We start from the raw sequence: 144,179 nt of genomic DNA, 5'->3' as shown, positions 1-144,179 counted from the left end.
CCAAATTCCAGAAATGTCCCACAAAATGACCTAAATCATTCCAAAACTCTACCAAATTCCACAAAAATCCCACCAAATCTCCACAAATTCTTACAAAATACATGAAAAATCACAGATAATTCCTCAATTCTCTGCCGAATCTCACAAAATTCCAGAAAAGAACCTCAAAATTCCACAAACATCCCGCAAAATCTCCTCAAAATCCAACAAAATTCCAGGAAAAATCCCACAAAATTCCCTAATTCTTCTAAAACACGACCAAATTCTAGAAAAATATCCCACCAAATCTCCACAAATTCCCACAAAATACACGAAAAATCCCTCAAGATCCCTAAATCGCCTCACTATACCACAAAATTCCACAAAAATCACACAAAACCTCCACAAGTTTCCACAAAATCTAAGAAAAATTCCTCAAAATACTTCAACTCTCCTCAAAACCACACAAAGTCCTTGAAAAGGCCCACCAAATTCCACAAAAATCCCACCAAATTCCCTACATCTTCTCAAAACTCTACAAATTTCAACAAAAATCCCACCAAATCTCCACAAATTCTTACAAAATACATGAAAAATCACAGATAATTCCTCAATTCCCTGCAGAATCTCACAAAATTCCAGAAAAGACCCTCAAAGTTCCACCAACATCCCACAAAATGTCCACAAATGTCCACAAAATCCAAGAAAAATCCCACAGATTTCCCTAATTATCTCCACAAATTCCCACAAAATCTACAACAAATTCCTCAAAATTCTTCAAGTCTCCTCAGAATCCCACACAATTCCAGAAAAACCCCCACAAAATTACAGACAAGTCCCACAAAATTCCCTAAATCTTTTCAAAATACTACAAAATTCTTGAAAAGCCCCACCAAATTCCAGAAATATCCCACAAAATGACCTAAATCATTCCAAAACTCTACCAAATTCCACAAAAATCCCACCAAATCTCCACAAATTCTTACAAAATACATGAAAAATCACAGATAATTCCTCAATTCTCTGCAGAATTTCACAAAATTCCAGAAAAGACCCTCAAAATTCCACCAACATCCCACAAAATGTCCACAAATGTCCACAAAATCCAAGAAAAATCCCACAAAATTCCCTAATTCTTCTAAAACACGACCAAATTCTAGAAAAATATCCCACCAAATCTCCACAAATTCCCACAAAATACATGAAAAATACCTCAAGATCCCTAAATCGCCTCAATATCCCACAAAATTCCACAAAAATCACACAAAACCTCCACAAGTTTCCACAAAATCTAAGAAAAATTCCTCAAAATACTTCAACTCTCCTCAAAACCACACAAAGTCCTTGAAAAAGCCCACCAAATTCCACAAAAATCCCACAGAATCTACACAAATTCCCACAAAATCTAAAACAAATTCCTCAACATTCTTCAAGTCTCCTCAGAATCCCACACAATTCCAGAAAAACCCCCACAAAATTACAGACAAGTCCCACAAAATTCGCTAAATCATTTCAAAACCCTACCAATTCACAGGAATGTCCCACAGAATCTCTGCCAATTCCCAGAACATCCCACAAAAATCCCACAAAAATCCCTAAATCTTCTGAAATCTTGACCAAATTCCAGAAACGCCCCATAAAATCACCACAGTTTCCCACAAAATTCAAGAAAAACAACACAAAATTCCCTAAATCTTTTCAAAATACTACAAAATTCTTGAAAAGCCCCACCAAATTCCAGAAATGTCCCACAAAATGACCTAAATCATTCCAAAACTCTACCAAATTCCACAAAAATCCCACCAAATCTCCACAAATTCTTACAAAATACATGAAAAATCACAGATAATTCCTCAATTCTCTGCCGAATCTCACAAAATTCCAGAAAAGAACCTCAAAATTCCACAAACATCCCGCAAAATCTCCTCAAAATCCAACAAAATTCCAGGAAAAATCCCACAAAATTCCCTAATTCTTCTAAAACACGACCAAATTCTAGAAAAATATCCCACCAAATCTCCACAAATTCCCACAAAATACACGAAAAATCCCTCAAGATCCCTAAATCGCCTCACTATACCACAAAATTCCACAAAAATCACACAAAACCTCCACAAGTTTCCACAAAATCTAAGAAAAATTCCTCAAAATACTTCAACTCTCCTCAAAACCACACAAAGTCCTTGAAAAGGCCCACCAAATTCCACAAAAATCCCACCAAATTCCCTACATCTTCTCAAAACTCTACAAATTTCAACAAAAATCCCACCAAATCTCCACAAATTCTTACAAAATACATGAAAAATCACAGATAATTCCTCAATTCTTTGCAGAATCTCACAAAATTCCAGAAAAGACCCTCAAAGTTCCACCAACATCCCACAAAATGTCCACAAATGTCCACAAAATCCAAGAAAAATCCCACAAAATTCCCTAATTCTTCTAAAAGACGACCAAATTCTAGAAAAATATCCCACCAAATCTCCACAAATTCCCACAAAATACATGAAAAATCCCTCAAGATCCCTAAATCGCCTCAATATCCCACAAAATTCCACAAAAATCACACAAAACCTCCACAAGTTTCCACAAAATCTAAGAAAAATTCCTCAAAATACTTCAACTCTCCTCAAAACCACACAAAGTCCTTGAAAAAGCCCACCAAATTCCACAAAAATCCCACAGAATCTACACAAATTCCCACAAAATCTAAAACAAATTCCTCAACATTCTTCAAGTCTCCTCAGAATCCCACACAATTCCAGAAAAACCCCCACAAAATTACAGACAAGTCCCACAAAATTCCCTAAATCATTTCAAAACCCTACCAATTCACAGGAATGTCCCACAAAATCTCTGCCAATTCCCAGAACATCCCACAAAAATCCCACAAAAATCCCTAAATCTTCTGAAATCTTGACCAAATTCCAGAAACGCCCCATAAAATCACCACAGTTTCCCACAAAATTCAAGAAAAACAACACAAAATTCCCTAAATCTTTTCAAAATACTACAAAATTCTTGAAAAGCCCCACCAAATTCCAGAAATGTCCCACAAAATGACCTTAATCATTCCAAAACTCTACCAAATTCCACAAAAATCCCACCAAATCTCCACAAATTCTTACAAAATACATGAAAAATCACAGATAATTCCTCAATTCTCGGCAGAATCTCACAAAATTCCAGAAAAGACCCTCAAAATTCCACAAACATCCCACAAAATCTCCTCAAAATCCAACAAAATTCCAGGAAAAATCCCACAAAATTCCCTAATTCTTCTAAAACACGACCAAATTCTAGAAAAATATCCCACCAAATCTCCACAAATTCCCACAAAATACATGAAAAATCCCTCAAGATCCCTAAATCGCCTCAATATCCCACAAAATTCCACAAAAATCACACAAAACCTCCACAAGTTTCCACAAAATCTAAGAAAAATTCCTCAAAATACTTCAACTCTCCTCAAAACCACACAAAGTCCTTGAAAAGGCCCACCAAATTCCACAAAAATCCCACCAAATTCCCTACATCTTCTCAAAACTCTACAAATTTCAACAAAAATCCCACCAAATCTCCACAAATTCTTACAAAATACATGAAAAATCACAGATAATTCCCCAATTCCCTGCAGAATCTCACAAAATTCCAGAAAAGACCCTCAAAGTTCCACCAACATCCCACAAAATGTCCACAAATGTCCACAAAATCCAAGAAAAATCCCACAGATTTCCCTAATTATCTCCACAAATTCCCACAAAATCTACAACAAATTCCTCAAAATTCTTCAAGTCTCCTCAGAATCCCACACAATTCCAGAAAAACCCCCACAAAATTACAGACAAGTCCCACAAAATTCCCTAAATCTTTTCAAAATACTACAAAATTCTTGAAAAGCCCCACCAAATTCCAGAAATATCCCACAAAATGACCTAAATCATTCCAAAACTCTACCAAATTCCACAAAAATCCCACCAAATCTCCACAAATTCTTACAAAATACATGAAAAATCACAGATAATTCCTCAATTCTCTGCAGAATTTCACAAAATTCCAGAAAAGACCCTCAAAATTCCACCAACATCCCACAAAATGTCCACAAATGTCCACAAAATCCAAGAAAAATCCCACAAAAATCCCTAATTCTTCTAAAACACGACCAAATTCTAGAAAAATATCCCACCAAATCTCCACAAATTCCCACAAAATACATGAAAAATCCCTCAAGATCCCTAAATCGCCTCAATATCCCACAAAATTCCACAAAATCACACAAAACCTCCACAAGTTTCCACAAAATCTAAGAAAAATTCCTCAAAATACTTCAACTCTCCTCAAAACCACACAAAGTCCTTGAAAAGGCCCACCAAATTCCACAAAAATCCCACAGAATCTACACAAATTCCCACAAAATCTAAAACAAATTCCTCAACATTCTTCAAGTCTCCTCAGAATCCCACACAATTCCAGAAAAACCCCCACAAAATTACAGACAAGTCCCACAAAATTCCCTAAATCATTTCAAAACCCTACCAATTCACAGGAATGTCCCACAAAATCTCCACCGATTCCCAGAACATCCCACAAAAATCCCACAAAAATCCCTAAATCTTCTGAAATCTTGACCAAATTCCAGAAACGCCCCATAAAATCACCACAGTTTCCCACAAAATTCAAGAAAAACAACACAAAATTCCCTAAATCTTTTCAAAATACTACAAAATTCTTGAAAAGCCCCACCAAATTCCAGAAATGTCCCACAAAATGACCTAAATCATTCCAAAACTCTACCAAATTCCACAAAAATCCCACCAAATCTCCACAAATTCTTACAAAATACATGAAAAATCACAGATAATTCCTCAATTCTCTGCAGAATCTCACAAAATTCCAGAAAAGACCCTCAAAATTCCACAAACATCCCGCAAAATCTCCTCAAAATCCAACAAAATTCCAGGAAAAATCCCACAAAATTCCCTAATTCTTCTAAAACACGACCAAATTCTAGAAAAATATCCCACCAAATCTCCACAAATTCCCACAAAATACATGAAAAATCCCTCAAGATCCCTAAATCGCCTCACTATACCACAAAATTCCACAAAAATCACACAAAACCTCCACAAGTTTCCACAAAATCTAAGAAAAATTCCTCAAAATACTTCAACTCTCCTCAAAACCACACAAAGTCCTTGAAAAGGCCCACCAAATTCCACAAAAATCCCACAAAATTCCCTACATCTTCTCAAAACTCTACAAATTTCAACAAAAATCCCACCAAATCTCCACAAATTCTTACAAAATACATGAAAAATCACAGATAATTCCTCAATTCTCTGCAGAATTTCACAAAATTCCAGAAAAGACCCTCAAAATTCCACCAACATCCCACAAAATGTCCACAAATGTCCACAAAATCCAAGAAAAATCCCACAAAATTCCCTAATTCTTCTAAAAGACGACCAAATTCTAGAAAAATATCCCACCAAATCTCCACAAATTCCCACAAAATACATGAAAAATCCCTCAAGATCCCTAAATCGCCTCAATATCCCACAAAATTCCACAAAAATCACACAAAACCTCCACAAGTTTCCACAAAATCTAAGAAAAATTCCTCAAAATACTTCAACTCTCCTCAAAACCACACAAAGTCCTTGAAAAGGCCCACCAAATTCCACAAAAATCCCACCAAATTCCCTACATCTTCTCAAAACTCTACAAATTTCAACAAAAATCCCACCAAATCTCCACAAATTCTTACAAAATACATGAAAAATCACAGATAATTCCTCAATTCTCTGCAGAATCTCACAAAATTCCAGAAAAGACCCTCAAAGTTCCACCAACATCCCACAAAATGTCCACAAATGTCCACAAAATCCAAGAAAAATCCCACAAAATTCCCTAATTCTTCTAAAACACGACCAAATTCTAGAAAAATATCCCACCAAATCTCCACAAATTCCCACAAAATACATGAAAAATCTCTCAAGATCCCTAAATCGCCTCAATATCCCACAAAATTCCACAAAAATCACACAAAACCTCCACAAGTTTCCACAAAATCTAAGAAAAATTCCTCAAAATACTTCAACTCTCCTCAAAACCACACAAAGTCCTTGAAAAGGCCCACCAAATTCCACAAAAATCCCACCAAATTCCCTACATCTTCTCAAAACTCTACAAATTTCAACAAAAATCCCACCAAATCTCCACAAATTCTTACAAAATACATGAAAAATCACAGATAATTCCTCAATTCTCTGCAGAATCTCACAAAATTCCAGAAAAGACCCTCAAAATTCCACCAACATCCCACAAAATGTCCACAAATGTCCACAAAATCCAAGAAAAATCCCACAAAATTGCCTAATTCTTCTGAAACACGACCAAATTCTAGAAAAATATCCCACCAAATCTCCACAAATTCCCACAAAATACATGAAAAATCCCTCAAGATCCCTAAATCGCCTCAATATCCCACAAAATTCCACAAAATCACACAAAACCTCCACAAGTTTCCACAAAATCTAAGAAAAATTCCTCAAAATACTTCAACTCTCCTCAAAACCACACAAAGTCCTTGAAAAAGCCCACCAAATTCCACAAAAATCCCACAGAATCTACACAAATTCCCACAAAATCTAAAACAAATTCCTCAACATTCTTCAAGTCTCCTCAGAATCCCACACAATTCCAGAAAAACCCCCACAAAATTACAGACAAGTCCCACAAAATTCCCTAAATCATTTCAAAACCCTACCAATTCACAGGAATGTCCCACAAAATCTCTGCCAATTCCCAGAACATCCCACAAAAATCCCACAAAAATCCCTAAATCTTCTGAAATCTTGACCAAATTCCAGAAACGCCCCATAAAATCACCACAGTTTCCCACAAAATTCAAGAAAAACAACACAAAATTCCCTAAATCTTTTCAAAATACTACAAAATTCTTGAAAAGCCCCACCAAATTCCAGAAATGTCCCACAAAATGACCTTAATCATTCCAAAACTCTACCAAATTCCACAAAAATCCCACCAAATCTCCACAAATTCTTACAAAATACATGAAAAATCACAGATAATTCCTCAATTCTCTGCCGAATCTCACAAAATTCCAGAAAAGACCCTCAAAGTTCCACCAACATCCCACAAAATGTCCACAAATGTCCACAAAATCCAAGAAAAATCCCACAAAATTCCCTAATTCTTCTAAAACACGACCAAATTCTAGAAAAATATCCCACCAAATCTCCACAAATTCCCACAAAATACATGAAAAATCTCTCAAGATCCCTAAATCGCCTCAATATCCCACAAAATTCCACAAAAATCACACAAAACCTCCACAAGTTTCCACAAAATCTAAGAAAAATTCCTCAAAATACTTCAACTCTCCTCAAAACCACACAAAGTCCTTGAAAAGGCCCACCAAATTCCACAAAAATCCCACCAAATTCCCTACATCTTCTCAAAACTCTACAAATTTCAACAAAAATCCCACCAAATCTCCACAAATTCTTACAAAATACATGAAAAATCACAGATAATTCCTCAATTCTCTGCAGAATCTCACAAAATTCCAGAAAAGACCCTCAAAATTCCACCAACATCCCACAAAATGTCCACAAATGTCCACAAAATCCAAGAAAAATCCCACAAAATTCCCTAATTCTTCTGAAACACGACCAAATTCTAGAAAAATATCCCACCAAATCTCCACAAATTCCCACAAAATACATGAAAAATCCCTCAAGATCCCTAAATCGCCTCAATATCCCACAAAATTCCTCAAAATCACACAAAACCTCCACAAGTTTCCACAAAATCTAAGAAAAATTCCTCAAAATACTTCAACTCTCCTCAAAACCACACAAAGTCCTTGAAAAAGCCCACCAAATTCCACAAAAATCCCACAGAATCTACACAAATTCCCACAAAATCTAAAACAAATTCCTCAACATTCTTCAAGTCTCCTCAGAATCCCACACAATTCCAGAAAAACCCCCACAAAATTACAGACAAGTCCCACAAAATTCCCTAAATCATTTCAAAACCCTACCAATTCACAGGAATGTCCCACAAAATCTCTGCCAATTCCCAGAACATCCCACAAAAATCCCACAAAAATCCCTAAATCTTCTGAAATCTTGACCAAATTCCAGAAACGCCCCATAAAATCACCACAGTTTCCCACAAAATTCAAGAAAAACAACACAAAATTCCCTAAATCTTTTCAAAATACTACAAAATTCTTGAAAAGCCCTACCAAATTCCAGAAATGTCCCACAAAATGACCTAAATCATTCCAAAACTCTACCAAATTCCACAAAAATCCCACCAAATCTCCACAAATTCTTACAAAATACATGAAAAATCACAGATAATTCCTCAATTCTCGGCAGAATCTCACAAAATTCCAGAAAAGACCCTCAAAATTCCACAAACATCCCACAAAATCTCCTCAAAATCCAACAAAATTCCAGGAAAAATCCCACAAAATTCCCTAATTCTTCTAAAACACGACCAAATTCTAGAAAAATATCCCACCAAATCTCCACAAATTCCCACAAAATACATGAAAAATCTCTCAAGATCCCTAAATCGCCTCAATATCCCACAAAATTCCACAAAAATCACACAAAACCTCCACAAGTTTCCACAAAATCTAAGAAAAATTCCTCAAAATACTTCAACTCTCCTCAAAACCACACAAAGTCCTTGAAAAGGCCCACCAAATTCCACAAAAATCCCACCAAATTCCCTACATCTTCTCAAAACTCTACAAATTTCAACAAAAATCCCACCAAATCTCCACAAATTCTTACAAAATACATGAAAAATCACAGATAATTCCCCAATTCCCTGCAGAATCTCACAAAATTCCAGAAAAGACCCTCAAAGTTCCACCAACATCCCACAAAATGTCCACAAATGTCCACAAAATCCAAGAAAAATCCCACAGATTTCCCTAATTATCTCCACAAATTCCCACAAAATCTACAACAAATTCCTCAAAATTCTTCAAGTCTCCTCAGAATCCCACACAATTCCAGAAAAACCCCCACAAAATTACAGACAAGTCCCACAAAATTCCCTAAATCTTTTCAAAATACTACAAAATTCTTGAAAAGCCCCACCAAATTCCAGAAATATCCCACAAAATGACCTAAATCATTCCAAAACTCTACCAAATTCCACAAAAATCCCACCAAATCTCCACAAATTCTTACAAAATACATGAAAAATCACAGATAATTCCTCAATTCTCTGCAGAATTTCACAAAATTCCAGAAAAGACCCTCAAAATTCCACCAGCATCCCACAAAATGTCCACAAATGTCCACAAAATCCAAGAAAAATCCCACAAAAATCCCTAATTCTTCTAAAACACGACCAAATTCTAGAAAAATATCCCACCAAATCTCCACAAATTCCCACAAAATACATGAAAAATCCCTCAAGATCCCTAAATCGCCTCAATATCCCACAAAATTCCACAAAAATCACACAAAACCTCCACAAGTTTCCACAAAATCTAAGAAAAATTCCTCAAAATACTTCAACTCTCCTCAAAACCACACAAAATCCTTGAAAAAGCCCACCAAATTCCACAAAAATCCCACAGAATCTACACAAATTCCCACAAAATCTAAAACAAATTCCTCAACATTCTTCAAGTCTCCTCAGAATCCCACACAATTCCAGAAAAACCCCCACAAAATTACAGACAAGTCCCACAAAATTCCCTAAATCATTTCAAAACCCTACCAATTCACAGGAATGTCCCACAGAATCTCTGCCAATTCCCAGAACATCCCACAAAAATCCCACAAAAATCCCTAAATCTTCTGAAATCTTGACCAAATTCCAGAAACGCCCCATAAAATCACCACAGTTTCCCACAAAATTCAAGAAAAACAACACAAAATTCCCTAAATCTTTTCAAAATACTACAAAATTCTTGAAAAGCCCTACCAAATTCCAGAAATGTCCCACAAAATGACCTAAATCATTCCAAAACTCTACCAAATTCCACAAAAATCCCAGCAAATCTCCACAAATTCTTACAAAATACATGAAAAATCACAGATAATTCCTCAATTCTCGGCAGAATCTCACAAAATTCCAGAAAAGACCCTCAAAATTCCACAAACATCCCACAAAATCTCCTCAAAATCCAACAAAATTCCAGGAAAAATCCCACAAAATTCCCTAATTCTTCTAAAACACGACCAAATTCTAGAAAAATATCCCACCAAATCTCCACAAATTCCCACAAAATACATGAAAAATCTCTCAAGATCCCTAAATCGCCTCAATATCCCACAAAATTCCACAAAAATCACACAAAACCTCCACAAGTTTCCACAAAATCTAAGAAAAATTCCTCAAAATACTTCAACTCTCCTCAAAACCACACAAAGTCCTTGAAAAGGCCCACCAAATTCCACAAAAATCCCACCAAATTCCCTACATCTTCTCAAAACTCTACAAATTTCAACAAAAATCCCACCAAATCTCCACAAATTCTTACAAAATACATGAAAAATCACAGATAATTCCCCAATTCCCTGCAGAATCTCACAAAATTCCAGAAAAGACCCTCAAAGTTCCACCAACATCCCACAAAATGTCCACAAATGTCCACAAAATCCAAGAAAAATCCCACAGATTTCCCTAATTATCTCCACAAATTCCCACAAAATCTACAACAAATTCCTCAAAATTCTTCAAGTCTCCTCAGAATCCCACACAATTCCAGAAAAACCCCCACAAAATTACAGACAAGTCCCACAAAATTCCCTAAATCTTTTCAAAATACTACAAAATTCTTGAAAAGCCCCACCAAATTCCAGAAATATCCCACAAAATGACCTAAATCATTCCAAAACTCTACCAAATTCCACAAAAATCCCACCAAATCTCCACAAATTCTTACAAAATACATGAAAAATCACAGATAATTCCTCAATTCTCTGCAGAATTTCACAAAATTCCAGAAAAGACCCTCAAAATTCCACCAACATCCCACAAAATGTCCACAAATGTCCACAAAATCCAAGAAAAATCCCACAAAAATCCCTAATTCTTCTAAAACACGACCAAATTCTAGAAAAATATCCCACCAAATCTCCACAAATTCCCACAAAATACATGAAAAATCCCTCAAGATCCCTAAATCGCCTCAATATCCCACAAAATTCCACAAAATCACACAAAACCTCCACAAGTTTCCACAAAATCTAAGAAAAATTCCTCAAAATACTTCAACTCTCCTCAAAACCACACAAAGTCCTTGAAAAGGCCCACCAAATTCCACAAAAATCCCACAGAATCTACACAAATTCCCACAAAATCTAAAACAAATTCCTCAACATTCTTCAAGTCTCCTCAGAATCCCACACAATTCCAGAAAAACCCCCACAAAATTACAGACAAGTCCCACAAAATTCCCTAAATCATTTCAAAACCCTACCAATTCACAGGAATGTCCCACAAAATCTCCACCGATTCCCAGAACATCCCACAAAAAATCCCACAAAAATCCCTAAATCTTCTGAAATCTTGACCAAATTCCAGAAACGCCCCATAAAATCACCACAGTTTCCCACAAACTTCAAGAAAAACAACACAAAATTCCCTAAATCTTTTCAAAATACTACAAAATTCTTGAAAAGCCCCACCAAATTCACGAAATGTCCCACAAAATGACCTAAATCATTCCAAAACTCTACCAAATTCCACAAAAATCCCACCAAATCTCCACAAATTCTTACAAAATACATGAAAAATCACAGATAATTCCTCAATTCTCTGCAGAATCTCACAAAATTCCAGAAAAGACCCTCAAAATTCCACAAACATCCCGCAAAATCTCCTCAAAATCCAACAAAATTCCAGGAAAAATCCCACAAAATTCCCTAATTCTTCTAAAACACGACCAAATTCTAGAAAAATATCCCACCAAATCTCCACAAATTCCCACAAAATACATGAAAAATCCCTCAAGATCCCTAAATCGCCTCACTATACCACAAAATTCCACAAAAATCACACAAAACCTCCACAAGTTTCCACAAAATCTAAGAAAAATTCCTCAAAATACTTCAACTCTCCTCAAAACCACACAAAGTCCTTGAAAAGGCCCACCAAATTCCACAAAAATCCCACAAAATTCCCTACATCTTCTCAAAACTCTACAAATTTCAACAAAAATCCCACCAAATCTCCACAAATTCTTACAAAATACATGAAAAATCACAGATAATTCCTCAATTCTCTGCAGAATCTCACAAAATTCCAGAAAAGACCCTCAAAGTTCCACCAACATCCCACAAAATGTCCACAAATGTCCACAAAATCCAAGAAAAATCCCACAAAATTCCCTAATTCTTCTAAAACACGACCAAATTCTAGAAAAATATCCCACCAAATCTCCACAAATTCCCACAAAATACATGAAAAATCCCTCAAGATCCCTAAATCGCCTCACTATCCCACAAAATTCCACAAAAATCACACAAAACCTCCACAAGTTTCCACAAAATCTAAGAAAAATTCCTCAAAATACTTCAACTCTCCTCAAAACCACACAAAGTCCTTGAAAAGGCCCACCAAATTCCACAAAAATCCCACCAAATTCCCTACATCTTCTCAAAACTCTACAAATTTCAACAAAAATCCCACCAAATCTCCACAAATTCTTACAAAATACATGAAAAATCACAGATAATTCCTCAATTCTCTGCCGAATCTCACAAAATTCCAGAAAAGACCCTCAAAGTTCCACCAACATCCCACAAAATGTCCACAAATGTCCACAAAATCCAAGAAAAATCCCACAAAATTCCCTAATTCTTCTAAAACACGACCAAATTCTAGAAAAATATCCCACCAAATCTCCACAAATTCCCACAAAATACATGAAAAATCTCTCAAGATCCCTAAATCGCCTCAATATCCCACAAAATTCCACAAAAATCACACAAAACCTCCACAAGTTTCCACAAAATCTAAGAAAAATTCCTCAAAATACTTCAACTCTCCTCAAAACCACACAAAGTCCTTGAAAAGGCCCACCAAATTCCACAAAAATCCCACCAAATTCCCTACATCTTCTCAAAACTCTACAAATTTCAACAAAAATCCCACCAAATCTCCACAAATTCTTACAAAATACATGAAAAATCACAGATAATTCCTCAATTCTCTGCAGAATCTCACAAAATTCCAGAAAAGACCCTCAAAGTTCCACCAACATCCCACAAAATGTCCACAAATGTCCACAAAATCCAAGAAAAATCCCACAAAATTCCCTAATTCTTCTGAAACACGACCAAATTCTAGAAAAATATCCCACCAAATCTCCACAAATTCCCACAAAATACATGAAAAATCCCTCAAGATCCCTAAATCGCCTCAATATCCCACAAAATTCCACAAAATCACACAAAACCTCCACAAGTTTCCACAAAATCTAAGAAAAATTCCTCAAAATACTTCAACTCTCCTCAAAACCACACAAAGTCCTTGAAAAAGCCCACCAAATTCCACAAAAATCCCACAGAATCTACACAAATTCCCACAAAATCTAAAACAAATTCCTCAACATTCTTCAAGTCTCCTCAGAATCCCACACAATTCCAGAAAAACCCCCACAAAATTACAGACAAGTCCCACAAAATTCCCTAAATCATTTCAAAACCCTACCAATTCACAGGAATGTCCCACAAAATCTCTGCCAATTCCCAGAACATCCCACAAAAATCCCACAAAAATCCCTAAATCTTCTGAAATCTTGACCAAATTCCAGAAACGCCCCATAAAATCACCACAGTTTCCCACAAAATTCAAGAAAAACAACACAAAATTCCCTAAATCTTTTCAAAATACTACAAAATTCTTGAAAAGCCCCACCAAATTCCAGAAATGTCCCACAAAATGACCTTAATCATTCCAAAACTCTACCAAATTCCACAAAAATCCCACCAAATCTCCACAAATTCTTACAAAATACATGAAAAATCACAGATAATTCCTCAATTCTCGGCAGAATCTCACAAAATTCCAGAAAAGACCCTCAAAATTCCACAAACATCCCACAAAATCTCCTCAAAATCCAACAAAATTCCAGGAAAAATCCCACAAAATTCCCTAATTCTTCTAAAACACGACCAAATTCTAGAAAAATATCCCACCAAATCTCCACAAATTCCCACAAAATACATGAAAAATCTCTCAAGATCCCTAAATCGCCTCAATATCCCACAAAATTCCACAAAAATCACACAAAACCTCCACAAGTTTCCACAAAATCTAAGAAAAATTCCTCAAAATACTTCAACTCTCCTCAAAACCACACAAAGTCCTTGAAAAGGCCCACCAAATTCCACAAAAATCCCACCAAATTCCCTACATCTTCTCAAAACTCTACAAATTTCAACAAAAATCCCACCAAATCTCCACAAATTCTTACAAAATACATGAAAAATCACAGATAATTCCCCAATTCCCTGCAGAATCTCACAAAATTCCAGAAAAGACCCTCAAAGTTCCACCAACATCCCACAAAATGTCCACAAATGTCCACAAAATCCAAGAAAAATCCCACAGATTTCCCTAATTATCTCCACAAATTCCCACAAAATCTACAACAAATTCCTCAAAATTCTTCAAGTCTCCTCAGAATCCCACACAATTCCAGAAAAACCCCCACAAAATTACAGACAAGTCCCACAAAATTCCCTAAATCTTTTCAAAATACTACAAAATTCTTGAAAAGCCCCACCAAATTCCAGAAATATCCCACAAAATGACCTAAATCATTCCAAAACTCTACCAAATTCCACAAAAATCCCACCAAATCTCCACAAATTCTTACAAAATACATGAAAAATCACAGATAATTCCTCAATTCTCTGCAGAATTTCACAAAATTCCAGAAAAGACCCTCAAAATTCCACCAACATCCCACAAAATGTCCACAAATGTCCACAAAATCCAAGAAAAATCCCACAAAAATCCCTAATTCTTCTAAAACACGACCAAATTCTAGAAAAATATCCCACCAAATCTCCACAAATTCCCACAAAATACATGAAAAATCCCTCAAGATCCCTAAATCGCCTCAATATCCCACAAAATTCCACAAAATCACACAAAACCTCCACAAGTTTCCACAAAATCTAAGAAAAATTCCTCAAAATACTTCAACTCTCCTCAAAACCACACAAAGTCCTTGAAAAGGCCCACCAAATTCCACAAAAATCCCACAGAATCTACACAAATTCCCACAAAATCTAAAACAAATTCCTCAACATTCTTCAAGTCTCCTCAGAATCCCACACAATTCCAGAAAAACCCCCACAAAATTACAGACAAGTCCCACAAAATTCCCTAAATCATTTCAAAACCCTACCAATTCACAGGAATGTCCCACAAAATCTCCACCGATTCCCAGAACATCCCACAAAAAATCCCACAAAAATCCCTAAATCTTCTGAAATCTTGACCAAATTCCAGAAACGCCCCATAAAATCACCACAGTTTCCCACAAAATTCAAGAAAAACAACACAAAATTCCCTAAATCTTTTCAAAATACTACAAAATTCTTGAAAAGCCCCACCAAATTCCAGAAATGTCCCACAAAATGACCTAAATCATTCCAAAACTCTACCAAATTCCACAAAAATCCCACCAAATCTCCACAAATTCTTACAAAATACATGAAAAATCACAGATAATTCCTCAATTCTCTGCAGAATCTCACAAAATTCCAGAAAAGACCCTCAAAATTCCACAAACATCCCGCAAAATCTCCTCAAAATCCAACAAAATTCCAGGAAAAATCCCACAAAATTCCCTAATTCTTCTAAAACACGACCAAATTCTAGAAAAATATCCCACCAAATCTCCACAAATTCCCACAAAATACATGAAAAATCCCTCAAGATCCCTAAATCGCCTCACTATACCACAAAATTCCACAAAAATCACACAAAACCTCCACAAGTTTCCACAAAATCTAAGAAAAATTCCTCAAAATACTTCAACTCTCCTCAAAACCACACAAAGTCCTTGAAAAGGCCCACCAAATTCCACAAAAATCCCACAAAATTCCCTACATCTTCTCAAAACTCTACAAATTTCAACAAAAATCCCACCAAATCTCCACAAATTCTTACAAAATACATGAAAAATCACAGATAATTCCTCAATTCTCTGCCGAATCTCACAAAATTCCAGAAAAGACCCTCAAAGTTCCACCAACATCCCACAAAATGTCCACAAATGTCCACAAAATCCAAGAAAAATCCCACAAAATTCCCTAATTCTTCTAAAACACGACCAAATTCTAGAAAAATATCCCACCAAATCTCCACAAATTCCCACAAAATACATGAAAAATCTCTCAAGATCCCTAAATCGCCTCAATATCCCACAAAATTCCACAAAAATCACACAAAACCTCCACAAGTTTCCACAAAATCTAAGAAAAATTCCTCAAAATACTTCAACTCTCCTCAAAACCACACAAAGTCCTTGAAAAGGCCCACCAAATTCCACAAAAATCCCACCAAATTCCCTACATCTTCTCAAAACTCTACAAATTTCAACAAAAATCCCACCAAATCTCCACAAATTCTTACAAAATACATGAAAAATCACAGATAATTCCTCAATTCTCTGCAGAATCTCACAAAATTCCAGAAAAGACCCTCAAAGTTCCACCAACATCCCACAAAATGTCCACAAATGTCCACAAAATCCAAGAAAAATCCCACAAAATTCCCTAATTCTTCTAAAACACGACCAAATTCTAGAAAAATATCCCACCAAATCTCCACAAATTCCCACAAAATACATGAAAAATCCCTCAAGATCCCTAAATCGCCTCACTATCCCACAAAATTCCACAAAAATCACACAAAACCTCCACAAGTTTCCACAAAATCTAAGAAAAATTCCTCAAAATACTTCAACTCTCCTCAAAACCACACAAAGTCCTTGAAAAGGCCCACCAAATTCCACAAAAATCCCACCAAATTCCCTACATCTTCTCAAAACTCTACAAATTTCAACAAAAATCCCACCAAATCTCCACAAATTCTTACAAAATACATGAAAAATCACAGATAATTCCTCAATTCTCTGCCGAATCTCACAAAATTCCAGAAAAGACCCTCAAAGTTCCACCAACATCCCACAAAATGTCCACAAATGTCCACAAAATCCAAGAAAAATCCCACAAAATTCCCTAATTCTTCTAAAACACGACCAAATTCTAGAAAAATATCCCACCAAATCTCCACAAATTCCCACAAAATACATGAAAAATCTCTCAAGATCCCTAAATCGCCTCAATATCCCACAAAATTCCACAAAAATCACACAAAACCTCCACAAGTTTCCACAAAATCTAAGAAAAATTCCTCAAAATACTTCAACTCTCCTCAAAACCACACAAAGTCCTTGAAAAGGCCCACCAAATTCCACAAAAATCCCACCAAATTCCCTACATCTTCTCAAAACTCTACAAATTTCAACAAAAATCCCACCAAATCTCCACAAATTCTTACAAAATACATGAAAAATCACAGATAATTCCTCAATTCTCTGCAGAATCTCACAAAATTCCAGAAAAGACCCTCAAAATTCCACCAACATCCCACAAAATGTCCACAAATGTCCACAAAATCCAAGAAAAATCCCACAAAATTGCCTAATTCTTCTGAAACACGACCAAATTCTAGAAAAATATCCCACCAAATCTCCACAAATTCCCACAAAATACATGAAAAATCCCTCAAGATCCCTAAATCGCCTCAATATCCCACAAAATTCCTCAAAATCACACAAAACCTCCACAAGTTTCCACAAAATCTAAGAAAAATTCCTCAAAATACTTCAACTCTCCTCAAAACCACACAAAGTCCTTGAAAAAGCCCACCAAATTCCACAAAAATCCCACAGAATCTACACAAATTCCCACAAAATCTAAAACAAATTCCTCAACATTCTTCAAGTCTCCTCAGAATCCCACACAATTCCAGAAAAACCCCCACAAAATTACAGACAAGTCCCACAAAATTCCCTAAATCATTTCAAAACCCTACCAATTCACAGGAATGTCCCACAAAATCTCTGCCAATTCCCAGAACATCCCACAAAAATCCCACAAAAATCCCTAAATCTTCTGAAATCTTGACCAAATTCCAGAAACGCCCCATAAAATCACCACAGTTTCCCACAAAATTCAAGAAAAACAACACAAAATTCCCTAAATCTTTTCAAAATACTACAAAATTCTTGAAAAGCCCTACCAAATTCCAGAAATGTCCCACAAAATGACCTAAATCATTCCAAAACTCTACCAAATTCCACAAAAATCCCACCAAATCTCCACAAATTCTTACAAAATACATGAAAAATCACAGATAATTCCTCAATTCTCGGCAGAATCTCACAAAATTCCAGAAAAGACCCTCAAAATTCCACAAACATCCCACAAAATCTCCTCAAAATCCAACAAAATTCCAGGAAAAATCCCACAAAATTCCCTAATTCTTCTAAAACACGACCAAATTCTAGAAAAATATCCCACCAAATCTCCACAAATTCCCACAAAATACATGAAAAATCTCTCAAGATCCCTAAATCGCCTCAATATCCCACAAAATTCCACAAAAATCACACAAAACCTCCACAAGTTTCCACAAAATCTAAGAAAAATTCCTCAAAATACTTCAACTCTCCTCAAAACCACACAAAGTCCTTGAAAAGGCCCACCAAATTCCACAAAAATCCCACCAAATTCCCTACATCTTCTCAAAACTCTACAAATTTCAACAAAAATCCCACCAAATCTCCACAAATTCTTACAAAATACATGAAAAATCACAGATAATTCCCCAATTCCCTGCAGAATCTCACAAAATTCCAGAAAAGACCCTCAAAGTTCCACCAACATCCCACAAAATGTCCACAAATGTCCACAAAATCCAAGAAAAATCCCACAGATTTCCCTAATTATCTCCACAAATTCCCACAAAATCTACAACAAATTCCTCAAAATTCTTCAAGTCTCCTCAGAATCCCACACAATTCCAGAAAAACCCCCACAAAATTACAGACAAGTCCCACAAAATTCCCTAAATCTTTTCAAAATACTACAAAATTCTTGAAAAGCCCCACCAAATTCCAGAAATATCCCACAAAATGACCTAAATCATTCCAAAACTCTACCAAATTCCACAAAAATCCCACCAAATCTCCACAAATTCTTACAAAATACATGAAAAATCACAGATAATTCCTCAATTCTCTGCAGAATTTCACAAAATTCCAGAAAAGACCCTCAAAATTCCACCAGCATCCCACAAAATGTCCACAAATGTCCACAAAATCCAAGAAAAATCCCACAAAAATCCCTAATTCTTCTAAAACACGACCAAATTCTAGAAAAATATCCCACCAAATCTCCACAAATTCCCACAAAATACATGAAAAATCCCTCAAGATCCCTAAATCGCCTCAATATCCCACAAAATTCCACAAAAATCACACAAAACCTCCACAAGTTTCCACAAAATCTAAGAAAAATTCCTCAAAATACTTCAACTCTCCTCAAAACCACACAAAATCCTTGAAAAAGCCCACCAAATTCCACAAAAATCCCACAGAATCTACACAAATTCCCACAAAATCTAAAACAAATTCCTCAACATTCTTCAAGTCTCCTCAGAATCCCACACAATTCCAGAAAAACCCCCACAAAATTACAGACAAGTCCCACAAAATTCCCTAAATCATTTCAAAACCCTACCAATTCACAGGAATGTCCCACAGAATCTCTGCCAATTCCCAGAACATCCCACAAAAATCCCACAAAAATCCCTAAATCTTCTGAAATCTTGACCAAATTCCAGAAACGCCCCATAAAATCACCACAGTTTCCCACAAAATTCAAGAAAAACAACACAAAATTCCCTAAATCTTTTCAAAATACTACAAAATTCTTGAAAAGCCCTACCAAATTCCAGAAATGTCCCACAAAATGACCTAAATCATTCCAAAACTCTACCAAATTCCACAAAAATCCCAGCAAATCTCCACAAATTCTTACAAAATACATGAAAAATCACAGATAATTCCTCAATTCTCGGCAGAATCTCACAAAATTCCAGAAAAGACCCTCAAAATTCCACAAACATCCCACAAAATCTCCTCAAAATCCAACAAAATTCCAGGAAAAATCCCACAAAATTCCCTAATTCTTCTAAAACACGACCAAATTCTAGAAAAATATCCCACCAAATCTCCACAAATTCCCACAAAATACATGAAAAATCTCTCAAGATCCCTAAATCGCCTCAATATCCCACAAAATTCCACAAAAATCACACAAAACCTCCACAAGTTTCCACAAAATCTAAGAAAAATTCCTCAAAATACTTCAACTCTCCTCAAAACCACACAAAGTCCTTGAAAAGGCCCACCAAATTCCACAAAAATCCCACCAAATTCCCTACATCTTCTCAAAACTCTACAAATTTCAACAAAAATCCCACCAAATCTCCACAAATTCTTACAAAATACATGAAAAATCACAGATAATTCCCCAATTCCCTGCAGAATCTCACAAAATTCCAGAAAAGACCCTCAAAGTTCCACCAACATCCCACAAAATGTCCACAAATGTCCACAAAATCCAAGAAAAATCCCACAGATTTCCCTAATTATCTCCACAAATTCCCACAAAATCTACAACAAATTCCTCAAAATTCTTCAAGTCTCCTCAGAATCCCACACAATTCCAGAAAAACCCCCACAAAATTACAGACAAGTCCCACAAAATTCCCTAAATCTTTTCAAAATACTACAAAATTCTTGAAAAGCCCCACCAAATTCCAGAAATATCCCACAAAATGACCTAAATCATTCCAAAACTCTACCAAATTCCACAAAAATCCCACCAAATCTCCACAAATTCTTACAAAATACATGAAAAATCACAGATAATTCCTCAATTCTCTGCAGAATTTCACAAAATTCCAGAAAAGACCCTCAAAATTCCACCAACATCCCACAAAATGTCCACAAATGTCCACAAAATCCAAGAAAAATCCCACAAAAATCCCTAATTCTTCTAAAACACGACCAAATTCTAGAAAAATATCCCACCAAATCTCCACAAATTCCCACAAAATACATGAAAAATCCCTCAAGATCCCTAAATCGCCTCAATATCCCACAAAATTCCACAAAATCACACAAAACCTCCACAAGTTTCCACAAAATCTAAGAAAAATTCCTCAAAATACTTCAACTCTCCTCAAAACCACACAAAGTCCTTGAAAAGGCCCACCAAATTCCACAAAAATCCCACAGAATCTACACAAATTCCCACAAAATCTAAAACAAATTCCTCAACATTCTTCAAGTCTCCTCAGAATCCCACACAATTCCAGAAAAACCCCCACAAAATTACAGACAAGTCCCACAAAATTCCCTAAATCATTTCAAAACCCTACCAATTCACAGGAATGTCCCACAAAATCTCCACCGATTCCCAGAACATCCCACAAAAAATCCCACAAAAATCCCTAAATCTTCTGAAATCTTGACCAAATTCCAGAAACGCCCCATAAAATCACCACAGTTTCCCACAAACTTCAAGAAAAACAACACAAAATTCCCTAAATCTTTTCAAAATACTACAAAATTCTTGAAAAGCCCCACCAAATTCACGAAATGTCCCACAAAATGACCTAAATCATTCCAAAACTCTACCAAATTCCACAAAAATCCCACCAAATCTCCACAAATTCTTACAAAATACATGAAAAATCACAGATAATTCCTCAATTCTCTGCAGAATCTCACAAAATTCCAGAAAAGACCCTCAAAATTCCACAAACATCCCGCAAAATCTCCTCAAAATCCAACAAAATTCCAGGAAAAATCCCACAAAATTCCCTAATTCTTCTAAAACACGACCAAATTCTAGAAAAATATCCCACCAAATCTCCACAAATTCCCACAAAATACATGAAAAATCCCTCAAGATCCCTAAATCGCCTCACTATACCACAAAATTCCACAAAAATCACACAAAACCTCCACAAGTTTCCACAAAATCTAAGAAAAATTCCTCAAAATACTTCAACTCTCCTCAAAACCACACAAAGTCCTTGAAAAGGCCCACCAAATTCCACAAAAATCCCACAAAATTCCCTACATCTTCTCAAAACTCTACAAATTTCAACAAAAATCCCACCAAATCTCCACAAATTCTTACAAAATACATGAAAAATCACAGATAATTCCTCAATTCTCTGCAGAATCTCACAAAATTCCAGAAAAGACCCTCAAAGTTCCACCAACATCCCACAAAATGTCCACAAATGTCCACAAAATCCAAGAAAAATCCCACAAAATTCCCTAATTCTTCTAAAACACGACCAAATTCTAGAAAAATATCCCACCAAATCTCCACAAATTCCCACAAAATACATGAAAAATCCCTCAAGATCCCTAAATCGCCTCACTATCCCACAAAATTCCACAAAAATCACACAAAACCTCCACAAGTTTCCACAAAATCTAAGAAAAATTCCTCAAAATACTTCAACTCTCCTCAAAACCACACAAAGTCCTTGAAAAGGCCCACCAAATTCCACAAAAATCCCACCAAATTCCCTACATCTTCTCAAAACTCTACAAATTTCAACAAAAATCCCACCAAATCTCCACAAATTCTTACAAAATACATGAAAAATCACAGATAATTCCTCAATTCTCTGCCGAATCTCACAAAATTCCAGAAAAGACCCTCAAAGTTCCACCAACATCCCACAAAATGTCCACAAATGTCCACAAAATCCAAGAAAAATCCCACAAAATTCCCTAATTCTTCTAAAACACGACCAAATTCTAGAAAAATATCCCACCAAATCTCCACAAATTCCCACAAAATACATGAAAAATCTCTCAAGATCCCTAAATCGCCTCAATATCCCACAAAATTCCACAAAAATCACACAAAACCTCCACAAGTTTCCACAAAATCTAAGAAAAATTCCTCAAAATACTTCAACTCTCCTCAAAACCACACAAAGTCCTTGAAAAGGCCCACCAAATTCCACAAAAATCCCACCAAATTCCCTACATCTTCTCAAAACTCTACAAATTTCAACAAAAATCCCACCAAATCTCCACAAATTCTTACAAAATACATGAAAAATCACAGATAATTCCTCAATTCTCTGCAGAATCTCACAAAATTCCAGAAAAGACCCTCAAAGTTCCACCAACATCCCACAAAATGTCCACAAATGTCCACAAAATCCAAGAAAAATCCCACAAAATTCCCTAATTCTTCTGAAACACGACCAAATTCTAGAAAAATATCCCACCAAATCTCCACAAATTCCCACAAAATACATGAAAAATCCCTCAAGATCCCTAAATCGCCTCAATATCCCACAAAATTCCACAAAATCACACAAAACCTCCACAAGTTTCCACAAAATCTAAGAAAAATTCCTCAAAATACTTCAACTCTCCTCAAAACCACACAAAGTCCTTGAAAAAGCCCACCAAATTCCACAAAAATCCCACAGAATCTACACAAATTCCCACAAAATCTAAAACAAATTCCTCAACATTCTTCAAGTCTCCTCAGAATCCCACACAATTCCAGAAAAACCCCCACAAAATTACAGACAAGTCCCACAAAATTCCCTAAATCATTTCAAAACCCTACCAATTCACAGGAATGTCCCACAAAATCTCTGCCAATTCCCAGAACATCCCACAAAAATCCCACAAAAATCCCTAAATCTTCTGAAATCTTGACCAAATTCCAGAAACGCCCCATAAAATCACCACAGTTTCCCACAAAATTCAAGAAAAACAACACAAAATTCCCTAAATCTTTTCAAAATACTACAAAATTCTTGAAAAGCCCCACCAAATTCCAGAAATGTCCCACAAAATGACCTTAATCATTCCAAAACTCTACCAAATTCCACAAAAATCCCACCAAATCTCCACAAATTCTTACAAAATACATGAAAAATCACAGATAATTCCTCAATTCTCGGCAGAATCTCACAAAATTCCAGAAAAGACCCTCAAAATTCCACAAACATCCCACAAAATCTCCTCAAAATCCAACAAAATTCCAGGAAAAATCCCACAAAATTCCCTAATTCTTCTAAAACACGACCAAATTCTAGAAAAATATCCCACCAAATCTCCACAAATTCCCACAAAATACATGAAAAATCTCTCAAGATCCCTAAATCGCCTCAATATCCCACAAAATTCCACAAAAATCACACAAAACCTCCACAAGTTTCCACAAAATCTAAGAAAAATTCCTCAAAATACTTCAACTCTCCTCAAAACCACACAAAGTCCTTGAAAAGGCCCACCAAATTCCACAAAAATCCCACCAAATTCCCTACATCTTCTCAAAACTCTACAAATTTCAACAAAAATCCCACCAAATCTCCACAAATTCTTACAAAATACATGAAAAATCACAGATAATTCCCCAATTCCCTGCAGAATCTCACAAAATTCCAGAAAAGACCCTCAAAGTTCCACCAACATCCCACAAAATGTCCACAAATGTCCACAAAATCCAAGAAAAATCCCACAGATTTCCCTAATTATCTCCACAAATTCCCACAAAATCTACAACAAATTCCTCAAAATTCTTCAAGTCTCCTCAGAATCCCACACAATTCCAGAAAAACCCCCACAAAATTACAGACAAGTCCCACAAAATTCCCTAAATCTTTTCAAAATACTACAAAATTCTTGAAAAGCCCCACCAAATTCCAGAAATATCCCACAAAATGACCTAAATCATTCCAAAACTCTACCAAATTCCACAAAAATCCCACCAAATCTCCACAAATTCTTACAAAATACATGAAAAATCACAGATAATTCCTCAATTCTCTGCAGAATTTCACAAAATTCCAGAAAAGACCCTCAAAATTCCACCAACATCCCACAAAATGTCCACAAATGTCCACAAAATCCAAGAAAAATCCCACAAAAATCCCTAATTCTTCTAAAACACGACCAAATTCTAGAAAAATATCCCACCAAATCTCCACAAATTCCCACAAAATACATGAAAAATCCCTCAAGATCCCTAAATCGCCTCAATATCCCACAAAATTCCACAAAATCACACAAAACCTCCACAAGTTTCCACAAAATCTAAGAAAAATTCCTCAAAATACTTCAACTCTCCTCAAAACCACACAAAGTCCTTGAAAAGGCCCACCAAATTCCACAAAAATCCCACAGAATCTACACAAATTCCCACAAAATCTAAAACAAATTCCTCAACATTCTTCAAGTCTCCTCAGAATCCCACACAATTCCAGAAAAACCCCCACAAAATTACAGACAAGTCCCACAAAATTCCCTAAATCATTTCAAAACCCTACCAATTCACAGGAATGTCCCACAAAATCTCCACCGATTCCCAGAACATCCCACAAAAAATCCCACAAAAATCCCTAAATCTTCTGAAATCTTGACCAAATTCCAGAAACGCCCCATAAAATCACCACAGTTTCCCACAAAATTCAAGAAAAACAACACAAAATTCCCTAAATCTTTTCAAAATACTACAAAATTCTTGAAAAGCCCCACCAAATTCCAGAAATGTCCCACAAAATGACCTAAATCATTCCAAAACTCTACCAAATTCCACAAAAATCCCACCAAATCTCCACAAATTCTTACAAAATACATGAAAAATCACAGATAATTCCTCAATTCTCTGCAGAATCTCACAAAATTCCAGAAAAGACCCTCAAAATTCCACAAACATCCCGCAAAATCTCCTCAAAATCCAACAAAATTCCAGGAAAAATCCCACAAAATTCCCTAATTCTTCTAAAACACGACCAAATTCTAGAAAAATATCCCACCAAATCTCCACAAATTCCCACAAAATACATGAAAAATCCCTCAAGATCCCTAAATCGCCTCACTATACCACAAAATTCCACAAAAATCACACAAAACCTCCACAAGTTTCCACAAAATCTAAGAAAAATTCCTCAAAATACTTCAACTCTCCTCAAAACCACACAAAGTCCTTGAAAAGGCCCACCAAATTCCACAAAAATCCCACAAAATTCCCTACATCTTCTCAAAACTCTACAAATTTCAACAAAAATCCCACCAAATCTCCACAAATTCTTACAAAATACATGAAAAATCACAGATAATTCCTCAATTCTCTGCCGAATCTCACAAAATTCCAGAAAAGACCCTCAAAGTTCCACCAACATCCCACAAAATGTCCACAAATGTCCACAAAATCCAAGAAAAATCCCACAAAATTCCCTAATTCTTCTAAAACACGACCAAATTCTAGAAAAATATCCCACCAAATCTCCACAAATTCCCACAAAATACATGAAAAATCTCTCAAGATCCCTAAATCGCCTCAATATCCCACAAAATTCCACAAAAATCACACAAAACCTCCACAAGTTTCCACAAAATCTAAGAAAAATTCCTCAAAATACTTCAACTCTCCTCAAAACCACACAAAGTCCTTGAAAAGGCCCACCAAATTCCACAAAAATCCCACCAAATTCCCTACATCTTCTCAAAACTCTACAAATTTCAACAAAAATCCCACCAAATCTCCACAAATTCTTACAAAATACATGAAAAATCACAGATAATTCCTCAATTCTCTGCAGAATCTCACAAAATTCCAGAAAAGACCCTCAAAGTTCCACCAACATCCCACAAAATGTCCACAAATGTCCACAAAATCCAAGAAAAATCCCACAAAATTCCCTAATTCTTCTAAAACACGACCAAATTCTAGAAAAATATCCCACCAAATCTCCACAAATTCCCACAAAATACATGAAAAATCCCTCAAGATCCCTAAATCGCCTCACTATCCCACAAAATTCCACAAAAATCACACAAAACCTCCACAAGTTTCCACAAAATCTAAGAAAAATTCCTCAAAATACTTCAACTCTCCTCAAAACCACACAAAGTCCTTGAAAAGGCCCACCAAATTCCACAAAAATCCCACCAAATTCCCTACATCTTCTCAAAACTCTACAAATTTCAACAAAAATCCCACCAAATCTCCACAAATTCTTACAAAATACATGAAAAATCACAGATAATTCCTCAATTCTCTGCCGAATCTCACAAAATTCCAGAAAAGACCCTCAAAGTTCCACCAACATCCCACAAAATGTCCACAAATGTCCACAAAATCCAAGAAAAATCCCACAAAATTCCCTAATTCTTCTAAAACACGACCAAATTCTAGAAAAATATCCCACCAAATCTCCACAAATTCCCACAAAATACATGAAAAATCTCTCAAGATCCCTAAATCGCCTCAATATCCCACAAAATTCCACAAAAATCACACAAAACCTCCACAAGTTTCCACAAAATCTAAGAAAAATTCCTCAAAATACTTCAACTCTCCTCAAAACCACACAAAGTCCTTGAAAAGGCCCACCAAATTCCACAAAAATCCCACCAAATTCCCTACATCTTCTCAAAACTCTACAAATTTCAACAAAAATCCCACCAAATCTCCACAAATTCTTACAAAATACATGAAAAATCACAGATAATTCCTCAATTCTCTGCAGAATCTCACAAAATTCCAGAAAAGACCCTCAAAATTCCACCAACATCCCACAAAATGTCCACAAATGTCCACAAAATCCAAGAAAAATCCCACAAAATTGCCTAATTCTTCTGAAACACGACCAAATTCTAGAAAAATATCCCACCAAATCTCCACAAATTCCCACAAAATACATGAAAAATCCCTCAAGATCCCTAAATCGCCTCAATATCCCACAAAATTCCTCAAAATCACACAAAACCTCCACAAGTTTCCACAAAATCTAAGAAAAATTCCTCAAAATACTTCAACTCTCCTCAAAACCACACAAAGTCCTTGAAAAAGCCCACCAAATTCCACAAAAATCCCACAGAATCTACACAAATTCCCACAAAATCTAAAACAAATTCCTCAACATTCTTCAAGTCTCCTCAGAATCCCACACAATTCCAGAAAAACCCCCACAAAATTACAGACAAGTCCCACAAAATTCCCTAAATCATTTCAAAACCCTACCAATTCACAGGAATGTCCCACAAAATCTCTGCCAATTCCCAGAACATCCCACAAAAATCCCACAAAAATCCCTAAATCTTCTGAAATCTTGACCAAATTCCAGAAACGCCCCATAAAATCACCACAGTTTCCCACAAAATTCAAGAAAAACAACACAAAATTCCCTAAATCTTTTCAAAATACTACAAAATTCTTGAAAAGCCCTACCAAATTCCAGAAATGTCCCACAAAATGACCTAAATCATTCCAAAACTCTACCAAATTCCACAAAAATCCCACCAAATCTCCACAAATTCTTACAAAATACATGAAAAATCACAGATAATTCCTCAATTCTCGGCAGAATCTCACAAAATTCCAGAAAAGACCCTCAAAATTCCACAAACATCCCACAAAATCTCCTCAAAATCCAACAAAATTCCAGGAAAAATCCCACAAAATTCCCTAATTCTTCTAAAACACGACCAAATTCTAGAAAAATATCCCACCAAATCTCCACAAATTCCCACAAAATACATGAAAAATCTCTCAAGATCCCTAAATCGCCTCAATATCCCACAAAATTCCACAAAAATCACACAAAACCTCCACAAGTTTCCACAAAATCTAAGAAAAATTCCTCAAAATACTTCAACTCTCCTCAAAACCACACAAAGTCCTTGAAAAGGCCCACCAAATTCCACAAAAATCCCACCAAATTCCCTACATCTTCTCAAAACTCTACAAATTTCAACAAAAATCCCACCAAATCTCCACAAATTCTTACAAAATACATGAAAAATCACAGATAATTCCCCAATTCCCTGCAGAATCTCACAAAATTCCAGAAAAGACCCTCAAAGTTCCACCAACATCCCACAAAATGTCCACAAATGTCCACAAAATCCAAGAAAAATCCCACAGATTTCCCTAATTATCTCCACAAATTCCCACAAAATCTACAACAAATTCCTCAAAATTCTTCAAGTCTCCTCAGAATCCCACACAATTCCAGAAAAACCCCCACAAAATTACAGACAAGTCCCACAAAATTCCCTAAATCTTTTCAAAATACTACAAAATTCTTGAAAAGCCCCACCAAATTCCAGAAATATCCCACAAAATGACCTAAATCATTCCAAAACTCTACCAAATTCCACAAAAATCCCACCAAATCTCCACAAATTCTTACAAAATACATGAAAAATCACAGATAATTCCTCAATTCTCTGCAGAATTTCACAAAATTCCAGAAAAGACCCTCAAAATTCCACCAGCATCCCACAAAATGTCCACAAATGTCCACAAAATCCAAGAAAAATCCCACAAAAATCCCTAATTCTTCTAAAACACGACCAAATTCTAGAAAAATATCCCACCAAATCTCCACAAATTCCCACAAAATACATGAAAAATCCCTCAAGATCCCTAAATCGCCTCAATATCCCACAAAATTCCACAAAAATCACACAAAACCTCCACAAGTTTCCACAAAATCTAAGAAAAATTCCTCAAAATACTTCAACTCTCCTCAAAACCACACAAAATCCTTGAAAAAGCCCACCAAATTCCACAAAAATCCCACAGAATCTACACAAATTCCCACAAAATCTAAAACAAATTCCTCAACATTCTTCAAGTCTCCTCAGAATCCCACACAATTCCAGAAAAACCCCCACAAAATTACAGACAAGTCCCACAAAATTCCCTAAATCATTTCAAAACCCTACCAATTCACAGGAATGTCCCACAGAATCTCTGCCAATTCCCAGAACATCCCACAAAAATCCCACAAAAATCCCTAAATCTTCTGAAATCTTGACCAAATTCCAGAAACGCCCCATAAAATCACCACAGTTTCCCACAAAATTCAAGAAAAACAACACAAAATTCCCTAAATCTTTTCAAAATACTACAAAATTCTTGAAAAGCCCTACCAAATTCCAGAAATGTCCCACAAAATGACCTAAATCATTCCAAAACTCTACCAAATTCCACAAAAATCCCAGCAAATCTCCACAAATTCTTACAAAATACATGAAAAATCACAGATAATTCCTCAATTCTCGGCAGAATCTCACAAAATTCCAGAAAAGACCCTCAAAATTCCACAAACATCCCACAAAATCTCCTCAAAATCCAACAAAATTCCAGGAAAAATCCCACAAAATTCCCTAATTCTTCTAAAACACGACCAAATTCTAGAAAAATATCCCACCAAATCTCCACAAATTCCCACAAAATACATGAAAAATCTCTCAAGATCCCTAAATCGCCTCAATATCCCACAAAATTCCACAAAAATCACACAAAACCTCCACAAGTTTCCACAAAATCTAAGAAAAATTCCTCAAAATACTTCAACTCTCCTCAAAACCACACAAAGTCCTTGAAAAGGCCCACCAAATTCCACAAAAATCCCACCAAATTCCCTACATCTTCTCAAAACTCTACAAATTTCAACAAAAATCCCACCAAATCTCCACAAATTCTTACAAAATACATGAAAAATCACAGATAATTCCCCAATTCCCTGCAGAATCTCACAAAATTCCAGAAAAGACCCTCAAAGTTCCACCAACATCCCACAAAATGTCCACAAATGTCCACAAAATCCAAGAAAAATCCCACAGATTTCCCTAATTATCTCCACAAATTCCCACAAAATCTACAACAAATTCCTCAAAATTCTTCAAGTCTCCTCAGAATCCCACACAATTCCAGAAAAACCCCCACAAAATTACAGACAAGTCCCACAAAATTCCCTAAATCTTTTCAAAATACTACAAAATTCTTGAAAAGCCCCACCAAATTCCAGAAATATCCCACAAAATGACCTAAATCATTCCAAAACTCTACCAAATTCCACAAAAATCCCACCAAATCTCCACAAATTCTTACAAAATACATGAAAAATCACAGATAATTCCTCAATTCTCTGCAGAATTTCACAAAATTCCAGAAAAGACCCTCAAAATTCCACCAACATCCCACAAAATGTCCACAAATGTCCACAAAATCCAAGAAAAATCCCACAAAAATCCCTAATTCTTCTAAAACACGACCAAATTCTAGAAAAATATCCCACCAAATCTCCACAAATTCCCACAAAATACATGAAAAATCCCTCAAGATCCCTAAATCGCCTCAATATCCCACAAAATTCCACAAAATCACACAAAACCTCCACAAGTTTCCACAAAATCTAAGAAAAATTCCTCAAAATACTTCAACTCTCCTCAAAACCACACAAAGTCCTTGAAAAGGCCCACCAAATTCCACAAAAATCCCACAGAATCTACACAAATTCCCACAAAATCTAAAACAAATTCCTCAACATTCTTCAAGTCTCCTCAGAATCCCACACAATTCCAGAAAAACCCCCACAAAATTACAGACAAGTCCCACAAAATTCCCTAAATCATTTCAAAACCCTACCAATTCACAGGAATGTCCCACAAAATCTCCACCGATTCCCAGAACATCCCACAAAAAATCCCACAAAAATCCCTAAATCTTCTGAAATCTTGACCAAATTCCAGAAACGCCCCATAAAATCACCACAGTTTCCCACAAACTTCAAGAAAAACAACACAAAATTCCCTAAATCTTTTCAAAATACTACAAAATTCTTGAAAAGCCCCACCAAATTCACGAAATGTCCCACAAAATGACCTAAATCATTCCAAAACTCTACCAAATTCCACAAAAATCCCACCAAATCTCCACAAATTCTTACAAAATACATGAAAAATCACAGATAATTCCTCAATTCTCTGCAGAATCTCACAAAATTCCAGAAAAGACCCTCAAAATTCCACAAACATCCCGCAAAATCTCCTCAAAATCCAACAAAATTCCAGGAAAAATCCCACAAAATTCCCTAATTCTTCTAAAACACGACCAAATTCTAGAAAAATATCCCACCAAATCTCCACAAATTCCCACAAAATACATGAAAAATCCCTCAAGATCCCTAAATCGCCTCACTATACCACAAAATTCCACAAAAATCACACAAAACCTCCACAAGTTTCCACAAAATCTAAGAAAAATTCCTCAAAATACTTCAACTCTCCTCAAAACCACACAAAGTCCTTGAAAAGGCCCACCAAATTCCACAAAAATCCCACAAAATTCCCTACATCTTCTCAAAACTCTACAAATTTCAACAAAAATCCCACCAAATCTCCACAAATTCTTACAAAATACATGAAAAATCACAGATAATTCCTCAATTCTCTGCAGAATCTCACAAAATTCCAGAAAAGACCCTCAAAGTTCCACCAACATCCCACAAAATGTCCACAAATGTCCACAAAATCCAAGAAAAATCCCACAAAATTCCCTAATTCTTCTAAAACACGACCAAATTCTAGAAAAATATCCCACCAAATCTCCACAAATTCCCACAAAATACATGAAAAATCCCTCAAGATCCCTAAATCGCCTCACTATCCCACAAAATTCCACAAAAATCACACAAAACCTCCACAAGTTTCCACAAAATCTAAGAAAAATTCCTCAAAATACTTCAACTCTCCTCAAAACCACACAAAGTCCTTGAAAAGGCCCACCAAATTCCACAAAAATCCCACCAAATTCCCTACATCTTCTCAAAACTCTACAAATTTCAACAAAAATCCCACCAAATCTCCACAAATTCTTACAAAATACATGAAAAATCACAGATAATTCCTCAATTCTCTGCCGAATCTCACAAAATTCCAGAAAAGACCCTCAAAGTTCCACCAACATCCCACAAAATGTCCACAAATGTCCACAAAATCCAAGAAAAATCCCACAAAATTCCCTAATTCTTCTAAAACACGACCAAATTCTAGAAAAATATCCCACCAAATCTCCACAAATTCCCACAAAATACATGAAAAATCTCTCAAGATCCCTAAATCGCCTCAATATCCCACAAAATTCCACAAAAATCACACAAAACCTCCACAAGTTTCCACAAAATCTAAGAAAAATTCCTCAAAATACTTCAACTCTCCTCAAAACCACACAAAGTCCTTGAAAAGGCCCACCAAATTCCACAAAAATCCCACCAAATTCCCTACATCTTCTCAAAACTCTACAAATTTCAACAAAAATCCCACCAAATCTCCACAAATTCTTACAAAATACATGAAAAATCACAGATAATTCCTCAATTCTCTGCAGAATCTCACAAAATTCCAGAAAAGACCCTCAAAGTTCCACCAACATCCCACAAAATGTCCACAAATGTCCACAAAATCCAAGAAAAATCCCACAAAATTCCCTAATTCTTCTGAAACACGACCAAATTCTAGAAAAATATCCCACCAAATCTCCACAAATTCCCACAAAATACATGAAAAATCCCTCAAGATCCCTAAATCGCCTCAATATCCCACAAAATTCCACAAAATCACACAAAACCTCCACAAGTTTCCACAAAATCTAAGAAAAATTCCTCAAAATACTTCAACTCTCCTCAAAACCACACAAAGTCCTTGAAAAAGCCCACCAAATTCCACAAAAATCCCACAGAATCTACACAAATTCCCACAAAATCTAAAACAAATTCCTCAACATTCTTCAAGTCTCCTCAGAATCCCACACAATTCCAGAAAAACCCCCACAAAATTACAGACAAGTCCCACAAAATTCCCTAAATCATTTCAAAACCCTACCAATTCACAGGAATGTCCCACAAAATCTCTGCCAATTCCCAGAACATCCCACAAAAATCCCACAAAAATCCCTAAATCTTCTGAAATCTTGACCAAATTCCAGAAACGCCCCATAAAATCACCACAGTTTCCCACAAAATTCAAGAAAAACAACACAAAATTCCCTAAATCTTTTCAAAATACTACAAAATTCTTGAAAAGCCCCACCAAATTCCAGAAATGTCCCACAAAATGACCTTAATCATTCCAAAACTCTACCAAATTCCACAAAAATCCCACCAAATCTCCACAAATTCTTACAAAATACATGAAAAATCACAGATAATTCCTCAATTCTCGGCAGAATCTCACAAAATTCCAGAAAAGACCCTCAAAATTCCACAAACATCCCACAAAATCTCCTCAAAATCCAACAAAATTCCAGGAAAAATCCCACAAAATTCCCTAATTCTTCTAAAACACGACCAAATTCTAGAAAAATATCCCACCAAATCTCCACAAATTCCCACAAAATACATGAAAAATCTCTCAAGATCCCTAAATCGCCTCAATATCCCACAAAATTCCACAAAAATCACACAAAACCTCCACAAGTTTCCACAAAATCTAAGAAAAATTCCTCAAAATACTTCAACTCTCCTCAAAACCACACAAAGTCCTTGAAAAGGCCCACCAAATTCCACAAAAATCCCACCAAATTCCCTACATCTTCTCAAAACTCTACAAATTTCAACAAAAATCCCACCAAATCTCCACAAATTCTTACAAAATACATGAAAAATCACAGATAATTCCCCAATTCCCTGCAGAATCTCACAAAATTCCAGAAAAGACCCTCAAAGTTCCACCAACATCCCACAAAATGTCCACAAATGTCCACAAAATCCAAGAAAAATCCCACAGATTTCCCTAATTATCTCCACAAATTCCCACAAAATCTACAACAAATTCCTCAAAATTCTTCAAGTCTCCTCAGAATCCCACACAATTCCAGAAAAACCCCCACAAAATTACAGACAAGTCCCACAAAATTCCCTAAATCTTTTCAAAATACTACAAAATTCTTGAAAAGCCCCACCAAATTCCAGAAATATCCCACAAAATGACCTAAATCATTCCAAAACTCTACCAAATTCCACAAAAATCCCACCAAATCTCCACAAATTCTTACAAAATACATGAAAAATCACAGATAATTCCTCAATTCTCTGCAGAATTTCACAAAATTCCAGAAAAGACCCTCAAAATTCCACCAACATCCCACAAAATGTCCACAAATGTCCACAAAATCCAAGAAAAATCCCACAAAAATCCCTAATTCTTCTAAAACACGACCAAATTCTAGAAAAATATCCCACCAAATCTCCACAAATTCCCACAAAATACATGAAAAATCCCTCAAGATCCCTAAATCGCCTCAATATCCCACAAAATTCCACAAAATCACACAAAACCTCCACAAGTTTCCACAAAATCTAAGAAAAATTCCTCAAAATACTTCAACTCTCCTCAAAACCACACAAAGTCCTTGAAAAGGCCCACCAAATTCCACAAAAATCCCACAGAATCTACACAAATTCCCACAAAATCTAAAACAAATTCCTCAACATTCTTCAAGTCTCCTCAGAATCCCACACAATTCCAGAAAAACCCCCACAAAATTACAGACAAGTCCCACAAAATTCCCTAAATCATTTCAAAACCCTACCAATTCACAGGAATGTCCCACAAAATCTCCACCGATTCCCAGAACATCCCACAAAAAATCCCACAAAAATCCCTAAATCTTCTGAAATCTTGACCAAATTCCAGAAACGCCCCATAAAATCACCACAGTTTCCCACAAAATTCAAGAAAAACAACACAAAATTCCCTAAATCTTTTCAAAATACTACAAAATTCTTGAAAAGCCCCACCAAATTCCAGAAATGTCCCACAAAATGACCTAAATCATTCCAAAACTCTACCAAATTCCACAAAAATCCCACCAAATCTCCACAAATTCTTACAAAATACATGAAAAATCACAGATAATTCCTCAATTCTCTGCAGAATCTCACAAAATTCCAGAAAAGACCCTCAAAATTCCACAAACATCCCGCAAAATCTCCTCAAAATCCAACAAAATTCCAGGAAAAATCCCACAAAATTCCCTAATTCTTCTAAAACACGACCAAATTCTAGAAAAATATCCCACCAAATCTCCACAAATTCCCACAAAATACATGAAAAATCCCTCAAGATCCCTAAATCGCCTCACTATACCACAAAATTCCACAAAAATCACACAAAACCTCCACAAGTTTCCACAAAATCTAAGAAAAATTCCTCAAAATACTTCAACTCTCCTCAAAACCACACAAAGTCCTTGAAAAGGCCCACCAAATTCCACAAAAATCCCACAAAATTCCCTACATCTTCTCAAAACTCTACAAATTTCAACAAAAATCCCACCAAATCTCCACAAATTCTTACAAAATACATGAAAAATCACAGATAATTCCTCAATTCTCTGCCGAATCTCACAAAATTCCAGAAAAGACCCTCAAAGTTCCACCAACATCCCACAAAATGTCCACAAATGTCCACAAAATCCAAGAAAAATCCCACAAAATTCCCTAATTCTTCTAAAACACGACCAAATTCTAGAAAAATATCCCACCAAATCTCCACAAATTCCCACAAAATACATGAAAAATCTCTCAAGATCCCTAAATCGCCTCAATATCCCACAAAATTCCACAAAAATCACACAAAACCTCCACAAGTTTCCACAAAATCTAAGAAAAATTCCTCAAAATACTTCAACTCTCCTCAAAACCACACAAAGTCCTTGAAAAGGCCCACCAAATTCCACAAAAATCCCACCAAATTCCCTACATCTTCTCAAAACTCTACAAATTTCAACAAAAATCCCACCAAATCTCCACAAATTCTTACAAAATACATGAAAAATCACAGATAATTCCTCAATTCTCTGCAGAATCTCACAAAATTCCAGAAAAGACCCTCAAAGTTCCACCAACATCCCACAAAATGTCCACAAATGTCCACAAAATCCAAGAAAAATCCCACAAAATTCCCTAATTCTTCTAAAACACGACCAAATTCTAGAAAAATATCCCACCAAATCTCCACAAATTCCCACAAAATACATGAAAAATCCCTCAAGATCCCTAAATCGCCTCACTATCCCACAAAATTCCACAAAAATCACACAAAACCTCCACAAGTTTCCACAAAATCTAAGAAAAATTCCTCAAAATACTTCAACTCTCCTCAAAACCACACAAAGTCCTTGAAAAGGCCCACCAAATTCCACAAAAATCCCACCAAATTCCCTACATCTTCTCAAAACTCTACAAATTTCAACAAAAATCCCACCAAATCTCCACAAATTCTTACAAAATACATGAAAAATCACAGATAATTCCTCAATTCTCTGCCGAATCTCACAAAATTCCAGAAAAGACCCTCAAAGTTCCACCAACATCCCACAAAATGTCCACAAATGTCCACAAAATCCAAGAAAAATCCCACAAAATTCCCTAATTCTTCTAAAACACGACCAAATTCTAGAAAAATATCCCACCAAATCTCCACAAATTCCCACAAAATACATGAAAAATCTCTCAAGATCCCTAAATCGCCTCAATATCCCACAAAATTCCACAAAAATCACACAAAACCTCCACAAGTTTCCACAAAATCTAAGAAAAATTCCTCAAAATACTTCAACTCTCCTCAAAACCACACAAAGTCCTTGAAAAGGCCCACCAAATTCCACAAAAATCCCACCAAATTCCCTACATCTTCTCAAAACTCTACAAATTTCAACAAAAATCCCACCAAATCTCCACAAATTCTTACAAAATACATGAAAAATCACAGATAATTCCTCAATTCTCTGCAGAATCTCACAAAATTCCAGAAAAGACCCTCAAAATTCCACCAACATCCCACAAAATGTCCACAAATGTCCACAAAATCCAAGAAAAATCCCACAAAATTGCCTAATTCTTCTGAAACACGACCAAATTCTAGAAAAATATCCCACCAAATCTCCACAAATTCCCACAAAATACATGAAAAATCCCTCAAGATCCCTAAATCGCCTCAATATCCCACAAAATTCCTCAAAATCACACAAAACCTCCACAAGTTTCCACAAAATCTAAGAAAAATTCCTCAAAATACTTCAACTCTCCTCAAAACCACACAAAGTCCTTGAAAAAGCCCACCAAATTCCACAAAAATCCCACAGAATCTACACAAATTCCCACAAAATCTAAAACAAATTCCTCAACATTCTTCAAGTCTCCTCAGAATCCCACACAATTCCAGAAAAACCCCCACAAAATTACAGACAAGTCCCACAAAATTCCCTAAATCATTTCAAAACCCTACCAATTCACAGGAATGTCCCACAAAATCTCTGCCAATTCCCAGAACATCCCACAAAAATCCCACAAAAATCCCTAAATCTTCTGAAATCTTGACCAAATTCCAGAAACGCCCCATAAAATCACCACAGTTTCCCACAAAATTCAAGAAAAACAACACAAAATTCCCTAAATCTTTTCAAAATACTACAAAATTCTTGAAAAGCCCTACCAAATTCCAGAAATGTCCCACAAAATGACCTAAATCATTCCAAAACTCTACCAAATTCCACAAAAATCCCACCAAATCTCCACAAATTCTTACAAAATACATGAAAAATCACAGATAATTCCTCAATTCTCGGCAGAATCTCACAAAATTCCAGAAAAGACCCTCAAAATTCCACAAACATCCCACAAAATCTCCTCAAAATCCAACAAAATTCCAGGAAAAATCCCACAAAATTCCCTAATTCTTCTAAAACACGACCAAATTCTAGAAAAATATCCCACCAAATCTCCACAAATTCCCACAAAATACATGAAAAATCTCTCAAGATCCCTAAATCGCCTCAATATCCCACAAAATTCCACAAAAATCACACAAAACCTCCACAAGTTTCCACAAAATCTAAGAAAAATTCCTCAAAATACTTCAACTCTCCTCAAAACCACACAAAGTCCTTGAAAAGGCCCACCAAATTCCACAAAAATCCCACCAAATTCCCTACATCTTCTCAAAACTCTACAAATTTCAACAAAAATCCCACCAAATCTCCACAAATTCTTACAAAATACATGAAAAATCACAGATAATTCCCCAATTCCCTGCAGAATCTCACAAAATTCCAGAAAAGACCCTCAAAGTTCCACCAACATCCCACAAAATGTCCACAAATGTCCACAAAATCCAAGAAAAATCCCACAGATTTCCCTAATTATCTCCACAAATTCCCACAAAATCTACAACAAATTCCTCAAAATTCTTCAAGTCTCCTCAGAATCCCACACAATTCCAGAAAAACCCCCACAAAATTACAGACAAGTCCCACAAAATTCCCTAAATCTTTTCAAAATACTACAAAATTCTTGAAAAGCCCCACCAAATTCCAGAAATATCCCACAAAATGACCTAAATCATTCCAAAACTCTACCAAATTCCACAAAAATCCCACCAAATCTCCACAAATTCTTACAAAATACATGAAAAATCACAGATAATTCCTCAATTCTCTGCAGAATTTCACAAAATTCCAGAAAAGACCCTCAAAATTCCACCAGCATCCCACAAAATGTCCACAAATGTCCACAAAATCCAAGAAAAATCCCACAAAAATCCCTAATTCTTCTAAAACACGACCAAATTCTAGAAAAATATCCCACCAAATCTCCACAAATTCCCACAAAATACATGAAAAATCCCTCAAGATCCCTAAATCGCCTCAATATCCCACAAAATTCCACAAAAATCACACAAAACCTCCACAAGTTTCCACAAAATCTAAGAAAAATTCCTCAAAATACTTCAACTCTCCTCAAAACCACACAAAATCCTTGAAAAAGCCCACCAAATTCCACAAAAATCCCACAGAATCTACACAAATTCCCACAAAATCTAAAACAAATTCCTCAACATTCTTCAAGTCTCCTCAGAATCCCACACAATTCCAGAAAAACCCCCACAAAATTACAGACAAGTCCCACAAAATTCCCTAAATCATTTCAAAACCCTACCAATTCACAGGAATGTCCCACAGAATCTCTGCCAATTCCCAGAACATCCCACAAAAATCCCACAAAAATCCCTAAATCTTCTGAAATCTTGACCAAATTCCAGAAACGCCCCATAAAATCACCACAGTTTCCCACAAAATTCAAGAAAAACAACACAAAATTCCCTAAATCTTTTCAAAATACTACAAAATTCTTGAAAAGCCCTACCAAATTCCAGAAATGTCCCACAAAATGACCTAAATCATTCCAAAACTCTACCAAATTCCACAAAAATCCCAGCAAATCTCCACAAATTCTTACAAAATACATGAAAAATCACAGATAATTCCTCAATTCTCGGCAGAATCTCACAAAATTCCAGAAAAGACCCTCAAAATTCCACAAACATCCCACAAAATCTCCTCAAAATCCAACAAAATTCCAGGAAAAATCCCACAAAATTCCCTAATTCTTCTAAAACACGACCAAATTCTAGAAAAATATCCCACCAAATCTCCACAAATTCCCACAAAATACATGAAAAATCTCTCAAGATCCCTAAATCGCCTCAATATCCCACAAAATTCCACAAAAATCACACAAAACCTCCACAAGTTTCCACAAAATCTAAGAAAAATTCCTCAAAATACTTCAACTCTCCTCAAAACCACACAAAGTCCTTGAAAAGGCCCACCAAATTCCACAAAAATCCCACCAAATTCCCTACATCTTCTCAAAACTCTACAAATTTCAACAAAAATCCCACCAAATCTCCACAAATTCTTACAAAATACATGAAAAATCACAGATAATTCCCCAATTCCCTGCAGAATCTCACAAAATTCCAGAAAAGACCCTCAAAATTCCACCAACATCCCACAAAATGTCCACAAATGTCCACAAAATCCAAGAAAAATCCCACAGATTTCCCTAATTATCTCCACAAATTCCCACAAAATCTACAACAAATTCCTCAAAATTCTTCAAGTCTCCTCAGAATCCCACACAATTCCAGAAAAACCCCCACAAAATTACAGACAAGTCCCACAAAATTCCCTAAATCTTTTCAAAATACTACAAAATTCTTGAAAAGCCCCACCAAAGTCCAGAAATATCCCACAAAATGACCTAAATCATTCCAAAACTCTACCAAATTCCACAAAAATCCCACCAAATCTCCACAAATTCTTACAAAATACATGAAAAATCACAGATAATTCCTCAATTCTCTGCAGAATTTCACAAAATTCCAGAAAAGACCCTCAAAATTCCACCAACATCCCACAAAATGTCCACAAATGTCCACAAAATCCAAGAAAAATCCCACAAAATTCCCTAATTCTTCTAAAACACGACCAAATTCTAGAAAAATATCCCACCAAATCTCCACAAATTCCCACAAAATACATGAAAAATCCCTCAAGATCCCTAAATCGCCTCAATATCCCACAAAATTCCACAAAAATCACACAAAACCTCCACAAGTTTCCACAAAATCTAAGAAAAATTCCTCAAAATACTTCAACTCTCCTCAAAACCACACAAAGTCCTTGAAAAGGCCCACCAAATTCCACAAAAATCCCACAGAATCTACACAAATTCCCACAAAATCTAAAACAAATTCCTCAACATTCTTCAAGTCTCCTCAGAATCCCACACAATTCCAGAAATCCCCCACAAAATTACAGACAAGTCCCACAAAATTCCCTAAATCATTTCAAAACCCTACCAATTCACAGGAATGTCCCACAAAATCTCCACCGATTCCCAGAACATCCCACAAAAAATCCCACAAAAATCCCTAAATCTTCTGAAATCTTGACCAAATTCCAGAAACGCCCCATAAAATCACCACAGTTTCCCACAAAATTCAAGAAAAACAACACAAAATTCCCTAAATCTTTTCAAAATACTACAAAATTCCTGAAAAGCCCTACCAAATTCCAGAAATATCCCACAAAATGACCTAAATCATTCCAAAACTCTACCAAATTCCACAAAAATCCCACCAAATCTCCACAAATTCTTACAAAATACATGAAAAATCACAGATAATTCCTCAATTCTCTGCAGAATCTCACAAAATTCCAGAAAAGACCCTCAAAATTCCACAAACATCCCACAAAATCTCCTCAAAATCCAACAAAATTCCAGGAAAAATCCCACAAAATTCCCTAATTCTTCTAAAACACGACCAAATTCTAGAAAAATATCCCACCAAATCTCCACAAATTCCCACAAAATACATGAAAAATCTCTCAAGATCCCTAAATCGCCTCAATATCCCACAAAATTCCACAAAAATCACACAAAACCTCCACAAGTTTCCACAAAATCTAAGAAAAATTCCTCAAAATACTTCAACTCTCCTCAAAACCACACAAAGTCCTTGAAAAGGCCCACCAAATTCCACAAAAATCCCACCAAATTCCCTACATCTTCTCAAAACTCTACAAATTTCAACAAAAATCCCACCAAATCTCCACAAATTCTTACAAAATACATGAAAAATCACAGATAATTCCCCAATTCCCTGCAGAATCTCACAAAATTCCAGAAAAGACCCTCAAAGTTCCACCAACATCCCACAAAATGTCCACAAATGTCCACAAAATCCAAGAAAAATCCCACAGATTTCCCTAATTATCTCCACAAATTCCCACAAAATCTACAACAAATTCCTCAAAATTCTTCAAGTCTCCTCAGAATCCCACACAATTCCAGAAAAACCCCCACAAAATTACAGACAAGTCCCACAAAATTCCCTAAATCTTTTCAAAATACTACAAAATTCTTGAAAAGCCCCACCAAATTCCAGAAATATCCCACAAAATGACCTAAATCATTCCAAAACTCTACCAAATTCCACAAAAATCCCACCAAATCTCCACAAATTCTTACAAAATACATGAAAAATCACAGATAATTCCTCAATTCTCTGCAGAATTTCACAAAATTCCAGAAAAGACCCTCAAAATTCCACCAACATCCCACAAAATGTCCACAAATGTCCACAAAATCCAAGAAAAATCCCACAAAAATCCCTAATTCTTCTAAAACACGACCAAATTCTAGAAAAATATCCCACCAAATCTCCACAAATTCCCACAAAATACATGAAAAATACCTCAAGATCCCTAAATCGCCTCAATATCCCACAAAATTCCACAAAATCACACAAAACCTCCACAAGTTTCCACAAAATCTAAGAAAAATTCCTCAAAATACTTCAACTCTCCTCAAAACCACACAAAGTCCTTGAAAAGGCCCACCAAATTCCACAAAAATCCCACAGAATCTACACAAATTCCCACAAAATCTAAAACAAATTCCTCAACATTCTTCAAGTCTCCTCAGAATCCCACACAATTCCAGAAAAATCCCCACAAAATTACAGACAAGTCCCACAAAATTCCCTAAATCATTTCAAAACCCTACCAATTCACAGGAATGTCCCACAAAATCTCCACCGATTCCCAGAACATCCCACAAAAAATCCCACAAAAATCCCAAAATCTTCTGAAATCTTGACCAAATTCCAGAAACGCCCCATAAAATCACCACAGTTTCCCACAAAATTCAAGAAAAACAACACAAAATTCCCTAAATCTTTTCAAAATACTACAAAATTCCTGAAAAGCCCTACCAAATTCCAGAAATATCCCACAAAATGACCTAAATCATTCCAAAACTCTACCAAATTCCACAAAAATCCCACCAAATCTCCACAAATTCTTACAAAATACATGAAAAATCACAGATAATTCCTCAATTCTCTGCAGAATCTCACAAAATTCCAGAAAAGACCCTCAAAATTCCACAAACATCCCGCAAAATCTCCTCAAAATCCAACAAAATTCCAGGAAAAATCCCACAAAATTCCCTAATTCTTCTAAAACACGACCAAATTCTAGAAAAATATCCCACCAAATCTCCACAAATTCCCACAAAATACATGAAAAATCCCTCAAGATCCCTAAATCGCCTCACTATACCACAAAATTCCACAAAAATCACACAAAACCTCCACAAGTTTCCACAAAATCTAAGAAAAATTCCTCAAAATACTTCAACTCTCCTCAAAACCACACAAAGTCCTTGAAAAGGCCCACCAAATTCCACAAAAATCCCACCAAATTCCCTACATCTTCTCAAAACTCTACAAATTTCAACAAAAATCCCACCAAATCTCCACAAATTCTTACAAAATACATGAAAAATCACAGATAATTCCTCAATTCTCTGCAGAATCTCACAAAATTCCAGAAAAGACCCTCAAAGTTCCACCAACATCCCACAAAATGTCCACAAATGTCCACAAAATCCAAGAAAAATCCCACAAAATTCCCTAATTCTTCTAAAACACGACCAAATTCTAGAAAAATATCCCACCAAATCTCCACAAATTCCCACAAAATACATGAAAAATCCCTCAAGATCCCTAAATCGCCTCACTATCCCACAAAATTCCACAAAAATCACACAAAACCTCCACAAGTTTCCACAAAATCTAAGAAAAATTCCTCAAAATACTTCAACTCTCCTCAAAACCACACAAAGTCCTTGAAAAGGCCCACCAAATTCCACAAAAATCCCACCAAATTCCCTACATCTTCTCAAAACTCTACAAATTTCAACAAAAATCCCACCAAATCTCCACAAATTCTTACAAAATACATGAAAAATCACAGATAATTCCTCAATTCTCTGCCGAATCTCACAAAATTCCAGAAAAGACCCTCAAAGTTCCACCAACATCCCACAAAATGTCCACAAATGTCCACAAAATCCAAGAAAAATCCCACAAAATTCCCTAATTCTTCTAAAACACGACCAAATTCTAGAAAAATATCCCACCAAATCTCCACAAATTCCCACAAAATACATGAAAAATCTCTCAAGATCCCTAAATCGCCTCAATATCCCACAAAATTCCACAAAAATCACACAAAACCTCCACAAGTTTCCACAAAATCTAAGAAAAATTCCTCAAAATACTTCAACTCTCCTCAAAACCACACAAAGTCCTTGAAAAGGCCCACCAAATTCCAGAAAAATCCCACCAAATTCCCTACATCTTCTCAAAACTCTACAAATTTCAACAAAAATCCCACCAAATCTCCACAAATTCTTACAAAATACATGAAAAATCACAGATAATTCCTCAATTCTCTGCAGAATCTCACAAAATTCCAGAAAAGACCCTCAAAATTCCACCAACATCCCACAAAATGTCCACAAATGTCCACAAAATCCAAGAAAAATCCCACAAAATTCCCTAATTCTTCTGAAACACGACCAAATTCTAGAAAAATATCCCACCAAATCTCCACAAATTCCCACAAAATACATGAAAAATCCCTCAAGATCCCTAAATCGCCTCAATATCCCACAAAATTCCACAAAATCACACAAAACCTCCACAAGTTTCCACAAAATCTAAGAAAAATTCCTCAAAATACTTCAACTCTCCTCAAAACCACACAAAGTCCTTGAAAAAGCCCACCAAATTCCACAAAAATCCCACAGAATCTACACAAATTCCCACAAAATCTAAAACAAATTCCTCAACATTCTTCAAGTCTCCTCAGAATCCCACACAATTCCAGAAAAACCCCCACAAAATTACAGACAAGTCCCACAAAATTCCCTAAATCATTTCAAAACCCTACCAATTCACAGGAATGTCCCACAAAATCTCTGCCAATTCCCAGAACATCCCACAAAAATCCCACAAAAATCCCTAAATCTTCTGAAATCTTGACCAAATTCCAGAAACGCCCCATAAAATCACCACAGTTTCCCACAAAATTCAAGAAAAACAACACAAAATTCCCTAAATCTTTTCAAAATACTACAAAATTCCTGAAAAGCCCTACCAAATTCCAGAAATATCCCACAAAATGACCTAAATCATTCCAAAACTCTACCAAATTCCACAAAAATCCCACCAAATCTCCACAAATTCTTACAAAATACATGAAAAATCACAGATAATTCCTCAATTCTCTGCAGAATCTCACAAAATTCCAGAAAAGACCCTCAAAATTCCACAAACATCCCACAAAATCTCCTCAAAATCCAACAAAATTCCAGGAAAAATCCCACAAAATTCCCTAATTCTTCTAAAACACGACCAAATTCTAGAAAAATATCCCACCAAATCTCCACAAATTCCCACAAAATACATGAAAAATCTCTCAAGATCCCTAAATCGCCTCAATATCCCACAAAATTCCACAAAAATCACACAAAACCTCCACAAGTTTCCACAAAATCTAAGAAAAATTCCTCAAAATACTTCAACTCTCCTCAAAACCACACAAAGTCCTTGAAAAGGCCCACCAAATTCCACAAAAATCCCACCAAATTCCCTACATCTTCTCAAAACTCTACAAATTTCAACAAAAATCCCACCAAATCTCCACAAATTCTTACAAAATACATGAAAAATCACAGATAATTCCCCAATTCCCTGCAGAATCTCACAAAATTCCAGAAAAGACCCTCAAAGTTCCACCAACATCCCACAAAATGTCCACAAATGTCCACAAAATCCAAGAAAAATCCCACAGATTTCCCTAATTATCTCCACAAATTCCCACAAAATCTACAACAAATTCCTCAAAATTCTTCAAGTCTCCTCAGAATCCCACACAATTCCAGAAAAACCCCCACAAAATTACAGACAAGTCCCACAAAATTCCCTAAATCTTTTCAAAATACTACAAAATTCTTGAAAAGCCCCACCAAATTCCAGAAATATCCCACAAAATGACCTAAATCATTCCAAAACTCTACCAAATTCCACAAAAATCCCACCAAATCTCCACAAATTCTTACAAAATACATGAAAAATCACAGATAATTCCTCAATTCTCTGCAGAATTTCACAAAATTCCAGAAAAGACCCTCAAAATTCCACCAACATCCCACAAAATGTCCACAAATGTCCACAAAATCCAAGAAAAATCCCACAAAAATCCCTAATTCTTCTAAAACACGACCAAATTCTAGAAAAATATCCCACCAAATCTCCACAAATTCCCACAAAATACATGAAAAATCCCTCAAGATCCCTAAATCGCCTCAATATCCCACAAAATTCCACAAAATCACACAAAACCTCCACAAGTTTCCACAAAATCTAAGAAAAATTCCTCAAAATACTTCAACTCTCCTCAAAACAACACAAAGTCCTTGAAAAGGCCCACCAAATTCCACAAAAATCCCACAGAATCTACACAAATTCCCACAAAATCTAAAACAAATTCCTCAACATTCTTCAAGTCTCCTCAGAATCCCACACAATTCCAGAAAAACCCCCACAAAATTACAGACAAGTCCCACAAAATTCCCTAAATCATTTCAAAACCCTACCAATTCACAGGAATGTCCCACAAAATCTCCACCGATTCCCAGAACATCCCACAAAAAATCCCACAAAAATCCCTAAATCTTCTGAAATCTTGACCAAATTCCAGAAACGCCCCATAAAATCACCACAGTTTCCCACAAAATTCAAGAAAAACAACACAAAATTCCCTAAATCTTTTCAAAATACTACAAAATTCCTGAAAAGCCCTACCAAATTCCAGAAATATCCCACAAAATGACCTAAATCATTCCAAAACTCTACCAAATTCCACAAAAATCCCACCAAATCTCCACAAATTCTTACAAAATACATGAAAAATCACAGATAATTCCTCAATTCTCTGCAGAATCTCACAAAATTCCAGAAAAGACCCTCAAAATTCCACAAACATCCCGCAAAATCTCCTCAAAATCCAACAAAATTCCAGGAAAAATCCCACAAAATTCCCTAATTCTTCTAAAACACGACCAAATTCTAGAAAAATATCCCACCAAATCTCCACAAATTCCCACAAAATACATGAAAAATCCCTCAAGATCCCTAAATCGCCTCACTATACCACAAAATTCCACAAAAATCACACAAAACCTCCACAAGTTTCCACAAAATCTAAGAAAAATTCCTCAAAATACTTCAACTCTCCTCAAAACCACACAAAGTCCTTGAAAAGGCCCACCAAATTCCACAAAAATCCCACAAAATTCCCTACATCTTCTCAAAACTCTACAAATTTCAACAAAAATCCCACCAAATCTCCACAAATTCTTACAAAATACATGAAAAATCACAGATAATTCCTCAATTCTCTGCAGAATCTCACAAAATTCCAGAAAAGACCCTCAAAGTTCCACCAACATCCCACAAAATGTCCACAAATGTCCACAAAATCCAAGAAAAATCCCACAAAATTCCCTAATTCTTCTAAAACACGACCAAATTCTAGAAAAATATCCCACCAAATCTCCACAAATTCCCACAAAATACATGAAAAATCCCTCAAGATCCCTAAATCGCCTCACTATCCCACAAAATTCCACAAAAATCACACAAAACCTCCACAAGTTTCCACAAAATCTAAGAAAAATTCCTCAAAATACTTCAACTCTCCTCAAAACCACACAAAGTCCTTGAAAAGGCCCACCAAATTCCACAAAAATCCCACCAAATTCCCTACATCTTCTCAAAACTCTACAAATTTCAACAAAAATCCCACCAAATCTCCACAAATTCTTACAAAATACATGAAAAATCACAGATAATTCCTCAATTCTCTGCCGAATCTCACAAAATTCCAGAAAAGACCCTCAAAGTTCCACCAACATCCCACAAAATGTCCACAAATGTCCACAAAATCCAAGAAAAATCCCACAAAATTCCCTAATTCTTCTAAAAGACGACCAAATTCTAGAAAAATATCCCACCAAATCTCCACAAATTCCCACAAAATACATGAAAAATCTCTCAAGATCCCTAAATCGCCTCAATATCCCACAAAATTCCACAAAAATCACACAAAACCTCCACAAGTTTCCACAAAATCTAAGAAAAATTCCTCAAAATACTTCAACTCTCCTCAAAACCACACAAAGTCCTTGAAAAGGCCCACCAAATTCCACAAAAATCCCACCAAATTCCCTACATCTTCTCAAAACTCTACAAATTTCAACAAAAATCCCACCAAATCTCCACAAATTCTTACAAAATACATGAAAAATCACAGATAATTCCTCAATTCTCTGCAGAATCTCACAAAATTCCAGAAAAGACCCTCAAAATTCCACCAACATCCCACAAAATGTCCACAAATGTCCACAAAATCCAAGAAAAATCCCACAAAATTGCCTAATTCTTCTGAAACACGACCAAATTCTAGAAAAATATCCCACCAAATCTCCACAAATTCCCACAAAATACATGAAAAATCCCTCAAGATCCCTAAATCGCCTCAATATCCCACAAAATTCCACAAAATCACACAAAACCTCCACAAGTTTCCACAAAATCTAAGAAAAATTCCTCAAAATACTTCAACTCTCCTCAAAACCACACAAAGTCCTTGAAAAAGCCCACCAAATTCCACAAAAATCCCACAGAATCTACACAAATTCCCACAAAATCTAAAACAAATTCCTCAACATTCTTCAAGTCTCCTCAGAATCCCACACAATTCCAGAAAAACCCCCACAAAATTCCAGACAAGTCCCACAAAATTCCCTAAATCATTTCAAAACCCTACCAATTCACAGGAATGTCCCACAAAATCTCTGCCAATTCCCAGAACATCCCACAAAAATCCCACAAAAATCCCTAAATCTTCTGAAATCTTGACCAAATTCCAGAAACGCCCCATAAAATCACCACAGTTTCCCACAAAATTCAAGAAAAACAACACAAAATTCCCTAAATCTTTTCAAAATACTACAAAATTCTTGAAAAGCCCTACCAAATTCCAGAAATGTCCCACAAAATGACCTAAATCATTCCAAAACTCTACCAAATTCCACAAAAATCCCAGCAAATCTCCACAAATTCTTACAAAATACATGAAAAATCACAGATAATTCCTCAATTCTCGGCAGAATCTCACAAAATTCCAGAAAAGACCCTCAAAATTCCACAAACATCCCACAAAATCTCCTCAAAATCCAACAAAATTCCAGGAAAAATCCCACAAAATTCCCTAATTCTTCTAAAACACGACCAAATTCTAGAAAAATATCCCACCAAATCTTCACAAATTCCCACAAAATACATGAAAAATCTCTCAAGATCCCTAAATCGCCTCAATATCCCACAAAATTCCACAAAAATCACACAAAACCTCCACAAGTTTCCACAAAATCTAAGAAAAATTCCTCAAAATACTTCAACTCTCCTCAAAACCACACAAAGTCCTTGAAAAGGCCCACCAAATTCCACAAAAATCCCACCAAATTCCCTACATCTTCTCAAAACTCTACAAATTTCAACAAAAATCCCACCAAATCTCCACAAATTCTTACAAAATACATGAAAAATCACAGATAATTCCCCAATTCCCTGCAGAATCTCACAAAATTCCAGAAAAGACCCTCAAAGTTCCACCAACATCCCACAAAATGTCCACAAATGTCCACAAAATCCAAGAAAAATCCCACAGATTTCCCTAATTATCTCCACAAATTCCCACAAAATCTACAACAAATTCCTCAAAATTCTTCAAGTCTCCTCAGAATCCCACACAATTCCAGAAAAACCCCCACAAAATTACAGACAAGTCCCACAAAATTCCCTAAATCTTTTCAAAATACTACAAAATTCTTGAAAAGCCCCACCAAATTCCAGAAATATCCCACAAAATGACCTAAATCATTCCAAAACTCTACCAAATTCCACAAAAATCCCACCAAATCTCCACAAATTCTTACAAAATACATGAAAAATCACAGATAATTCCTCAATTCTCTGCAGAATTTCACAAAATTCCAGAAAAGACCCTCAAAATTCCACCAACATCCCACAAAATGTCCACAAATGTCCACAAAATCCAAGAAAAATCCCACAAAAATCCCTAATTCTTCTAAAACACGACCAAATTCTAGAAAAATATCCCACCAAATCTCCACAAATTCCCACAAAATACATGAAAAATCCCTCAAGATCCCTAAATCGCCTCAATATCCCACAAAATTCCACAAAAATCACACAAAACCTCCACAAGTTTCCACAAAATCTAAGAAAAATTCCTCAAAATACTTCAACTCTCCTCAAAACCACACAAAATCCTTGAAAAAGCCCACCAAATTCCACAAAAATCCCACAGAATCTACACAAATTCCCACAAAATCTAAAACAAATTCCTCAACATTCTTCAAGTCTCCTCAGAATCCCACACAATTCCAGAAAAACCCCCACAAAATTACAGACAAGTCCCACAAAATTCCCTAAATCATTTCAAAACCCTACCAATTCACAGGAATGTCCCACAGAATCTCTGCCAATTCCCAGAACATCCCACAAAAATCCCACAAAAATCCCTAAATCTTCTGAAATCTTGACCAAATTCCAGAAACGCCCCATAAAATCACCACAGTTTCCCACAAAATTCAAGAAAAACAACACAAAATTCCCTAAATCTTTTCAAAATACTACAAAATTCTTGAAAAGCCCTACCAAATTCCAGAAATGTCCCACAAAATGACCTAAATCATTCCAAAACTCTACCAAATTCCACAAAATCCCAGCAAATCTCCACAAATTCTTACAAAATACATGAAAAATCACAGATAATTCCTCAATTCTCGGCAGAATCTCACAAAATTCCAGAAAAGACCCTCAAAATTCCACAAACATCCCACAAAATCTCCTCAAAATCCAACAAAATTCCAGGAAAAATCCCACAAAATTCCCTAATTCTTCTAAAACACGACCAAATTCTAGAAAAATATCCCACCAAATCTCCACAAATTCCCACAAAATACATGAAAAATCCCTCAAGATCCCTAAATCGCCTCAATATCCCACAAAATTCCACAAAAATCACACAAAACCTCCACAAGTTTCCACAAAATCTAAGAAAAATTCCTCAAAATACTTCAACTCTCCTCAAAACCACACAAAGTCCTTGAAAAGGCCCACCAAATTCCAGAAAAATCCCACAAAATTCCCTACATCTTCTCAAAACTCTACAAATTTCAACAAAAATCCCACCAAATCTCCACAAATTCTTACAAAATACATGAAAAATCACAGATAATTCCCCAATTCCCTGCAGAATCTCACAAAATTCCAGAAAAGACCCTCAAAGTTCCACCAACATCCCACAAAATGTCCACAAATGTCCACAAAATCCAAGAAAAATCCCACAGATTTCCCTAATTATCTCCACAAATTCCCACAAAATCTACAACAAATTCCTCAAAATTCTTCAAGTCTCCTCAGAATCCCACACAATTCCAGAAAAACCCCCACAAAATTACAGACAAGTCCCACAAAATTCCCTAAATCTTTTCAAAATACTACAAAATTCTTGAAAAGCCCCACCAAAGTCCAGAAATATCCCACAAAATGACCTAAATCATTCCAAAACTCTACCAAATTCCACAAAAATCCCACCAAATCTCCACAAATTCTTACAAAATACATGAAAAATCACAGATAATTCCTCAATTCTCTGCAGAATTTCACAAAATTCCAGAAAAGACCCTCAAAATTCCACCAACATCCCACAAAATGTCCACAAATGTCCACAAAATCCAAGAAAAATCCCACAAAATTCCCTAATTCTTCTAAAACACGACCAAATTCTAGAAAAATATCCCACCAAATCTCCACAAATTCCCACAAAATACATGAAAAATCCCTCAAGATCCCTAAATCGCCTCAATATCCCACAAAATTCCACAAAAATCACACAAAACCTCCACAAGTTTCCACAAAATCTAAGAAAAATTCCTCAAAATACTTCAACTCTCCTCAAAACCACACAAAGTCCTTGAAAAGGCCCACCAAATTCCACAAAAATCCCACAGAATCTACACAAATTCCCACAAAATCTAAAACAAATTCCTCAACATTCTTCAAGTCTCCTCAGAATCCCACACAATTCCAGAAATCCCCCACAAAATTACAGACAAGTCCCACAAAATTCCCTAAATCATTTCAAAACCCTACCAATTCACAGGAATGTCCCACAAAATCTCCACCGATTCCCAGAACATCCCACAAAAAATCCCACAAAAATCCCTAAATCTTCTGAAATCTTGACCAAATTCCAGAAACGCCCCATAAAATCACCACAGTTTCCCACAAAATTCAAGAAAAACAACACAAAATTCCCTAAATCTTTTCAAAATACTACAAAATTCCTGAAAAGCCCTACCAAATTCCAGAAATATCCCACAAAATGACCTAAATCATTCCAAAACTCTACCAAATTCCACAAAAATCCCACCAAATCTCCACAAATTCTTACAAAATACATGAAAAATCACAGATAATTCCTCAATTCTCTGCCGAATCTCACAAAATTCCAGAAAAGACCCTCAAAATTCCACAAACATCCCGCAAAATCTCCTCAAAATCCAACAAAATTCCAGGAAAAATCCCACAAAATTCCCTAATTCTTCTAAAACACGACCAAATTCTAGAAAAATATCCCACCAAATCTCCACAAATTCCCACAAAATACATGAAAAATCCCTCAAGATCCCGAAATCGCCTCAATATCCCACAAAATTCCACAAAAATCACACAAAACCTCCACAAGTTTCCACAAAATCTAAGAAAAATTCCTCAAAATACTTCAACTCTCCTCAAAACCACACAAAGTCCTTGAAAAGGCCCACCAAATTCCACAAAAATCCCACCAAATTCCCTACATCTTCTCAAAACTCTACAAATTTCAACAAAAATCCCACCAAATCTCCACAAATTCTTACAAAATACATGAAAAATCACAGATAATTCCTCAATTCTCTGCCGAATCTCACAAAATTCCAGAAAAGACCCTCAAAGTTCCACCAACATCCCACAAAATGTCCACAAATGTCCACAAAATCCAAGAAAAATCCCACAAAATTCCCTAATTCTTCTAAAACACGACCAAATTCTAGAAAAATATCCCACCAAATCTCCACAAATTCCCACAAAATACATGAAAAATCTCTCAAGATCCCTAAATCGCCTCAATATCCCACAAAATTCCACAAAAATCACACAAAACCTCCACAAGTTTCCACAAAATCTAAGAAAAATTCCTCAAAATACTTCAACTCTCCTCAAAACTACACAAAGTCCTTGAAAAGGCCCACCAAATTCCAGAAAAATCCCACCAAATTCCCTACATCTTCTCAAAACTCTACAAATTTCAACAAAAATCCCACCAAATCTCCACAAATTCTTACAAAATACATGAAAAATCACAGATAATTCCCCAATTCCCTGCAGAATCTCACAAAATTCCAGAAAAGACCCTCAAAGTTCCACCAACATCCCACAAAATGTCCACAAATGTCCACAAAATCCAAGAAAAATCCCACAGATTTCCCTAATTATCTCCACAAATTCCCACAAAATCTACAACAAATTCCTCAAAATTCTTCAAGTCTCCTCAGAATCCCACACAATTCCAGAAAAACCCCCACAAAATTACAGACAAGTCCCACAAAATTCCCTAAATCTTTTCAAAATACTACAAAATTCTTGAAAAGCCCCACCAAATTCCAGAAATATCCCACAAAATGACCTAAATCATTCCAAAACTCTACCAAATTCCACAAAAATCCCACCAAATCTCCACAAATTCTTACAAAATACATGAAAAATCACAGATAATTCCTCAATTCTCTGCAAAATCTCACAAAATTCCAGAAAAGACCCTCAAAGTTCCACCAACATCCCACAAAATCTCCTCAAAATCCAACAAAATTCCAGGCAAGATCCCACAACGTTCCCGAAATCTTCTCAAAACACGACCAAATTCTAAAAAAAAATCCCACCAAATCTCCACAAATTCCCACAAAATACATGAAAAATCCCTCAAGATCCCTAAATCGCCTCAATATCCCACAAAATTCCACAAAAATCACACAAAACCTCCACAAGTTTCCACAAAATCTAAGAAAAATTCCTCAAAATACTTCAACTCTCCTCAAAACCACAAAGTCCTTGAAAAGGCCCACCAAATTCCACAAAAATCCCACCAAATTCCCTACATCTTCTCAAAACTCTACAAATTTCAACAAAAATCCCACCAAATCTCCACAAATTCTTACAAAATACATGAAAAATCACAGATAATTCCTCAATTCTCTGCAGAATCTCACCAAATTCCAGAAAAGACTCTCAAAGTTCCACCAGCATCCCACAAAATGTCCACAAATGTTCACAAAATCCAAGAAAAATCCCACAAAATTCCCTAATTCTTCTAAAACACGACCAAATTCTAGAAAAATATCCCACCAAATCTCCACAAATTCCCACAAAATACATGAAAAATCTCTCAAGATCCCTAAATCGCCTCAATATCCCACAAAATTCCACAAAAATCACACAAAACCTCCACAAGTTTCCACAAAATCTAAGAAAAATTCCTCAAAATACTTCAACTCTCCTCAAAACCACACAAAGTCCTTGAAAAGGCCCACCAAATTCCACAAAAATCCCACCAAATTCCCTACATCTTCTCAAAACTCTACAAATTTCAACAAAAATCCCACCAAATCTCCACAAATTCTTACAAAATACATGAAAAATCACAGATAATTCCCCAATTCCCTGCAGAATCTCACAAAATTCCAGAAAAGACCCTCAAAGTTCCACCAACATCCCACAAAATGTCCACAAATGTCCACAAAATCCAAGAAAAATCCCACAGATTTCCCTAATTATCTCCACAAATTCCCACAAAATCTACAACAAATTCCTCAAAATTCTTCAAGTCTCCTCAGAATCCCACACAATTCCAGAAAAACCCCCACAAAATTACAGACAAGTCCCACAAAATTCCCTAAATCTTTTCAAAATACTACAAAATTCTTGAAAAGCCCCACCAAATTCCAGAAATATCCCACAAAATGACCTAAATCATTCCAAAACTCTACCAAATTCCACAAAAATCCCACCAAATCTCCACAAATTCTTACAAAATACATGAAAAATCACAGATAATTCCTCAATTCTCTGCAGAATCTCACAAAATTCCAGAAAAGACCCTCAAAGTTCCACCAACATCCCACAAAATGTCCACAAATGTCCACAAAATCCAAGAAAAATCCCACAAAATTCCCTAATTCTTCTAAAACACGACCAAATTCTAGAAAAATATCCCACCAAATCTCCACAAATTCCCACAAAATCTACAACAAATTCCTCAAAATTCTTCAAGTCTCCTCAGAATCCCACACAATTCCAGAAAAACCCCCACAAAATTACAGACAAGTCCCACAAAATTCCCTAAATCTTTTCAAAATACTACAAAATTCTTGAAAAGCCCCACCAAAGTCCAGAAATATCCCACAAAATGACCTAAATCATTCCAAAACTCTACCAAATTCCACAAAAATCCCACCAAATCTCCACAAATTCTTACAAAATACATGAAAAATCACAGATAATTCCTCAATTCTCTGCAGAATTTCACAAAATTCCAGAAAAGACCCTCAAAATTCCACCAACATCCCACAAAATGTCCACAAATGTCCACAAAATCCAAGAAAAATCCCACAAAATTCCCTAATTCTTCTAAAACACGACCAAATTCTAGAAAAATATCCCACCAAATCTCCACAAATTCCCACAAAATACATGAAAAATCCCTCAAGATCCCTAAATCGCCTCAATATCCCACAAAATTCCACAAAAATCACACAAAACCTCCACAAGTTTCCACAAAATCTAAGAAAAATTCCTCAAAATACTTCAACTCTCCTCAAAACCACACAAAGTCCTTGAAAAGGCCCACCAAATTCCACAAAAATCCCACAGAATCTACACAAATTCCCACAAAATCTAAAACAAATTCCTCAACATTCTTCAAGTCTCCTCAGAATCCCACACAATTCCAGAAATCCCCCACAAAATTACAGACAAGTCCCACAAAATTCCCTAAATCATTTCAAAACCCTACCAATTCACAGGAATGTCCCACAAAATCTCCACCGATTCCCAGAACATCCCACAAAAAATCCCACAAAAATCCCTAAATCTTCTGAAATCTTGACCAAATTCCAGAAACGCCCCATAAAATCACCACAGTTTCCCACAAAATTCAAGAAAAACAACACAAAATTCCCTAAATCTTTTCAAAATACTACAAAATTCCTGAAAAGCCCTACCAAATTCCAGAAATATCCCACAAAATGACCTAAATCATTCCAAAACTCTACCAAATTCCACAAAAATCCCACCAAATCTCCACAAATTCTTACAAAATACATGAAAAATCACAGATAATTCCTCAATTCTCTGCAAAATCTCACAAAATTCCAGAAAAGACCCTCAAAATTCCACAAACATCCCGCAAAATCTCCTCAAAATCCAACAAAATTCCAGGAAAAATCCCACAAAATTCCCTAATTCTTCTAAAACACGACCAAATTCTAGAAAAATATCCCACCAAATCTCCACAAATTCCCACAAAATACATGAAAAATCCCTCAAGATCCCGAAATCGCCTCAATATCCCACAAAATTCCACAAAAATCACACAAAACCTCCACAAGTTTCCACAAAATCTAAGAAAAATTCCTCAAAATACTTCAACTCTCCTCAAAACCACACAAAGTCCTTGAAAAGGCCCACCAAATTCCACAAAAATCCCACCAAATTCCCTACATCTTCTCAAAACTCTACAAATTTCAACAAAAATCCCACCAAATCTCCACAAATTCTTACAAAATACATGAAAAATCACAGATAATTCCTCAATTCTCTGCCGAATCTCACAAAATTCCAGAAAAGACCCTCAAAGTTCCACCAACATCCCACAAAATGTCCACAAATGTCCACAAAATCCAAGAAAAATCCCACAAAATTCCCTAATTCTTCTAAAACACGACCAAATTCTAGAAAAATATCCCACCAAATCTCCACAAATTCCCACAAAATACATGAAAAATCTCTCAAGATCCCTAAATCGCCTCAATATCCCACAAAATTCCACAAAAATCACACAAAACCTCCACAAGTTTCCACAAAATCTAAGAAAAATTCCTCAAAATACTTCAACTCTCCTCAAAACTACACAAAGTCCTTGAAAAGGCCCACCAAATTCCAGAAAAATCCCACCAAATTCCCTACATCTTCTCAAAACTCTACAAATTTCAACAAAAATCCCACCAAATCTCCACAAATTCTTACAAAATACATGAAAAATCACAGATAATTCCCCAATTCCCTGCAGAATCTCACAAAATTCCAGAAAAGACCCTCAAAGTTCCACCAACATCCCACAAAATGTCCACAAATGTCCACAAAATCCAAGAAAAATCCCACAGATTTCCCTAATTATCTCCACAAATTCCCACAAAATCTACAACAAATTCCTCAAAATTCTTCAAGTCTCCTCAGAATCCCACACAATTCCAGAAAAACCCCCACAAAATTACAGACAAGTCCCACAAAATTCCCTAAATCTTTTCAAAATACTACAAAATTCTTGAAAAGCCCCACCAAATTCCAGAAATATCCCACAAAATGACCTAAATCATTCCAAAACTCTACCAAATTCCACAAAAATCCCACCAAATCTCCACAAATTCTTACAAAATACATGAAAAATCACAGATAATTCCTCAATTCTCTGCAAAATCTCACAAAATTCCAGAAAAGACCCTCAAAGTTCCACCAACATCCCACAAAATCTCCTCAAAATCCAACAAAATTCCAGGCAAGATCCCACAACGTTCCCGAAATCTTCTCAAAACACGACCAAATTCTAAAAAAAAATCCCACCAAATCTCCACAAATTCCCACAAAATACATGAAAAATCCCTCAAGATCCCTAAATCGCCTCAATATCCCACAAAATTCCACAAAAATCACACAAAACCTCCACAAGTTTCCACAAAATCTAAGAAAAATTCCTCAAAATACTTCAACTCTCCTCAAAACCACAAAGTCCTTGAAAAGGCCCACCAAATTCCACAAAAATCCCACCAAATTCCCTACATCTTCTCAAAACTCTACAAATTTCAACAAAAATCCCACCAAATCTCCACAAATTCTTACAAAATACATGAAAAATCACAGATAATTCCTCAATTCTCTGCAGAATCTCACCAAATTCCAGAAAAGACTCTCAAAGTTCCACCAGCATCCCACAAAATGTCCACAAATGTTCACAAAATCCAAGAAAAATCCCACAAAATTCCCTAATTCTTCTAAAACACGACCAAATTCTAGAAAAATATCCCACCAAATCTCCACAAATTCCCACAAAATACATGAAAAATCTCTCAAGATCCCTAAATCGCCTCAATATCCCACAAAATTCCACAAAAATCACACAAAACCTCCACAAGTTTCCACAAAATCTAAGAAAAATTCCTCAAAATACTTCAACTCTCCTCAAAACCACACAAAGTCCTTGAAAAGGCCCACCAAATTCCAGAAAAATCCCACCAAATTCCCTACATCTTCTCAAAACTCTACAAATTTCAACAAAAATCCCACCAAATCTCCACAAATTCTTACAAAATACATGAAAAATCACAGATAATTCCCCAATTCCCTGCAGAATCTCACAAAATTCCAGAAAAGACCCTCAAAGTTCCACCAACATCCCACAAAATGTCCACAAATGTCCACAAAATCCAAGAAAAATCCCACAGATTTCCCTAATTATCTCCACAAATTCCCACAAAATCTACAACAAATTCCTCAAAATTCTTCAAGTCTCCTCAGAATCCCACACAATTCCAGAAAAACCCCCACAAAATTACAGACAAGTCCCACAAAATTCCCTAAATCTTTTCAAAATACTACAAAATTCTTGAAAAGCCCCACCAAATTCCAGAAATATCCCACAAAATGACCTAAATCATTCCAAAACTCTACCAAATTCCACAAAAATCCCACCAAATCTCCACAAATTCTTACAAAATACATGAAAAATCACAGATAATTCCTCAATTCTCTGCAGAATCTCACAAAATTCCAGAAAAGACCCTCAAAGTTCCACCAACATCCCACAAAATGTCCACAAATGTCCACAAAATCCAAGAAAAATCCCACAAAATTCCCTAATTCTTCTAAAACACGACCAAATTCTAGAAAAATATCCCACCAAATCTCCACAAATTCCCACAAAATCTACAACAAATTCCTCAAAATTCTTCAAGTCTCCTCAGAATCCCACACAATTCCAGAAAAATCCCCACAAAATTCCAGACAAGTCCCACAAAATTCCCTAAATCATTTCAAAACCCTACCAATTCACAGGAATGTCCCACAAAATCTCCACCAATTCCCAGAACATCCCACAAAAATCCCACAAAAATCCCTAAATCTTCTGAAAACTTGACCAAATTCCAGAAACGCCCCATAAAATCACCACAGTTTCCCACAAACTTCAAGAAAAACAACACAAAATTCCCTAAATCTTTTCAAAATACTACAAAATTCTTGAAAAGCCCCACCAAAGTCCAGAAATATCCCACAAAATGACCTAAATCATTCCAAAACTCTACCAAATTCCACAAAAATCCCACCAAATCTCCACAAATTCTTACAAAATACATGAAAAATCACAGATAATTCCTCAATTCTCTGCCGAACCTCACAAAATTCCAGAAAAGACCCTCAAAATTCCACAAACATCCCACAAAATCTCCTCAAAATCCAACAAAATTCCAGGAAAAATCCCACAACATTCCCTAAATCTTCTAAAACACGACCAAATTCTAGAAAAATATCCCACCAAATCTCCACAAATTCCCACAAAATACATGAAAAATCCCTCAAGATCCCTAAATCGCCTCAATATCCCACAAAATTCCACAAAAATCACACAAAACCTCCACAAGTTTCCACAAAATCTAAGAAAAATTCCTCAAAATACTTCAACTCTCCTCAAAACCACACAAAGTCCTTGAAAAGGCCCACCAAATTCCACAAAAATCCCACCAAATTCCCTACATCTTCTCAAAACTCTACAAATTTCAACAAAAATCCCACCAAATCTCCACAAATTCTTACAAAATACATGAAAAATCACAGATAATTCCTCAATTCTCTGCAGAATCTCACAAAATTCCAGAAAAGACCCTCAAAGTTCCACCAACATCCCACAAAATGTCCACAAATGTCCACAAAATCCAAGAAAAATCCCACAAAATTCCCTAATTCTTCTAAAACACGACCAAATTCTAGAAAAATATCCCACCAAATCTCCACAAATTCCCACAAAATACATGAAAAATCCCTCAAGATCCCTAAATCGCCTCAATATCCCACAAAATTCCACAAAAATCACACAAAACCTCCACAAGTTTCCACAAAATCTAAGAAAAATTCCTCAAAATACTTCAACTCTCCTCAAAACCACACAAAGTCCTTGAAAAGGCCCACCAAATTCCACAAAAATCCCACAGAATCTACACAAATTCCCACAAAATCTAAAACAAATTCCTCAACATTCTTCAAGTCTCCTCAGAATCCCACACAATTCCAGAAATCCCCCACAAAATTACAGACAAGTCCCACAAAATTCCCTAAATCATTTCAAAACCCTACCAATTCACAGGAATGTCCCACAAAATCTCCACCGATTCCCAGAACATCCCACAAAAATCCCACAAAAATCCCTAAATCTTCTGAAATCTTGACCAAATTCCAGAAACGCCCCATAAAATCACCACAGTTTCCCACAAAATTCAAGAAAAACACCACAAAATTCCCTAAATCTTTTCAAAATATTACAAAATTCCTGAAAAGCCCTACCAAATTCCAGAAATATCCCACAAAATGACCTAAATCAATCCAAAACTCTACCAAATTCCACAAAAATCCCACCAAATCTCCACAAATTCTTACAAAATACATGAAAAATCACAGATAATTCCTCAATTCTCTGCCGAATCTCACAAAATTCCAGAAAAGACCCTCAAAATTCCACAAACATCCCGCAAAATCTCCTCAAAATCCAACAAAATTCCAGGAAAAATCCCACAACATTCCCGAAATCTTCTCAAAACACGACCAAATTCTAGAAAAATATCCCACCAAATCTCCACAAATTCCCACAAAATACATGAAAAATCCCTCAAGATCCCGAAATCGCCTCAATATCCCACAAAATTCCACAAAAATCACACAAAACCTCCACAAGTTTCCACAAAATCTAAGAAAAATTCCTCAAAATACTTCAACTCTCCTCAAAACCACACAAAGTCCTTGAAAAGGCCCACCAAATTCCACAAAAATCCCACCAAATTCTCTACATCTTCTCAAAACTCTACAAATTTCAAAAAAAATCCCACCAAATCTCCACAAATTCTTACAAAATACATGAAAAATCACAGATAATTCCTCAATTCTCTGCAAAATCTCACAAAATTCCAGAAAAGACCCTCAAAGTTCCACCAACATCCCACAAAATCTCCTCAAAATCCAACAAAATTCCAGGCAAGATCCCACAACGTTCCCGAAATCTTCTCAAAACACGACCAAATTCTAAAAAAAAATCCCACCAAATCTCCACAAATTCCCACAAAATACATGAAAAATCCCTCAAGATCCCTAAATCGCCTCAATATCCCACAAAATTCCACAAAAATCACACAAAACCTCCACAAGTTTCCACAAAATCTAAGAAAAATTCCTCAAAATACTTCAACTCTCCTCAAAACCACAAAGTCCTTGAAAAGGCCCACCAAATTCCACAAAAATCCCACCAAATTCCCTACATCTTCTCAAAACTCTACAAATTTCAACAAAAATCCCACCAAATCTCCACAAATTCTTACAAAATACATGAAAAATCACAGATAATTCCTCAATTCTCTGCAGAATCTCACAAAATTCCAGAAAAGACTCTCAAAGTTCCACCAGCATCCCACAAAATGTCCACAAATGTTCACAAAATCCAAGAAAAATCCCACAAAATTCCCTAATTCTTCTAAAACACGACCAAATTCTAGAAAAATATCCCACCAAATCTCCACAAATTCCCACAAAATACATGAAAAATCCCTCAAGATCCCTAAATCGCCTCAATATCCCACAAAATTCCACAAAAATCACACAAAACCTCCACAAGTTTCCACAAAATCTAAGAAAAATTCCTCAAAATACTTCAACTCTCCTCAAAACCACACAAAGTCCTTGAAAAAGCCCACCAAATTCCACAAAAATCCCACAGAATCTCCACAAATTCCCACAAAATCTAAAACAAATTCCTAAACATTCTTCAAGTCTCCTCAGAATCCCACACAATTCCAGAAAAACCCCCACAAAATTACAGACAAGTCCCACAAAATTCCCTAAATCATTTCAAAACCCTACCAATTCACAGGAATGTCCCACAAAATCTCCACCGATTCCCAGAACATCCCACAAAAATCCCACAAAAATCCCTAAATCTTCTGAAATCTTGACCAAATTCCAGAAACGCCCCATAAAATCACCACAGTTTCCCACAAACTTCAAGAAAAACAACACAAAATTCCCTAAATCTTTTCAAAATACTACAAAATTCTTGAAAAGCCCCACCAAATTCCAGAAATGTCCCACAAAATGACCTAAATCATTCCAAAACTCTACCAAATTCCACAAAAATCCCACCAAATCTCCACAAATTCTTACAAAATACATGAAAAATCACAGATAATTCCTCAATTCTCTGCAAAATCTCACAAAATTCCAGAAAAGACCCTCAAAATTCCACCAACATCCCACAAAATGTCCACAAAATCCAACAAAATTCCAGGAAAAATCCCACAAAATTCCCTAATTCTTCTAAAATATGACCAAATTCTAAAAAAAAATCCCACCAAATCTCCACAAATTCCCACAAAATACATGAAAAATCCCTCAAGATCCCGAAATCGCCTCAATATCCCACAAAATTCCACAAAAATCACACAAAACCTCCACAAGTTTCCACAAAATCTAAGAAAAATTCCTCAAAATACTTCAACTCTCCTCAAAACCACACAAAGTCCTTGAAAAGGCCCACCAAATTCCACAAAAATCCCACCAAATTCCCTACATCTTCTCAAAACTCTACCAAATTTCAACAAAAATCCCACCAAATCTCCACAAATTCTTACAAAATACATGAAAAATCACAGATAATTCCTCAATTCTCTGCAAAATCTCACAAAATTCCAGAAAAGACCCTCAAAATTCCACCAACATCCCACAAAATGTCCACAAAATCCAACAAAATTCCAGGAAAAATCCCACAAAATTCCCTAATTCTTCTAAAATATGACCAAATTCTAAAAAAAAATCCCACCAAATCTCCACAAATTCCCACAAAATACATGAAAAATCCCTCAAGATCCCTAAATCGCCTCAATATCCCACAAAATTCCACAAAAATCACACAAAACCTCCACAAGTTTCCACAAAATCTAAGAAAAATTCCTCAAAATACCTCAACTCTCCTCAAAACCACACAAAGTCCTTGAAAAGGCCCACCAAATTCCACAAAAATCCCACCAAATTCTCTACATCTTCTCAAAACTCTACAAATTTCAAAAAAAATCCCACCAAATCTCCACAAATTCTTACAAAATACATGAAAAATCACAGATAATTCCTCAATTCTCTGCAGAATCTCACAAAATTCCAGAAAAGACCCTCAAAGTTCCACCAACATCCCACAAAATGTCCACAAATGTCCACAAAATCCAAGAAAAATCCCACAAAATTGCCTAATTCTTCTAAAACACGACCAAATTCTAGAAAAATATCCCACCAAATCTCCACAAATTCCCACAAAATCTACAACAAATTCCTCAAAATTCTTCAAGTCTCCTCAGAATCCCACACAATTCCAGAAAAATCCCCACAAAATTCCAGACAAGTCCCACAAAATTCCCTAAATCATTTCAAAACCCTACCAATTCACAGGAATGTCCCACAAAATCTCCACCAATTCCCAGAACATCCCACAAAAATCCCACAAAAATCCCTAAATCTTCTGAAAACTTGACCAAATTCCAGAAACGCCCCATAAAATCACCACAGTTTCCCACAAACTTCAAGAAAAACAACACAAAATTCCCTAAATCTTTTCAAAATACTACAAAATTCTTGAAAAGCCCCACCAAAGTCCAGAAATATCCCACAAAATGACCTAAATCATTCCAAAACTCTACCAAATTCCACAAAAATCCCACCAAATCTCCACAAATTCTTACAAAATACATGAAAAATCACAGATAATTCCTCAATTCTCTGCCGAATCTCACAAAATTCCAGAAAAGACCCTCAAAGTTCCACAAACATCCCACAAAATCTCCTCAAAATCCAACAAAATTCCAGGAAAAATCCCACAACATTCCCTAAATCTTCTCAAAACACGACCAAATTCTAGAAAAATATCCCACCAAATCTCCACAAATTCCCACAAAATACATGAAAAATCCCTCAAGATCCCTAAATCGCCTCAATATCCCACAAAATTCCACAAAAATCACACAAAACCTCCACAAGTTTCCACAAAATCTAAGAAAAATTCCTCAAAATACTTCAACTCTCCTCAAAACCACACAAAGTCCTTGAAAAGGCCCACCAAATTCCACAAAAATCCCACCAAATTCCCTACATCTTCTCAAAACTCTACAAATTTCAACAAAAATCCCACCAAATCTCCACAAATTCTTACAAAATACATGAAAAATCACAGATAATTCCTCAATTCTCTGCAGAATCTCACAAAATTCCAGAAAAGACCCTCAAAGTTCCACCAACATCCCACAAAATGTCCACAAATGTCCACAAAATCCAGGAAAAATCCCACAAAATTCCCTAATTCTTCTAAAACACGACCAAATTCTAGAAAAATATCCCACCAAATCTCCACAAATTCCCACAAAATACATGAAAAATCTCTCAAGATCCCTAAATCGCCTCAATATCCCACAAAATTCCACAAAAATCACACAAAACCTCCACAAGTTTCCACAAAATCTAAGAAAAATTCCTCAAAATACTTCAACTCTCCTCAAAACCACACAAAGTCCTTGAAAAGGCCCACCAAATTCCAGAAAAATCCCACCAAATTCCCTACATCTTCTCAAAACTCTACAAATTTCAACAAAAATCCCACCAAATCTCCACAAATTCTTACAAAATACATGAAAAATCACAGATAATTCCCCAATTCCCTGCAGAATCTCACAAAATTCCAGAAAAGACCCTCAAAGTTCCACCAACATCCCACAAAATGTCCACAAATGTCCACAAAATCCAAGAAAAATCCCACAGATTTCCCTAATTATCTCCACAAATTCCCACAAAATCTACAACAAATTCCTCAAAATTCTTCAAGTCTCCTCAGAATCCCACACAATTCCAGAAAAACCCCCACAAAATTACAGACAAGTCCCACAAAATTCCCTAAATCTTTTCAAAATACTACAAAATTCTTGAAAAGCCCCACCAAATTCCAGAAATATCCCACAAAATGACCTAAATCATTCCAAAACTCTACCAAATTCCACAAAAATCCCACCAAATCTCCACAAATTCTTACAAAATACATGAAAAATCACAGATAATTCCTCAATTCTCTGCAGAATCTCACAAAATTCCAGAAAAGACCCTCAAAGTTCCACCAACATCCCACAAAATGTCCACAAATGTCCACAAAATCCAAGAAAAATCCCACAAAATTCCCTAATTCTTCTAAAACACGACCAAATTCTAGAAAAATATCCCACCAAATCTCCACAAATTCCCACAAAATCTACAACAAATTCCTCAAAATTCTTCAAGTCTCCTCAGAATCCCACACAATTCCAGAAAAATCCCCACAAAATTCCAGACAAGTCCCACAAAATTCCCTAAATCATTTCAAAACCCTACCAATTCACAGGAATGTCCCACAAAATCTCCACCAATTCCCAGAACATCCCACAAAAATCCCACAAAAATCCCTAAATCTTCTGAAAACTTGACCAAATTCCAGAAACGCCCCATAAAATCACCACAGTTTCCCACAAACTTCAAGAAAAACAACACAAAATTCCCTAAATCTTTTCAAAATACTACAAAATTCTTGAAAAGCCCCACCAAAGTCCAGAAATATCCCACAAAATGACCTAAATCATTCCAAAACTCTACCAAATTCCACAAAAATCCCACCAAATCTCCACAAATTCTTACAAAATACATGAAAAATCACAGATAATTCCTCAATTCTCTGCCGAATCTCACAAAATTCCAGAAAAGACCCTCAAAATTCCACAAACATCCCACAAAATCTCCTCAAAATCCAACAAAATTCCAGGAAAAATCCCACAACATTCCCTAAATCTTCTCAAAACACGACCAAATTCTAGAAAAATATCCCACCAAATCTCCACAAATTCCCACAAAATACATGAAAAATCCCTCAAGATCCCGAAATCGCCTCAATATCCCACAAAATTCCACAAAAATCACACAAAACCTCCACAAGTTTCCACAAAATCTAAGAAAAATTCCTCAAAATACTTCAACTCTCCTGAAAACCACACAAAGTCCTTGAAAAGGCCCACCAAATTCCACAAAAATCCCACCAAATTCCCTACATCTTCTCAAAACTCTACAAATTTCAACAAAAATCCCACCAAATCTCCACAAATTCTTACAAAATACATGAAAAATCACAGATAATTCCTCAATTCTCTGCAGAATCTCACAAAATTCCAGAAAAGACCCTCAAAGTTCCACCAACATCCCACAAAATGTCCACAAATGTCCACAAAATCCAGGAAAAATCCCACAAAATTCCCTAATTCTTCTAAAACACGACCAAATTCTAGAAAAATATCCCACCAAATCTCCACAAATTCCCACAAAATACATGAAAAATCTCTCAAGATCCCTAAATCGCCTCAATATCCCACAAAATTCCACAAAAATCACACAAAACCTCCACAAGTTTCCACAAAATCTAAGAAAAATTCCTCAAAATACTTCAACTCTCCTCAAAACCACACAAAGTCCTTGAAAAGGCCCACCAAATTCCAGAAAAATCCCACCAAATTCCCTACATCTTCTCAAAACTCTACAAATTTCAACAAAAATCCCACCAAATCTCCACAAATTCTTACAAAATACATGAAAAATCACAGATAATTCCCCAATTCCCTGCAGAATCTCACAAAATTCCAGAAAAGACCCTCAAAGTTCCACCAACATCCCACAAAATGTCCACAAATGTCCACAAAATCCAAGAAAAATCCCACAGATTTCCCTAATTATCTCCACAAATTCCCACAAAATCTACAACAAATTCCTCAAAATTCTTCAAGTCTCCTCAGAATCCCACACAATTCCAGAAAAACCCCCACAAAATTACAGACAAGTCCCACAAAATTCCCTAAATCTTTTCAAAATACTACAAAATTCTTGAAAAGCCCCACCAAATTCCAGAAATATCCCACAAAATGACCTAAATCATTCCAAAACTCTACCAAATTCCACAAAAATCCCACCAAATCTCCACAAATTCTTACAAAATACATGAAAAATCACAGATAATTCCTCAATTCTCTGCAGAATCTCACAAAATTCCAGAAAAGACCCTCAAAATTCCACAAACATCCCGCAAAATCTCCTCAAAATCCAACAAAATTCCAGGAAAAATCCCACAAAATTGCCTAATTCTTCTGAAACACGACCAAATTCTAGAAAAATATCCCACCAAATCTCCACAAATTCCCACAAAATACATGAAAAATCCCTCAAGATCCCTAAATCGCCTCACTATACCACAAAATTCCACAAAAATCACACAAAACCTCCACAAGTTTCCACAAAATCTAAGAAAAATTCCTCAAAATACTTCAACTCTCCTCAAAACCACACAAAGTCCTTGAAAAGGCCCACCAAATTCCACAAAAATCCCACCAAATTCCCTACATCTTCTCAAAACTCTACAAATTTCAACAAAAATCCCACCAAATCTCCACAAATTCTTACAAAATACATGAAAAATCACAGATAATTCCTCAATTCTCTGCAGAATCTCACAAAATTCCAGAAAAGACCCTCAAAGTTCCACCAACATCCCACAAAATGTCCACAAATGTCCACAAAATCCAAGAAAAATCCCACAAAATTCCCTAATTCTTCTAAAACACGACCAAATTCTAGAAAAATATCCCACCAAATCTCCACAAATTCCCACAAAATCTACAACAAATTCCTCAAAATTCTTCAAGTCTCCTCAGAATCCCACACAATTCCAGAAAAATCCCCACAAAATTCCAGACAAGTCCCACAAAATTCCCTAAATCATTTCAAAACCCTACCAATTCACAGGAATGTCCCACAAAATCTCCACCAATTCCCAGAACATCCCACAAAAATCCCACAAAAATCCCTAAATCTTCTGAAAACTTGACCAAATTCCAGAAACGCCCCATAAAATCACCACAGTTTCCCACAAACTTCAAGAAAAACAACACAAAATTCCCTAAATCTTTTCAAAATACTACAAAATTCTTGAAAAGCCCCACCAAAGTCCAGAAATATCCCACAAAATGACCTAAATCATTCCAAAACTCTACCAAATTCCACAAAAATCCCACCAAATCTCCACAAATTCTTACAAAATACATGAAAAATCACAGATAATTCCTCAATTCTCTGCCGAATCTCACAAAATTCCAGAAAAGACCCTCAAAATTCCACAAACATCCCACAAAATCTCCTCAAAATCCAACAAAATTCCAGGAAAAATCCCACAACATTCCCGAAATCTTCTCAAAACACGACCAAATTCTAGAAAAATATCCCACCAAATCTCCACAAATTCCCACAAAATACATGAAAAATCCCTCAAGATCCCTAAATCGCCTCAATATCCCACAAAATTCCACAAAAATCACACAAAACCTCCACAAGTTTCCACAAAATCTAAGAAAAATTCCTCAAAATACTTCAACTCTCCTGAAAACCACACAAAGTCCTTGAAAAGGCCCACCAAATTCCACAAAAATCCCACCAAATTCCCTACATCTTCTCAAAACTCTACAAATTTCAACAAAAATCCCACCAAATCTCCACAAATTCTTACAAAATACATGAAAAATCACAGATAATTCCTCAATTCTCTGCAGAATCTCACAAAATTCCAGAAAAGACCCTCAAAGTTCCACCAACATCCCACAAAATGTCCACAAATGTCCACAAAATCCAAGAAAAATCCCACAAAATTCCCTAATTCTTCTAAAACACGACCAAATTCTAGAAAAATATCCCACCAAATCTCCACAAATTCCCACAAAATACATGAAAAATCCCTCAAGATCCCTAAATCGCCTCAATATCCCACAAAATTCCACAAAAATCACACAAAACCTCCACAAGTTTCCACAAAATCTAAGAAAAATTCCTCAAAATACTTCAACTCTCCTTAAAACCACACAAAGTCCTTGAAAAGGCCCACCAAATTCCACAAAAATCCCACAAAATTCCCTACATTATCTCAAAACTCTACAAATTTCAACAAAAATCCCACCAAATCTCCACAAATTCTTACAAAATACATGAAAAATCACAGATAATTCCTCAATTCTCTGCAGAATCTCACAAAATTCCAGAAAAGACCCTCAAAATTCCACCAACATCCCACAAAATGTCCACAAATGTCCACAAAATCCAAGAAAAATCCCACAAAATTCCCTAATTCTTCTAAAACACGACCAAATTCTAGAAAAATATCCCACCAAATCTCCACAAATTCCCACAAAATACATGAAAAATCCCTCAAGATCCCTAAATCGCCTCAATATCCCACAAAATTCCACAAAAATCACACAAAACCTCCACAAGTTTCCACAAAATCTAAGAAAAATTCCTCAAAATACTTCAACTCTCCTCAAAACCACACAAAGTCCTTGAAAAGGCCCACCAAATTCCACAAAAATCCCACAGAATCTACACAAATTCCCACAAAATCTAAAACAAATTCCTCAACATTCTTCAAGTCTCCTCAGAATCCCACACAATTCCAGAAATCCCCCACAAAATTACAGACAAGTCCCACAAAATTCCCTAAATCATTTCAAAACCCTACCAATTCACAGGAATGTCCCACAAAATCTCCACCGATTCCCAGAACATCCCACAAAAATCCCACAAAAATCCCTAAATCTTCTGAAATCTTGACCAAATTCCAGAAACGCCCCATAAAATCACCACAGTTTCCCACAAAATTCAAGAAAAACACCACAAAATTCCCTAAATCTTTTCAAAATATTACAAAATTCCTGAAAAGCCCTACCAAATTCCAGAAATATCCCACAAAATGACCTAAATCAATCCAAAACTCTACCAAATTCCACAAAAATCCCACCAAATCTCCACAAATTCTTACAAAATACATGAAAAATCACAGATAATTCCTCAATTCTCTGCCGAATCTCACAAAATTCCAGAAAAGACCCTCAAAATTCCACAAACATCCCGCAAAATCTCCTCAAAATCCAACAAAATTCCAGGAAAAATCCCACAACATTCCCGAAATCTTCTCAAAACACGACCAAATTCTAGAAAAATATCCCACCAAATCTCCACAAATTCCCACAAAATACATGAAAAATCCCTCAAGATCCCGAAATCGCCTCAATATCCCACAAAATTCCACAAAAATCACACAAAACCTCCACAAGTTTCCACAAAATCTAAGAAAAATTCCTCAAAATACTTCAACTCTCCTCAAAACCACACAAAGTCCTTGAAAAGGCCCACCAAATTCCACAAAAATCCCACCAAATTCTCTACATCTTCTCAAAACTCTACAAATTTCAAAAAAAATCCCACCAAATCTCCACAAATTCTTACAAAATACATGAAAAATCACAGATAATTCCTCAATTCTCTGCAAAATCTCACAAAATTCCAGAAAAGACCCTCAAAGTTCCACCAACATCCCACAAAATCTCCTCAAAATCCAACAAAATTCCAGGAAAGATCCCACAACGTTCCCGAAATCTTCTCAAAACACGACCAAATTCTAAAAAAAAATCCCACCAAATCTCCACAAATTCCCACAAAATACATGAAAAATCCCTCAAGATCCCTAAATCGCCTCAATATCCCACAAAATTCCACAAAAATCACACAAAACCTCCACAAGTTTCCACAAAATCTAAGAAAAATTCCTCAAAATACTTCAACTCTCCTCAAAACCACAAAGTCCTTGAAAAGGCCCACCAAATTCCACAAAAATCCCACCAAATTCCCTACATCTTCTCAAAACTCTACAAATTTCAACAAAAATCCCACCAAATCTCCACAAATTCTTACAAAATACATGAAAAATCACAGATAATTCCTCAATTCTCTGCAGAATCTCACAAAATTCCAGAAAAGACTCTCAAAGTTCCACCAGCATCCCACAAAATGTCCACAAATGTTCACAAAATCCAAGAAAAATCCCACAAAATTCCCTAATTCTTCTAAAACACGACCAAATTCTAGAAAAATATCCCACCAAATCTCCACAAATTCCCACAAAATACATGAAAAATCCCTCAAGATCCCTAAATCGCCTCAATATCCCACAAAATTCCACAAAAATCACACAAAACCTCCACAAGTTTCCACAAAATCTAAGAAAAATTCCTCAAAATACTTCAACTCTCCTCAAAACCACACAAAGTCCTTGAAAAAGCCCACCAAATTCCACAAAAATCCCACAGAATCTCCACAAATTCCCACAAAATCTAAAACAAATTCCTAAACATTCTTCAAGTCTCCTCAGAATCCCACACAATTCCAGAAAAACCCCCACAAAATTACAGACAAGTCCCACAAAATTCCCTAAATCATTTCAAAACCCTACCAATTCACAGGAATGTCCCACAAAATCTCCACCGATTCCCAGAACATCCCACAAAAATCCCACAAAAATCCCTAAATCTTCTGAAATCTTGACCAAATTCCAGAAACGCCCCATAAAATCACCACAGTTTCCCACAAACTTCAAGAAAAACAACACAAAATTCCCTAAATCTTTTCAAAATACTACAAAATTCTTGAAAAGCCCCACCAAATTCCAGAAATGTCCCACAAAATGACCTAAATCATTCCAAAACTCTACCAAATTCCACAAAAATCCCACCAAATCTCCACAAATTCTTACAAAATACATGAAAAATCACAGATAATTCCTCAATTCTCTGCAAAATCTCACAAAATTCCAGAAAAGACCCTCAAAATTCCACAAACATCCCACAAAATCTCCTCAAAATCCAACAAAATTCCAGGAAAAATCCCACAAAATTCCCTAATTCTTCTAAAACACGACCAAATTCTAAAAAAAAATCCCACCAAATCTCCACAAATTCCCACAAAATACATGAAAAATCCCTCAAGATCCCGAAATCGCCTCAATATCCCACAAAATTCCACAAAAATCACACAAAACCTCCACAAGTTTCCACAAAATCTAAGAAAAATTCCTCAAAATACTTCAACTCTCCTCAAAACCACAAAGTCCTTGAAAAGGCCCACCAAATTCCACAAAAATCCCAACAAATTCCCTACATCTTCTCAAAACTCTACAAATTTCAACAAAAATCCCACCAAATCTCCACAAATTCTTACAAAATACATGAAAAATCACAGATAATTCCTCAATTCTCTGCAGAATCTCACAAAATTCCAGAAAAGACCCTCAAAGTTCCACCAACATCCCACAAAATGTCCACAAATGTCCACAAAATCCAAGAAAAATCCCACAAAATTCCCTAATTCTTCTAAAACACGACCAAATTCTAGAAAAATATCCCACCAAATCTCCACAAATTCCCACAAAATACATGAAAAATCCCTCAAGATCCCTAAATCGCCTCAATATCCCACAAAATTCCACAAAAATCACACAAAACCTCCACAAGTTTCCACAAAATCTAAGAAAAATTCCTCAAAATACTTCAACTCTCCTCAAAACCACACAAAGTCCTTGAAAAAGCCCACCAAATTCCACAAAAATCCCACAGAATCTACACAAATTCCCACAAAATCTAAAACAAATTCCTAAACATTCTTCAAGTCTCCTCAGAATCCCACACAATTCCAGAAAAACCCCCACAAAATTACAGACAAGTCCCACAAAATTCCCTAAATCATTTCAAAACCCTACCAATTCACAGGAATGTCCCACAAAATCTCTGCCAATTCCCAGAACATCCCACAAAAATCCCACAAAAATCCCTAAATCTTCTGAAATCTTGACCAAATTCCAGAAACGCCCCATAAAATCACCACAGTTTCCCACAAACTTCAAGAAAAACAACACAAAATTCCCTAAATCTTTTCAAAATACTACAAAATTCTTGAAAAGCCCCACCAAATTCCAGAAATGTCCCACAAAATGACCTAAATCATTCCAAAACTCTACCAAATTCCACAAAAATCCCACCAAATCTCCACAAATTCTTACAAAATACATGAAAAATCACAGATAATTCCTCAATTCTCTGCAAAATCTCACAAAATTCCAGAAAAGACCCTCAAAATTCCACCAACATCCCACAAAATGTCCACAAAATCCAACAAAATTCCAGGAAAAATCCCACAAAATTCCCTAATTCTTCTAAAATATGACCAAATTCTAAAAAAAAATCCCACCAAATCTCCACAAATTCCCACAAAATACATGAAAAATCCCTCAAGATCCCGAAATCGCCTCAATATCCCACAAAATTCCACAAAAATCACACAAAACCTCCACAAGTTTCCACAAAATCTAAGAAAAATTCCTCAAAATACTTCAACTCTCCTCAAAACCACACAAAGTCCTTGAAAAGGCCCACCAAATTCCACAAAAATCCCACCAAATTCCCTACATCTTCTCAAAACTCTACCAAATTCCACAAAAATCCCACCAAATCTCCACAAATTCTTACAAAATACATGAAAAATCACAGATAATTCCTCAATTCTCTGCAAAATCTCACAAAATTCCAGAAAAGACCCTCAAAATTCCACCAACATCCCACAAAATGTCCACAAAATCCAACAAAATTCCAGGAAAAATCCCACAAAATTCCCTAATTCTTCTAAAATATGACCAAATTCTAAAAAAAAATCCCACCAAATCTCCACAAATTCCCACAAAATACATGAAAAATCCCTCAAGATCCCGAAATCGCCTCAATATCCCACAAAATTCCACAAAAATCACACAAAACCTCCACAAGTTTCCACAAAATCTAAGAAAAATTCCTCAAAATACCTCAAATCTCCTCAAAACCACACAAAGTCCTTGAAAAGGCCCACCAAATTCCACAAAAATCCCACCAAATTCTCTACATCTTCTCAAAACTCTACAAATTTCAACAAAAATCCCACCAAATCTCCACAAATTCTTACAAAATACATGAAAAATCACAGATAATTCCTCAATTCTCTGCAAAATCTCACAAAATTCCAGAAAAGACCCTCAAAGTTCCACCAACATCCCACAAAATCTCCTCAAAATCCAACAAAATTCCAGGAAAAATCCCACAACGTTCCCGAAATCTTCTCAAAACACGACCAAATTCTAAAAAAAAATCCCACCAAATCTCCACAAATTCCCACAAAATACATGAAAAATCCCTCAAGATCCCTAAATCGCCTCAATATCCCACAAAATTCCACAAAAATCACACAAAACCTCCACAAGTTTCCACAAAATCTAAGAAAAATTCCTCAAAATACTTCAACTCTCCTCAAAACCACAAAGTCCTTGAAAAGGCCCACCAAATTCCACAAAAATCCCACCAAATTCCCTACATCTTCTCAAAACTCTACAAATTTCAACAAAAATCCCACCAAATCTCCACAAATTCTTACAAAATACATGAAAAATCACAGATAATTCCTCAATTCTCTGCAGAATCTCACAAAATTCCAGAAAAGACTCTCAAAGTTCCACCAACATCCCACAAAATGTCCACAAATGTTCACAAAATCCAAGAAAAATCCCACAAAATTCCCTAATTCTTCTAAAACACGACCAAATTCTAGAAAAATATCCCACCAAATCTCCACAAATTCCCACAAAATACATGAAAAATCCCTCAAGATCCCTAAATCGCCTCAATATCCCACAAAATTCCACAAAAATCACACAAAACCTCCACAAGTTTCCACAAAATCTAAGAAAAATTCCTCAAAATACTTCAACTCTCCTCAAAACCACACAAAGTCCTTGAAAAAGCCCACCAAATTCCACAAAAATCCCACAGAATCTCCACAAATTCCCACAAAATCTAAAACAAATTCCTAAACATTCTTCAAGTCTCCTCAGAATCCCACACAATTCCAGAAAAACCCCCACAAAATTACAGACAAGTCCCACAAAATTCCCTAAATCATTTCAAAACCCTACCAATTCACAGGAATGTCCCACAAAATCTCCACCGATTCCCAGAACATCCCACAAAAATCCCACAAAAATCCCTAAATCTTCTGAAATCTTGACCAAATTCCAGAAACGCCCCATAAAATCACCACAGTTTCCCACAAAATTCAAGAAAAACAACACAAAATTCCCTAAATCTTTTCAAAATACTACAAAATTCTTGAAAAGCCCCACCAAATTCCAGAAATGTCCCACAAAATGACCTAAATCATTCCAAAACTCTACCAAATTCCACAAAAATCCCACCAAATCTCCACAAATTCTTACAAAATACATGAAAAATCACAGATAATTCCTCAATTCTCTGCAAAATCTCACAAAATTCCAGAAAAGACCCTCAAAATTCCACAAACATCCCACAAAATCTCCTCAAAATCCAACAAAATTCCAGGAAAAATCCCACAAAATTCCCTAATTCTTCTAAAATATGACCAAATTCTAAAAAAAAATCCCACCAAATCTCCACAAATTTCCACAAAATACATGAAAAATCCCTCAAGATCCCTAAATCGCCTCAATATCCCACAAAATTCCACAAAAATCACACAAAACCTCCACAAGTTTCCACAAAATCTAAGAAAAATTCCTCAAAATACTTCAACTCTCCTCAAAACCACACAAAGTCCTTGAAAAAACCCACCAAATTCCACAAAAATCCCACCAAATTCCCTACATCTTCTCAAAACTCTACAAATTTCAACAAAAATCCCACCAAATCTCCACAAATTCTTACAAAATACATGAAAAATCACAGATAATTCCTCAATTCTCTGCAGAATCTCACAAAATTCCAGAAAAGACCCTCAAAGTTCCACCAACATCCCACAAAATGTCCACAAATGTCCACAAAATCCAAGAAAAATCCCACAAAATTCCCTAATTCTTCTAAAACACGACCAAATTCTAGAAAAATATCCCACCAAATCTCCACAAATTCCCACAAAATACATGAAAAATCCCTCAAGATCCCTAAATCGCCTCAATATCCCACAAAATTCCACAAAAATCACACAAAACCTCCACAAGTTTCCACAAAATCTAAGAAAAATTCCTCAAAATACTTCAACTCTCCTTAAAACCACACAAAGTCCTTGAAAAGGCCCACCAAATTCCACAAAAATCCCACAAAATTCCCTACATCTTCTCAAAACTCTACAAATTTCAACAAAAATCCCACCAAATCTCCACAAATTCTTACAAAATACATGAAAAATCACAGATAATTCCTCAATTCTCTGCAGAATTTCACAAAATTCCAGAAAAGACCCTCAAAATTCCACCAACATCCCACAAAATGTCCACAAATGTCCACAAAATCCAAGAAAAATCCCACAAAATTCCCTAATTCTTCTAAAACACGACCAAATTCTAGAAAAATATCCCACCAAATCTCCACAAATTCCCACAAAATACATGAAAAATCCCTCAAGATCCCTAAATCGCCTCAATATCCCACAAAATTCCACAAAAATCACACAAAACCTCCACAAGTTTCCACAAAATCTAAGAAAAATTCCTCAAAATACTTCAACTCTCCTCAAAACCACACAAAGTCCTTGAAAAAGCCCACCAAATTCCACAAAAATCCCACAGAATCTACACAAATTCCCACAAAATCTAAAACAAATTCCTAAACATTCTTCAAGTCTCCTCAGAATCCCACACAATTCCAGAAAAACCCCCACAAAATTACAGACAAGTCCCACAAAATTCCCTAAATCATTTCAAAACCCTACCAATTCACAGGAATGTCCCACAAAATCTCCACCGATTCCCAGAACATCCCACAAAAATCCCACAAAAATCCCTAAATCTTCTGAAATCTTGACCAAATTCCAGAAACGCCCCATAAAATCACCACAGTTTCCCACAAACTTCAAGAAAAACAACACAAAATTCCCTAAATCTTTTCAAAATACTACAAAATTCTTGAAAAGCCCCACCAAATTCCAGAAATGTCCCACAAAATGACCTAAATCATTCCAAAACTCTACCAAATTCCACAAAAATCCCACCAAATCTCCACAAATTCTTACAAAATACATGAAAAATCACAGATAATTCCTCAATTCTCTGCAAAATCTCACAAAATTCCAGAAAAGACCCTCAAAGTTCCACCAACATCCCACAAAATGTCCACAAATGTCCACAAAATCCAAGAAAAATCCCACAAAATTCCCTAATTCTTCTAAAACACGACCAAATTCTAGAAAAATATCCCACCAAATCTCCACAAATTCCCACAAAATACATGAAAAATCCCTCAAGATCCCTAAATCGCCTCAATATCCCACAAAATTCCACAAAAATCACACAAAACCTCCACAAGTTTCCACAAAATCTAAGAAAAATTCCTCAAAATACTTCAACTCTCCTCAAAACCACACAAAGTCCTTGAAAAGGCCCACCAAATTCCACAAAAATCCCACCAAATTCCCTACATCTTCTCAAAACTCTACAAATTTCAACAAAAATCCCACCAAGTCTCCACAAATTCTTACAAAATACATGAAAAATCACAGATAATTCCTCAATTCTCTGCAGAATCTCACAAAATTCCAGAAAAGACCCTCAAAGTTCCACCAACATCCCACAAAATGTCCACAAATGTCCACAAAATCCAAGAAAAATCCCACAAAATTCCCTAATTCTTCTAAAACACGACCAAATTCTAGAAAAATATCCCACCAAATCTCCACAAATTCCCACAAAATACATGAAAAATCCCTCAAGATCCCTAAATCGCCTCAATATCCCACAAAATTCCACAAAAATCACACAAAACCTCCACAAGTTTCCACAAAATCTAAGAAAAATTCCTCAAAATACTTCAACTCTCCTTAAAACCACACAAAGTCCTTGAAAAGGCCCACCAAATTCCACAAAAATCCCACCAAATTCCCTACATCTTCTCAAAACTCTACAAATTTCAACAAAAATCCCACCAAGTCTCCACAAATTCTTACAAAATACATGAAAAATCACAGATAATTCCTCAATTCTCTGCAGAATCTCACAAAATTCCAGAAAAGACCCTCAAAGTTCCACCAACATCCCACAAAATGTCCACAAATGTCCACAAAATCCAAGAAAAATCCCACAAAATTCCCTAATTCTTCTAAAACACGACCAAATTCTAGAAAAATATCCCACCAAATCTCCACAAATTCCCACAAAATACATGAAAAATCCCTCAAGATCCCGAAATCGCCTCAATATCCCACAAAATTCCACAAAAATCACACAAAACCTCCACAAGTTTCCACAAAATCTAAGAAAAATTCCTCAAAATACTTCAACTCTCCTCAAAACCACACAAAGTCCTTGAAAAGGCCCACCAAATTCCACAAAAATCCCACCAAATTCCCTACATCTTCTCAAAACTCTACAAATTTCAACAAAAATCCCACCAAATCTCCACAAATTCTTACAAAATACATGAAAAATCACAGATAATTCCTCAATTCTCTGCCGAATCTCACAAAATTCCAGAAAAGACCCTCAAAGTTCCACCAACATCCCACAAAATGTCCACAAATGTCCACAAAATCCAAGAAAAATCCCACAAAATTCCCTAATTCTTCTAAAACACGACCAAATTCTAGAAAAATATCCCACCAAATCTCCACAAATTCCCACAAAATACATGAAAAATCCCTCAAGATCCCGAAATCGCCTCAATATCCCACAAAATTCCACAAAAATCACACAAAACCTCCACAAGTTTCCACAAAATCTAAGAAAAATTCCTCAAAATACTTCAACTCTCCTCAAAACCACACAAAGTCCTTGAAAAGGCCCACCAAATTCCACAAAAATCCCACCAAATTCCCTACATCTTCTCAAAACTCTACAAATTTCAACAAAAATCCCACCAAATCTCCACAAATTCTTACAAAATACATGAAAAATCACAGATAATTCCTCAATTCTCTGCCGAATCTCACAAAATTCCAGAAAAGACCCTCAAAATTCCACAAACATCCCACAAAATCTCCTCAAAATCCAACAAAATTCCAGGAAAAATCCCACAAAATTCCCTAATTCTTCTAAAACACGACCAAATTCTAGAAAAATATCCCACCAAATCTCCACAAATTCCCACAAAATACATGAAAAATCCCTCAAGATCCCGAAATCGCCTCAATATCCCACAAAATTCCACAAAAATCACACAAAACCTCCACAAGTTTCCACAAAATCTAAGAAAAATTCCTCAAAATACTTCAACTCTCCTCAAAACCACACAAAGTCCTTGAAAAGGCCCACCAAATTCCAGAAAAATCCCACCAAATTCTCTACATCTTCTCAAAACTCTACAAATTTCAAAAAAAATCCCACCAAATCTCCACAAATTCTTACAAAATACATGAAAAATCACAGATAATTCCTCAATTCTCTGCAAAATCTCACAAAATTCCAGAAAAGACCCTCAAAGTTCCACCAACATCCCACAAAATCTCCTCAAAATCCAACAAAATTCCAGGAAAGATCCCACAACGTTCCCGAAATCTTCTCAAAACACGACCAAATTCTAAAAAAAAATCCCACCAAATCTCCACAAATTCCCACAAAATACATGAAAAATCCCTCAAGATCCCTAAATCGCCTCAATATCCCACAAAATTCCACAAAAATCACACAAAACCTCCACAAGTTTCCACAAAATCTAAGAAAAATTCCTCAAAATACTTCAACTCTCCTCAAAACCACAAAGTCCTTGAAAAGGCCCACCAAATTCCACAAAAATCCCACCAAATTCCCTACATCTTCTCAAAACTCTACAAATTTCAACAAAAATCCCACCAAATCTCCACAAATTCTTACAAAATACATGAAAAATCACAGATAATTCCTCAATTCTCTGCAGAATCTCACAAAATTCCAGAAAAGACTCTCAAAGTTCCACCAACATCCCACAAAATGTCCACAAATGTTCACAAAATCCAAGAAAAATCCCACAAAATTCCCTAATTCTTCTAAAACACGACCAAATTCTAGAAAAATATCCCACCAAATCTCCACAAATTCCCACAAAATACATGAAAAATCCCTCAAGATCCCTAAATCGCCTCAATATCCCACAAAATTCCACAAAAATCACACAAAACCTCCACAAGTTTCCACAAAATCTAAGAAAAATTCCTCAAAATACTTCAACTCTCCTCAAAACCACACAAAGTCCTTGAAAAAGCCCACCAAATTCCACAAAAATCCCACAGAATCTCCACAAATTCCCACAAAATCTAAAACAAATTCCTAAACATTCTTCAAGTCTCCTCAGAATCCCACACAATTCCAGAAAAACCCCCACAAAATTACAGACAAGTCCCACAAAATTCCCTAAATCATTTCAAAACCCTACCAATTCACAGGAATGTCCCACAAAATCTCCACCGATTCCCAGAACATCCCACAAAAATCCCACAAAAATCCCTAAATCTTCTGAAATCTTGACCAAATTCCAGAAACGCCCCATAAAATCACCACAGTTTCCCACAAACTTCAAGAAAAACAACACAAAATTCCCTAAATCTTTTCAAAATACTACAAAATTCTTGAAAAGCCCCACCAAATTCCAGAAATGTCCCACAAAATGACCTAAATCATTCCAAAACTCTACCAAATTCCACAAAAATCCCACCAAATCTCCACAAATTCTTACAAAATACATGAAAAATCACAGATAATTCCTCAATTCTCTGCAAAATCTCACAAAATTCCAGAAAAGACCCTCAAAATTCCACAAACATCCCACAAAATCTCCTCAAAATCCAACAAAATTCCAGGAAAATTCCCACAACATTCCCTAAATCTTCTCAAAACACGACCAAATTCTAAAAAAAAATCCCACCAAATCTCCACAAATTCCCACAAAATACATGAAAAATCCCTCAAGATCCCGAAATCGCCTCAATATCCCACAAAATTCCACAAAAATCACACAAAACCTCCACAAGTTTCCACAAAATCTAAGAAAAATTCCTCAAAATACTTCAACTCTCCTCAAAACCACAAAGTCCTTGAAAAGGCCCACCAAATTCCACAAAAATCCCAACAAATTCCCTACATCTTCTCAAAACTCTACAAATTTCAACAAAAATCCCACCAAATCTCCACAAATTCTTACAAAATACATGAAAAATCACAGATAATTCCTCAATTCTCTGCAGAATTTCACAAAATTCCAGAAAAGACCCTCAAAATTCCACCAACATCCCACAAAATGTCCACAAATGTCCACAAAATCCAAGAAAAATCCCACAAAATTCCCTAATTCTTCTAAAACACGACCAAATTCTAGAAAAATATCCCACCAAATCTCCACAAATTCCCACAAAATACATGAAAAATCCCTCAAGATCCCTAAATCGCCTCAATATCCCACAAAATTCCACAAAAATCACACAAAACCTCCACAAGTTTCCACAAAATCTAAGAAAAATTCCTCAAAATACTTCAACTCTCCTCAAAACCACACAAAGTCCTTGAAAAAGCCCACCAAATTCCACAAAAATCCCACAGAATCTACACAAATTCCCACAAAATCTAAAACAAATTCCTAAACATTCTTCAAGTCTCCTCAGAATCCCACACAATTCCAGAAAAACCCCCACAAAATTACAGACAAGTCCCACAAAATTCCCTAAATCATTTCAAAACCCTACCAATTCACAGGAATGTCCCACAAAATCTCCACCGATTCCCAGAACATCCCACAAAAATCCCACAAAAATCCCTAAATCTTCTGAAATCTTGACCAAATTCCAGAAACGCCCCATAAAATCACCACAGTTTCCCACAAACTTCAAGAAAAACAACACAAAATTCCCTAAATCTTTTCAAAATACTACAAAATTCTTGAAAAGCCCCACCAAATTCCAGAAATGTCCCACAAAATGACCTAAATCATTCCAAAACTCTACCAAATTCCACAAAAATCCCACCAAATCTCCACAAATTCTTACAAAATACATGAAAAATCACAGATAATTCCTCAATTCTCTGCAAAATCTCACAAAATTCCAGAAAAGACCCTCAAAATTCCACAAACATCCCACAAAATCTCCTCAAAATCCAACAAAATTCCAGGAAAATTCCCACAACATTCCCTAAATCTTCTCAAAACACGACCAAATTCTAAAAAAAAATCCCACCAAATCTCCACAAATTCCCACAAAATACATGAAAAATCCCTCAAGATCCCGAAATCGCCTCAATATCCCACAAAATTCCACAAAAATCACACAAAACCTCCACAAGTTTCCACAAAATCTAAGAAAAATTCCTCAAAATACTTCAACTCTCCTCAAAACCACAAAGTCCTTGAAAAGGCCCACCAAATTCCACAAAAATCCCAACAAATTCCCTACATCTTCTCAAAACTCTACAAATTTCAACAAAAATCCCACCAAATCTCCACAAATTCTTACAAAATACATGAAAAATCACAGATAATTCCTCAATTCTCTGCAGAATTTCACAAAATTCCAGAAAAGACCCTCAAAATTCCACCAACATCCCACAAAATGTCCACAAATGTCCACAAAATCCAAGAAAAATCCCACAAAATTCCCTAATTCTTCTAAAACACGACCAAATTCTAGAAAAATATCCCACCAAATCTCCACAAATTCCCACAAAATACATGAAAAATCCCTCAAGATCCCTAAATCGCCTCAATATCCCACAAAATTCCACAAAAATCACACAAAACCTCCACAAGTTTCCACAAAATCTAAGAAAAATTCCTCAAAATACTTCAACTCTCCTCAAAACCACACAAAGTCCTTGAAAAAGCCCACCAAATTCCACAAAAATCCCACAGAATCTCCACAAATTCCCACAAAATCTAAAACAAATTCCTAAACATTCTTCAAGTCTCCTCAGAATCCCACACAATTCCAGAAAAACCCCCACAAAATTACAGACAAGTCCCACAAAATTCCCTAAATCATTTCAAAACCCTACCAATTCACAGGAATGTCCCACAAAATCTCTGCCGATTCCCAGAACATCCCACAAAAATCCCACAAAAATCCCTAAATCTTCTGAAATCTTGACCAAATTCCAGAAACGCCCCATAAAATCACCACAGTTTCCCACAAACTTCAAGAAAAACAACACAAAATTCCCTAAATCTTTTCAAAATACTACAAAATTCTTGAAAAGCCCCACCAAATTCCAGAAATGTCCCACAAAATGACCTAAATCATTCCAAAACTCTACCAAATTCCACAAAAATCCCACCAAATCTCCACAAATTCTTACAAAATACATGAAAAATCACAGATAATTCCTCAATTCTCTGCAAAATCTCACAAAATTCCAGAAAAGACCCTCAAAATTCCACCAACATCCCACAAAATGTCCACAAAATCCAACAAAATTCCAGGAAAAATCCCACAAAATTCCCTAATTCTTCTAAAACACGACCAAATTCTAGAAAAATATCCCACCAAATCTCCACAAATTCCCACAAAATACATGAAAAATCCCTCAAGATCCCGAAATCGCCTCAATATCCCACAAAATTCCACAAAAATCACACAAAACCTCCACAAGTTTCCACAAAATCTAAGAAAAATTCCTCAAAATACTTCAACTCTCCTCAAAACCACACAAAGTCCTTGAAAAGGCCCACCAAATTCCACAAAAATCCCACCAAATTCCCTACATATTCTCAAAACTCTACAAATTTCAACAAAAATCCCACCAAATCTCCACAAATTCTTACAAAATACATGAAAAATCACAGATAATTCCTCAATTCTCTGCAGAATCTCACAAAATTCCAGAAAAGACCCTCAAAGTTCCACCAACATCCCACAAAATGTCCACAAATGTCCACAAAATCCAAGAAAAATCCCACAAAATTCCCTAATTCTTCTAAAACACGACCAAATTCTAGAAAAATATCCCACCAAATCTCCACAAATTCCCACAAAATACATGAAAAATCCCTCAAGATCCCGAAATCGCCTCAATATCCCACAAAATTCCACAAAAATCACACAAAACCTCCACAAGTTTCCACAAAATCTAAGAAAAATTCCTCAAAATACTTCAACTCTCCTTAAAACCACACAAAGTCCTTGAAAAGGCCCACCAAATTCCACAAAAATCCCACCAAATTCCCTACATCTTCTCAAAACTCTACAAATTTCAACAAAAATCCCACCAAGTCTCCACAAATTCTTACAAAATACATGAAAAATCACAGATAATTCCTCAATTCTCTGCAGAATCTCACAAAATTCCAGAAAAGACCCTCAAAGTTCCACCAACATCCCACAAAATGTCCACAAATGTCCACAAAATCCAAGAAAAATCCCACAAAATTCCCTAATTCTTCTAAAACACGACCAAATTCTAGAAAAATATCCCACCAAATCTCCACAAATTCCCACAAAATACATGAAAAATCCCTCAAGATCCCGAAATCGCCTCAATATCCCACAAAATTCCACAAAAATCACACAAAACCTCCACAAGTTTCCACAAAATCTAAGAAAAATTCCTCAAAATACTTCAACTCTCCTCAAAACCACACAAAGTCCTTGAAAAAGCCCACCAAATTCCACAAAAATCCCACAGAATCTACACAAATTCCCACAAAATCTAAAACAAATTCCTAAACATTCTTCAAGTCTCCTCAGAATCCCACACAATTCCAGAAAAACCCCCACAAAATTACAGACAAGTCCCACAAAATTCCCTAAATCATTTCAAAACCCTACCAATTCACAGGAATGTCCCACAAAATCTCCACCAATTCCCAGAACATCCCACAAAAATCCCACAAAAATCCCTAAATCTTCTGAAATCTTGACCAAATTCCAGAAACGCCCCATAAAATCACCACAGTTTCCCACAAACTTCAAGAAAAACAACACAAAATTCCCTAAATCTTTTCAAAATACTACAAAATTCTTGAAAAGCCCCACCAAATTCCAGAAATGTCCCACAAAATGACCTAAATCATTCCAAAACTCTACCAAATTCCACAAAAATCCCACCAAATCTCCACAAATTCTTACAAAATACATGAAAAATCACAGATAATTCCTCAATTCTCTGCAGAATCTCACAAAATTCCAGAAAAGACCCTCAAAGTTCCACCAACATCCCACAAAATGTCCACAAATGTCCACAAAATCCAAGAAAAATCCCACAAAATTCCCTAATTCTTCTAAAACACGACCAAATTCTAGAAAAATATCTCACCAAATCTCCACAAATTCCCACAAAATACATGAAAAATCCCTCAAGATCCCGAAATCGCCTCAATATCCCACAAAATTCCACAAAAATCACACAAAACCTCCACAAGTTTCCACAAAATCTAAGAAAAATTCCTCAAAATACTTCAACTCTCCTCAAAACCACACAAAGTCCTTGAAAAGGCCCACCAAATTCCACAAAAATCCCACAGAATCTACACAAATTCCCACAAAATCTAAAACAAATTCCTAAACATTCTTCAAGTCTCCTCAGAATCCCACACAATTCCAGAAAAACCCCCACAAAATTACAGACAAGTCCCACAAAATTCCCTAAATCATTTCAAAACCCTACCAATTCACAGGAATGTCCCACAAAATCTCCACCAATTCCCAGAACATCCCACAAAAATCCCACAAAAATCCCTAAATCTTCTGAAATCTTGACCAAATTCCAGAAACGCCCCATAAAATCACCACAGTTTCCCACAAACTTCAAGAAAAACAACACAAAATTCCCTAAATCTTTTCAAAATACTACAAAATTCTTGAAAAGCCCCACCAAATTCCAGAAATGTCCCACAAAATGACCTAAATCATTCCAAAACTCTACCAAATTCCACAAAAATCCCACCAAATCTCCACAAATTCTTACAAAATACATGAAAAATCACAGATAATTCCTCAATTCTCGGCAGAATCTCACAAAATTCCAGAAAAGACCCTCAAAATTCCACAAACATCCCACAAAATCTCCTCAAAATCCAACAAAATTCCAGGAAAAATCCCACAAAATTCCCTAATTCTTCTAAAATATGACCAAATTCTAAAAAAAAATCCCACCAAATCTCCACAAATTCCCACAAAATACATGAAAAATCCCTCAAGATCCCGAAATCGCCTCAATATCCCACAAAATTCCACAAAAATCACACAAAACCTCCACAAGTTTCCACAAAATCTAAGAAAAATTCCTCAAAATACTTCAACTCTCCTCAAAACCACACAAAGTCCTTGAAAAGGCCCACCAAATTCCACAAAAATCCCACCAAATTCTCTACATCTTCTCAAAACTCTACAAATTTCAACAAAAATCCCACCAAATCTCCACAAATTCTTACAAAATACATGAAAAATCACAGATAATTCCTCAATTCTCTGCAAAATCTCACAAAATTCCAGAAAAGACCCTCAAAGTTCCACCAACATCCCACAAAATGTCCACAAATGTCCACAAAATCCAAGAAAAATCCCACAAAATTCCCTAATTCTTCTAAAACACGACCAAATTCTAGAAAAATATCTCACCAAATCTCCACAAATTCCCACAAAATACATGAAAAATCCCTCAAGATCCCTAAATCGCCTCAATATCCCACAAAATTCCACAAAAATCACACAAAACTTCCACAAGTTTCCACAAAATCTAAGAAAAATTCCTCAAAATACTTCAACTCTCCTCAAAACCACACAAAGTCCTTGAAAAGGCCCACCAAATTCCACAAAAATCCCACAGAATCTACACAAATTCCCACAAAATCTAAAACAAATTCCTAAACATTCTTCAAGTCTCCTCAGAATCCCACACAATTCCAGAAAAACCCCCACAAAATTACAGACAAGTCCCACAAAATTCCCTAAATCATTTCAAAACCCTACCAATTCACAGGAATGTCCCACAAAATCTCCACCAATTCCCAGAACATCCCACAAAAATCCCACAAAAATCCCTAAATCTTCTGAAATCTTGACCAAATTCCAGAAACGCCCCATAAAATCACCACAGTTTCCCACAAACTTCAAGAAAAACAACACAAAATTCCCTAAATCTTTTCAAAATACTACAAAATTCTTGAAAAGCCCCACCAAATTCCAGAAATGTCCCACAAAATGACCTAAATCATTCCAAAACTCTACCAAATTCCACAAAAATCCCACCAAATCTCCACAAATTCTTACAAAATACATGAAAAATCACAGATAATTCCTCAATTCTCGGCAAAATCTCACAAAATTCCAGAAAAGACCCTCAAAATTCCACAAACATCCCACAAAATCTCCTCAAAATCCAACAAAATTCCAGGAAAAATCCCACAAAATTCCCTAATTCTTCTAAAATATGACCAAATTCTAAAAAAAAATCCCACCAAATCTCCACAAATTCCCACAAAATACATGAAAAATCCCTCAAGATCCCGAAATCGCCTCAATATCCCACAAAATTCCACAAAAATCACACAAAACCTCCACAAGTTTCCACAAAATCTAAGAAAAATTCCTCAAAATACTTCAACTCTCCTCAAAACCACACAAAGTCCTTGAAAAGGCCCACCAAATTCCACAAAAATCCCACCAAATTCTCTACATCTTCTCAAAACTCTACAAATTTCAACAAAAATCCCACCAAATCTCCACAAATTCTTACAAAATACATGAAAAATCACAGATAATTCCTCAATTCTCTGCAAAATCTCACAAAATTCCAGAAAAGACCCTCAAAGTTCCACAAACATCCCACAAAATCTCCTCAAAATCCAACAAAATTCCAGGAAAATTCCCACAACATTCCCTAAATCTTCTCAAAACACGACCAAATTCTAAAAAAAAATCCCACCAAATCTCCACAAATTCCCACAAAATACATGAAAAATCCCTCAAGATCCCGAAATCGCCTCAATATCCCACAAAATTCCACAAAAATCACACAAAACCTCCACAAGTTTCCACAAAATCTAAGAAAAATTCCTCAAAATACTTCAACTCTCCTCAAAACCACAAAGTCCTTGAAAAGGCCCACCAAATTCCACAAAAATCCCAACAAATTCCCTACATCTTCTCAAAACTCTACAAATTTCAACAAAAATCCCACCAAATCTCCACAAATTCTTACAAAATACATGAAAAATCACAGATAATTCCTCAATTCTCTGCAGAATCTCACAAAATTCCAGAAAAGACCCTCAAAGTTCCACCAACATCCCACAAAATGTCCACAAATGTCCACAAAATCCAAGAAAAATCCCACAAAATTCCCTAATTCTTCTAAAACACGACCAAATTCTAGAAAAATATCCCACCAAATCTCCACAAATTCCCACAAAATACATGAAAAATCCCTCAAGATCCCTAAATCGCCTCAATATCCCACAAAATTCCACAAAAATCACACAAAACCTCCACAAGTTTCCACAAAATCTAAGAAAAATTCCTCAAAATACTTCAACTCTCCTCAAAACCACACAAAGTCCTTGAAAAAGCCCACCAAATTCCACAAAAATCCCACAGAATCTACACAAATTCCCACAAAATCTAAAACAAATTCCTAAACATTCTTCAAGTCTCCTCAGAATCCCACACAATTCCAGAAAAACCCCCACAAAATTACAGACAAGTCCCACAAAATTCCCTAAATCATTTCAAAACCCTACCAATTCACAGGAATGTCCCACAAAATCTCCACCAATTCCCAGAACATCCCACAAAAATCCCACAAAAATCCCTAAATCTTCTGAAATCTTGACCAAATTCCAGAAACGCCCCATAAAATCACCACAGTTTCCCACAAACTTCAAGAAAAACAACACAAAATTCCCTAAATCTTTTCAAAATACTACAAAATTCTTGAAAAGCCCCACCAAATTCCAGAAATGTCCCACAAAATGACCTAAATCATTCCAAAACTCTACCAAATTCCACAAAAATCCCACCAAATCTCCACAAATTCTTACAAAATACATGAAAAATCACAGATAATTCCTCAATTCTCTGCAGAATCTCACAAAATTCCAGAAAAGACCCTCAAAGTTCCACCAACATCCCACAAAATGTCCACAAATGTCCACAAAATCCAAGAAAAATCCCACAAAATTCCCTAATTCTTCTAAAACACGACCAAATTCTAGAAAAATATCTCACCAAATCTCCACAAATTCCCACAAAATACATGAAAAATCCCTCAAGATCCCGAAATCGCCTCAATATCCCACAAAATTCCACAAAAATCACACAAAACCTCCACAAGTTTCCACAAAATCTAAGAAAAATTCCTCAAAATACTTCAACTCTCCTCAAAACCACACAAAGTCCTTGAAAAGGCCCACCAAATTCCACAAAAATCCCACAGAATCTACACAAATTCCCACAAAATCTAAAACAAATTCCTAAACATTCTTCAAGTCTCCTCAGAATCCCACACAATTCCAGAAAAACCCCCACAAAATTACAGACAAGTCCCACAAAATTCCCTAAATCATTTCAAAACCCTACCAATTCACAGGAATGTCCCACAAAATCTCCACCAATTCCCAGAACATCCCACAAAAATCCCACAAAAATCCCTAAATCTTCTGAAATCTTGACCAAATTCCAGAAACGCCCCATAAAATCACCACAGTTTCCCACAAACTTCAAGAAAAACAACACAAAATTCCCTAAATCTTTTCAAAATACTACAAAATTCTTGAAAAGCCCCACCAAATTCCAGAAATGTCCCACAAAATGACCTAAATCATTCCAAAACTCTACCAAATTCCACAAAAATCCCACCAAATCTCCACAAATTCTTACAAAATACATGAAAAATCACAGATAATTCCTCAATTCTCGGCAGAATCTCACAAAATTCCAGAAAAGACCCTCAAAATTCCACAAACATCCCACAAAATCTCCTCAAAATCCAACAAAATTCCAGGAAAAATCCCACAAAATTCCCTAATTCTTCTAAAATATGACCAAATTCTAAAAAAAAATCCCACCAAATCTCCACAAATTCCCACAAAATACATGAAAAATCCCTCAAGATCCCGAAATCGCCTCAATATCCCACAAAATTCCACAAAAATCACACAAAACCTCCACAAGTTTCCACAAAATCTAAGAAAAATTCCTCAAAATACTTCAACTCTCCTCAAAACCACACAAAGTCCTTGAAAAGGCCCACCAAATTCCACAAAAATCCCACCAAATTCTCTACATCTTCTCAAAACTCTACAAATTTCAACAAAAATCCCACCAAATCTCCACAAATTCTTACAAAATACATGAAAAATCACAGATAATTCCTCAATTCTCTGCAAAATCTCACAAAATTCCAGAAAAGACCCTCAAAGTTCCACCAACATCCCACAAAATGTCCACAAATGTCCACAAAATCCAAGAAAAATCCCACAAAATTCCCTAATTCTTCTAAAACACGACCAAATTCTAGAAAAATATCTCACCAAATCTCCACAAATTCCCACAAAATACATGAAAAATCCCTCAAGATCCCTAAATCGCCTCAATATCCCACAAAATTCCACAAAAATCACACAAAACTTCCACAAGTTTCCACAAAATCTAAGAAAAATTCCTCAAAATACTTCAACTCTCCTCAAAACCACACAAAGTCCTTGAAAAGGCCCACCAAATTCCACAAAAATCCCACAGAATCTACACAAATTCCCACAAAATCTAAAACAAATTCCTAAACATTCTTCAAGTCTCCTCAGAATCCCACACAATTCCAGAAAAACCCCCACAAAATTACAGACAAGTCCCACAAAATTCCCTAAATCATTTCAAAACCCTACCAATTCACAGGAATGTCCCACAAAATCTCCACCAATTCCCAGAACATCCCACAAAAATCCCACAAAAATCCCTAAATCTTCTGAAATCTTGACCAAATTCCAGAAACGCCCCATAAAATCACCACAGTTTCCCACAAACTTCAAGAAAAACAACACAAAATTCCCTAAATCTTTTCAAAATACTACAAAATTCTTGAAAAGCCCCACCAAATTCCAGAAATGTCCCACAAAATGACCTAAATCATTCCAAAACTCTACCAAATTCCACAAAAATCCCACCAAATCTCCACAAATTCTTACAAAATACATGAAAAATCACAGATAATTCCTCAATTCTCGGCAGAATCTCACAAAATTCCAGAAAAGACCCTCAAAATTCCACAAACATCCCACAAAATCTCCTCAAAATCCAACAAAATTCCAGGAAAAATCCCACAAAATTCCCTAATTCTTCTAAAATATGACCAAATTCTAAAAAAAAATCCCACCAAATCTCCACAAATTCCCACAAAATACATGAAAAATCCCTCAAGATCCCGAAATCGCCTCAATATCCCACAAAATTCCACAAAAATCACACAAAACCTCCACAAGTTACCACAAAATCTAAGAAAAATTCCTCAAAATACTTCAACTCTCCTCAAAACCACACAAAGTCCTTGAAAAGGCCCACCAAATTCCACAAAAATCCCACCAAATTCTCTACATCTTCTCAAAACTCTACAAATTTCAACAAAAATCCCACCAAATCTCCACAAATTCTTACAAAATACATGAAAAATCACAGATAATTCCTCAATTCTCTGCAAAATCTCACAAAATTCCAGAAAAGACCCTCAAAGTTCCACAAACATCCCACAAAATCTCCTCAAAATCCAACAAAATTCCAGGAAAAATCCCACAACGTTCCCGAAATCTTCTCAAAACACGACCAAATTCTAAAAAAAAATCCCACCAAATCTCCACAAATTCCCACAAAATACATGAAAAATCCCTCAAGATCCCGAAATCGCCTCAATATCCCACAAAATTCCACAAAAATCACACAAAACCTCCACAAGTTTCCACAAAATCTAAGAAAAATTCCTCAAAATACTTCAACTCTCCTCAAAACCACACAAAGTCCTTGAAAAAGCCCACCAAATTCCACAAAAATCCCACAGAATCTACACAAATTCCCACAAAATCTAAAACAAATTCCTAAACATTCTTCAAGTCTCCTCAGAATCCCACACAATTCCAGAAAAACCCCCACAAAATTACAGACAAGTCCCACAAAATTCCCTAAATCATTTCAAAACCCTACCAATTCACAGGAATGTCCCACAAAATCTCCACCGATTCCCAGAACATCCCACAAAAATCCCACAAAAATCCCTAAATCTTCTGAAATCTTGACCAAATTCCAGAAACGCCCCATAAAATCACCACAGTTTCCCACAAACTTCAAGAAAAACAACACAAAATTCCCTAAATCTTTTCAAAATACTACAAAATTCTTGAAAAGCCCCACCAAATTCCAGAAATGTCCCACAAAATGACCTAAATCATTCCAAAACTCTACCAAATTCCACAAAAATCCCACCAAATCTCCACAAATTCTTACAAAATACATGAAAAATCACAGATAATTCCTCAATTCTCGGCAAAATCTCACAAAATTCCAGAAAAGACCCTCAAAATTCCACAAACATCCCACAAAATCTCCTCAAAATCCAACAAAATTCCAGGAAAAATCCCACAAAATTCCCTAATTCTTCTAAAATATGACCAAATTCTAAAAAAAAATCCCACCAAATCTCCACAAATTCCCACAAAATACATGAAAAATCCCTCAAGATCCCGAAATCGCCTCAATATCCCACAAAATTCCACAAAAATCACACAAAACCTCCACAAGTTTCCACAAAATCTAAGAAAAATTCCTCAAAATACTTCAACTCTCCTCAAAACCACACAAAGTCCTTGAAAAGGCCCACCAAATTCCACAAAAATCCCACCAAATTCTCTACATCTTCTCAAAACTCTACAAATTTCAACAAAAATCCCACCAAATCTCCACAAATTCTTACAAAATACATGAAAAATCACAGATAATTCCTCAATTCTCTGCAAAATCTCACAAAATTCCAGAAAAGACCCTCAAAGTTCCACAAACATCCCACAAAATCTCCTCAAAATCCAACAAAATTCCAGGAAAATTCCCACAACATTCCCTAAATCTTCTCAAAACACGACCAAATTCTAAAAAAAAATCCCACCAAATCTCCACAAATTCCCACAAAATACATGAAAAATCCCTCAAGATCCCGAAATCGCCTCAATATCCCACAAAATTCCACAAAAATCACACAAAACCTCCACAAGTTTCCACAAAATCTAAGAAAAATTCCTCAAAATACTTCAACTCTCCTCAAAACCACAAAGTCCTTGAAAAGGCCCACCAAATTCCACAAAAATCCCAACAAATTCCCTACATCTTCTCAAAACTCTACAAATTTCAACAAAAATCCCACCAAATCTCCACAAATTCTTACAAAATACATGAAAAATCACAGATAATTCCTCAATTCTCTGCAGAATCTCACAAAATTCCAGAAAAGACCCTCAAAGTTCCACCAACATCCCACAAAATGTCCACAAATGTCCACAAAATCCAAGAAAAATCCCACAAAATTCCCTAATTCTTCTAAAACACGACCAAATTCTAGAAAAATATCCCACCAAATCTCCACAAATTCCCACAAAATACATGAAAAATCCCTCAAGATCCCTAAATCGCCTCAATATCCCACAAAATTCCACAAAAATCACACAAAACCTCCACAAGTTTCCACAAAATCTAAGAAAAATTCCTCAAAATACTTCAACTCTCCTCAAAACCACACAAAGTCCTTGAAAAAGCCCACCAAATTCCACAAAAATCCCACAGAATCTACACAAATTCCCACAAAATCTAAAACAAATTCCTAAACATTCTTCAAGTCTCCTCAGAATCCCACACAATTCCAGAAAAACCCCCACAAAATTACAGACAAGTCCCACAAAATTCCCTAAATCATTTCAAAACCCTACCAATTCACAGGAATGTCCCACAAAATCTCCACCAATTCCCAGAACATCCCACAAAAATCCCACAAAAATCCCTAAATCTTCTGAAATCTTGACCAAATTCCAGAAACGCCCCATAAAATCACCACAGTTTCCCACAAACTTCAAGAAAAACAACACAAAATTCCCTAAATCTTTTCAAAATACTACAAAATTCTTGAAAAGCCCCACCAAATTCCAGAAATGTCCCACAAAATGACCTAAATCATTCCAAAACTCTACCAAATTCCACAAAAATCCCACCAAATCTCCACAAATTCTTACAAAATACATGAAAAATCACAGATAATTCCTCAATTCTCTGCAGAATCTCACAAAATTCCAGAAAAGACCCTCAAAGTTCCACAAACATCCCACAAAATCTCCTCAAAATCCAACAAAATTCCAGGAAAAATCCCACAACAATCCCGAAATCTTCTCAAAACACGACCAAATTCTAAAAAAAAATCCCACCAAATCTCCACAAATTCCCACAAAATACATGAAAAATCCCTCAAGATCCCTAAATCGCCTCAATATCCCACAAAATTCCACAAAAATCACACAAAACCTCCACAAGTTTCCACAAAATCTAAGAAAAATTCCTCAAAATACTTCAACTCTCCTCAAAACCACACAAAGTCCATGAAAAGGCCCACCAAATTCCACAAAAATCCCACCAAATTCCCTACATCTTCTCAAAACTCTACAAATTTCAACAAAAATCCCACCAAATCTCCACAAATTCTTACAAAATACATGAAAAATCACAGATAATTCCTCAATTCTCTGCAAAATCTCACAAAATTCCAGAAAAGACCCTCAAAATTCCACAAACATCCCACAAAATCTCCTCAAAATCCAACAAAATTCCAGGAAAAATCCCACAAAATTCCCTAATTCTTCTAAAATATGACCAAATTCTAAAAAAAAATCCCACCAAATCTCCACAAATTCCCACAAAATACATGAAAAATCCCTCAAGATCCCGAAATCGCCTCAATATCCCACAAAATTCCACAAAAATCACACAAAACCTCCACAAGTTTCCACAAAATCTAAGAAAAATTCCTCAAAATACTTCAACTCTCCTCAAAACCACACAAAGTCCTTGAAAAGGCCCACCAAATTCCACAAAAATCCCACCAAATTCTCTACATCTTCTCAAAACTCTACAAATTTCAAAAAAAATCCCACCAAATCTCCACAAATTCTTACAAAATACATGAAAAATCACAGATAATTCCTCAATTCTCTGCAAAATCTCACAAAATTCCAGAAAAGACCCTCAAAATTCCACAAACATCCCACAAAATCTCCTCAAAATCCAACAAAATTCCAGGAAAAATCCCACAACATTCCCGAAATCTTCTCAAAACACGACCAAATTCTAAAAAGAAATCCCACCAAATCTCCACAAATTCCCACAAAATACATGAAAAATCCCTCAAGATCCCGAAATCGCCTCAATATCCCACAAAATTCCACAAAAATCACACAAAACCTCCACAAGTTTCCACAAAATCTAAGAAAAATTCCTCAAAATACTTCAACTCTCCTCAAAACCACAAAGTCCTTGAAAAGGCCCACCAAATTCCACAAAAATCCCACCAAATTCCCTACATCTTCTCAAAACTCTACAAATTTCAACAAAAATCCCACCAAATCTCCACAAATTCTTACAAAATACATGAAAAATCACAGATAATTCCTCAATTCTCTGCAGAATCTCACAAAATTCCAGAAAAGACCCTCAAAGTTCCACCAACATCCCACAAAATGTCCACAAATGTCCACAAAATCCAAGAAAAATCCCACAAAATTCCCTAATTCTTCTAAAACACGACCAAATTCTAGAAAAATATCCCACCAAATCTCCACAAATTCCCACAAAATACATGAAAAATCCCTCAAGATCCCGAAATCGCCTCAATATCCCACAAAATTCCACAAAAATCACACAAAACCTCCACAAGTTTCCACAAAATCTAAGAAAAATTCCTCAAAATACTTCAACTCTCCTCAAAACCACACAAAGTCCTTGAAAAAGCCCACCAAATTCCACAAAAATCCCACAGAATCTCCACAAATTCCCACAAAATCTAAAACAAATTCCTCAACATTCTTCAAGTCTCCTCAGAATCCCACACAATTCCAGAAAAACCCCCACAAAATTACAGACAAGTCCCACAAAATTCCCTAAATCATTTCAAAACCCTACCAATTCACAGGAATGTCCCACAAAATCTCCACCGATTCCCAGAACATCCCACAAAAATCCCACAAAAATCCCTAAATCTTCTGAAATCTTGACCAAATTCCAGAAACGCCCCATAAAATCACCACAGTTTCCCACAAACTTCAAGAAAAACAACACAAAATTCCCTAAATCTTTTCAAAATACTACAAAATTCTTGAAAAGCCCCACCAAATTCCAGAAATGTCCCACAAAATGACCTAAATCATTCCAAAACTCTACCAAATTCCACAAAAATCCCACCAAATCTCCACAAATTCTTACAAAATACATGAAAAATCACAGATAATTCCTCAATTCTCTGCAAAATCTCACAAAATTCCAGAAAAGACCCTCAAAATTCCACAAACATCCCACAAAATCTCCTCAAAATCCAACAAAATTCCAGGAAAAATCCCACAACATTCCCGAAATCTTCTCAAAACACGACCAAATTCTAAAAAGAAATCCCACCAAATCTCCACAAATTCCCACAAAATACATGAAAAATCCCTCAAGATCCCGAAATCGCCTCAATATCCCACAAAATTCCACAAAAATCACACAAAACCTCCACAAGTTTCCACAAAATCTAAGAAAAATTCCTCAAAATACTTCAACTCTCCTCAAAACCACAAAGTCCTTGAAAAGGCCCACCAAATTCCACAAAAATCCCAACAAATTCCCTACATCTTCTCAAAACTCTACAAATTTCAACAAAAATCCCACCAAATCTCCACAAATTCTTACAAAATACATGAAAAATCACAGATAATTCCTCAATTCTCTGCAGAATCTCACAAAATTCCAGAAAAGACCCTCAAAGTTCCACCAACATCCCACAAAATGTCCACAAATGTCCACAAAATCCAAGAAAAATCCCACAAAATTCCCTAATTCTTCTAAAACACGACCAAATTCTAGAAAAATATCCCACCAAATCTCCACAAATTCCCACAAAATACATGAAAAATCCCTCAAGATCCCTAAATCGCCTCAATATCCCACAAAATTCCACAAAAATCACACAAAACCTCCACAAGTTTCCACAAAATCTAAGAAAAATTCCTCAAAATACTTCAACTCTCCTCAAAACCACACAAAGTCCTTGAAAAAGCCCACCAAATTCCACAAAAATCCCACAGAATCTCCACAAATTCCCACAAAATCTAAAACAAATTCCTCAACATTCTTCAAGTCTCCTCAGAATCCCACACAATTCCAGAAAAACCCCCACAAAATTACAGACAAGTCCCACAAAATTCCCTAAATCATTTCAAAACCCTACCAATTCACAGGAATGTCCCACAAAATCTCCACCAATTCCCAGAACATCCCACAAAAATCCCACAAAAATCCCTAAATCTTCTGAAATCTTGACCAAATTCCAGAAACGCCCCATAAAATCACCACAGTTTCCCACAAACTTCAAGAAAAACAACACAAAATTCCCTAAATCTTTTCAAAATACTACAAAATTCTTGAAAAGCCCCACCAAATTCCAGAAATGTCCCACAAAATGACCTAAATCATTCCAAAACTCTACCAAATTCCACAAAAATCCCACCAAATCTCCACAAATTCTTACAAAATACATGAAAAATCACAGATAATTCCTCAATTCTCTGCAAAATCTCACAAAATTCCAGAAAAGACCCTCAAAATTCCACAAACATCCCACAAAATCTCCTCAAAATCCAACAAAATTCCAGGAAAAATCCCACAACATTCCCGAAATCTTCTCAAAACACGACCAAATTCTAAAAAGAAATCCCACCAAATCTCCACAAATTCCCACAAAATACATGAAAAATCCCTCAAGATCCCGAAATCGCCTCAATATCCCACAAAATTCCACAAAAATCACACAAAACCTCCACAAGTTCCACAAAATCTAAGAAAAATTCCTCAAAATACTTCAACTCTCCTCAAAACCACAAAGTCCTTGAAAAGGCCCACCAAATTCCACAAAAATCCCACCAAATTCCCTACATCTTCTCAAAACTCTACAAATTTCAACAAAAATCCCACCAAATCTCCACAAATTCTTACAAAATACATGAAAAATCACAGATAATTCCTCAATTCTCTGCAGAATCTCACAAAATTCCAGAAAAGACTCTCAAAGTTCCACCAACATCCCACAAAATGTCCACAAATGTCCACAAAATCCAAGAAAAATCCCACAAAATTCCCTAATTCTTCTAAAACACGACCAAATTCTAGAAAAATATCCCACCAAATCTCCACAAATTCCCACAAAATACATGAAAAATCCCTCAAGATCCCGAAATCGCCTCAATATCCCACAAAATTCCACAAAAATCACACAAAACCTCCACAAGTTTCCACAAAATCTAAGAAAAATTCCTCAAAATACTTCAACTCTCCTCAAAACCACACAAAGTCCTTGAAAAAGCCCACCAAATTCCACAAAAATCCCACAGAATCTCCACAAATTCCCACAAAATCTAAAACAAATTCCTCAACATTCTTCAAGTCTCCTCAGAATCCCACACAATTCCAGAAAAACCCCCACAAAATTACAGACAAGTCCCACAAAATTCCCTAAATCATTTCAAAACCCTACCAATTCACAGGAATGTCCCACAAAATCTCCACCGATTCCCAGAACATCCCACAAAAATCCCACAAAAATCCCTAAATCTTCTGAAATCTTGACCAAATTCCAGAAACGCCCCATAAAATCACCACAGTTTCCCACAAACTTCAAGAAAAACAACACAAAATTCCCTAAATCTTTTCAAAATACTACAAAATTCTTGAAAAGCCCCACCAAAGTCCAGAAATATCCCACAAAATGACCTAAATCATTCCAAAACTCTACCAAATTCCACAAAAATCCCACCAAATCTCCACAAATTCTTACAAAATACATGAAAAATCACAGATAATTCCTCAATTCTCTGCTGAATCTCACAAAATTCCAGAAAAGACCCTCAAAATTCCACAAACATCCCACAAAATCTCCTCAAAATCCAACAAAATTCCAGGAAAAATCCCACAACATTCCCGAAATCTTCTCAAAACAACACCAAATTCTAAAAAGAAATCCCACCAAATCTCCACAAATTCCCACAAAATACATGAAAAATCCCTCAAGATCCCGAAATCGCCTCAATATCCCACAAAATTCCACAAAAATCACACAAAACCTCCACAAGTTTCCACAAAATCTAAGAAAAATTCCTCAAAATACTTCAACTCTCCTCAAAACCACAAAGTCCTTGAAAAGGCCCACCAAATTCCACAAAAATCCCAACAAATTCCCTACATCTTCTCAAAACTCTACAAATTTCAACAAAAATCCCACCAAATCTCCACAAATTCTTACAAAATACATGAAAAATCACAGATAATTCCTCAATTCTCTGCAGAATCTCACAAAATTCCAGAAAAGACCCTCAAAGTTCCACCAACATCCCACAAAATGTCCACAAATGTCCACAAAATCCAAGAAAAATCCCACAAAATTCCCTAATTCTTCTAAAACACGACCAAATTCTAGAAAAATATCCCACCAAATCTCCACAAATTCCCACAAAATACATGAAAAATCCCTCAAGATCCCTAAATCGCCTCAATATCCCACAAAATTCCACAAAAATCACACAAAACCTCCACAAGTTTCCACAAAATCTAAGAAAAATTCCTCAAAATACTTCAACTCTCCTCAAAACCACACAAAGTCCTTGAAAAAGCCCACCAAATTCCACAAAAATCCCACAGAATCTACACAAATTCCCACAAAATCTAAAACAAATTCCTCAACATTCTTCAAGTCTCCTCAGAATCCCACACAATTCCAGAAAAACCCCCACAAAATTACAGACAAGTCCCACAAAATTCCCTAAATCATTTCAAAACCCTACCAATTCACAGGAATGTCCCACAAAATCTCCACCAATTCCCAGAACATCCCACAAAAATCCCACAAAAATCCCTAAATCTTCTGAAATCTTGACCAAATTCCAGAAACGCCCCATAAAATCACCACAGTTTCCCACAAACTTCAAGAAAAACAACACAAAATTCCCTAAATCTTTTCAAAATACTACAAAATTCTTGAAAAGCCCCACCAAATTCCAGAAATGTCCCACAAAATGACCTAAATCATTCCAAAACTCTACCAAATTCCACAAAAATCCCACCAAATCTCCACAAATTCTTACAAAATACATGAAAAATCACAGATAATTCCTCAATTCTCTGCAAAATCTCACAAAATTCCAGAAAAGACCCTCAAAGTTCCACAAACATCCCACAAAATCTCCTCAAAATCCAACAAAATTCCAGGAAAATTCCCACAACATTCCCTAAATCTTCTCAAAACACGACCAAATTCTAAAAAAAAATCCCACCAAATCTCCACAAATTCCCACAAAATACATGAAAAATCCCTCAAGATCCCGAAATCGCCTCAATATCCCACAAAATTCCACAAAAATCACACAAAACCTCCACAAGTTTCCACAAAATCTAAGAAAAATTCCTCAAAATACTTCAACTCTCCTCAAAACCACAAAGTCCTTGAAAAGGCCCACCAAATTCCACAAAAATCCCAACAAATTCCCTACATCTTCTCAAAACTCTACAAATTTCAACAAAAATCCCACCAAATCTCCACAAATTCTTACAAAATACATGAAAAATCACAGATAATTCCTCAATTCTCTGCAGAATCTCACAAAATTCCAGAAAAGACCCTCAAAGTTCCACCAACATCCCACAAAATGTCCACAAATGTCCACAAAATCCAAGAAAAATCCCACAAAATTCCCTAATTCTTCTAAAACACGACCAAATTCTAGAAAAAAATCCCACCAAATCTCCACAAATTCCCACAAAATACATGAAAAATCCCTCAAGATCCCTAAATCGCCTCAATATCCCACAAAATTCCACAAAAATCACACAAAACCTCCACAAGTTTCCACAAAATCTAAGAAAAATTCCTCAAAATACTTCAACTCTCCTCAAAACCACACAAAGTCCTTGAAAAGGCCCACCAAATTCCACAAAAATCCCAACAAATTCCCTACATCTTCTCAAAACTCTACAAATTTCAACAAAAATCCCACCAAATCTCCACAAATTCTTACAAAATACATGAAAAATCACAGATAATTCCTCAATTCTCTGCAGAATCTCACAAAATTCCAGAAAAGACCCTCAAAGTTCCACCAACATCCCACAAAATCTCCTCAAAATCCAACAAAATTCCAGGAAAAATCCCACAAAATTCCCTAATTCTTCTAAAATATGACCAAATTCTAAAAAAAAATCCCACCAAATCTCCACAAATTCCCACAAAATACATGAAAAATCCCTCAAGATCCCTAAATCGCCTCAATATCCCACAAAATTCCACAAAAATCACACAAAACCTCCACAAGTTTCCACAAAATCTAAGAAAAATTCCTCAAAATACTTCAACTCTCCTCAAAACCACACAAAGTCCTTGAAAAGGCCCACCAAATTCCACAAAAATCCCACCAAATTCTCTACATCTTCTCAAAACTCTACAAATTTCAAAAAAAATCCCACCAAATCTCCACAAATTCTTACAAAATACATGAAAAATCACAGATAATTCCTCAATTCTCTGCAAAATCTCACAAAATTCCAGAAAAGACCCTCAAAGTTCCACAAACATCCCACAAAATCTCCTCAAAATCCAACAAAATTCCAGGAAAATTCCCACAACATTCCCTAAATCTTCTCAAAACACGACCAAATTCTAAAAAAAAATCCCACCAAATCTCCACAAATTCCCACAAAATACATGAAAAATCCCTCAAGATCCCGAAATCGCCTCAATATCCCACAAAATTCCACAAAAATCACACAAAACCTCCACAAGTTTCCACAAAATCTAAGAAAAATTCCTCAAAATACTTCAACTCTCCTCAAAACCACACAAAGTCCTTGAAAAGGCCCACCAAATTCCACAAAAATCCCACCAAATTCTCTACATCTTCTCAAAACTCTACAAATTTCAACAAAAATCCCACCAAATCTCCACAAATTCTTACAAAATACATGAAAAATCACAGATAATTCCTCAATTCTCTGCAAAATCTCACAAAATTCCAGAAAAGACCCTCAAAGTTCCACAAACATCCCACAAAATCTCCTCAAAATCCAACAAAATTCCAGGAAAATTCCCACAACATTCCCTAAATCTTCTCAAAACACGACCAAATTCTAAAAAAAAATCCCACCAAATCTCCACAAATTCCCACAAAATACATGAAAAATCCCTCAAGATCCCGAAATCGCCTCAATATCCCACAAAATTCCACAAAAATCACACAAAACCTCCACAAGTTTCCACAAAATCTAAGAAAAATTCCTCAAAATACTTCAACTCTCCTCAAAACCACACAAAGTCCTTGAAAAAGCCCACCAAATTCCACAAAAATCCCACAGAATCTACACAAATTCCCACAAAATCTAAAACAAATTCCTCAACATTCTTCAAGTCTCCTCAGAATCCCACACAATTCCAGAAAAACCCCCACAAAATTACAGACAAGTCCCACAAAATTCCCTAAATCATTTCAAAACCCTACCAATTCACAGGAATGTCCCACAAAATCTCCACCAATTCCCAGAACATCCCACAAAAATCCCACAAAAATCCCTAAATCTTCTGAAATCTTGACCAAATTCCAGAAACGCCCCATAAAATCACCACAGTTTCCCACAAACTTCAAGAAAAACAACACAAAATTCCCTAAATCTTTTCAAAATACTACAAAATTCTTGAAAAGCCCCACCAAATTCCAGAAATGTCCCACAAAATGACCAAAATCATTCCAAAACTCTACCAAATTCCACAAAAATCCCACCAAATCTCCACAAATTCTTACAAAATACATGAAAAATCACAGATAATTCCTCAATTCTCTGCAAAATCTCACAAAATTCCAGAAAAGACCCTCAAAATTCCACAAACATCCCACAAAATCTCCTCAAAATCCAACAAAATTCCAGGAAAAATCCCACAACATTCCCGAAATCTTCTCAAAACACGACCAAATTCTAAAAAGAAATCCCACCAAATCTCCACAAATTCCCACAAAATACATGAAAAATCCCTCAAGATCCCGAAATCGCCTCAATATCCCACAAAATTCCACAAAAATCACACAAAACCTCCACAAGTTCCACAAAATCTAAGAAAAATTCCTCAAAATACTTCAACTCTCCTCAAAACCACAAAGTCCTTGAAAAGGCCCACCAAATTCCACAAAAATCCCACCAAATTCCCTACATCTTCTCAAAACTCTACAAATTTCAACAAAAATCCCACCAAATCTCCACAAATTCTTACAAAATACATGAAAAATCACAGATAATTCCTCAATTCTCTGCAGAATCTCACAAAATTCCAGAAAAGACTCTCAAAGTTCCACCAACATCCCACAAAATGTCCACAAATGTCCACAAAATCCAAGAAAAATCCCACAAAATTCCCTAATTCTTCTAAAACACGACCAAATTCTAGAAAAATATCCCACCAAATCTCCACAAATTCCCACAAAATACATGAAAAATCCCTCAAGATCCCGAAATCGCCTCAATATCCCACAAAATTCCACAAAAATCACACAAAACCTCCACAAGTTTCCACAAAATCTAAGAAAAATTCCTCAAAATACTTCAACTCTCCTCAAAACCACACAAAGTCCTTGAAAAAGCCCACCAAATTCCACAAAAATCCCACAGAATCTCCACAAATTCCCACAAAATCTAAAACAAATTCCTCAACATTCTTCAAGTCTCCTCAGAATCCCACACAATTCCAGAAAAACCCCCACAAAATTACAGACAAGTCCCACAAAATTCCCTAAATCATTTCAAAACCCTACCAATTCACAGGAATGTCCCACAAAATCTCCACCGATTCCCAGAACATCCCACAAAAATCCCACAAAAATCCCTAAATCTTCTGAAATCTTGACCAAATTCCAGAAACGCCCCATAAAATCACCACAGTTTCCCACAAACTTCAAGAAAAACAACACAAAATTCCCTAAATCTTTTCAAAATACTACAAAATTCTTGAAAAGCCCCACCAAAGTCCAGAAATATCCCACAAAATGACCTAAATCATTCCAAAACTCTACCAAATTCCACAAAAATCCCACCAAATCTCCACAAATTCTTACAAAATACATGAAAAATCACAGATAATTCCTCAATTCTCTGCTGAATCTCACAAAATTCCAGAAAAGACCCTCAAAATTCCACAAACATCCCACAAAATCTCCTCAAAATCCAACAAAATTCCAGGAAAAATCCCACAACATTCCCGAAATCTTCTCAAAACAACACCAAATTCTAAAAAGAAATCCCACCAAATCTCCACAAATTCCCACAAAATACATGAAAAATCCCTCAAGATCCCGAAATCGCCTCAATATCCCACAAAATTCCACAAAAATCACACAAAACCTCCACAAGTTTCCACAAAATCTAAGAAAAATTCCTCAAAATACTTCAACTCTCCTCAAAACCACAAAGTCCTTGAAAAGGCCCACCAAATTCCACAAAAATCCCACCAAATTCCCTACATCTTCTCAAAACTCTACAAATTTCAACAAAAATCCCACCAAATCTCCACAAATTCTTACAAAATACATGAAAAATCACAGATAATTCCTCAATTCTCTGCAGAATCTCACAAAATTCCAGAAAAGACCCTCAAAGTTCCACCAACATCCCACAAAATGTCCACAAATGTCCACAAAATCCAAGAAAAATCCCACAAAATTCCCTAATTCTTCTAAAACACGACCAAATTCTAGAAAAATATCCCACCAAATCTCCACAAATTCCCACAAAATACATGAAAAATCCCTCAAGATCCCTAAATCGCCTCAATATCCCACAAAATTCCACAAAAATCACACAAAACCTCCACAAGTTTCCACAAAATCTAAGAAAAATTCCTCAAAATACTTCAACTCTCCTCAAAACCACACAAAGTCCTTGAAAAAGCCCACCAAATTCCAGAAAAATCCCACAGAATCTACACAAATTCCCACAAAATCTAAAACAAATTCCTCAACATTCTTCAAGTCTCCTCAGAATCCCACACAATTCCAGAAATCCCCCACAAAATTACAGACAAGTCCCACAAAATTCCCTAAATCATTTCAAAACCCTACCAATTCACAGGAATGTCCCACAAAATCTCCACCGATTCCCAGAACATCCCACAAAAATCCCACAAAAATCCCTAAATCTTCTGAAATCTTGACCAAATTCCAGAAACGCCCCATAAAATCACCACAGTTTCCCACAAAATTCAAGAAAAACAACACAAAATTCCCTAAATCTTTTCAAAATACTACAAAATTCCTGAAAAGCCCTACCAAATTCCAGAAATATCCCACAAAATGACCTAAATCATTCCAAAACTCTACCAAATTCCACAAAAATCCCACAGAATCTCCACAAATTCTTACAAAATACATGAAAAATCACAGATAATTCCTCAATTCTCTGCCGAATCTCACAAAATTCCAGAAAAGACCCGCAAAATTCCACAACCATCCCACAAAATCTCCTCAAAATCCAACAAAATTCCAGGAAAAATCCCACAAAATTCCCTAATTCTTCTAAAACACGACCAAATTCTAGAAAAATATCCCACCAAATCTCCACAAATTCCCACAAAATACATAAAAAATCCCTCAAGATCCCTAAATCGCCTCAATATCCCACAAAATTCCACAAAAATCACACAAAACCTCCACAAGTTTCCACAAAATCTAAGAAAAATTCCTCAAAATACTTCAACTCTCCTCAAAACCACACAAAGTCCTTGAAAAGGCCCACCAAATTCCACAAAAATCCCACCAAATTCCCTACATCTTCTCAAAACTCTACAAATTTCAACAAAAATCCCACCAAATCTCCACAAATTCTTACAAAATACATGAAAAATCACAGATAATTCCTCAATTCTCTGCAGAATCTCACAAAATTCCAGAAAAGACCCTCAAAGTTCCACCAACATCCCACAAAATGTCCACAAATGTCCACAAAATCCAAGAAAAATCCCACAAAATTCCCTAATTCTTCTAAAACACGACCAAATTCTAGAAAAAAATCCCACCAAATCTCCACAAATTCCCACAAAATACATGAAAAATCCCTCAAGATCCCTAAATCGCCTCAATATCCCACAAAATTCCACAAAAATCACACAAAACCTCCACAAGTTTCCACAAAATCTAAGAAAAATTCCTCAAAATACTTCAACTCTCCTCAAAACCACACAAAGTCCTTGAAAAGGCCCACCAAATTCCACAAAAATCCCAACAAATTCCCTACATCTTCTCAAAACTCTACAAATTTCAACAAAAATCCCACCAAATCTCCACAAATTCTTACAAAATACATGAAAAATCACAGATAATTCCTCAATTCTCTGCAGAATCTCACAAAATTCCAGAAAAGACCCTCAAAGTTCCACCAACATCCCACAAAATCTCCTCAAAATCCAACAAAATTCCAGGAAAAATCCCACAAAATTCCCTAATTCTTCTAAAATATGACCAAATTCTAAAAAAAAATCCCACCAAATCTCCACAAATTCCCACAAAATACATGAAAAATCCCTCAAGATCCCTAAATCGCCTCAATATCCCACAAAATTCCACAAAAATCACACAAAACCTCCACAAGTTTCCACAAAATCTAAGAAAAATTCCTCAAAATACTTCAACTCTCCTCAAAACCACACAAAGTCCTTGAAAAGGCCCACCAAATTCCACAAAAATCCCACCAAATTCTCTACATCTTCTCAAAACTCTACAAATTTCAAAAAAAATCCCACCAAATCTCCACAAATTCTTACAAAATACATGAAAAATCACAGATAATTCCTCAATTCTCTGCAAAATCTCACAAAATTCCAGAAAAGACCCTCAAAGTTCCACAAACATCCCACAAAATCTCCTCAAAATCCAACAAAATTCCAGGAAAATTCCCACAACATTCCCTAAATCTTCTCAAAACACGACCAAATTCTAAAAAAAAATCCCACCAAATCTCCACAAATTCCCACAAAATACATGAAAAATCCCTCAAGATCCCGAAATCGCCTCAATATCCCACAAAATTCCACAAAAATCACACAAAACCTCCACAAGTTTCCACAAAATCTAAGAAAAATTCCTCAAAATACTTCAACTCTCCTCAAAACCACACAAAGTCCTTGAAAAGGCCCACCAAATTCCACAAAAATCCCACCAAATTCTCTACATCTTCTCAAAACTCTACAAATTTCAACAAAAATCCCACCAAATCTCCACAAATTCTTACAAAATACATGAAAAATCACAGATAATTCCTCAATTCTCTGCAAAATCTCACAAAATTCCAGAAAAGACCCTCAAAGTTCCACAAACATCCCACAAAATCTCCTCAAAATCCAACAAAATTCCAGGAAAATTCCCACAACATTCCCTAAATCTTCTCAAAACACGACCAAATTCTAAAAAAAAATCCCACCAAATCTCCACAAATTCCCACAAAATACATGAAAAATCCCTCAAGATCCCGAAATCGCCTCAATATCCCACAAAATTCCACAAAAATCACACAAAACCTCCACAAGTTTCCACAAAATCTAAGAAAAATTCCTCAAAATACTTCAACTCTCCTCAAAACCACAAAGTCCTTGAAAAGGCCCACCAAATTCCACAAAAATCCCACCAAATTCCCTACATCTTCTCAAAACTCTACAAATTTCAACAAAAATCCCACCAAATCTCCACAAATTCTTACAAAATACATGAAAAATCACAGATAATTCCTCAATTCTCTGCAAAATCTCACAAAATTCCAGAAAAGACCCTCAAAGTTCCACAAACATCCCACAAAATCTCCTCAAAATCCAACAAAATTCCAGGAAAATTCCCACAACATTCCCTAAATCTTCTCAAAACACGACCAAATTCTAAAAAAAAATCCCACCAAATCTCCACAAATTCCCACAAAATACATGAAAAATCCCTCAAGATCCCGAAATCGCCTCAATATCCCACAAAATTCCACAAAAATCACACAAAACCTCCACAAGTTTCCACAAAATCTAAGAAAAATTCCTCAAAATACTTCAACTCTCCTCAAAACCACAAAGTCCTTGAAAAGGCCCACCAAATTCCACAAAAATCCCAACAAATTCCCTACATCTTCTCAAAACTCTACAAATTTCAACAAAAATCCCACCAAATCTCCACAAATTCTTACAAAATACATGAAAAATCACAGATAATTCCTCAATTCTCTGCAGAATCTCACAAAATTCCAGAAAAGACCCTCAAAGTTCCACCAACATCCCACAAAATGTCCACAAATGTCCACAAAATCCAAGAAAAATCCCACAAAATTCCCTAATTCTTCTAAAACACGACCAAATTCTAGAAAAATATCCCACCAAATCTCCACAAATTCCCACAAAATACATGAAAAATCCCTCAAGATCCCTAAATCGCCTCAATATCCCACAAAATTCCACAAAAATCACACAAAACCTCCACAAGTTTCCACAAAATCTAAGAAAAATTCCTCAAAATACTTCAACTCTCCTCAAAACCACACAAAGTCCTTGAAAAAGCCCACCAAATTCCACAAAAATCCCACAGAATCTACACAAATTCCCACAAAATCTAAAACAAATTCCTAAACATTCTTCAAGTCTCCTCAGAATCCCACACAATTCCAGAAAAACCCCCACAAAATTACAGACAAGTCCCACAAAATTCCCTAAATCATTTCAAAACCCTACCAATTCACAGGAATGTCCCACAAAATCTCCACCAATTCCCAGAACATCCCACAAAAATCCCACAAAAATCCCTAAATCTTCTGAAATCTTGACCAAATTCCAGAAACGCCCCATAAAATCACCACAGTTTCCCACAAACTTCAAGAAAAACAACACAAAATTCCCTAAATCTTTTCAAAATACTACAAAATTCTTGAAAAGCCCCACCAAATTCCAGAAATGTCCCACAAAATGACCTAAATCATTCCAAAACTCTACCAAATTCCACAAAAATCCCACCAAATCTCCACAAATTCTTACAAAATACATGAAAAATCACAGATAATTCCTCAATTCTCTGCAGAATCTCACAAAATTCCAGAAAAGACCCTCAAAGTTCCACAAACATCCCACAAAATCTCCTCAAAATCCAACAAAATTCCAGGAAAAATCCCACAACAATCCCGAAATCTTCTCAAAACACGACCAAATTCTAAAAAAAAATCCCACCAAATCTCCACAAATTCCCACAAAATACATGAAAAATCCCTCAAGATCCCGAAATCGCCTCAATATCCCACAAAATTCCACAAAAATCACACAAAACCTCCACAAGTTTCCACAAAATCTAAGAAAAATTCCTCAAAATACTCCAACTCTCCACAAAACCACACAAAGTCCATGAAAAGGCCCACCAAATTCCACAAAAATCCCACTAAATTCCCTACATCTTCTCAAAACTCTACAAATTTCAACAAAAATCCCACCAAATCTCCACAAATTCTTACAAAATACATGAAAAATCACAGATAATTCCTCAATTCTCTGCAGAATCTCACAAAATTCCAGAAAAGACCCTCAAAATTCCACCAACATCCCACAAAATGTCCACAAATGTCCACAAAATCCAAGAAAAATCCCACAAAATTCCCTAATTCTTCTAAAACACGACCAAATTCTAGAAAAATATCCCACCAAATCTCCACAAATTCCCACAAAATACATGAAAAATCCCTCAAGATCCCGAAATCGCCTCAATATCCCACAAAATTCCACAAAAATCACACAAAACCTCCACAAGTTTCCACAAAATCTAAGAAAAATTCCTCAAAATACTTCAACTCTCCTCAAAACCACACAAAGTCCTTGAAAAGGCCCACCAAATTCCAGAAAAATCCCACAGAATCTACACAAATTCCCACAAAATCTAAAACAAATTCCTCAAAATTCTTCAAGTCTCCTCAGAATCCCACACAATTCCAGAAATCCCCCACAAAATTACAGACAAGTCCCACAAAATTCCCTAAATCATTTCAAAACCCTACCAATTCACAGGAATGTCCCACAAAATCTCTGCCAATTCCCAGAACATCCCACAAAAATCCCACAAAAATCCCTAAATCTTCTGAAATCTTGACCAAATTCCAGAAACGCCCCATAAAATCACCACAGTTTCCCACAAAATTCAAGAAAAACACCACTAAATTCCCTAAATCTTTTCAAAATACTACAAAATTCCTGAAAAGCCCTACCAAATTCCAGAAATATCCCACAAAATGACCTAAATCATTCCAAAACTCTACCAAATTCCACAAAAATCCCACCAAATCTCCACAAATTCTTACAAAATACATGAAAAATCACAGATATTTCCTCAATTCTCTGCCGAATCTCACAAAATTCCAGAAAAGACCCTCAAAGTTCCACCAACATCCCACAAAATCTCCTCAAAATCCAACAAAATTCCAGGAAAAATCCCACAAAATTCCCTAATTCTTCTAAAACATGACAAAATTCTAGAAAAATATCCCACCAAATCTCCACAAATTCCCACAAAATACATGAAAAATCCCTCAAGATCCCGAAATCGCCTCAATATCCCACAAAATTCCACAAAAATCACACAAAACCTCCACAAGTTTCCACAAAATCTAAGAAAAATTCCTCAAAATACTTCAACTCTCCTCAAAACCACACAAAGTCCTTGAAAAGGCCCACCAAATTCCACAAAAATCCCACCAAATTCCCTACATCTTCTCAAAACTCTACAAATTTCAACAAAAATCCCACCAAATCTCCACAAATTCTTACAAAATACATGAAAAATCACAGATAATTCCTCAATTCTCTGCAGAATCTCACAAAATTCCAGAAAAGACCCTCAAAGTTCCACCAACATCCCACAAAATGTCCACAAATGTCCACAAAATCCAAGAAAAATCCCACAAAATTCCCTAATTCTTCTAAAACACGACCAAATTCTAGAAAAATATCCCACCAAATCTCCACAAATTCCCACAAAATACATGAAAAATCCCTCAAGATCCCTAAATCGCCTCAATATCCCACAAAATTCCACAAAAATCACACAAAACCTCCACAAGTTTCCACAAAATCTAAGAAAAATTCCTCAAAATACTTCAACTCTCCTCAAAACCACACAAAGTCCTTGAAAAGGCCCACCAAATTCCACAAAAATCCCACCAAATTCCCTACATCTTCTCAAAACTCTACAAATTTCAACAAAAATCCCACCAAATCTCCACAAATTCTTACAAAATACATGAAAAATCACAGATAATTCCTCAATTCTCTGCAGAATCTCACAAAATTCCAGAAAAGACCCTCAAAGTTCCACAAACATCCCACAAAATCTCCTCAAAATCCAACAAAATTCCAGGAAAAATCCCACAACAATCCCGAAATCTTCTCAAAACACGACCAAATTCTAAAAAAAAATCCCACCAAATCTCCACAAATTCCCACAAAATACATGAAAAATCCCTCAAGATCCCTAAATCGCCTCAATATCCCACAAAATTCCACAAAAATCACACAAAACCTCCACAAGTTTCCACAAAATCTAAGAAAAATTCCTCAAAATACTCCAACTCTCCTCAAAACCACACAAAGTCCATGAAAAGGCCCACCAAATTCCCTACATCTTCTCAAAACTCTACAAATTTCAACAAAAATACCACCAAATCTCCACAAATTCTTACAAAATACATGAAAAATCACAGATAATTCCTCAATTCTCTGCAGAATCTCACAAAATTCCAGAAAAGACCCTCAAAGTTCCACCAACATCCCACAAAATGTCCACAAATGTCCACAAAATCCAAGAAAAATCCCACAAAATTCCCTAATTCTTCTAAAACACGACCAAATTCTAGAAAAATATCCCACCAAATCTCCACAAATTCCCACAAAATACATGAAAAATCCCTCAAGATCCCTAAATCGCCTCAATATCCCACAAAATTCCACAAAAATCACACAAAACCTCCACAAGTTTCCACAAAATCTAAGAAAAATTCCTCAAAATACTTCAACTCTCCTCAAAACCACACAAAGTCCTTGAAAAAGCCCACCAAATTCCACAAAAATCCCACAGAATCTACACAAATTCCCACAAAATCTAAAACAAATTCCTAAACATTCTTCAAGTCTCCTCAGAATCCCACACAATTCCAGAAAAACCCCCACAAAATTACAGACAAGTCCCACAAAATTCCCTAAATCATTTCAAAACCCTACCAATTCACAGGAATGTCCCACAAAATCTCCACCAATTCCCAGAACATCCCACAAAAATCCCACAAAAATCCCTAAATCTTCTGAAATCTTGACCAAATTCCAGAAACGCCCCATAAAATCACCACAGTTTCCCACAAACTTCAAGAAAAACAACACAAAATTCCCTAAATCTTTTCAAAATACTACAAAATTCTTGAAAAGCCCCACCAAATTCCAGAAATGTCCCACAAAATGACCTAAATCATTCCAAAACTCTACCAAATTCCACAAAAATCCCACCAAATCTCCACAAATTCTTACAAAATACATGAAAAATCACAGATAATTCCTCAATTCTCTGCAGAATCTCACAAAATTCCAGAAAAGACCCTCAAAGTTCCACAAACATCCCACAAAATCTCCTCAAAATCCAACAAAATTCCAGGAAAAATCCCACAACAATCCCGAAATCTTCTCAAAACACGACCAAATTCTAAAAAAAAATCCCACCAAATCTCCACAAATTCCCACAAAATACATGAAAAATCCCTCAAGATCCCAAAATCGCCTCAATATCCCACAAAATTCCACAAAAATCACACAAAACCTCCACAAGTTTCCACAAAATCTAAGAAAAATTCCTCAAAATACTCCAACTCTCCACAAAACCACACAAAGTCCATGAAAAGGCCCACCAAATTCCACAAAAATCCCACTAAATTCCCTACATCTTCTCAAAACTCTACAAATTTCAACAAAAATCCCACCAAATCTCCACAAATTCTTACAAAATACATGAAAAATCACAGATAATTCCTCAATTCTCTGCAGAATCTCACAAAATTCCAGAAAAGACCCTCAAAATTCCACCAACATCCCACAAAATGTCCACAAATGTCCACAAAATCCAAGAAAAATCCCACAAAATTCCCTAATTCTTCTAAAACACGACCAAATTCTAGAAAAATATCCCACCAAATCTCCACAAATTCCCACAAAATACATGAAAAATCCCTCAAGATCCCGAAATCGCCTCAATATCCCACAAAATTCCACAAAAATCACACAAAACCTCCACAAGTTTCCACAAAATCTAAGAAAAATTCCTCAAAATACTTCAACTCTCCTCAAAACCACACAAAGTCCTTGAAAAGGCCCACCAAATTCCAGAAAAATCCCACAGAATCTACACAAATTCCCACAAAATCTAAAACAAATTCCTCAAAATTCTTCAAGTCTCCTCAGAATCCCACACAATTCCAGAAATCCCCCACAAAATTACAGACAAGTCCCACAAAATTCCCTAAATCATTTCAAAACCCTACCAATTCACAGGAATGTCCCACAAAATCTCTGCCAATTCCCAGAACATCCCACAAAAATCCCACAAAAATCCCTAAATCTTCTGAAATCTTGACCAAATTCCAGAAACGCCCCATAAAATCACCACAGTTTCCCACAAAATTCAAGAAAAACACCACTAAATTCCCTAAATCTTTTCAAAATACTACAAAATTCCTGAAAAGCCCTACCAAATTCCAGAAATATCCCACAAAATGACCTAAATCATTCCAAAACTCTACCAAATTCCACAAAAATCCCACCAAATCTCCACAAATTCTTACAAAATACATGAAAAATCACAGATATTTCCTCAATTCTCTGCCGAATCTCACAAAATTCCAGAAAAGACCCTCAAAGTTCCACCAACATCCCACAAAATCTCCTCAAAATCCAACAAAATTCCAGGAAAAATCCCACAAAATTCCCTAATTCTTCTAAAACATGACAAAATTCTAGAAAAATATCCCACCAAATCTCCACAAATTCCCACAAAATACATGAAAAATCCCTCAAGATCCCGAAATCGCCTCAATATCCCACAAAATTCCACAAAAATCACACAAAACCTCCACAAGTTTCCACAAAATCTAAGAAAAATTCCTCAAAATACTTCAACTCTCCTCAAAACCACACAAAGTCCTTGAAAAGGCCCACCAAATTCCACAAAAATCCCACCAAATTCCCTACATCTTCTCAAAACTCTACAAATTTCAACAAAAATCCCACCAAATCTCCACAAATTCTTACAAAATACATGAAAAATCACAGATAATTCCTCAATTCTCTGCAGAATCTCACAAAATTCCAGAAAAGACCCTCAAAGTTCCACCAACATCCCACAAAATGTCCACAAATGTCCACAAAATCCAAGAAAAATCCCACAAAATTCCCTAATTCTTCTAAAACACGACCAAATTCTAGAAAAATATCCCACCAAATCTCCACAAATTCCCACAAAATACATGAAAAATCCCTCAAGATCCCTAAATCGCCTCAATATCCCACAAAATTCCACAAAAATCACACAAAACCTCCACAAGTTTCCACAAAATCTAAGAAAAATTCCTCAAAATACTTCAACTCTCCTCAAAACCACACAAAGTCCTTGAAAAGGCCCACCAAATTCCACAAAAATCCCACCAAATTCCCTACATCTTCTCAAAACTCTACAAATTTCAACAAAAATCCCACCAAATCTCCACAAATTCTTACAAAATACATGAAAAATCACAGATAATTCCTCAATTCTCTGCAGAATCTCACAAAATTCCAGAAAAGACCCTCAAAGTTCCACAAACATCCCACAAAATCTCCTCAAAATCCAACAAAATTCCAGGAAAAATCCCACAACAATCCCGAAATCTTCTCAAAACACGACCAAATTCTAAAAAAAAATCCCACCAAATCTCCACAAATTCCCACAAAATACATGAAAAATCCCTCAAGATCCCTAAATCGCCTCAATATCCCACAAAATTCCACAAAAATCACACAAAACCTCCACAAGTTTCCACAAAATCTAAGAAAAATTCCTCAAAATACTCCAACTCTCCTCAAAACCACACAAAGTCCATGAAAAGGCCCACCAAATTCCCTACATCTTCTCAAAACTCTACAAATTTCAACAAAAATACCACCAAATCTCCACAAATTCTTACAAAATACATGAAAAATCACAGATAATTCCTCAATTCTCTGCAGAATCTCACAAAATTCCAGAAAAGACCCTCAAAGTTCCACAAACATCCCACAAAATGTCCACAAATGTCCACAAAATCCAAGAAAAATCCCACAAAATTCCCTAATTCTTCTAAAACACGACCAAATTCTAGAAAAATATCCCACCAAATCTCCACAAATTCCCACAAAATACATGAAAAATCTCTCAAGATCCCTAAATCGCCTCAATATCCCACAAAATTCCACAAAAATCACACAAAACCTCCACAAGTTTCCACAAAATCTAAGAAAAATTCCTCAAAATACTTCAACTCTCCTCAAAACCACACAAAGTCCTTGAAAAGGCCCACCAAATTCCACAAAAATCCCAACAAATTCCCTACATCTTCTCAAAACTCTACAAATTTCAACAAAAATCCCACCAAATCTCCACAAATTCTTACAAAATACATGAAAAATCACAGATAATTCCTCAATTCTCTGCAGAATCTCACAAAATTCCAGAAAAGACCCTCAAAGTTCCACCAACATCCCACAAAATGTCCACAAATGTCCACAAAATCCAAGAAAAATCCCACAAAATTCCCTAATTCTTCTAAAACACGACCAAATTCTAGAAAAATATCCCACCAAATCTCCACAAATTCCCACAAAATACATGAAAAATCCCTCAAGATCCCGAAATCGCCTCAATATCCCACAAAATTCCACAAAAATCACACAAAACCTCCACAAGTTTCCACAAAATCTAAGAAAAATTCCTCAAAATACTTCAACTCTCCTCAAAACCACACAAAGTCCTTGAAAAGGCCCACCAAATTCCACAAAAATCCCAACAAATTCCCTACATCTTCTCAAAACTCTACAAATTTCAACAAAAATCCCACCAAATCTCCACAAATTCTTACAAAATACATGAAAAATCACAGATAATTCCTCAATTCTCTGCAGAATCTCACAAAATTCCAGAAAAGACCCTCAAAATTCCACCAACATCCCACAAAATGTCCACAAATGTCCACAAAATCCAAGAAAAATCCCACAAAATTCCCTAATTCTTCTAAAACACGACCAAATTCTAGAAAAATATCCCACCAAATCTCCACAAATTCCCACAAAATACATGAAAAATCCCTCAAGATCCCTAAATCGCCTCAATATCCCACAAAATTCCACAAAAATCACACAAAACCTCCACAAGTTTCCACAAAATCTAAGAAAAATTCCTCAAAATACTTCAACTCTCCTCAAAACCACACAAAGTCCTTGAAAAGGCCCACCAAATTCCAAAAAAATCCCACCAAATTCCCTACATCTTCTCAAAACTCTACAAATTTCAACAAAAATCCCACCAAATCTCCACAAATTCTTACAAAATACATGAAAAATCACAGATAATTCCTCAATTCTCTGCAGAATCTCACAAAATTCCAGAAAAGACCCTCAAAATTCCACCAACATCCCACAAAATGTCCACAAATGTCCACAAAATCCAAGAAAAATCCCACAAAATTCCCTAATTCTTCTAAAACACGACCAAATTCTAGAAAAATATCCCACCAAATCACCACAAATTCCCACAAAATACATGAAAAATCCCTCAAGATCCCGAAATCGCCTCAATATCCCACAAAATTCCACAAAAATCACACAAAACCTCCACAAGTTTCCACAAAATCTAAGAAAAATTCCTCAAAATACTTCAACTCTCCTCAAAACCACACAAAGTCCTTGAAAAGGCCCACCAAATTCCACAAAAATCCCACCAAATTCCCTACATCTTCTCAAAACTCTACAAATTTCAACAAAAATCCCACCAAATCTCCACAAATTCTTACAAAATACATGAAAAATCACAGATAATTCCTCAATTCTCTGCAGAATCTCACAAAATTCCAGAAAAGACCCTCAAAGTTCCACAAACATCCCACAAAATGTCCACAAATGTCCACAAAATCCAAGAAAAATCCCACAAAATTCCCTAATTCTTCTAAAACACGACCAAATTCTAGAAAAATATCCCACCAAATCTCCACAAATTCCCACAAAATACATGAAAAATCCCTCAAGATCCCGAAATCGCCTCAATATCCCACAAAATTCCACAAAAATCACACAAAACCTCCACAAGTTTCCACAAAATCTAAGAAAAATTCCTCAAAATACTTCAACTCTCCTCAAAACCACACAAAGTCCTTGAAAAGGCCCACCAAATTCCACAAAAATCCCACCAAATTCCCTACATCTTCTCAAAACTCTACAAATTTCAACAAAAATCCCACCAAATCTCCACAAATTCTTACAAAATACATGAAAAATCACAGATAATTCCTCAATTCTCTGCAGAATCTCACAAAATTCCAGAAAAGACCCTCAAAATTCCACCAACATCCCACAAAATGTCCACAAATGTCCACAAAATCCAAGAAAAATCCCACAAAATTCCCTAATTCTTCTAAAACACGACCAAATTCTAGAAAAATATCCCACCAAATCTCCACAAATTCCCACAAAATACATGAAAAATCTCTCAAGATCCCTAAATCGCCTCAATATCCCACAAAATTCCACAAAAATCACACAAAACCTCCACAAGTTTCCACAAAATCTAAGAAAAATTCCTCAAAATACTTCAACTCTCCTCAAAACCACACAAAGTCCTTGAAAAGGCCCACCAAATTCCACAAAAATCCCACCAAATTCTCTACATCTTCTCAAAACTCTACAAATTTCAACAAAAATCCCACCAAATCTCCACAAATTCTTACAAAATACATGAAAAATCACAGATAATTCCTCAATTCTCTGCAGAATCTCACAAAATTCCAGAAAAGACCCTCAAAGTTCCACCAACATCCCACAAAATGTCCACAAATGTCCACAAAATCCAAGAAAAATCCCACAAAATTCCCTAATTCTTCTAAAACACGACCAAATTCTAGAAAAATATCCCACCAAATCTCCACAAATTCCCACAAAATACATGAAAAATCCCTCAAGATCCCGAAATCGCCTCAATATCCCACAAAATTCCACAAAAATCACACAAAACCTCCACAAGTTTCCACAAAATCTAAGAAAAATTCCTCAAAATACTTCAACTCTCCTCAAAACCACACAAAGTCCTTGAAAAGGCCCACCAAATTCCACAAAAATCCCACCAAATTCCCTACATCTTCTCAAAACTCTACAAATTTCAACAAAAATCCCACCAAATCTCCACAAATTCTTACAAAATACATGAAAAATCACAGATAATTCCTCAATTCTCTGCAGAATCTCACAAAATTCCAGAAAAGACCCTCAAAATTCCACCAACATCCCACAAAATGTCCACAAATGTCCACAAAATCCAAGAAAAATCCCACAAAATTCCCTAATTCTTCTAAAACACGACCAAATTCTAGAAAAATATCCCACCAAATCTCCACAAATTCCCACAAAATACATGAAAAATCCCTCAAGATCCCTAAATCGCCTCAATATCCCACAAAATTCCACAAAAATCACACAAAACCTCCACAAGTTTCCACAAAATCTAAGAAAAATTCCTCAAAATACTTCAACTCTCCTCAAAACCACACAAAGTCCTTGAAAAGGCCCACCAAATTCCACAAAAATCCCACCAAATTCCCTACATCTTCTCAAAACTCTACAAATTTCAACAAAAATCCCACCAAATCTCCACAAATTCTTACAAAATACATGAAAAATCACAGATAATTCCTCAATTCTCTGCAGAATCTCACAAAATTCCAGAAAAGACCCTCAAAATTCCACCAACATCCCACAAAATGTCCACAAATGTCCACAAAATCCAAGAAAAATCCCACAAAATTCCCTAATTCTTCTAAAACACGACCAAATTCTAGAAAAATATCCCACCAAATCTCCACAAATTCCCACAAAATACATGAAAAATCCCTCAAGATCCCGAAATCGCCTCAATATCCCACAAAATTCCACAAAAATCACACAAAACCTCCACAAGTTTCCACAAAATCTAAGAAAAATTCCTCAAAATACTTCAACTCTCCTCAAAACCACACAAAGTCCTTGAAAAGGCCCACCAAATTCCACAAAAATCCCACCAAATTCCCTACATCTTCTCAAAACTCTACAAATTTCAACAAAAATCCCACCAAATCTCCACAAATTCTTACAAAATACATGAAAAATCACAGATAATTCCTCAATTCTCTGCAGAATCTCACAAAATTCCAGAAAAGACCCTCAAAGTTCCACAAACATCCCACAAAATCTCCTCAAAATCCAACAAAATTCCAGGAAAAATCCCACAACAATCCCGAAATCTTCTCAAAACACGACCAAATACTAAAAAAAAATCCCACCAAATCTCCACAAATTCCCACAAAATACATGAAAAATCCCTCAAGATCCCTAAATCGCCTCACTATCCCACAAAATTCCACAAAAATCACACAAAACCTCCACAAGTTTCCACAAAATCTAAGAAAAATTCCTCAAAATACTTCAACTCTCCTCAAAACCACACAAAGTCCTTGAAAAGGCCCACCAAATTCCACAAAAATCCCACCAAATTCCCTACATCTTCTCAAAACTCTACAAATTTCAACAAAAATCCCACCAAATCTCCACAAATTCTTACAAAATACATGAAAAATCACAGATAATTCCTCAATTCTCTGCAGAATCTCACAAAATTCCAGAAAAGACCCTCAAAATTCCACAAACATCCCACAAAATCTCCTCAAAATCCAACAAAATTCCAGGAAAATTCCCACAACATTCCCTAAATCTTCTCAAAACACGACCAAATTCTAAAAAAAAATCCCACCAAATCTCCACAAATTCCCACAAAATACATGAAAAATCCCTCAAGATCCCGAAATCGCCTCAATATCCCACAAAATTCCACAAAAATCACACAAAACCTCCACAAGTTTCCACAAAATCTAAGAAAAATTCCTCAAAATACTTCAACTCTCCTCAAAACCACAAAGTCCTTGAAAAGGCCCACCAAATTCCACAAAAATCCCACCAAATTCCCTACATCTTCTCAAAACTCTACAAATTTCAACAAAAATCCCACCAAATCTCCACAAATTCCCACAAAATACATGAAAAATCACAGATAATTCCTCAATTCTCTGCAGAATCTCACAAAATTCCAGAAAAGACCCTCAAAGTTCCACCAACATCCCACAAAATGTCCACAAATGTCCACAAAATCCAAGAAAAATCCCACAAAATTCCCTAATTCTTCTAAAACACGACCAAATTCTAGAAAAATATCCCACCAAATCTCCACAAATTCCCACAAAATACATGAAAAATCCCTCAAGATCCCGAAATCGCCTCAATATCCCACAAAATTCCACAAAAATCACACAAAACCTCCACAAGTTTCCACAAAATCTAAGAAAAATTCCTCAAAATACTTCAACTCTCCTCAAAACCACACAAAGTCCTTGAAAAAGCCCACCAAATTCCACAAAAATCCCACAGAATCTACACAAATTCCCACAAAATCTAAAACAAATTCCTAAACATTCTTCAAGTCTCCTCAGAATCCCACACAATTCCAGAAAAACCCCCACAAAATTACAGACAAGTCCCACAAAATTCCCTAAATCATTTCAAAACCCTACCAATTCACAGGAATGTCCCACAAAATCTCCACCGATTCCCAGAACATCCCACAAAAATCCCACAAAAATCCCTAAATCTTCTGAAATCTTGACCAAATTCCAGAAACGCCCCATAAAATCACCACAGTTTCCCACAAACTTCAAGAAAAACAACACAAAATTCCCTAAATCTTTTCAAAATACTACAAAATTCTTGAAAAGCCCCACCAAATTCCAGAAATGTCCCACAAAATGACCTAAATCATTCCAAAACTCTACCAAATTCCACAAAAATCCCACCAAATCTCCACAAATTCTTACAAAATACATGAAAAATCACAGATAATTCCTCAATTCTCTGCAGAATCTCACAAAATTCCAGAAAAGACCCTCAAAATTCCACAAACATCCCACAAAATCTCCTCAAAATCCAACAAAATTCCAGGAAAAATCCCACAAAATTCCCTAATTCTTCTAAAATATGACCAAATTCTAAAAAAAAATCCCACCAAATCTCCACAAATTCCCACAAAATACATGAAAAATCCCTCAAGATCCCGAAATCGCCTCAATATCCTACAAAATTCCACAAAAATCACACAAAACCTCCACAAGTTTCCACAAAATCTAAGAAAAATTCCTCAAAATACTTCAACTCTCCTCAAAACCACACAAAGTCCTTGAAAAGGCCCACCAAATTCCACAAAAATCCCACCAAATTCTCTACATCTTCTCAAAACTCTACAAATTTCAAAAAAAATCCCACCAAATCTCCACAAATTCTTACAAAATACATGAAAAATCACAGATAATTCCTCAATTCTCTGCAAAATCTCACAAAATTCCAGAAAAGACCCTCAAAGTTCCACAAACATCCCACAAAATCTCCTCAAAATCCAACAAAATTGCAGGAAAATTCCCACAACATTCCCTAAATCTTCTCAAAACACGACCAAATTCTAAAAAAAAATCCCACCAAATCTCCACAAATTCCCACAAAATACATGAAAAATCCCTCAAGATCCCGAAATCGCCTCAATATCCCACAAAATTCCACAAAAATCACACAAAACCTCCACAAGTTTCCACAAAATCTAAGAAAAATTCCTCAAAATACTTCAACTCTCCTCAAAACCACACAAAGTCCTTGAAAAGGCCCACCAAATTCCACAAAAATCCCACCAAATTCCCTACATCTTCTCAAAACTCTACAAATTTCAACAAAAATCCCACCAAATCTCCACAAATTCTTACAAAATACATGAAAAATCACAGATAATTCCTCAATTCTCTGCAGAATCTCACAAAATTCCAGAAAAGACCCTCAAAGTTCCACAAACATCCCACAAAATGTCCTCAAAATCCAACAAAATTCCAGGAAAAATCCCACAAAATTCCCTAATTCTTCTAAAACACGACCAAATTCTAGAAAAATATCCCACCAAATCTCCACAAATTCCCACAAAATACATGAAAAATCCCTCAAGATCCCGAAATCGCCTCAATATCCCACAAAATTCCACAAAAATCACACAAAACCTCCACAAGTTTCCACAAAATCTAAGAAAAATTCCTCAAAATACTTCAACTCTCCTCAAAACCACACAAAGTCCTTGAAAAAGCCCACCAAATTCCACAAAAATCCCACCAAATCTCCACAAATTCTTACAAAATACATGAAAAATCACAGATAATTCCTCAATTCTCTGCAGAATCTCACAAAATTCCAGAAAAGACCCTCAAAATTCCACAAACATCCCACAAAATCTCCTCAAAATCCAACAAAATTCCAGGAAAAATCCCACAAAATTCCCTAATTCTTCTAAAATATGACCAAATTCTAAAAAAAAATCCCACCAAATCTCCACAAATTCCCACAAAATACATGAAAAATCCCTCAAGATCCCGAAATCGCCTCAATATCCTACAAAATTCCACAAAAATCACACAAAACCTCCACAAGTTTCCACAAAATCTAAGAAAAATTCCTCAAAATACTTCAACTCTCCTCAAAACCACACAAAGTCCTTGAAAAGGCCCACCAAATTCCACAAAAATCCCACCAAATTCTCTACATCTTCTCAAAACTCTACAAATTTCAAAAAAAATCCCACCAAATCTCCACAAATTCTTACAAAATACATGAAAAATCACAGATAATTCCTCAATTCTCTGCAAAATCTCACAAAATTCCAGAAAAGACCCTCAAAGTTCCACAAACATCCCACAAAATCTCCTCAAAATCCAACAAAATTGCAGGAAAATTCCCACAACATTCCCTAAATCTTCTCAAAACACGACCAAATTCTAAAAAAAAATCCCACCAAATCTCCACAAATTCCCACAAAATACATGAAAAATCCCTCAAGATCCCGAAATCGCCTCAATATCCCACAAAATTCCACAAAAATCACACAAAACCTCCACAAGTTTCCACAAAATCTAAGAAAAATTCCTCAAAATACTTCAACTCTCCTCAAAACCACACAAAGTCCTTGAAAAGGCCCACCAAATTCCACAAAAATCCCACCAAATTCCCTACATCTTCTCAAAACTCTACAAATTTCAACAAAAATCCCACCAAATCTCCACAAATTCTTACAAAATACATGAAAAATCACAGATAATTCCTCAATTCTCTGCAGAATCTCACAAAATTCCAGAAAAGACCCTCAAAGTTCCACAAACATCCCACAAAATGTCCTCAAAATCCAACAAAATTCCAGGAAAAATCCCACAAAATTCCCTAATTCTTCTAAAACACGACCAAATTCTAGAAAAATATCCCACCAAATCTCCACAAATTCCCACAAAATACATGAAAAATCCCTCAAGATCCCGAAATCGCCTCAATATCCCACAAAATTCCACAAAAATCACACAAAACCTCCACAAGTTTCCACAAAATCTAAGAAAAATTCCTCAAAATACTTCAACTCTCCTCAAAACCACACAAAGTCCTTGAAAAAGCCCACCAAATTCCACAAAAATCCCACAGAATCTCCACAAATTCCCACAAAATCTACAACAAATTCCTCAAAATTCTTCAAGTCTCCTCAGAATCCCACACAATTCCAGAAAAATCCCCACAAAATTCCAGACAAGTCCCACAAAATTCCCTAAATCATTTCAAAACCCTACCAATTCACAGGAATGTCCCACAAAATCTCCACCAATTCCCAGAACATCCCACAAAAATCCCACAAAAATCCCTAAATCTTCTGAAAACTTGACCAAATTCCAGAAACGCCCCATAAAATCACCACAGTTTCCCACAAACTTCAAGAAAAACAACACAAAATTCCCTAAATCTTTTCAAAATACTACAAAATTCTTGAAAAGCCCCACCAAAGTCCAGAAATGTCCAACAAAATGACCTAAATCATTCCAAAACTCTACCAAATTCCACAAAAATCCCACCAAATCTCCACAAATTCTTACAAAATACATGAAAAATCACAGATAATTCCTCAATTCTCTGCCGAATCTCACAAAATTCCAGAAAAGACCCTCAAAATTCCACAAACATCCCACAAAATCTCCTCAAAATCCAACAAAATTCCAGGAAAAATCCCACAACATTCCCGAAATCTTCTCAAAACACGACCAAATTCTAGAAAAATATCCCACCAAATCTCCACAAATTCCCACAAAATACATGAAAAATCCCTCAAGATCCCTAAATCGCCTCAATATCCCACAAAATTCCACAAAAATCACACAAAACCTCCACAAGTTTCCACAAAATCTAAGAAAAATTCCTCAAAATACTTCAACTCTCCTCAAAACCACACAAAGTCCTTGAAAAGGCCCACCAAATTCCACAAAAATCCCACCAAATTCCCTACATCTTCTCAAAACTCTACAAATTTCAACAAAAATCCCACCAAATCTCCACAAATTCCCACAAAATACATGAAAAATCACAGATAATTCCTCAATTCTCTGCAGAATCTCACAAAATTCCAGAAAAGACCCTCAAAGTTCCACCAACATCCCACAAAATGTCCACAAATGTCCACAAAATCCAAGAAAAATCCCACAAAATTCCCTAATTCTTCTAAAACACGACCAAATTCTAGAAAAATATCCCACCAAATCTCCACAAATTCCCACAAAATACATGAAAAATCCCTCAAGATCCCTAAATCGCCTCAATATCCCACAAAATTCCACAAAAATCACACAAAACCTCCACAAGTTTCCACAAAATCTAAGAAAAATTCCTCAAAATACTTCAACTCTCCTCAAAACCACACAAAGTCCTTGAAAAAGCCCACCAAATTCCACAAAAATCCCACAGAATCTCCACAAATTCCCACAAAATCTACAACAAATTCCTCAAAATTCTTCAAGTCTCCTCAGAATCCCACACAATTCCAGAAAAACCCCCACAAAATTACAGACAAGTCCCACAAAATTCCCTAAATCTTTTCAAAATACTACAAAATTCTTGAAAAGCCCCACCAAATTCCAGAAATATCCCACAAAATGACCTAAATCATTCCAAAACTCTACCAAATTCCACAAAAATCCCACCAAATCTCCACAAATTCTTACAAAATACATGAAAAATCACAGATAATTCCTCAATTCTCTGCAGAATCTCACAAAATTCCAGAAAAGACCCTCAAAGTTCCACCAACATCCCACAAAATGTCCACAAATGTCCACAAAATCCAAGAAAAATCCCACAAAATTCCCTAATTCTTCTAAAACACGACCAAATTCTAGAAAAATATCCCACAGAATCTCCACAAATTCCCACAAAATCTACAACAAATTCCTCAAAATTCTTCAAGTCTCCTCAGAATCCCACACAATTCCAGAAAAATCCCCACAAAATTACAGACAAGTCCCACAAAATTCCCTAAATCATTTCAAAACCCTACCAATTCACAGGAATGTCCCACAAAATCTCCACCGATTCCCAGAACACCCCACAAAAATCCCACAAAAATCCCTAAATCTTCTGAAATCTTGACCAAATTCCAGAAACGCCCCATAAAATCACCACAGTTTCCCACAAAATTCAAGAAAAACAACACAAAATTCCCTAAATCTTTTCAAAATACTACAAAATTCCTGAAAAGCCCTACCAAATTCCAGAAATATCCCACAAAATGACCTAAATCATTCCAAAACTCTACCAAATTCCACAAAAATCCCACCAAATCTCCACAAATTCTTACAAAATACATGAAAAATCACAGATAATTCCTCAATTCTCTGCCGAATCTCACAAAATTCCAGAAAAGACCCTCAAAATTCCACCAACATCCCACAAAATCTCCTCAAAATCCAACAAAATTCCAGGAAAAATCCCACAACATTCCCTAATTCTTCTAAAACACGACCAAATTCTAGAAAAATATCCCACCAAATCTCCACAAATTCCCACAAAATACATGAAAAATCTCTCAAGATCCCTAAATCGCCTCAATATCCCACAAAATTCCACAAAAATCACACAAAACCTCCACAAGTTTCCACAAAATCTAAGAAAAATTCCTCAAAATACTTCAACTCTCCTCAAAACCACACAAAGTCCTTGAAAAGGCCCACCAAATTCCACAAAAATCCCACCAAATTCCCTACATCTTCTCAAAACTCTACAAATTTCAACAAAAATCCCACCAAATCTCCACAAATTCTTACAAAATACATGAAAAATCACAGATAATTCCCCAATTCCCTGCAGAATCTCACAAAATTCCAGAAAAGACCCTCAAAGTTCCACCAACATCCCACAAAATGTCCACAAATGTCCACAAAATCCAAGAAAAATCCCACAGATTTCCCTAATTATCTCCACAAATTCCCACAAAATCTACAACAAATTCCTCAAAATTCTTCAAGTCTCCTCAGAATCCCACACAATTCCAGAAAAACCCCCACAAAATTACAGACAAGTCCCACAAAATTCCCTAAATCTTTTCAAAATACTACAAAATTCTTGAAAAGCCCCACCAAATTCCAGAAATATCCCACAAAATGACCTAAATCATTCCAAAACTCTACCAAATTCCACAAAAATCCCACCAAATCTCCACAAATTCTTACAAAATACATGAAAAATCACAGATAATTCCTCAATTCTCTGCAGAATCTCACAAAATTCCAGAAAAGACCCTCAAAGTTCCACCAACATCCCACAAAATGTCCACAAATGTCCACAAAATCCAAGAAAAATCCCACAAAATTCCCTAATTCTTCTAAAACACAACCAAATTCTAGAAAAATATCCCACAGAATCTCCACAAATTCCCACAAAATCTACAACAAATTCCTCAAAATTCTTCAAGTCTCCTCAGAATCCCACACAATTCCAGAAAAATCCCCACAAAATTACAGACAAGTCCCACAAAATTCCCTAAATCATTTCAAAACCCTACCAATTCACAGGAATGTCCCACAAAATCTCCACCGATTCCCAGAACATCCCACAAAAATCCCACAAAAATCCCTAAATCTTCTGAAATCTTGACCAAATTCCAGAAACGCCCCATAAAATCACCACAGTTTCCCACAAAATTCAAGAAAAACAACACAAAATTCCCTAAATCTTTTCAAAATACTACAAAATTCCTGAAAAGCCCTACCAAATTCCAGAAATATCCCACAAAATGACCTAAATCATTCCAAAACTCTACCAAATTCCACAAAAATCCCACCAAATCTCCACAAATTCTTACAAAATACATGAAAAATCACAGATAATTCCTCAATTCTCTGCAGAATCTCACAAAATTCCAGAAAAGACCCTCAAAATTCCACCAACATCCCACAAAATCTCCTCAAAATCCAACAAAATTCCAGGAAAAATCCCACAACATTCCCTAATTCTTCTAAAACACGACCAAATTCTAGAAAAATATCCCACCAAATCTCCACAAATTCCCACAAAATACAGGAAAAATCTCTCAAGATCCCTAAATCGCCTCAATATCCCACAAAATTCCACAAAAATCACACAAAACCTCCACAAGTTTCCACAAAATCTAAGAAAAATTCCTCAAAATACTTCAACTCTCCTCAAAACCACACAAAGTCCTTGAAAAGGCCCACCAAATTCCACAAAAATCCCACCAAATTCCCTACATCTTCTCAAAACTCTACAAATTTCAACAAAAATCCCACCAAATCTCCACAAATTCTTACAAAATACATGAAAAATCACAGATAATTCCCCAATTCCCTGAGGAATCTCACAAAATTCCAGAAAAGACCCTCAAAGTTCCACCAACATCCCACAAAATGTCCACAAATGTCCACAAAATCCAAGAAAAATCCCACAGATTTCCCTAATTATCTCCACAAATTCCCACAAAATCTACAACAAATTCCTCAAAATTCTTCAAGTCTCCTCAGAATCCCACACAATTCCAGAAAAACCCCCACAAAATTACAGACAAGTCCCACAAAATTCCCTAAATCTTTTCAAAATACTACAAAATTCTTGAAAAGCCCCACCAAATTCCAGAAATATCCCACAAAATGACCTAAATCATTCCAAAACTCTACCAAATTCCACAAAAATCCCACCAAATCTCCACAAATTCTTACAAAATACATGAAAAATCACAGATAATTCCTCAATTCTCTGCAGAATCTCACAAAATTCCAGAAAAGACCCTCAAAGTTCCACCAACATCCCACAAAATGTCCACAAATGTCCACAAAATCCAAGAAAAATCCCACAAAATTCCCTAATTCTTCTAAAACACGACCAAATTCTAGAAAAATATCCCACAGAATCTCCACAAATTCCCACAAAATCTACAACAAATTCCTCAAAATTCTTCAAGTCTCCTCAGAATCCCACACAATTCCAGAAAAATCCCCACAAAATTCCAGACAAGTCCCACAAAATTCCCTAAATCATTTCAAAACCCTACCAATTCACAGGAATGTCCCACAAAATCTCCACCAATTCCCAGAACATCCCACAAAAATCCCACAAAAATCCCTAAATCTTCTGAAAACTTGACCAAATTCCAGAAACGCCCCATAAAATCACCACAGTTTCCCACAAACTTCAAGAAAAACAACAAAAAATTCCCTAAATCTTTTCAAAATACTACAAAATTCTTGAAAAGCCCCACCAAAGTCCAGAAATATCCCACAAAATGACCTAAATCATTCCAAAACTCTACCAAATTCCACAAAAATCCCACCAAATCTCCACAAATTCTTACAAAATACATGAAAAATCACAGATAATTCCTCAATTCTCTGCAGAATCTCACAAAATTCCAGAAAAGACCCTCAAAATTCCACCAACATCCCACAAAATCTCCTCAAAATCCAACAAAATTCCAGGAAAAATCCCACAACATTCCCTAATTCTTCTAAAACACGACCAAATTCTAGAAAAATATCCCACCAAATCTCCACAAATTCCCACAAAATACATGAAAAATCTCTCAAGATCCCTAAATCGCCTCAATATCCCACAAAATTCCACAAAAATCACACAAAACCTCCACAAGTTTCCACAAAATCTAAGAAAAATTCCTCAAAATACTTCAACTCTCCTCAAAACCACACAAAGTCCTTGAAAAAGCCCACCAAATTCCACAAAAATCCCACAGAATCTCCACAAATTCCCACAAAATCTACAACAAATTCCTCAAAATTCTTCAAGTCTCCTCAGAATCCCACACAATTCCAGAAAAACCCCCACAAAATTACAGACAAGTCCCACAAAATTCCCTAAATCTTTTCAAAATACTACAAAATTCTTGAAAAGCCCCACCAAATTCCAGAAATATCCCACAAAATGACCTAAATCATTCCAAAACTCTACCAAATTCCACAAAAATCCCACCAAATCTCCACAAATTCTTACAAAATACATGAAAAATCACAGATAATTCCTCAATTCTCTGCAGAATCTCACAAAATTCCAGAAAAGACCCTCAAAGTTCCACCAACATCCCACAAAATGTCCACAAATGTCCACAAAATCCAAGAAAAATCCCACAAAATTCCCTAATTCTTCTAAAACACGACCAAATTCTAGAAAAATATCCCACAGAATCTCCACAAATTCCCACAAAATCTACAACAAATTCCTCAAAATTCTTCAAGTCTCCTCAGAATCCCACACAATTCCAGAAAAATCCCCACAAAATTCCAGACAAGTCCCACAAAATTCCCTAAATCATTTCAAAACCCTACCAATTCACAGGAATGTCCCACAAAATCTCCACCAATTCCCAGAACATCCCACAAAAATCCCACAAAAATCCCTAAATCTTCTGAAAACTTGACCAAATTCCAGAAACGCCCCATAAAATCACCACAGTTTCCCACAAACTTCAAGAAAAACAACAAAAAATTCCCTAAATCTTTTCAAAATACTACAAAATTCTTGAAAAGCCCCACCAAAGTCCAGAAATATCCCACAAAATGACCTAAATCATTCCAAAACTCTACCAAATTCCACAAAAATCCCACCAAATCTCCACAAATTCTTACAAAATACATGAAAAATCACAGATAATTCCTCAATTCTCTGCCGAATCTCACAAAATTCCAGAAAAGACCCTCAAAATTCCACCAACATCCCACAAAATCTCCTCAAAATCCAACAAAATTCCAGGAAAAATCCCACAACATTCCCTAATTCTTCTAAAACACGACCAAATTCTAGAAAAATATCCCACCAAATCTCCACAAATTCCCACAAAATACATGAAAAATCTCTCAAGATCCCTAAATCGCCTCAATATCCCACAAAATTCCACAAAAATCACACAAAACCTCCACAAGTTACCACAAAATCTAAGAAAAATTCCTCAAAATACTTCAACTCTCCTCAAAACCACACAAAGTCCTTGAAAAGGCCCACCAAATTCCACAAAAATCCCACCAAATTCCCTACATCTTCTCAAAACTCTACAAATTTCAACAAAAATCCCACCAAATCTCCACAAATTCTTACAAAATACATGAAAAATCACAGATAATTCCCCAATTCCCTGCAGAATCTCACAAAATTCCAGAAAAGACCCTCAAAGTTCCACCAACATCCCACAAAATGTCCACAAATGTCCACAAAATCCAAGAAAAATCCCACAGATTTCCCTAATTATCTCCACAAATTCCCACAAAATCTACAACAAATTCCTCAAAATTCTTCAAGTCTCCTCAGAATCCCACACAATTCCAGAAAAACCCCCACAAAATTACAGACAAGTCCCACAAAATTCCCTAAATCTTTTCAAAATACTACAAAATTCTTGAAAAGCCCCACCAAATTCCAGAAATATCCCACAAAATGACCTAAATCATTCCAAAACTCTACCAAATTCCACAAAAATCCCACCAAATCTCCACAAATTCTTACAAAATACATGAAAAATCACAGATAATTCCTCAATTCTCTGCAAAATCTCACAAAATTCCAGAAAAGACCCTCAAAGTTCCACCAACATCCCACAAAATGTCCACAAATGTCCACAAAATCCAAGAAAAATCCCACAAAATTCCCTAATTCTTCTAAAACACGACCAAATTCTAGAAAAATATCCCACAGAATCTCCACAAATTCCCACAAAATCTACAACAAATTCCTCAAAATTCTTCAAGTCTCCTCAGAATCCCACACAATTCCAGAAAAATCCCCACAAAATTACAGACAAGTCCCACAAAATTCCCTAAATCATTTCAAAACCCTACCAATTCACAGGAATGTCCCACAAAATCTCCACCGATTCCCAGAACATCCCACAAAAATCCCACAAAAATCCCTAAATCTTCTGAAATCTTGACCAAATTCCAGAAACGCCCCATAAAATCACCACAGTTTCCCACAAAATTCAAGAAAAACAACACAAAATTCCCTAAATCTTTTCAAAATACTACAAAATTCCTGAAAAGCCCTACCAAAGTCCAGAAATATCCCACAAAATGACCTAAATCATTCCAAAACTCTACCAAATTCCACAAAAATCCCACCAAATCTCCACAAATTCTTACAAAATACATGAAAAATCACAGATAATTCCTCAATTCTCTGCCGAATCTCACAAAATTCCAGAAAAGACCCTCAAAATTCCACCAACATCCCACAAAATCTCCTCAAAATCCAACAAAATTCCAGGAAAAATCCCACAACATTCCCTAATTCTTCTAAAACACGACCAAATTCTAGAAAAATATCCCACCAAATCTCCACAAATTCCCACAAAATACAGGAAAAATCTCTCAAGATCCCTAAATCGCCTCAATATCCCACAAAATTCCACAAAAATCACACAAAACCTCCACAAGTTTCCACAAAATCTAAGAAAAATTCCTCAAAATACTTCAACTCTCCTCAAAACCACACAAAGTCCTTGAAAAGGCCCACCAAATTCCACAAAAATCCCACCAAATTCCCTACATCTTCTCAAAACTCTACAAATTTCAACAAAAATCCCACCAAATCTCCACAAATTCTTACAAAATACATGAAAAATCACAGATAATTCCCCAATTCCCTGAGGAATCTCACAAAATTCCAGAAAAGACCCTCAAAGTTCCACCAACATCCCACAAAATGTCCACAAATGTCCACAAAATCCAAGAAAAATCCCACAGATTTCCCTAATTATCTCCACAAATTCCCACAAAATCTACAACAAATTCCTCAAAATTCTTCAAGTCTCCTCAGAATCCCACACAATTCCAGAAAAACCCCCACAAAATTACAGACAAGTCCCACAAAATTCCCTAAATCTTTTCAAAATACTACAAAATTCTTGAAAAGCCCCACCAAATTCCAGAAATATCCCACAAAATGACCTAAATCATTCCAAAACTCTACCAAATTCCACAAAAATCCCACCAAATCTCCACAAATTCTTACAAAATACATGAAAAATCACAGATAATTCCTCAATTCTCTGCAGAATCTCACAAAATTCCAGAAAAGACCCTCAAAGTTCCACCAACATCCCACAAAATGTCCACAAATGTCCACAAAATCCAAGAAAAATCCCACAAAATTCCCTAATTCTTCTAAAACACGACCAAATTCTAGAAAAATATCCCACAGAATCTCCACAAATTCCCACAAAATCTACAACAAATTCCTCAAAATTCTTCAAGTCTCCTCAGAATCCCACACAATTCCAGAAAAATCCCCACAAAATTCCAGACAAGTCCCACAAAATTCCCTAAATCATTTCAAAACCCTACCAATTCACAGGAATGTCCCACAAAATCTCCACCAATTCCCAGAACATCCCACAAAAATCCCACAAAAATCCCTAAATCTTCTGAAAACTTGACCAAATTCCAGAAACGCCCCATAAAATCACCACAGTTTCCCACAAACTTCAAGAAAAACAACAAAAAATTCCCTAAATCTTTTCAAAATACTACAAAATTCCTGAAAAGCCCCACCAAAGTCCAGAAATATCCCACAAAATGACCTAAATCATTCCAAAACTCTACCAAATTCCACAAAAATCCCACCAAATCTCCACAAATTCTTACAAAATACATGAAAAATCACAGATAATTCCTCAATTCTCTGCCGAATCTCACAAAATTCCAGAAAAGACCCTCAAAATTCCACCAACATCCCACAAAATCTCCTCAAAATCCAACAAAATTCCAGGAAAAATCCCACAACATTCCCTAATTCTTCTAAAACACGACCAAATTCTAGAAAAATATCCCACCAAATCTCCACAAATTCCCACAAAATACATGAAAAATCTCTCAAGATCCCTAAATCGCCTCAATATCCCACAAAATTCCACAAAAATCACACAAAACCTCCACAAGTTTCCACAAAATCTAAGAAAAATTCCTCAAAATACTTCAACTCTCCTCAAAACCACACAAAGTCCTTGAAAAGGCCCACCAAATTCCACAAAAATCCCACCAAATTCCCTACATCTTCTCAAAACTCTACAAATTTCAACAAAAATCCCACCAAATCTCCACAAATTCTTACAAAATACATGAAAAATCACAGATAATTCCCCAATTCCCTGAGGAATCTCACAAAATTCCAGAAAAGACCCTCAAAGTTCCACCAACATCCCACAAAATGTCCACAAATGTCCACACAATCCAAGAAAAATCCCACAGATTTCCCTAATTATCTCCACAAATTCCCACAAAATCTACAACAAATTCCTCAAAATTCTTCAAGTCTCCTCAGAATCCCACACAATTCCAGAAAAACCCCCACAAAATTACAGACAAGTCCCACAAAATTCCCTAAATCTTTTCAAAATACTACAAAATTCTTGAAAAGCCCCACCAAATTCCAGAAATATCCCACAAAATGACCTAAATCATTCCAAAACTCTACCAAATTCCACAAAAATCCCACCAAATCTCCACAAATTCTTACAAAATACATGAAAAATCACAGATAATTCCTCAATTCTCTGCAGAATCTCACAAAATTCCAGAAAAGACCCTCAAAGTTCCACCAACATCCCACAAAATGTCCACAAATGTCCACAAAATCCAAGAAAAATCCCACAAAATTCCCTAATTCTTCTAAAACACGACCAAATTCTAGAAAAATATCCCACAGAATCTCCACAAATTCCCACAAAATCTACAACAAATTCCTCAAAATTCTTCAAGTCTCCTCAGAATCCCACACAATTCCAGAAAAATCCCCACAAAATTCCAGACAAGTCCCACAAAATTCCCTAAATCATTTCAAAACCCTACCAATTCACAGGAATGTCCCACAAAATCTCCACCAATTCCCAGAACATCCCACAAAAATCCCACAAAAATCCCTAAATCTTCTGAAAACTTGACCAAATTCCAGAAACGTCCCATAAAATCACCACAGTTTCCCACAAACTTCAAGAAAAACAACAAAAAATTCCCTAAATCTTTTCAAAATACTACAAAATTCTTGAAAAGCCCCACCAAAGTCCAGAAATATCCCACAAAATGACCTAAATCATTCCAAAACTCTACCAAATTCCACAAAAATCCCACCAAATCTCCACAAATTCTTACAAAATACATGAAAAATCACAGATAATTCCTCAATTCTCTGCCGAATCTCACAAAATTCCAGAAAAGACCCTCAAAATTCCACCAACATCCCACAAAATCTCCTCAAAATCCAACAAAATTCCAGGAAAAATCCCACAACATTCCCTAATTCTTCTAAAACACGACCAAATTCTAGAAAAATATCCCACCAAATCTCCACAAATTCCCACAAAATACATGAAAAATCTCTCAAGATCCCTAAATCGCCTCAATATCCCACAAAATTCCACAAAAATCACACAAAACCTCCACAAGTTTCCACAAAATCTAAGAAAAATTCCTCAAAATACTTCAACTCTCCTCAAAACCACACAAAGTCCTTGAAAAGGCCCACCAAATTCCACAAAAATCCCACCAAATTCCCTACATCTTCTCAAAACTCTACAAATTTCAACAAAAATCCCACCAAATCTCCACAAATTCTTACAAAATACATGAAAAATCACAGATAATTCCCCAATTCCCTGAGGAATCTCACAAAATTCCAGAAAAGACCCTCAAAGTTCCACCAACATCCCACAAAATGTCCACAAATGTCCACACAATCCAAGAAAAATCCCACAGATTTCCCTAATTATCTCCACAAATTCCCACAAAATCTACAACAAATTCCTCAAAATTCTTCAAGTCTCCTCAGAATCCCACACAATTCCAGAAAAACCCCCACAAAATTACAGACAAGTCCCACAAAATTCCCTAAATCTTTTCAAAATACTACAAAATTCTTGAAAAGCCCCACCAAATTCCAGAAATATCCCACAAAATGACCTAAATCATTCCAAAACTCTACCAAATTCCACAAAAATCCCACCAAATCTCCACAAATTCTTACAAAATACATGAAAAATCACAGATAATTCCTCAATTCTCTGCAGAATCTCACAAAATTCCAGAAAAGACCCTCAAAGTTCCACCAACATCCCACAAAATGTCCACAAATGTCCACAAAATCCAAGAAAAATCCCACAAAATTCCCTAATTCTTCTAAAACACGACCAAATTCTAGAAAAATATCCCACAGAATCTCCACAAATTCCCACAAAATCTACAACAAATTCCTCAAAATTCTTCAAGTCTCCTCAGAATCCCACACAATTCCAGAAAAATCCCCACAAAATTCCAGACAAGTCCCACAAAATTCCCTAAATCATTTCAAAACCCTACCAATTCACAGGAATGTCCCACAAAATCTCCACCAATTCCCAGAACATCCCACAAAAATCCCACAAAAATCCCTAAATCTTCTGAAAACTTGACCAAATTCCAGAAACGCCCCATAAAATCACCACAGTTTCCCACAAACTTCAAGAAAAACAACAAAAAATTCCCTAAATCTTTTCAAAATACTACAAAATTCTTGAAAAGCCGTACCAAATTCCAGAAATATCCCACAAAATGACCTAAATCATTCCAAAACTCTACCAAATTCCACAAAAATCCCACCAAATCTCCACAAATTCTTACAAAATACATGAAAAATCACAGATAATTCCTCAATTCTCTGCCGAATCTCACAAAATTCCAGAAAAGACCCTCAAAATTCCACAAACATCCCACAAAATCTCCTCAAAATCCAACAAAATTCCAGGAAAAATCCCACAACATTCCCGAAATCTTCTCAAAACACGACCAAATTCTAGAAAAATATCCCACCAAATCTCCACAAATTCCCACAAAATACATGAAAAATCCCTCAAGATCCCGAAATCGCCTCAATATCCCACAAAATTCCACAAAAATCACACAAAACCTCCACAAGTTTCCACAAAATCTAAGAAAAATTCCTCAAAATACTTCAACTCTCCTCAAAACCACAAAGTCCTTGAAAAGGCCCACCAAATTCCACAAAAATCCCAACAAATTCCCTACATCTTCTCAAAACTCTACAAATTTCAACAAAAATCCCACCAAATCTCCACAAATTCTTACAAAATACATGAAAAATCACAGATAATTCCTCAATTCTCTGCCGAATCTCACAAAATTCCAGAAAAGACCCTCAAAATTCCACCAACATCCCACAAAATGTCCACAAATGTCCACAAAATCCAAGAAAAATCCCACAAAATTCCCTAATTCTTCTAAAACACGACCAAATTCTAGAAAAATATCCCACCAAATCTCCACAAATTCCCACAAAATACATGAAAAATCCCTCAAGATCCCGAAATCGCCTCAATATCCCACAAAATTCCACAAAAATCACACAAAACCTCCACAAGTTTCCACAAAATCTAAGAAAAATTCCTCAAAATACTTCAACTCTCCTTAAAACCACACAAAGTCCTTGAAAAGGCCCACCAAATTCCACAAAAATCCCACCAAATTCCCTACATCTTCTCAAAACTCTACAAATTTCAAAAAAAATCCCACCAAATCTCCACAAATTCTTACAAAATACATGAAAAATCACAGATAATTCCTCAATTCTCTGCCGAATCTCACAAAATTCCAGAAAAGACCCTCAAAATTCCACCAACATCCCACAAAATGTCCACAAATGTCCACAAAATCCAAGAAAAATCCCACAAAATTCCCTAATTCTTCTAAAACACGACCAAATTCTAGAAAAATATCCCACCAAATCTCCACAAATTCCCACAAAATACATGAAAAATCCCTCAAGATCCCTAAATCGCCTCAATATCCCACAAAATTCCACAAAAATCACACAAAACCTCCACAAGTTTCCACAAAATCTAAGAAAAATTCCTCAAAATACTTCAACTCTCCTCAAAACCACACAAAGTCCTTGAAAAGGCCCACCAAATTCCACAAAAATCCCACCAAATTCCCTACATCTTCTCAAAACTCTACAAATTTCAAAAAAAATCCCACCAAATCTCCACAAATTCTTACAAAATACATGAAAAATCACAGATAATTCCTCAATTCTCTGCAGAATCTCACAAAATTCCAGAAAAGACCCTCAAAATTCCACCAACATCCCACAAAATGTCCACAAATGTCCACAAAATCCAAGAAAAATCCCACAAAATTCCCTAATTCTTCTAAAACACGACCAAATTCTAGAAAAATATCCCACCAAATCTCCACAAATTCCCACAAAATACATGAAAAATCCCTCAAGATCCCTAAATCGCCTCAATATCCCACAAAATTCCACAAAAATCACACAAAACCTCCACAAGTTTCCACAAAATCTAAGAAAAATTCCTCAAAATACTTCAACTCTCCTCAAAACCACACAAAGTCCTTGAAAAGGCCCACCAAATTCCACAAAAATCCCACCAAATTCCCTACATCTTCTCAAAACTCTACAAATTTCAACAAAAATCCCACCAAATCTCCACAAATTCTTACAAAATACATGAAAAATCACAGATAATTCCTCAATTCTCTGCAGAATCTCACAAAATTCCAGAAAAGACCCTCAAAATTCCACCAACATCCCACAAAATCTCCTCAAAATCCAACAAAATTCCAGGAAAAATCCCACAAAATTCCCTAATTCTTCTAAAACACGACCAAATTCTAGAAAAATATCCCAACAAATCTCCACAAATTCCCACAAAATACATGAAAAATCCCTCAAGATTTCTAAATCGCCTCAATATCCCACAAAATTCCACAAAAATCACACAAAACCTCCACAAGTTTCCACAAAATCTAAGAAAAATTCCTCAAAATACTTCAACTCTCCTCAAAACCACACAAAGTCCTTGAAAAGGCCCACCAAATTCCACAAAAATCCCACAGAATCTACACAAATTCCTACAAAATCTAAAACAAATTCCTAAACATTCTTCAAGTCTCCTCAGAATCCCACACAATTCCAGAAAAACCCCCACAAAATTACAGACAAGTCCCACAAAATTACCTAAATCATTTCAAAACCCTACCAATTCACAGGAATGTCCCACAAAATCTCTGCCAATTCCCAGAACATCCCACAAAAATCCCACAAAAATCCCTAAATCTTCTGAAATCTTGACCAAATTCCAGAAACGCCCCATAAAATCACCACAGTTTCCCACAAACTTCAAGAAACACAACACAAAATTCCCTAAATCTTTTCAAAATACTACAAAATTCTTGAAAAGCCCCACCAAATTCCAGAAATGTCCCACAAAATGACCTAAATCATTCCAAAACTCTACCAAATTCCACAAAAATCCCACCAAATCTCCACAAATTCTTACAAAATACATGAAAAATCACAGATAATTCCTCAATTCTCTGCAAAATCTCACAAAATTCCAGAAAAGACCCTCAAAATTCCACAAACATCCCACAAAATCTCCTCAAAATCCAACAAAATTCCAGGAAAAATCCCACAAAATTCCCTAATTCTTCTAAAATATGACCAAATTCTAAAAAAAAATCCCACCAAATCTCCACAAATTCCCACAAAATACATGAAAAATCCCTCAAGATCCCTAAATCGCCTCAATATCCCACAAAATTCCACAAAAATCACACAAAACCTCCACAAGTTTCCACAAAATCTAAGAAAAATTCCTCAAAATACTTCAACTCTCCTCAAAACCACAAAGTCCTTGAAAAGGCCCACCAAATTCCACAAAAATCCCAACAAATTCCCTACATCTTCTCAAAACTCTACAAATTTCAACAAAAATCCCACCAAATCTCCACAAATTCTTACAAAATACATGAAAAATCACAGATAATTCCTCAATTCTCTGCAGAATTTCACAAAATTCCAGAAAAGACCCTCAAAATTCCACCAACATCCCACAAAATGTCCACAAATGTCCACAAAATCCAAGAAAAATCCCACAAAATTCCCTAATTCTTCTAAAACACGACCAAATTCTAGAAAAATATCCCACCAAATCTCCACAAATTCCCACAAAATACATGAAAAATCCCTCAAGATCCCTAAATCGCCTCAATATCCCACAAAATTCCACAAAAATCACACAAAACCTCCACAAGTTTCCACAAAATCTAAGAAAAATTCCTCAAAATACTTCAACTCTCCTTAAAACCACACAAAGTCCTTGAAAAGGCCCACCAAATTCCACAAAAATCCCACCAAATTCCCTACATCTTCTCAAAACTCTACAAATTTCAAAAAAAATCCCACCAAATCTCCACAAATTCTTACAAAATACATGAAAAATCACAGATAATTCCTCAATTCTCTGCAGAATCTCACAAAATTCCAGAAAAGACCCTCAAAATTCCACCAACATCCCACAAAATGTCCACAAATGTCCACAAAATCCAAGAAAAATCCCACAAAATTCCCTAATTCTTCTAAAACACGACCAAATTCTAGAAAAATATCCCACCAAATCTCCACAAATTCCCACAAAATACATGAAAAATCCCTCAAGATCCCTAAATCGCCTCAATATCCCACAAAATTCCACAAAAATCACACAAAACCTCCACAAGTTTCCACAAAATCTAAGAAAAATTCCTCAAAATACTTCAACTCTCCTCAAAACCACACAAAGTCCTTGAAAAGGCCCACCAAATTCCACAAAAATCCCACCAAATTCCCTACATCTTCTCAAAACTCTACAAATTTCAACAAAAATCCCACCAAATCTCCACAAATTCTTACAAAATACATGAAAAATCACAGATAATTCCTCAATTCTCTGCAAAATCTCACAAAATTCCAGAAAAGACCCTCAAAGTTCCACAAACATCCCACAAAATCTCCTCAAAATCCAACAAAATTCCAGGAAAAATCCCACAACGTTCCCGAAATCTTCTCAAAACACGACCAAATTCTAAAAAAAAATCCCACCAAATCTCCACAAATTCCCACAAAATACATGAAAAATCCCTCAAGATCCCGAAATCGCCTCAATATCCCACAAAATTCCACAAAAATCACACAAAACCTCCACAAGTTTCCACAAAATCTAAGAAAAATTCCTCAAAATACTTCAACTCTCCTCAAAACCACAAAGTCCTTGAAAAGGCCCACCAAATTCCACAAAAATCCCACCAAATTCCCTACATCTTCTCAAAACTCTACAAATTTCAACAAAAATCCCACCAAATCTCCACAAATTCTTACAAAATACATGAAAAATCACAGATAATTCCTCAATTCTCTGCAGAATCTCACAAAATTCCAGAAAAGACCCTCAAAGTTCCACCAACATCCCACAAAATGTCCACAAATGTCCACAAAATCCAAGAAAAATCCCACAAAATTCCCTAATTCTTCTAAAACACGACCAAATTCTAGAAAAATATCCCACCAAATCTCCACAAATTCCCACAAAATACATGAAAAATCCCTCAAGATCCCTAAATCGCCTCAATATCCCACAAAATTCCACAAAAATCACACAAAACCTCCACAAGTTTCCACAAAATCTAAGAAAAATTCCTCAAAATACTTCAACTCTCCTCAAAACCACACAAAGTCCTTGAAAAAGCCCACCAAATTCCACAAAAATCCCACAGAATCTACACAAATTCCCACAAAATCTAAAACAAATTCCTAAACATTCTTCAAGTCTCCTCAGAATCCCACACAATTCCAGAAAAACCCCCACAAAATTACAGACAAGTCCCACAAAATTCCCTAAATCATTTCAAAACCCTACCAATTCACAGGAATGTCCCACAAAATCTCCACCGATTCCCAGAACATCCCACAAAAATCCCACAAAAATCCCTAAATCTTCTGAAATCTTGACCAAATTCCAGAAACGCCCCATAAAATCACCACAGTTTCCCACAAACTTCAAGAAAAACAACACAAAATTCCCTAAATCTTTTCAAAATACTACAAAATTCTTGAAAAGCCCCACCAAATTCCAGAAATGTCCCACAAAATGACCTAAATCATTCCAAAACTCTACCAAATTCCACAAAAATCCCACCAAATCTCCACAAATTCTTACAAAATACATGAAAAATCACAGATAATTCCTCAATTCTCTGCAGAATCTCACAAAATTCCAGAAAAGACCCTCAAAATTCCACAAACATCCCACAAAATCTCCTCAAAATCCAACAAAATTCCAGGAAAAATCCCACAAAATTCCCTAATTCTTCTAAAATATGACCAAATTCTAAAAAAAAATCCCACCAAATCTCCACAAATTCCCACAAAATACATGAAAAATCCCTCAAGATCCCGAAATCGCCTCAATATCCCACAAAATTCCACAAAAATCACACAAAACCTCCACAAGTTTCCACAAAATCTAAGAAAAATTCCTCAAAATACTTCAACTCTCCTCAAAACCACACAAAGTCCTTGAAAAGGCCCACCAAATTCCACAAAAATCCCACCAAATTCCCTACATCTTCTCAAAACTCTACAAATTTCAACAAAAATCCCACCAAATCTCCACAAATTCTTACAAAATACATGAAAAATCACAGATAATTCCTCAATTCTCTGCAGAATCTCACAAAATTCCAGAAAAGACCCTCAAAGTTCCACCAACATCCCACAAAATGTCCACAAATGTCCACAAAATCCAAGAAAAATCCCACAAAATTCCCTAATTCTTCTAAAACACGACCAAATTCTAGAAAAATATCCCACCAAATCTCCACAAATTCCCACAAAATACATGAAAAATCCCTCAAGATCCCTAAATCGCCTCACTATCCCACAAAATTCCACAAAAATCACACAAAACCTCCACAAGTTTCCACAAAATCTAAGAAAAATTCCTCAAAATACTTCAACTCTCCTCAAAACCACACAAAGTCCTTGAAAAAGCCCACCAAATTCCACAAA

Source organism: Cyanistes caeruleus, chromosome 7, assembly GCF_971803275.1.
Source record: "Cyanistes caeruleus chromosome 7, bCyaCae1.hap1.1, whole genome shotgun sequence".
Classification (NCBI taxonomy): Eukaryota; Metazoa; Chordata; class Aves; order Passeriformes; family Paridae; genus Cyanistes; species Cyanistes caeruleus.
Note: the sequence above shows the minus strand (reverse complement) of the source record.